The following is a 144,179-nucleotide window of genomic DNA, read 5'->3' as shown; positions in this document are numbered from 1 at the left end:
CTCAACGTTGGAAACGCAATTGTAGCTCAAAATCCATGTAAAAATGCTCCACATTGTGGGTCACATTTTCCACTATCATAACTTGGTCAAAAGTGAATAGATTCTTAAGCGTAATACAGTTTAAGTCATAATTAAGCATCAGCATTAATACTACCTTTATATTTAGAAACGCATCTTTTACATTTTAATCGCTCAAATGTAAAAATAATTTCTCAAAAATTCGCTACTTCAATATTTTAGTCATTTTAGCATTAAATGCAATCAAATTATACTTTATTTTTCTTGCTATATTTATGCATATCTCTCTATAAATTTATCTGAGTTTCTAAAAATGTATTTCAATCTTCAATTTGATGTGCGTGTTTCTCATCTTTACTCAAGTTTCTGTGTTTTATTTAGTAATATTTCTATCTTTTATTTTTCTGTTTCTTCTGCTTGTATTTTAAGTTGAAGTTTTGCCAAAATGTGCATCCATCGTTGAGATCTCGGTTTGGGTCTGGGCACCTTATTATTATTATTATTGCTGCTATTGTTGTTGGCCAAAAGATGAAAAGAACAATCCGCAAAGTGTTTATGCATTTATTGTGGTCGCTTTGGCGGCACTGGCTGACTAAAGTAATTTAGCTGACTTAACCAACGACAATGGCGCCTTTTTCTTTATTATTTTTTATTTTTTTGCTCAGATACGCTGGAATGTGGCTCCATTAAATTGCGGGCCTACTACAAGATTTGTTGTTGTTGCTGCTACTGCTGCTGTTTTGTTTATTTGTCGCACTGCACTTGCAATTTAATTGATTTGTAGGCAACAATTTGTCTGGCATCCACATATCTCTCTCCCTCTCTCTCTCTCTCTCGCTTTGAGTCCCTCCCTATCTGTCTCTGTTTGTCTCTTTCTAGTTGGCCTGCATTCGAACAACAGCAGCAGGTTTTCATAAATGATATGCACAACACATACAACAAACACATCAAGATCTTTAGATCTCCGTTTTCTGTGTCGGGGGTGTTTTCCATATCGCATGCTAAATCAAAAAGACTCTGGCTGCAAATTATGCGACGGAATGTGCAACATGTTGGCGCAACAGATGTAAAAAGGATATGCCGAATATTCAATACTCTTTTGAGTACATATTTATCATAAGCAAAAAAGTTATTATATTGTTTTTAATCGTATTTATTTATTTGTATTAAAAGTTAAAAGCTAACCAAAAGAGAAAAGGGTCAGTTTATCCCAATAAAAAGAATCAGGCAAATAATTCTGATATGCTTACTTTTTTTGAATTGTGGAAAATTGTGTTTATAAAGTAAATTAAATATTTAGGCATTAGAGTACCAACTATAAAGCCTACACCTCAATTTTTATTCCTATTGATATTCACATGAGAACAATAGCTTTGATAGATAAATAAATTGAAAGCTCGTGTTAAAAAATGCTTAATTTGCTTAAATGCATTAATTAATTATTTATAAACATATTTTTTATCTCTACTCTGTCTATCTCCACTCTCCTTCCCTCCCACAGTCTCTCTACTCTCCTAACTCTCTTTACGTATCTATCTTTCACACGATATAGATATATATATATTGCTCTCTTTCTTGCTGTCCCTCTCTGACAATTCGCTACAAATAATTATTATTAACACCAAAAGCGGCAACAAAATCGCCAACGCAGCTGCCACCTTTTGCACCATCGCCTGCGCCGCCTCCGGGCCAAGCTAAGGCAAGCGGAGGCAAGCTCAGCAATCAATCAAAATGCGCTCCAGATCCGGAGCCGATGCGTAGATTTATATCAGCGCCTTGACGATGTGTCAGCAACTGTTGCTGATGTTGTTGTTGCTGCAGTTGCTGTTGCTGTTGCCGCTGCACCGATTTGGCTGCACAGGGGATGCTGTTTGGGATTTGCTGACAGCCAAGACGCCGCATAAATGCAAGACTCAGAGTCAGAGTCAGAGTCAGGAGTCAGAAGTCTAGAGTCAGAGCCAGAGTCACTGCCACTGCCGATTATGAGATGATTGCTTAAGATGACAACGAGCAGGCTGAGATAGAAGCGTAGAGACTGAGAAGTTGGCGATCTTCAGAGTTGAGTCAGTGGCTCTGTAAGCTGTTGGCTGTTGGCTGTTAGCTGTGGCCCACTGTGAATGTGAATGGCATCACAAGGAATGAACACACGAATCGAGGCACGAGGAATGCCCCAGCGAGTGGCAGCAATAAAAATGACGTTCCAGATTATTGCGCACAGACAACAACAGCAACAGCAACAGCAACAACTGCAACAACAACTAGCAGCAACAGCAACTAGCAACAACAGCTACTAGCAGCCAGTCAGCAAAAAGGACCAGCCGCAGACAATGGGGCACTCAGGAGGGGCTGATGCTGTACGTGGTGTGTGTGGGAGGGGTAAGGGGGAGGGGCGTGTGGGGCACACTCACAGACATGAGCAACGACACATGAACGTGTTCTGAAGCTGATGATGCTTACGCGCTTTTCAAGTTCCACACATAGTTGCTGTCATTATTAAAGACATTTTCAACTACATTCTAGTAGGTACTTAATTTTGCTGCTGCAAGAAAGAAAAATATAAAAAACACATATATATATATATATATATATACAAATATATTTTACACCAACTTGAGGGGGCGGCGGAGGGAGAATGCCAACCTCACACGCACTCGAAACTGAGAGAAGTCGTGGCTCCAGCGTCAATTGGGTCTGCATACAGCAAATGATGAAAGAATTAACCGAATAAATTCGGTTTAATTTAACTAACTAACTAATTTTTGGTGTGGTTACGGTTAGTTAAAGTACGATTTGAGCTGTATTTTTTTCTGGAAACAAGTGTACAAAAACGGAGGGACAGTTTCTTGATTTGAATTCAAATAAATATGCTTGATTTAAACATTAAACTCCAGGTGGAAATACACTTAATTTTACGTCTTAATCCAGGCAAAAGGAAACATCTCGGACTCGATTAAGTATCTATATTCTTGATCCGCATCAAACGTTCTAGTCCGTCGAACTATAACTGTCTTTCTATCTGTTCGAATGTCCACCCGTCTATATATTATATATATATATCAGTCTATATATTTTCTCGTACACCAATTTCATTTACGGTATGAATATACCTTGACATAATATTGATCAAATGAAACAAGGAACTGCAACATGGAAGAATATCGCGGATTTATATTGACCAACTAATATCCAGACCCAGCCCGCACATGCATACATTGTTGACTTGCTTTGTGATTTGTTAACTAAGCAGCAGCGCAGATCTTTTAAGTACATTGCGTTGTAGACAATGCCAAAATCCTTTTGGGCAGAACGGCAACAAAAAAGGCTGCAAAATGTTGCAGTCTGGGAAAAAAGGCGAAAAAATTGATGAGTTAATTAACGCGCATCGCCAACATTCCGGGCGACTAATAACCAAGTTGTAGATGACCACAACGACGTTGGCGATGCCGATGCCAATGCCAATGCCAATGCCAATGATGATGATGATGATTTTGCTGTTGATGATGACTGCAGCAATTGCCATATTTATGAGCAATGTTGCAGGCAGCAGCGAGAAAGCAAGCAACGCTGTCGAACTGGCACTTCAAAACGTCAGTTGTTTATCATCATCAGGAGCAGCAGCAGCGGCAGCGGCAGCAAGAACAACATCATGATGAGCAACTGTTGCTGGTGTGCTGCTGTGGTTGCTGGTAGCTAAAGTATCATGACTGCAATGCGTTCTTTAATTGAGTTTTGCGTTGCATTTTGTGCAACTGCAACTGCAACAGACTGTTTATGGCCATGTTGCTGGCGTGCAAAAGCAGCAACATTGGCGGCAACAGCGGCAACCAGAGTCGCTGCTGCTGCTGCTGCAACGTGGCATATTATCACACAACCATTAAATATGATGAAGACTGCCGAGACAAGCACTGCACCGACTCCTCCCCCTCCTTCCACTTGTCCCACCTAAACCTACATATGTCCATCAGTCGCTGCACTTGGAGAATAAATAGAGAACAGAACATGAAATTCTTGAGAAAGTTGGGAAAATTTGGACCCACTATCAAATCTGACATGAAAATCTTTTTAGATAAGAGACAAACCTTAAAACTTAAGAACGAACTTGAAGTATAGAATTTGTAGAAAGTCTCACTAGAATTTCTTGAATCTATTACCATGTTTTTCGTTGAGTGTAACTGCTACTGGCTGCTGCTGTCATCAACTTTACGCATTTATGACGCGTTTTCTCATCGCTGGCGAGCAACATCTAGACAAAAGGCAAACAACCCGCAGGCTCAGCTTTCAGCTTCATCTCCAGCTCTAGCTCCAGCTTCAGTTGCAGCTTCAGTTGCAGCTCCCTGGGGCCATTACGCATACTTTTGTGAGTTTTGGTCTTTCGTAGGAGTTTTCAGTTGGCTCTAGTTGCGAGCGCAGATCATTATCAATGATCTCTGTTGGCCATCGCTGCCAATGCTGCTATTTCTTTTCCTATTGCCACTGGCATTGGCATTGGCATTGGCATTGGCATTCCCACTGCTCCCAGCTGCTTGTCTGTCTGTCTGTCTGCCTGTTGACTGACACAATGCCAGGCTGCGGCACAGTGGTACAAAATGCAGCGGTATCATTGACGATGGGCGCGTATTGAGCCATGCGCTGATTGATGGCTTTGTTGTAAATATTTCTGTGTTGTTGCTGATGATGCTGCTGCTCCTGCTTGTTGTTGGTTTTTGTTGTCGGTTGCTGCTGTTGCTGCTGCCACGCTGGCAATTTATTGGCTGTTCGTGGAGGCTTTCAGCATGGGATGATTAAAAACGCTTTTGTGTAAATTATTAGCTGCAAATTCTCAGTTCAAAGTCATTTGCTGCGCCACCATTTGCGTGTGTTGTTGCTGTTGCTGTTGTCGCTCATAATTCTCGCCTTGAGGTTTGCCACAGGTTTCCTTTCATCGTCATCTCGCCCTCGTCGTCGTCATCGTCGACGTCTCATCATCAATTGCGTTTCGGTGTGAAAATGATGTATGTTACACTGCGGTTGGTTTCGCATTTCGCACAGCAACAACAGTTGCTGGTGTTACTGCTGCTGCTGTTGCTGCTGCTGCTGCTGCTGCTGGCTGTAACTACAATCACCTCGCCTTGCCTCACGAAATTGGCGGCGGTTGCTTTGAACGCGTAAACAAAAGCCTATCCTTAAGTCTCCCTTTTGCCTTCATTTATGCAACATCTAAATTTCCTTAATATTTCCATTTGCTTGTTGATAGAATTTATGTCTGCTCACGGATTGGATAACAAGCCAGGCTTTAGCTGCTACAATTGCAACTGGCAGACGTCGCAATAGTTGCTAGTTGAGGCATTCCAAAGGTGCACACAGTAAGAAAATCAATTGTAGCTTAAGTTTAATCAATTTTGATTATTAACAGCAAATTTTAAAATTGAGGAATATTCTCATTGGAACTCGTTGCTAGACGAGCGCCTTGCCACAGGACAAGGACAGCTAAGAAACTATAGCTTCAATTGAGAGGAATTTTGGTGCTTGTTGCAGCTCTCGTTCTGAATTCCAGTCGGTTGAAAAATAAGAAAAGACGAATTATGGAGTTCTACTTTGCATAACTTATTTGAATTTATAAAAATATTCACTGTATGCAACGGATAAATATATATGATAAATATTATTGAAATTGAAATAATTTGAGTCACCCCGCATTTATTTGAAATCCAAATTGTTTACAGTGCAGCAGCAACAGCATCAATGACAATGACAGAGCAGAGTCTGCAGTCACAGGCAGCATTTCCAATATTTATTGACATTTACCTTTGGCCGGTAACGAAAAAAAAGTGCCCTCAGGATGCGGTAGCGACAGCAAACGACAGGCCAGGGCCACAGTTGCAGTGCAGCAGCAACAGCAGCAGCAACAGCAATAACAGCAGCAGCAGCAGCAACAACAGCAACAGTTGCTGCCGAGACCTGTTTAACTGTCAGTTATCATTCACTCAAATGACAAAAATTGTCAGGCGAATGCGCGCACTGAAACTGAAACTGCAAAAGGAATTCAATGAAATGCTGCTGACTGTTGTTGCTGACTGCTGTCTGCCGACTGTTGCCTTTTGCTGCCTGACTGTTGCAGATGCAAATGTTGCTACTGAGTTACGAGCTGCGCTTTTGCGTTCGCTTAGAATGAGCGACAACAAAGCGACAGTTGAGAATGGGACAGGATGTGATCTCAAGGTCTATAACATAACTCAGTGCGCACAATTAAAACTGCCAGCAACTGTCAGCAGCAGCAGCAACAGTAACTCTAGCTAACTCACTCACTCACACTATCTATATCCCTCTCTCTCTCTCTCTCTCTCTCTTTCAGTCACACACTTTCTCACACGCACATATTTGCCTGTAAATTTGAAATGAAATATTTTCGATTCTGCTGTCAACGCTAGTTCTGTTGACAACACATTAGCAACTGTTGCTGCCGCTGCCGCTGTCGCTGCTGCTGCTGATGCTGTGGCAGCAACAAGCTGTTGCCACTGGACAGCATGCGCCGCACGATTTGCAATTTGCAGCTAATTGAACGCGTGCGCAGTCGTAGTTTGTACATCTCTCTCTCGCTCTCTCCCTGCGGCAGCATTCCCCTCCCTCCCTCCCTCTCCTTGGCAAACGACACATGGAAAAAATAGAAACAAACGCCACGCGTGTAACTTGAAACTGGACTTGAAATTGGTTTTGAATTCAATGAATTTCGATAGCGTCTCAGCGGCGTAGCTGCAACTCCAATTCCAACTCCAACTGGAGAATGGCCAACCAAGCCAGGCCATGCCAGGCCAGCAACCAGTTTACAATTGCTGTTGCTGTTGCTCTTGTTGCTGCTGCTGCTGCTGCTATTGCTGCTGTTGATGGTGGTGACAACGACAACAGCCCAAACAGTGGGAGGCGGTTTGGGGGTACGCCAATATCAATGTGAGAACTAGAACGCCATTAAACCATCACAAAAACTGCACATTTTCGAATAAGTTGTAAAGATTTGTTGGCCATCTTTATAATACATTCATAAATTATGCCATGAACATGTATTTATTAGCCACTATTTTAAATCCTTTGCAATTAATTGGTTACTGAGAAACGAGTTTTACTTTTAATAGTTGGAATAAGTGGAAAAGAGTTTTAAGTCATCTCTTCCATAAGCATTGAGTCCAAACTTAGTGCTCTATAAATTATCATCCCCATCAAATATCTGAGACATTTTTTATTTAGAATCAAATTGTTGGAAACTGCTCTCATTATAAGTGAGCCACTGTTTAATGGAAGAATTCACAGTTAATACAAATAATATAGTTAGTTCTACTATTAACTAGTGGGAATGTTGCCGATGTGCTGCACGGACAGCAATAACAACAAAGCGTTTGGCATGGGCATTGGCGGCACCGTTGACGTGTGTGGCATGCAACCAAAATTTGCTGGATCTTGTTTGTTGTTGCAATTGTTATTGTGCAGATGTCATTGCTGAGAGCAGCAGCAGCAGCAACATCAGCAACAATGTTACATTGCTGCAATTTAAATAAGTGCCCAACAGCGCCAGCTATAGCAACAATAACAACAAGCGGAGATAATTGTCGCTGATTCTGTTTGTTTTGTTTCATTTCGTTTAGTTTCTAGCGCTCGTCTTTCATTTTTTTCGTTTCGCGACGCCGGCAACACGAAGGTCAGCCACGGCGGTAGCAATTGTTGCTGCTGTCTCTGATGCTGTTCTTGTTGCCTGAAGCCTTTGGCCAGCCGCTTACAAGCGTTGCAAATTCCGCGAGTCTGTCGCCATAATTGTTGCATTTCAACCCCCCTCTCTATCTCTCTCACTCTTGCTACGTTCGTCCCTCAACACTTTGAGATATCAGCAATTGCAGCGACTGTTTAATGAGTGCAACAGCAACAACAGCAGCAACTGTGGCATGCGAGGTGTCTAAATTAGCTGGGAACGCGTTTTTCGGCCGGAGAGCCGCAGCCATCAAAAGCGGCATATCATCGCTGTTGCCGTTTGTAATTAGGAGCAGAGCAGAATGTCAAAAAAGCACACTCAAAAAAAAAAAATGATCCCGAACTTTGAATTGCCATATTTTGTTTCATTTTTGGGATAATGAATCTCTGTAACGGCCCATGAATATTATTTCTTATCGAGAGAAAACAAATTTTTTATTATCAATTTGGAATGAAAAATTTTCTAGCTTCTTGAGTCCAGTTTTATCGGGAAAGTTGTAATAAATTAGACTTTTCCAATAGCATTTTTTTGAGTGCAGCAACAACAATGCTGTTTTGACCGAGTTGAAAGCAGGAGGAGGGCGGTGGCGTATGGTGGGAGGGGTCACCAGATTTGTCAGTCGCAACGGCAAATAATAAAAATCGGTAGCAATTGCAATTGTTGTCGAATGTTTCTGTTGCCTGTTGCTGTCGCAACAAGTTGTGGCTGATGCTGCTGCTGCTGTTACTGCTGCAGCTGCACAAAGGGATGCGACCGGGACTCCCTGTGCTCCTGGTGGCCATGGCAACATGTAGATCACTGATATCGTCTGCACGATTTGCCCAGCCGCAAGGCACAACAGGTAGAAACCAGCGCCAGAAGGAGTTGATACTGTTGCTTTTGCCTGTTGTTGTTGTTGCTGTTGGCTTTTGCTGCTGCTGCTGCTGCCTGCTGTTTTGTGTGGACAGCTTTTTGTGGTGGTGCTGCTGCCTGTTGTTGGTTTTTGTTGATCTGGCAACTTCATTACTTGACAGCGCACGACTTTGATATTGAAGCAGCTCAGTTTAAAACTGCAAAAATGCATTTGAAATTACCAACAACAACAACAACACCAATAAAAACAGCAGCAATATTGTTTCTCTTTTTTTTTGTTAGTCATATTCTTGTAATCAATTTTACAAGTTTTTATTGATGGCAAACATTGTCGCAGCATGTGGCAAACTGCGTTTGCGCCGCTGTTGTCTCTTGTGTCCTTGAACAACAACGACCCACTAAGCTGTATATTCTGATTTATGCCCCCTCGGTGCCTTGCCTTACTCTGCGCTGCAGTGTGGCATTTGTGGCAGCTGACACCTAGACACATTTTTGCAGGCTGTGGCACAAATCAAAACGCAAACATTTTCACTTTCAATTACAGCAATTAAAGCCAGCAATGATAATAACTTATTTAAGACGCAAACTCGGCTGCAGGCCAAAAACTGGACACGCAACGAGGATGCTGCTGCGGCAACAGTTGTTGTTGTTATTGCTGCTGGCAAAAACTAGTTCAGTTGCAGTTTCAGTTTTTGTGGTTGTTGTTGTTGCTGCTGCTGCTACAGTCAGTTAACCCATTCTCCTCCCCGTTGGCAAATTGAATTTTCGAAAACTATGCAACACTCATACGCCCCGTGGGTCCTTGAACCCCGTCGCGCCCTGCTGTTGCCGATTGCCGCTCAGCAATTGCAGCATAAACGCTTTTTAATTGAATACGAATTCTGTTGAGCGAGTCTCCCAAGTCAATGCAGGGATTGGGGGGTGTCTCACTCTGTTCTCGATATGCGATTTGCGATCAATGTTGTTGCTGTCTCCGCCGTCGTCGTCGTCGTTGTCGATGTTGTTGTTGGTGTTGTTGCTGTTGTCGTCGCTCGCTTTTTGAAGTCATCGGCCAGTGGCTCACTTACAACTGGCCGCCGGGCATCCTTTTTGGTTAGCTGCTTGTTGATTTTTTTCTGTCTATAAAGTCTCTTATGTATATAATGTATATGTATATATATTCGATATATATATATTGTTAATTTATAGAATTTTTTTGTGGCTGCTGTTGAAATGCTTGCAACTTGGTCGTTGTCATTAAAACGCGCGATGGGACATCGATTTTTTGTTGTTATTGTTGTTTTTGTTTTTGTTATTTCTGTTGCTGCTGTTTTTAGTTTTTGTTCTTGCTGTCTCCTGATTGCTGTTGTTGTTGTTGTTGTTATTGCATTGTCGCTTGTGTTGTTGCTGCTGCAGTTTCTCGTTTTATTGGTGCTGCTCTTCTTTTGCGTTTTCTCTTCTTTGCCTGCCTGCCTTGTTGATTTTTGTCGTTTGCCTTTTAAATGAAAATAACAATAAATCAAAGGTCGCTCGCTGTCCAAAATCTTGTGTCTTCTGCTCCCCCAAATGCATTGCACTTTGAGTACAGTAGTCATTCGCAAATTAGAACGTTTTGGTTAAGACTGTGATACTTTCAGTACTACTTTGCTATGGAATAATGTTTTTTGTTTCCGATTTTGGATTTTATAGAATAATTTTCTACGGTTGTAAAGATAAGTTTTGACAACAGTCGCTTCAATTTTAGTTTTCAACATTTTTAAACCATTTTTAAGTATTTTGACCCTATCCCTATGCTCTGCTGCAATTTGTTATAGCTTATGTCTTTTTAATTGCAGCTAAAATGAGTTGAGTCTAGGCTGTGCCACAAGGGGGGAAACTTTAGCCATCAGTTGACCACACACATACAAAACACTCACACACAGCAATACAGTCAGTAATCCACCGCAGCAGCGGCCCCATTTGCTGCAACAAGCAAACTCTCCAAGTTGGAACCGCTGCTCCTGCTGCTGTTGTGGCTGCTGTTGTTGCTGCTGATGAGGCATAACGATTAGCTGAATCCAAACTAAATCTGCGATGAAGCACGAGCCGCCATTGGAGCTAGAGAGCAATGCTCAATTCATATGCTTCATTCAGTTTCCATGTGCTTTCCAATTCAGCTCGGGCGAAAGTGCAGCCCGCTGCTACAGTCACCTGTGCGCCAATCGTTTAACAATGTTGTACTTGCGGGTAGGTGGGCCCCCAACCGCTATTTGCTGTAACGGTGCCCGAGAGCATGAGATCTTAGCGCACAGAGGTTAAGCAATAGTTGGCCAGACTACACAACACAACCCACAGACACAGACTCAGACAAGAACACTGCGATAGCCCCCACAAATGCAGTTAAAGTTTGTTGTTTCAGTCAAAGTCTCGGATGCCATTGTGGAGGCCTAATTAATTACCACGTTGGTGGCTTTCTCTAATGGCTGCACTGTCTGACGGCAATTGCAACTGTCTACCGTGCCGATTGTCCCCGTTGTCCTTCTCTAGTATAGATATTCTATTTGTAACTACACAGTGAAAAAATTGCCATGCATAACAAAATTTGTATTGGAAAGAAAAGAAAAAATAGAAAAATAAATGGAAATTTGTATTAATCATACCAGAGTAGGAACATCTCTTGAAATTTTATAATATATATGTTCGTAAATGCTTAAGATGGTGTATGAATGGGGAAATCCAACCCTGGTTTTCTCGATTGCTTTGCTGATCTATCTAAGTACTAAGTTTACCGCCTATAGAGAGTAAAAATCGATTTAAAACAACTTATAAGATAATTTATATATTTATTTAAGTATTAAATACTTTAAATAGTTTGTAATTTATTGTCTTACAAATAATTGTTTGCAACTAAATTAATTCCTTGAGCTTTTAAAAATGTTAAATAAATACTGCAAGAAATTGAGTTGAATTCCAAACTAATATTTGTAGTGTGTAGTTAAAAACATCTGCGAGTGATGAATAACTGTCAAACCAGCAGGCTGGCAAACTGGCAAACTGGAAATCTGGCAAACTGGCGACGGTTGCTCCTCGTCTAATGAGTCGTCGTCATAATGCAGACGAATGAATGTACTCGAACCCTCGGGGTTGATGTCTTGGCGATGGAGACGGGATTGGGGTGTGTGGTGGGGGTGATTGCAAGTCACCCCTCTTTTACATCAGTGATGTCGATGCTTGATGGCTGAATGCCTAGTCACAGCTTCCTTTGACTGGGTGCACTTAATCTCGAGTTAGCAAACAAGAACAGCAACAGCAACAGCAACAAGAACAACAATCGAGATTATATCTCATCAAAGAAGCACGTTTTAGAAATTACCGTACTAAGTGGGCGTCTAACTGTGCCAGTGTGTGTTTGTATCTGTGTGTGCTATGTGCGTTTGCTGCCCGCCTTATCTATCTCTCGGCAACCCCTTGTTCCCTTCCCTCTCCTCTCCTTTCTATCTATATCTCTCAGTCAACAAGCTCCGCGAATGTTCTTCAAATTTTCCACGCTTGCCTTATGCAATTTGTCTACTTTGGGGCATTCTGCGTCTACACTCAACTACACAAATCACTAACTAACATTGAAACACATTAAAAATGTTGCTAACGGCGCCATTTGGATTAAATCTTCATGTTAATTACTTTATGATTACTTTAATGACTACAGAGATTGCTTGAAGATCTGTTTGGATATTAGAAAAAACCACATTGTAAGTGATTTTTGTATTATAAACTTTCGCATTTAGTCGTATTTGTAAGCTGCAGTACAGTGTAATTTAGAATAGTTGTAAACTCAAGCTGGATAAACCGCAATTTCAGCCTTATTGCCAAAGTCAAAGTCAAACAGAAAGCGTTATTTTCCAAATGTGGAAGATTAGATACCCTTGACTCTCGAGGAATTGATTTTATATTAGCTATACGATAAAATAGTTAGTTTTTCATCAAAAAACATTACTAGACTTGTCCATGAAAACTTCGACTGATTCAACAAAGGGTCAAATGGGAATCGAGGCTTTCTATATATTTATCATTCAGATTCTTTCACTCTAAGGCATAGAATATATAGACCAAGCAAGAATATATACACATATAGGCGATATGAAATCTTCTACATTATTTGATTCTTAATATATTTGCCAACATAACGAAAACAGCCGCTTTCGTCCCATACTCATGCTAGGGTATACATATATAAATGTGTTATTATAAATATTTTAATGCCATTTAAGTTTAAACATGAAGCAAGTGTATTAACCTTTGGCAGGGAGGGGGAGACCACCCCGAAACGGCTGCGACTACCGACATGGGGTCAAATGTGACTACCAATGGGCATTTGCCCATTGACTTGACTTGAAGTTGCAGCTGAAGTTAAAGTTGAAACTGTTGGTGTTGCGGCTGCTGCTGCTGCTGCTGCTGCTGTTTCTGCAGCGGCGTTTCGCATTTCGCGCGTTGCATTGTCGTCCATTGCTACTTCTTCTTCATCTGCTTTGGGGTCAGGTTCAATTTGGAGAGATAGAGAGGGATGAGCAATGGAGGCAAAGCTTGCTGTTGCTGTTGTTGTTGGTAACTTGCAACTGGCAAACTGGCAACTGGCAAGTGTTGCATGTTATGTTTGGCAGCCCACTGACCAACAGAAAATGTGCAGCTGCAATTGCTCCCCACAGTGCATGGACAATTTCTGGCTAATTTCCCAATGCAAAAACTACTCCTGCATCTCCGCCCCCTCTCCTCTCTTCCTCTCCCTCGTTCTCTCCCGCTTGCTGCTTGCACATTTCTAATAATGTAAATCTTACGCGCAGCATCTGCAAAAATGGGAAAATGCTGCTACATGCAGTGCGGAGAGAAAGAGAGAGAGATAAAAAGAAAGAGAGAGAGAGAGATGCAGCTTGCTTATCAGAACTAACAAAATAAGGGGCAGGTAGGCAGGCAGGCAGGGGGGGTCGAGTAGTTAGAGCGGATAGCAGACAACGGCACTGGAATCACAGCAGACAGGAAAAAATGTTTGCAATGCTTAAATAAATAAAATGAAGAAATTGTAGAATCACGACGCGGCAGCGACAACAACAGCCACAAGCAGCAATAGCACTAGACAGCAGCAACAGTTGCTGCCTGCCATTGGCAATTGCTGCCATATTCTGGTCATATCCATGACTGCTTTGGTTTCACGGCCATGGTTTCATTAGGGCCAAGATTATGCAAACAAAGTCCCAACAATTGCCACTGATGAGGTAGCTGGAAAAGTGCGGGGCATCGCCGAGAGTCCCGTTTCGTTGCAACTGTGGCATTTGATTTGTGCCATGAATGAAATTTACGGTCCATCGTTCGAATACCCAGCAACTGTTAACAGTAGGTAGAATATTGCTGTGCAATTGTTTGCAACAGGCAAATGGGGGCAGCTACTGCAGCCTCATTTTTTCCCATATAACAGTTAGATATATCAATGGTTGAAAAACATCTTGTACGCTTCTCACAAACTCAATACAAATTCTTTACAACTGCGTTTTTTAAAGATAACAAATAGGTTCATATTAAATATTGGGCTGCAAAAGAATTTATATTATTGTCGATTGTCTCAAAAATCTCAATTTCCTAAAGACAGAGAGAGTCTAGTTTTATAGTTCTAGATCTATCTAGATCTACATCTTTCAAAAATGTTATATCCTTATTACAGAGTATTTCTCAGCTTTACACTATTGAAGTGTAGCATTCTTGAGTTGTTTCATAATATGCCGTTAGCAGCAACTGTCTAACGGCAACGTTTGTAATGTGTCCAATTGGTTTGCCAGTTTGCCTTATCATTGTTGTAGTTTGGCAGATTAACTAGCTGGCTAAATGCCTACCTCCCAGGGGCGGGCAGACTAGAAAAAGGACGAAGGAGGGGGGTGGGCTGGAACGCAGACTGCACCAAACTACTCTGCTCCTACCACATTTTTTTCCTTCACACGGCCAAGAAAAGAGTAGCAGCAGCAGCAGCAGCAGCAGCAGCAGCAGCCGCAGCAGCCGCAGTAGGAGGGGCTCAGGGGGCACTACTGCATTGGAGGCATGTTAAATGATCTTATCGCACCGTCTAGCATTTAATACCAAATTTGTTTTATGCAAATGAACCCAAATGCGCAGCCAGCAATTGCAATTGCAACTGCCAACAAACAACGGGCGATTGCAGCTTGCTGCTGCAACAGTTGGTGACAAAGTCACAGCAACATTGCAGGCGTTAGATTTGATGTTGCTGCCACTTTACCGTATTTAATTGATGTTTAACCTTGGCAAGCGATATCCACAAATGAAATAAAAAAAATAATAAAGCCAGCCAGCCAAGCAACATGCAACGCAATGTTGCACCTAGTTCGCCCCCTCCTCCTTCACGCCCCTTCTACTGCAAAAGCACAAAAAAAGGCAACACAGATCGTGTGATTTTGAGCTTGCGATAAGCTGCTGAGCTGCAGTTGCCGAAAATTGCCGGCTTTATTTAATAAATCTTTTTATGAATTCAATTTATTTTTCAATTTTTCAAATGCGGCGGCCAGCCTCAAAGAGCGAGACAGCCATACAGATAGAGACAGTGCACTTGAGAGAGAGAGAGAGAGAGAGAGAGAGAGAGAGGGACAGCTAGAGTGGGCAGAGGCAAGATTGCGATGCGGCTTAAGATTTGCTGTTGGGCGATTTAGCTAAGAGTGACGGGGTAGAGGAGGCAGAGGAAGCAGGTGGTTCGCTTGCGTGTTTCATATTTAATCAATTTTTTCTTTACTGCTTTTGTTGTTCTTGTTGTTATTGTAGTTTTTTGCTCGAGTCGCACGCTTTTTTATCTGATTAGGCTTCAATTTCTCAATTTAGTCCATCGATTTGGGAGCGGATTTTGAATGTTTTTTTTTTTTTTTTTTTGATGTAAATGTAGAATTGAGCCAGGAAAGCAGATCGGTTTTCATGTGTTGTTCTTGTGGGTTCTTGTTTACATTGAACTTTTCATGTTTTTGCCTCACATTTGCAATACCAAGAAACTAAACCAAGCATCGATAAATATCAGAATGTATTGGATGAAGTACTCCAGTTGAGAGTTCGCGATTTGAAGAACGGCAGAAGAGGGTAGTTATTATAAATTTCTAAATATTATGTTTCCGAGTCCTCTTTTAGCTGCCATATCTGTGACAAAACCATGGAACCAAACCGAATTGAATTTTGAGCCCGGTTCCGGTTATGGTTCTGTATTTTAATAGGCTAATATCGGTCATGATGAATCGTAGTTTGGTTGCGGCTTCGGTTCAGTTTCTGAATTTCAATCGGTGAATCGGGTTTTGGTTAATGGTTCCCGTTTACTTTGATTGCGCGATCGTGTTCAGCTCCGACAATATTTTGCTTATTTTTTGTTTCCCAAAATAATACCTTATTATTTTTCAGATTCCGTAATGTTGCACCATCGTAATCATATAGAAACTGATGCAAGGCAATACAATAGAATTTAGTTCAATTTATTGACATATGTATACCCATATATACATATATGTATATATATATATATTTTCTATATCTTTTGTGTGTTCCCATACGTTTGCCTAAACTATTTTTGGTGCTCGTCTAATGAGCGGCAGCAAAGTATCACGCTGTTGTGTTGCTGCTGCTGTGTTGCGGCTGTTGTCCGGTTCTGAAAGTCGTGCAACCAGAAGCGGAAACAAGACAAATCCCAAATATCCAAAAGACAATGCAACCGAAAAACTCGCTGCTTGCTTGCAACTCATGACTTATGTGCTGAGAGAGTTTTCCGCGAAAAGTTTTCTCGCCACACACAACCCAAAAAAAAGAAGAAGAAAAAAAGACACCTTTGGATGCAATGTGTCCCTCGCCCTTTTCTCTTCCAAGTGTTGCTGCTGCATTGATTCAAATGGCAGCGACATTGCCGTCATTCAAGGCCAACAAACTGCCTGGTCTCACAATGAACCTGGTTTTTCGATTTCGATTTGGACTCTGAATCTTGGCTGCCTGAATGCGACTAAAGCTGTGGCCATAAATTAATCAAGCTCTTTCTCCCTGCCTTTTGAGCCCTTCTCTCTCTCTCTCTCGCTCTATGTCTGTCTTTGTTTCTATCTCGCTCTCTTTGCATTTGACAATTGGGTTCTTGTTTGGGGTTCGCTGTCTATTTGCCAAGGCGCACTTTTGCTTTTGGGTGCCCAGCACAACGAGCGTCTCTTCTGTCCATCTTTTGCAAATCGCCGAGATTCGGTTATTGACAGCCGGCGGCGGCAGCTACTCGCTTCGCTTTTGTCTGCCCCAATTGACAGGCCTCGCAACTTGTGCAACTTGCATTTGCAACTTGCAACTGTCGACCATCGTCCACTCGTTTCATTGGTTCCGTTCGCTCACTCGCTCATTCGATCGTTCGCTCCTTCATTCGTTCACTTCTCGAGCATTTTGTCCGCCGCCTGGGCGTAGATAATTTATGTCCTGGCATTTTTGCATACACTCGTAATCGCAAAGCGCACTTATTTTGTATACCCTGTTAACTATGCATACAAGGGGCATCATAAGGGGGAGACATGCTACTAAGACGAGACCATCTCAGAGGCTGGCTTAAAAGCTTATCTAAAATATACTAAGCTAGAGCTACACAGATAGAAAAGAGAAAGTCGACATATGATAAACACCATTGTGTATATGATCATATCTTACGCTAGAAGTAAAGAAATTTAATTTAAATTAGTTCTTACAAAAATTTGAATAAAATTGAAGCAAGAAATGTTGCTGGATTTAGGTGCAGGGTAACTTCTGGTCGGAAATTCTCTACTAGAGCACTCTTACTTATTTTACTTTTACTTTTCCGTATTTTGCTCCCGTGTTGCTGCTGCTGCTGCTGTTGCAGCTACTGTTGCTGCTGCTGCTGCTGCTGGTTCCCTTTGTGGTTGCATCACTTGAAGTAGCCGCCGTTTACGTCGCGTCCCTTTTTGTTTTAGTTCTTTTGTGAAAAATAACTCCTTTGTCCTGTCAGTCAGTCGAACGGACGATCGCTTTCGGTTGCTGCTGCCCCTCCTCAGCCCGCTAAGTCGCCGTCCTTGTGGTCGTCTCTCTTTTGCTGTTGTTTTGCATACATAAATTCATCTGTGCCAGTTGCACTGGCTCCAGCAGCAGTGACTCTTGCTCAAACTCTCGGCTGCATCGCATTTTTAGCATCTGTCGCTGTTAGGGCTAATGTCAATTGGCCTCGCTACTGCCCAATGCCATAAATACACTTACAAATGGCGAGCGAGAGAGCGAGATAGAGAGCGAGAGAGAGGGAGAGGTATAAGGCCATTTTGCCCTAGGGGCTGATTGCATTGTCTCAAATCCTGAAAACTCAGAATCCGCCTTTAATTTAATTAGCAGCTTACTTTCTAATAGCTAGCTATAAAAATGGTAGATCGACCGGAGAGGTGGGGCTTTTGAGGGGAGGGGCTGTTAGTGAAGTAGTAATCATTGTTGACAATCACGAAAAGTCTAAACACTAACAACACCAAGCAGCAGCAACTTGTTGCTGCCTGCATTTCAATATCGTGCGCGGGCCGACAACAACAACAGCAACTAGACACAGCGCACAAAAAACATTTATACAAATTCAAGTGGAAAACTTACAAAACGCCAATTAATTGCCAAATAGAATGTTTATCTATGAAATCGTACGCGCAACAACAACAACAACAACAACAATAACAGCAACATCAGTAACAGCTTGTTGTGGCAGGCGATAAAGGCGTGAAGGAGTTGCTACAAAAAAAAAAAGCAAAGCATTAGTAAAAGTTAAGCATTTGTGACCGTAACACATTTGAGCCAATTGCGATTGCTGCAACTGTTGCTGTTGATTACTTGCAGTCTTTTTTCTTTTTGGTTTCTTGGGTGAAGAGCAAAACAGTCGACAGTTTAGCCAAATGGCAAAAGTGCGACGGTTGCAGCTGTAAATGTTGCTGATAGTCCAGCAGCAGCAACAACGAGGCGCTGCCAGCAATGGTGACGATATAAGCGACCAACGTGCATCGCATGCGGCATCTTAGATGCTTATACGACTGCACACAAACCAATATACACACCAATACACAAACACACACACACACAAACACACACACATAGAGACAACGTCGTGCAGATTAGATGCCTCTTTATACATATGCAAAAGGCAGGCCAAAAGTCGTGTCGGTTGCTGTTGCTGCTGCCATTGTTGTTCTTTTGTGCTGATTGCTGTTGTTGTTGTTGTTGTGGTTTTTTTGTGGTCTTTTGCCAGAAGAAATGGCTTCGACTTGTGGCTTGCCAAAGATCAAAAGTGAGTGAATCGGGCAGCAAGAGGAGGCGAGAAAGAGGCAAATAGAAAAGAGAGAGAGAGAGAGAGAGAGAGGGAGAGAGAGAGAGAGAGAGTGGTGCGACTTAAGTGCAACTTAAATTTTAAATGCCACTTTAATAGCATCATTTGCACGCTGCGAGCTTGTTAAGCAAATTTCTGCTTAAGATTGCAGAACTAGCACTGAGTTAGGGCAGCGGTGGGTGGAATGGGGTAGAAGGGAGGCGGTAAGTGCCGCTGCTTTTGTTGTGATTGTTATTCGCAGTTGTAACTAATACTCATTTAACAACGTTCTTGTTATTTAAAATATTTTTTAATAAATCACTTTTTACACTCTCCCAATTTTCATTACAGAAGAGACAATTCTAATCAACCAACCATTCAAACATATTTTAAGCCTTGTCAAGCGTATCATTTTCAAGCTGTTCAATTCCGACTTAATAGCAAACTAATTCGAAATATTTCATTAATTGCTTAATTTATTTGGCAATTACAATTTAGGTATTTATTGAAACTAATTTTCAAAATTGTTCAATACAAATAACATGAGCCATTTACACTAAATTCAAACACAAAACTGCATACTAGAAATATAAGTCTCCTTTGGCCCCTCCAGCCATTCAATATGCTGCTGCATTTTATTGCAAATTGAACTGCGAATAACATTTGCGATGCTTAATTTTATTTTATTTTATACATTTTTTTTATTAATATTTTTTTTTTACTTCAGTGCAATGACTATGAAAATAAATCAAAATCACGTAAATTGCTCAATTAAAATTACTCAACACTTGGCGGCTGCAACTGTCGTTTGCTGCTGTCTGTAGCTGCCTGTTGCTGCTGTTGTTGGCCAACGTTTTCGAAATTAGCATTTGAATAATGAATAACAAGCCGAATGTAGCCTGGGCTCTAGATTTAAAGCCTGGGCCAACAAACTGCTGTCATGTAAGCGACTAATTAACATGTCAGTCAGTCAGTCAGTCGCAGCAGCAGCAGCAGCAACGACAAATAAAGTCGGGCGCCCTCGCGCCTCTTTAAGTTACCCCTCAGCTGAGCAATTTACAGTTACGTGCGCTACGCATTAAAATGCCTCTTGAATGGCAATAGAAATACAAAAAACACACATACGCCAAGCAACCTGCACAAGTTGCTGCTGCTGCTGCGAACTAAACAAATCTCTCACGAGTTTCAAATTTGCCAAGGCAGGCCAACGAGCGAAAATCGACGAAAACGTTTAAAATTTTTGAATTTATTAGCTAAAAATGTGTTGCCTGACAAAGAGAGGGAAAAGGCAGGGGAGATGGAGGGCGAGAGGATGAGGAGTCAGTCAGTCAGTGACTGTGGCTGTTGCCAGAGTTGCTGCTGGGTCTGTGCCTTTGCATCGGTGGCTTCCTGTGGCAATCTCTTGGCTGTCGTTGCACGGCGCTAATTATCGCTGCTAATGATGCTTTAAAAGGCAGTCGTCAACTATAGCAGCAGTAGCAACAACAACAGAAACAACAACAGCAACAGTTGCGCAACTGATGGCTGCGGCCAGTCAATGTTTCTGTTGTTGCTCCTTTCGTTCATCGTATGAGTAATTGACAATTTGCTGAAGTCAGCGTGTCTCCTGTGTCGTCGCCCTCTTCGGCTGCTGCTGTTGCTGTTGCTGCTTTGAGACCCTCGTCGATACGTGACCGTCGATGTTGAGGCGACTCCAAAAGCACAACAGCAAGCAATACTCGGCGCTTCCTGCAATATTTGTATATGTTTATTGTGTGACTAATGACAGTCAACTTGTCATCTTTTTATCAACATGTGAAGTTAACATTTTTGTTTTCCCGTCGCTCGCTTCCAGCCAGTTCGGGTTCTAAGTTTTTATTTTATTATTTTCTTAATAGCCCTGCACAGGGTATTATAATTTTGTCTTGAGGCTTGTCACGCATTATATATATTTTTGATTACCATCACTATTCTCATAGTTCTTAAGCTATCTTGATGAAAGTGGAACATCTCCGACTTGTTGCTGCAGGCTGTACTGATGTCTAAGCCGTTTAGATCATATTAATATATTACATAGTTTTCATTGGAACAACCGGTGTTTGTTTTTTTTAATTGATGGTGAAAGTTAGCTATCGGAATTTTGCCTCTTGTCTGTTAGGGTATCTAATCTTCGGCGTGCCTTCGTTGGTCGTTCTTTCTTATTGGCATTGTCGTCTTTCACTGTTGTTGCCGCCTGCCGCTTTAATCGGGTCACTTGTGTCAAATTAACGCTTTTAGCGTATGCAACGCAGATAACGAGATAACAACACAAAATCGTATGTACATATATATATGCATATATATGCATATATATATATATGTATACTCCACCCACACAGTCTCTCTCACAGTCTTTGGCGACAACAACAAACACAGCGACAAAAACTCGAGGCTGGCGCAAAATAAAAAAAGAAAACGAAAAAAATCGTTAGTACGAAAACTCAATCAAATGTCGAAACTTGAAAATCGTGATCATGGTCCTGGCTGCTAAATCTCTACCCTCCCCCCTTTATCCATCTGCTTGTCTATGCCAGGCATAATGGCCTGTTGCTTTGGGCAATGGCAAACAGCAAGCAGTCAACAGTCTAAAAAAAAAACAACAAACGGTAGCTGCAAACAAGACAAAAGACAAACTTATCGTTGAATTATCGGCATTTATTTGCATTTTGGAATCGTCTCCCCCCCAAACTGCCTTCCCTCTAAATGCTCCGCTTGTTGTTGATGCTACTGTTGCTGTGCTGGCTACTGTTGCTGCTGCTGCTGTTGCCCATGCTTTACCTTTAATTCACTAAAATGTAAAGGCAGCCAGGCAGACAAGAAGATGGAGTGCTTATCTCGCTGATACCCTGTAAGAAACTCTGTAACTTACATTTTCTTTAAATATCGATCTCCATACATTTTATAAACAAAAGATCGGCAGCTCTTTTGCTGCTAAGAAGCATCAAAGTTATTTTAAAAAATGAGTAATGGGACTAAAATGGTTGTATGATAAACAAATTCTAAAGTAAAAAATTCCACTGTAGATGCAATATTAAACCAAGAAGATAAACCAGCCTCAATTGGGCTTTCGTATACAAATTGCTTCTGCTTCTTTTGACTGTTTTATAGGGTATTCGAAGAGAGGGAGAAAGGACATACATATATCGATTCAATGACAATTGTTTCTGTGGGGGGCAAGAGTTGAGCGGCAGTGAATACAAAAATCACACATACGCTACTCCAACAACAATACATGTGTATTTGTTATTGTTGTTGCTGCTACTGTTGCTATTTGGATTTAATGCTTCATGGCTCACTTGGTGAGCGTCTTGCGTTGCATTTTACTGTTAGGGCCGCACAGTACTAAACTATATACATCTGTATATATATAGATATACATAGAGAAGTTTATATACATACGATAAAAACGCTGGGCAGTCACACAACAACAAAAAATTAGCATGCGCAAAGGTAGTAGCAACAGTTGTTGCCATCATAGCAACAGCAGTAGCAGCAGCAACGCTTGGAATGTCAACGGCAGCAGTTGCAGCAGAGATTTTTTTGCTGTTGCGCTTTTCTAAGGATTTTCCTGCTGCTGTTTTGTAGCTGGGGAAAAACGTGATCACTTTAACATTTTTGGCTTGTTGCTTGCCGCTGCTGCAACTGTTGCTGCTGTCGTTGATTTTGAGTGGTTTTAGCAATTCTAATGCTGCAGTTGATGCTGCTGTGCTACTGCTGAACTGAACTGAACTAAACTGAGCTGAGCTGAACTGAGCAGCTGCGGCAGCTGAGGTTCTCATATCGATTGCAGACAGTCGGTAATACCGTACGATGAGCGGTTTTCTAATGGTTACACCTATTTTATATATATAGATATATATTGAAAACCACTCATCGTATATATATATATATATCTATATACCTTTCATCTATTTCTGCCCGTCCGGAAATGTCTGCATTTGGCTATTCACAATGAAATGTTGTTGTCGCTGAAATTAAAAACAATTGCAATGTCAAACCACAGCAACAACAACATGATTTCCTCATTTTTGTGGGCTGTGGCATTACACTGAAAGAAAAGACAAACAATTGTGCCCTTCTTAACACAAGTAAGTAACTTTGATTAAAGTTTCCTTTTTTTAAATCCTCCTATTCGTACTCAATATAAAATGTTCATACTTAGTTTAAGAATGATTTGACCATTCCGTTGGTTTCTACTAAGAGCCAGCAATATTTAAAATAAAAATAAAATGTTCATTTCAAAATTGTGAATCGTACTTAAAATTTAAATAATTACTTTGCTAACAATTAATTTCCTAAGAATATAATTTACTATAGCCAATTATTGTTTTAGGTGTAGAGTGTCTTGGAGCTTAGTTCTAGCATTGTTTCATTTATGCAGAAAAGACAACGGGTGGCGGAGAGGAGCCACAAACAGACATCAGCGTCATATTCTCCACCCACATGACAACACACAGTAACAACAGAAACACGGAAACCAGCCAAGACCCTAAAGATAACAGCAACAACTGTTGATGATGATCATCTTCGTCATCTTCATCGTCATTCGTCGCTGTGTTCTAATGTCTGTTGGCGGTACGGCAATTAAAAGGCGCGCTCTGCTTGTTGCTGTTTTTGTTGCAGTTGTTGCTGTTGCTGCGGCATCTGAGACATTGAAATCAACATTGTCCCGGCATCAAGACGCGTCCTCAACCTTAACCACATCTGAGACTTGCGTCTACGTCTGCATTCATCTAACAATCAGAGAACGAGAATAAGAATGAAAACTGCGCACGATTGCGATTAGGAGCGATGAGTTGAAGACTCGAGAGACGAGTAATGGAGACGGGAAATGGAGACGAGGATCGCGCGCAGATTGACTATCTAATGACCCGATCTCGCTCTCTCTCTCTTTATGTGTCTGTGTGCAATGTCGATGTCGACAGCGCCACCTACATATGCGAGCTGGAGCAGATGGATGAGGGGATGGAACAGTGGATCTTTTGTGACTGCCGCCATTGCGTTCATATTTCAGTTGATACTCTCGTTGTACCCTTTGCCAATAAGGAATTCAGTATATATTAATATGTATATTATATTTCTCAACTCTTATGTACAGGTTATAATTGCTTAAATATTGCAGGTAACTTTGCCAATTGGCTGGTTTAATGATTGATTGATGATTAAACCATACCCCAAAAAACAACTAAAAGATTTGAAGTTTTATGGAAAACTATGATTTTTGTACCATGAGAGTTTTTCAATGGAACTTTAAAAACTTTCACGTTCAAGTGTGGAAGTTGTTTGATCTTTAATCAGCCTTACACTCTTTCCTTTATAACTTACACGTAAAACTGTAGGAAAAAGCATAATTAGAGATTCCAAGAAATTCTTTTTACTCGTAATGAGCACGATATTTTCACCAGTTATTTAAAGTTCTTATGCATATTGTGCTCTTACCAGAGTATTTCGCAGTCATTCTTAATACTTTTTTATTTAATTTTTTACAATCGCATAATTGTGCATAATTTGTGCAGATCAGACACTTAGCCCCGCCGAGCCTAAACCCTAAACCTTATGGCACACAATATTTGATTAGCTGTTCTCTGGGAGAGGAGATTGGTGGTAAACATTTTCCCCCTTGGAGTCTGCTGTGCTGTGATTTTAGTTTGGGCGTTGATTGGCGTCTATTTGTTGTGCAGAATTGTGTTGCATTGAATGCTAATTTAGTGCCAAGAAAAATCAAAGCGCCGTTAGAGAACTAGATAGCAGACAATAGAATGCGCTCCATTAATAGCTGACAGGCGCAGGGTGCAGCCAGGAGACGAGACGGGAGGAAGTGGGGGACGTGGACGTGGACGAGGACGAGAACAGATCGCAGCTGAAAGCCGGCGACAGACAGGCAACAGACAGGTCGAGGAGTGGGCGCATTTGCTCTTGCCTTTTGTTTTGGGGGCGGCGGCAAACCCTTTTCTTTTTTTTTATTGTAAGTTTGTGGCTTACAACAATAAATAATGAAATGCTGACACGACAACGTCATAACCTTTGAACGTGAAATCCGATGATGCCTCAGCTGCCCAGATACCAATGCAAATCGCAGAACGGTGCACTCAGACAAAAAGGGTCCACACATTCAAACAATTAAAACCAAAATAATTTATAAAAACGTTTGTCTTCAAAGACAATACTCAAAAATTTACAAAAAATAAAATAAAATCGTACGTTTATTCATGGATAGAGAATGGATATATTTAAATTCTTGTGCATATTTTTTCGAGTGTAATTTTGTTGAAGATGGCAATGGAGTTGCTGCCCCCACGCACAAGTACATTCAATTAGTCGCTGTCCTCTCACTGTTCCCTTGCCCGTGTCTCAGCCTTTGATTTATTTAAATCTACACTTCACACATTTTGTGATGTGGCTGAGAGTTATGGCCAACATTGCTGTTGACTGAAATGGTTGACATGCTGTTGACTTGTTCACTCGCTCTATCTCTGCATCTTTCACACACTCTCAGAAACTGGTAGCAATAACAGCACAATCGCAACAGGTGGCAACAACCACAGCTTCCAATTGCCAAAAACTGTCAGACTGCCAGACTGTCAATTGCCAATTGCCATTGGCCGTGTCGAACGTCGCTCATTACATGTTCGGACTCAGGCTGAGATTCGTATGAACTATGCTGGTGTAGTTTTGGTTGTTTTGTTTAATCGCAAAAAAAATCAAAAAATGGCGAGAATCACTTATGTCAAGTACTGAGCCTGCTTGACGCGTATATACCCTCTAGTCATTTATAAATTATAATATGTACTTGTGCAGAAATGTTAAACCAAAAAAGAGATGTAATTTTCAAGGTTGTTCGCAGGTTTTCATTTAAACACCAAAGAAGGAAAGAAGATAAGTACTTAAGGGAACGTATGTATAAAGTGAACATTTGTGTGTAATAAAAAGTATAACTTAAATCGAAAGGAACGGAAAGAATTCACAAGCTTCAAGTCAGCTTTTCAGATTTTCCCAGGCTAAAATATTTGAGCTGTGGCCTTAAGTTGACTCTTTAATAAAGTTGAGCATACTTCACATTGGATTATGCAAGTGTTTCTAACCTATTTTCAATGGTTACGTGGTATACAAAATAAACAAAAAACTTGCTAACAACTTTGCGTCCCATACACCTATTCCCCTTTATATAAACTACACTTTAGATACGGCTTCAAATCAAATTAAAATATAAACAGTGTGTGTGGTTTGCACGTATGTCTGTCTATATGTATATAAGTCTACATTTGATTTTCATATCGATTTGCTGCTGGAATTTTCAAGTTTAGTTTTTAGTCTCGTTTAGTTTTTTGTCTTAATTGGCTGCCTGATAAGATGTGTTCATGTTGTGTTTGCCGTTTTGCTCGCACATTCGGCTGATAGCCGCTGTCTGTCGGTTTGCTCGTGGCTTGAAGTTGGCTCTAACCAACCATTCACCAAGCGCCCAATAAGCTTTCAATGCGATTAGCCAAGGCAGCGCTCGTGGCTAATGAGCCACTTTTCAACTGAGACTGCGGTTGTCGTTGCTGCCTCCTGTTGCGCATACGCAGCGTTGTCCCAACGGCATTCGTGCTCCACTCTAGCATTTTGCATAATTCTCTCATTAGTCAGACGTCGTTGTGCTTTTTCGAAAGTCGAAGTTCAAGTTTCAGCCCAATACGCGGGTGCAGCAAAAGCTCCACTATAAACACGTCACCAACGGGATACAAACAGTAACAACACAACTACAACAGATACAACAACTACAAAAACAACCACACTTGGACACTGGAGCCACAGCGCGACACTGCCCAATGACATTGGCTTCAAGTGACAATTAGCAATAGATATATACTATGTAAAATCCATTCGGTTAGGGAAAGCAAGCAATAGAGAACGGAAAATTTAAATATAATTGATTGCTTGATAGTTTAATAAGTATTAATAATTTCATTTGAAACTTTAATAATACATTAAGTTTGAATCACCACGATAACATCGATAAACACAAACTTCTGTTATTAATAACATAGTAACAACATATGTAAATATATCACACATCGATAACAACCCATATCGATATCTGCTGTATATGTATGTGCGTTATCGATACTTGGCGTAATTAAGCATTATTGATAATCGTCATAGAACAAAACCATTTATGACTGGTTTCCTTGCTAAACGCAACAACTGTTAGCATTTTATATCTGCTAATGATTACAACAATCAGAAATGTGCTTTGTCAGCACCGATTAATCAAGTCAATGCAAGCGCCAGTGTCATTGTGGCATTAAACGGCATTGTTAGCAGCCAGTTAAATATGAGATAAGCAACTCGTGTGTGCGCCACATTTTGGCATCAAATTAAGTGGCACAAATCGATCAGCAGCAATTGTAGAACAATGTATGTGTGCATGTGTGTGTGTGTGTATGTGTGACTATGTGTGTGGGCTGCTTGAAAGACAAAGCAAACATAACTTTTAACTATTGCAATGTGTCAACGCAACTGGCCAAATGCCAACATGGCTGCCAGTTAGAGATCGGTTTATGTGCCTCCCGAAGGGGTGGCCAATACAGAGGGGAATAACTTGGTTCAGGAGCAGCAGGACGGTGGGAGGTGGTGTGAGATGGATAGATTGTTTATTCGCCTCCAGGCGCCAACTCTTGCGCCTTTGTTATGTAAATGCTGCGCGTTCCCCATGCAAAAAATACACAAAAATCAACTATAAGTAAAAACTGCAAAGTACGTATGTGCCTCGCATTTGTAGCAACACTCATGCCCCCTCCCCAAATCCACTCATATTGCCACAGCACTTGCATTGCAGTATTTACTCGGTATTGGTTTTGTTTTTTTTTTCTTTTTTTATTATATTTTTTTGCTTATTTTTTTTTGGGCCAGTTTCACGATGCGAATGCAAATTTTGTGTGTTCACTGCTGCATTGCCTCAAATATTTTGGCATTTGCGCGCATTCATTTTAATTTTTTCCAATTGCAACGGACGCTTACCGTTTTTTTTTTTGGCTGGACGGGAAAATCGAGGCATGGGTTTGATTTTGGCGTTTGGGGTTTGGGGTTTTCGGTTAGCTGTTTAACCGGTTGCTGTTTTGTGGCAACGTCTCATAATTTGGTTTTCTGTGTCTTTTTCGCTTTGCCTAATACGTGACTATCATGTCATAATAGCGAATTATTAGAATTTAATGCGCCCCGGCTTCAAGTCGACGTTGGCTAGAAGGCAGACAGCAGGCATCAGGCAGCAGATGTGGCCACCAAAAGCACCACTACTGAACCACTGAACCACAGTCCCATATTTATTCAAGCCTAAAAACCAAATAAACTGGGTCAACAACAGTTTGCCAGCTTCGTGCAGAGGATGACAAACTGCATCAATGAACGTAACGTAAGACTAACCAGAATTGTTAGATAATAATATATGTATTTTTGATATTATTGATTTGGGAGGATGTGCTTGTCGGTGAATTGATTTGATGAAGGTAAGGAAGTAAGTTTTAAAAGCAAAAACGAACTAATTTTTAATCTCTTCTCCATTAATTTTCTGGTATAAAATTCAAGATTGGAAAAAATATAAGACGCATAACAAGTAACTGACAATTTTGGTAATCTGCTTTAGATTTGTGTAACAAGTTTTCATTCATCCTTTATCATGTAACACCGATTCATTAAATCAATTCACGACGGTTAACTATAAGTTTGACATCCATTCATAAATTGGCAAGAAGTCATTAAGTCACATTAACTAAATATATTTTTGATTTTAGTGTGCAGCAAGGGAAAAAAAGTAATTACATTTGAGCAACTGAATTTGAAAATTTTTGATTACACATTCATGAGATTGCCTTGAAGTTTATATGCAGTTAAACTTAAACACAGTTTTTAAAGGCAAACTAACCTTTACAAGTCTTCCAACTAAATTGCTAGACAATTTAAATTTCGACACGCCATAAATATCTCCTTGGCTTGCTTTGAAATCTGAAGTACTTTGACTAAAGATATGTGTAGATGATTATCTTCGGCATTATCTACTCATTAAGCATCTAATGATATACATACATGAATTAACAACAATTGGAACAAAGTCATCATTGATTTTATGGTATTCATACCATTTTTTCCAAAAGATTTTAATTATTATTGAGGCAAGACAGCGCCAAGGTTTAGACAACAAATTCGATTGCGAAATTGGAAACAAAACTTCAAATACTTAAATGTATACTCTTTGTTTGTCGACCTATATTATAATAAGAGTCGAGTCTATATTAAAAATACATAAAATGTCTATCTTAAAAATGTTTATCTGGTCGTTGCAACGCTTTCGCCACCCAATCGATTTCATATAGCTTGTTATCGATCGCTAAACGGGGCGCAACTGATTAGTGGCATGAATATTCAAATCTCACGCTCAAGATCAGCTGCTGCTCTAATCATGGTGATCATTGGTATTGCGCCAGCTTGGCAGATTATTTCGTGGCAACTCCCAGCGCTTCGATGTCGTTTTGCGATTTGAGGACTTGGGAGCGCATTATGTCTCGATTAAGTATACACCGCGTGCTTATTGATTTAGTTTCACCGCAAATTGTGCATTTCACGCTTTAGTCGCTGTCGCTCTCGCTGTGGAAGAGAGACGTAGGGGGTGGTAGCTGGGTGTCAGTGATTTTCCAAGTGCTCGTTTGGGAAACACCTGCAGCTGCTGTTGGGTCTCGGGTCTCAGATCTCAGGTTACAGCAAAGCCCGCAACTCCATTCGAATTTGCCACGAATGCGACTCGACTGAAGTGACGTTTACATGTTCACACTTTAAACTCGTGTGCTGTTGTTGTTGTTATTGTTGCTACTTTACCCTGTAATAATTTACAGATAGCTTTACTATTTGAGAAAAAAATGTTTAAGGAAGTTTGAGACTGTCTGCTTATTTAAGTCTTGCCATTAGCAATACAGATGTCAGTTTCATCCATCTCTTTATTTATAGTTGCATTCAAAAGTCTGTTAGCCTTGGTTATAGGGCATCTGCTGGTCGACCATAATCATTCCAAAGAATAAATTATTTTGCTTATTTTTGGAGTTTTTATTTTATTTTCTTACAATTCTTTAATTTTTTTCACTTGGCTGCATTTTTGACTGCTCTTGACAACTGCAACAACTTGCAACTGCAGTTGTCTGGCCATATTTGGAGAAGGGGGTAGGGAGCGGTGTTTTTGCCAAATGCACTCGCATGTTGTGAACGGGGGCGTCTCTTTATTTTTTTTGTTTCGTTTTTTTTTTTTTGGAGCCCATATATACAAACTTGTAACGAGCTGACAAACGGGAATCTTTTGGCGAGGCGTTAAATTTCATGTAGGTATTGATTTCCATTTGATTTGTCGACGTGCCTCGACCACCCCTCCTCCACGCTCCTGACGCTTCGCAAAAATAAACAACTGACAATATTTCACAACATTTCACCTCATTAATCAAACAAAATGCAAAAGGGCACCGAGTCCGTGTTGGAGTCCGAGTTCCAGCTCCAACTGCGTCTTGGATACAGACTTTTTATTTCTTTTGGCTTTGTTGAAATTTTTCTGGCATATTTTTGGCAAGTGTCAGAGCGATTTACAGTTACGCTGGCGAAATCTACAATGAGAATCGTTTCGGCGTCCGTTGACTTTTTAATTGATTAAAATGAGAAATCGTTACGATTTGTGTGCGTTGATTGTGCGAATGATTTCCCAACGAAGATCTGATTTCAAAAACTATATATATACATGCAGGGAGAGGTCACTGTAAATTTACCATTGTTCGGCATCATAATGACAAGTGAACGGAGACCTCTATAGTCCCTATAGAAAGGGGCACAGGAAATGAAATTCGATACTTTCGGTGCCTTGTTGTTGGCTCTGTGAACCAACAAAAATAAAAAACAAAAAACAAACAAATACAAACCTGGCAGCTCGCAAGTTTCCAAAAGCTGCCCAAATAATAAGCAATAAAAATTCCGCGTGGATTTTTGGCTTATGTGAAGATTTATCGTCGGCTTAGCCGCTTTGATGAGTTTCAGCCCAATTGGATTCAATACGCTGCCTAATTGTGTCCTTTTGAATGCAACTGTTTCGCATATTTCACAATGCAATAGAATATGTTCGCAACTCTCTCTCTCTCTCTCTCCCGGTGCTCCTCGGTCCCCTTTGGTGACCTCTAGCCTGTGGCTCCACACAGCTCACAGCGCTCCTACCTTCCTCCGCACTGCATTTTCCGTTGCAGCGCTGACAACTTTTGTACATTTCTTGCTAAATTAACTGAATTTCTGACCCAGCGCAGGACGAGACAACTGCCCAAATCAAACACAAAAAAGAAAGAAAGAAAGAAGGAAAAAAAAGTAAACATCAGAAGAGTTCCATACACAACAACAAAGCCGAATCGTTAAAAGTCCAAAGATCGCATAACTCGCACGCTCCTCAACCCCCCGCTCTGCCTCTATGCCCCATGCCTTCCATGCCTTCCATGCCTGCCTGCTCGAGACTGCAGTCTCAACTGTAAATTTCCGAAAAGACCAAAAGCCGAAAGTTTACTTTGCAGCATTGACGCTGCAGCTGCAGCTGCGACGGCGATTGGCGGACGGAGAGTGGGAGAGTATGGCACAGCAAAAAAAGGGGGGGAGGGGGGTGGCAAATATGCGCAAACTGCTTGATGTCCACTTAAAAGTGTCAACGTGAAATTCTTGGCTGCCCAGTGCACAAAAAAGTGAGTGTTGCTTGGTCGTGAGCCGCCGCAGGAGGGTAATGGGAGCAGATGATGGAGGGGGAGGGCGTAGAGGTAGTTGTTGTGCTGCGGTTGCTGCTCTGCAGTCGACTTCTGTTTTTGGGGCTCGCTTAATCAGCCAATGCGATCCTGCCAATGATCTACACTGAGGATAGTAGAAAAAGTAACGAGGGAAATTGAAATACTCTTATGTTATTCCCACAGATCTGAAAAGTAGTTAAAAGAATCTTTCAATAAGTATATCATCATTTTGTTTTGGCCAATTTTTTTTTTTGATTTTCAAATGTAGAAACAACTTTCATAAAGCTACTAATGATCGACATAAGATATTTCCTTAGTTGCTGTAGGGCATTCACATATCGACTTTAGCTGCTGAGCGATCTGTGCTGAGCACTTTGTTTTTATTACCTTCCCTTTTGTATACCCTGTAATCATTAACAAAATACTCCAAAAGGCTATAATCGAGTTGTGTAATTGAATGTAAAATGAATAAGGTTATTAAGGTAAAGAAGCAGATATCCTCCTTAAAGTATACTAGATCTGCATCAATCTTAAGTTAGCTATCCTTCTGCTGCCATATTTATAATGAAAGTATATCTTGAATCCGTCTGCTCTGATTGTCTGATATCAAATTCTATTAGAACTGTAAAGTATGTTCGTTGTGAAAAATGTGAAATTTACATCTCTGATTAGCTTCAAAATTGAGTTCTTGAATGAACATAAGTTAATGAAATCATTTACAATTGAAACATTTGTATTTTATTTATTTTTTACGGGATATCTGGAAGTTGCACTCTCCGGACTGTTAGAGCATTCTTGCTTGTTCTTTATTATTTTTCGTTTTTTGGGAGGCTTTTGTTATTTTGGCAGTTGAATTGCGCCTTTCGCCAAACCATTCGGCTCATTTATCTGAAACTTTTCTTCTTTCATTTCGGCTGCAGTTTTTTGTCCGGCTTGTGTTTTGTTGTTGTTATTGTTGCTCTCAAAAGTTGCAGCATTTTGAGAATTTTGGTTGCTCCTTTTTGCTGTGTGTGTGTGTGTGTATTTTGTGTGCATTGGTGTGTGTGCGCATTGGCATTTTGTTGCTTTGTTTTGTGGGCAACAAAAATATCACACGAGTATAATTGAGTTTGACACAATAAATTGCTCATCGCGGACGAGAACTGGACTCCGATTCTACAACCGCAGGAGGAGAACGAGTTGCCTCGTTGTTGGTATTGTTATTGTTGTTGTTGTTGTTATCACTGACCTTTAAAGCCGCTGATTTATAAATTGATTCTGTTTAACTTTGTTGCACAGCGGGTTAGCTCCTTTGGGCTCCTTGTCCACGGACTCTGGCTCGGGCTCGGACTCTGATTCGGACTCCGACTCCGATTTGGGCTTGGAATCTGACAACGGCAGCCAGTGCCTCCCATTTGCATTCGCTGACAACTGTTGCCTCGTTTCATTTGGCACATTAACACGTTTTTACCTTTGCATACCGCATTTCTCTTCTCTCTCCCCCTCTTTCTCCCCCATCTACTTTTCTTGTTCTCTCTCGGTGTACACTTAGATTAAATTATGAGCTAGTCTGTCAGATAACTAAGAAGCTTATCTCAAAATGGGTTAAATTATATTTAAACAAAAATCGCATTTGGGAAAGGGTTCACACTTTTCACTGACATTCTGAGAACTGAACTGATTTTCAGAATCAATGCATTTATTTTTATCAAGGTTTCGTATGTAGATTAATATCGTATATAATGACAATTAATGATTCATTCCATTGCTTTCTGTTCCTCAAAAAGTAGAGAGTTACTTTTTTTAAAAAGGATATTTTTGGATTGCGGATTAAAATCAACAAGCAGTTAACTTTAAGAAATCTTAACTTGCCTTTTAAAAATGCAAAAATTGTTCGTTTTTTAAATGTCAGAGCATGTAAATATACATATGCATTTTTTATAAGTGTATGTTTGCTTCTCGTTATCTCTGTCTCTTTCTTTCTCTCTGTTGTTCGATGTTCCTAAGCGCTGCTTTAATGAGTACCCGTTGCATCTGACATTGATGACGACGACGGCACGAATATTTCAATTAACTGACAGGCCGCCGAAAATGACTGAGCAACAGCGACTGTGATTGCTCCTCTCTTAGCACTCTCTCCTCCAGTTGCCATAGGTAAAACTGAGCGACTGTCCGACTGTCAGCGGGCATCAAAGACCGACAACAGCAGCAATAACAACAACGATTGCTGCCTGTTGATTTTGTTATTTCCGCTGGCGAATGCGCAATGCGATAAAATGCAAATCTCTTTTGATGCTAAAAGGACAACAGCAACAAAAACAACAAGAACCACAGCAACAACAATTGCAGCAACAGCAAACAACAAGCAGCTGGCAAAACAATGGCTGCATGTTGCTGCTGCTGCTGCTGCTGGTGATGTTGTTGGTGGCACATCAACGTCAGCAACATCAGCAGCAACAGCAACATCAGCAGCATCACAAAATCTCTCGTGTTGTAGTTGTGTGAGAGATGTGTGGCGGAAGGGAGGCAGTGCGGGGGAGGAGGGGGAAATCCCGAGCTAATCTTCATCAGCCGACGTTTGTAGTTGGCATTGGATTTTGCGGTTTGTGCGCAAAGTGTAAGCTCACACAAATCCCTAGACACACTTCAATAGTGGTGAGGGGAGCTGGAGATTGTTTGAAGTGGTGTGGTTCAGTTAGAGCAGAAGACGGCGAAGAAGATGGTGCAGCTTTATCTGCTCAATAGATGGACATTTGGATAGATTGTTCTTGTTTAGCTTTGACGTGGCTGCCTAATCCAAGTTCCCCTGCCACCTACCCCTCGATCACCCCCGCTGCCTATTTTTTGAACTGGCATTATGAGATTCGATCATCGCATCTGCTGCTGACTGTTCTTTGCTCCTTTTGGGCTGCTTGCTGGTGTGTGTCATGTCCAAATTGTTTGGCCACAGTAGCTGCTGTTGTTGTTGTTGCTGTCGTTGTTGTTGTTGCTGTTGCTATTGTTGCTGTTGCAGCTATTATTATATTTTAATGGCTTCGCCTTTGCGCGGGAATTGAGTTTTGGCGTCTGTGGATGGATGGATGACTGCATGTGGAGGTTCATCCACAATACATCTATTGGCCAGAACATTGCCATTATATGATCAGAACATTGCGCGTGTTCCATTATGCGGCTGAGCTCTGATACCCTGTAACTGTTATCAATGTGCACAGTTGATATTATAAAGGATAATTCAATTTCAATTGCATATACGTTTTTTCTTCATATTTTATTACTTGAAATCAATAAGCATCACTTTTAAACTATCCTCTTCTTGTAGAGAAGTACAATAAAAATATATATTTTTTTTCAAATTGCCATCTTTAAATTCTTAAGATAAACGCAAAATGTGATTATGAAAATCTTTACTGAGTATTTGCCTGTAGTGCACTCTTGACTAGATACTTGTACTGGTTGTTGCTGCTGCTGCTGTTGCTTTTCAGCCTCTAATGGCTGGCTTCGGGATTGGTATTTGTATTGGTATTGGGCATTGGGATTTGTTGAAATACAAGCTGAGCAAAACAGAGCAAACAAAGTAGAGCAGAGAGCGGTGTGGAGAAGAGCAGAGAGTGGCAAAGCTGAGTGCAGACTCCACTCCACAACAGCAACAGCAGCAGCAGGAGCACCAGTCACATCTCTCACATCGCTCATCTTTTGGTGGGGAGAGCGGCGCCAGTGCAACTTCACAAACGTATCAAATTACATTTGGCGGCGGCGCATCTTTTCTTTTGATGCAATTCAAGGGCTTCATATCTGCCATATATGAATTTGTATATACACTTCTATGTGTGGATGTGTGTTTGCATCAATAGCGGCGCTTAAGCTGCCTAATATTCCAGTTCAGTCCCAGACTGCGCAACTTCTGTGCTAGCGGAACCGGAAACGGCCGGTGCTAAACAAAAGACTTAGGCAACGAACTTATTGCTGACTATGTTCATTAAAAACAATCTCCTTATTGTGCGGAGTTTTTGATGATGCTCTTCGGCTTGCGACTGCGACTGCTCCAATCATGTCGGTAATTAGCAAAGTCCGCCCCTCCTTCAGCTACTCCCGCTTCTCACTGGTTTCTCAGTCAGCACAGTTTTTTGTTGCAGCAATTATTTTCGCATTTGTTGGCAACTTGAGTGCTAACTCGAAGTGAGTTGAGCTGCAAAGGGAATGCAGATGCATGCATCAATGCATACATATGTATACATACATACATATTTAGAACGAGTTGGGAACGAGCTTATTAGTGTGCGGCACATTGCAATAAATTTTTGGACAATAATCAAGCGTGCGCTACAATAAAAAGCGCACTCTTCGACTTCAAAGGATTTGGCAAAGTGTTAAACTGACATGCGAAACGAAGACGTCGACGTAGTCAAAGATGGCCAGGCAAGAAGACTGGCAAAGACTACACAGGCGAGAGCTCTCCGTAAGCCATAATTCTGGACAGGTGCACTCCGAAAAAAATACACCCAGGAATGCAGAAAAGAGCCAGAAAACTTGAAATTTATTATTACCATTACTAAGGACTTGTTTTAAATTAGCAAAAAACATTTCCAAAGTGTGGTGACTTCTAGGAACAGAAATAGTTAATTGATTTTTATTTTTAAACTAATTTTTTGGCAAAATAGAAATGCAATTTTAAAAAATATTTTGCTTCATATTTAGACAAGATATTAATGTGATTTTGAAATACATTTCATAAATATGTAAAGCTAATTTTACTTTTTTACATATTTAATTATTTAAAAAAAATGTTCTGATTTATGGGGATTTTCTAAATTCGAGGGCACAGTTTTTCCGAGTGTGCTCACATCGGGATTTTAAGCAAAAGTCCAAGCTGCTGGTGAAGATGACGACGACGACGACGTCGGAGGCAGTGCCCGGCCAGTCAGTTTAACGTCAGCAATTGGGAGAGAGGGAGAGAGGCGGAGGGATAGGGATAGGGAGATGGGGCGCGTCTTTCTCTCACGTCCCTCTAAAAACTGACACTTGCTATGAAGACATTAGCTGCTAATGGAATTGTTATTAAGCCTCAAGTCGAAGCGCGCTCTTCATCTTTGGCTTAGTCTGCTCAAGACACAAGTTGATGGCGGCCTTAATTTCCTCATCAGCGTTAAAATAAAGTTATTATTATATTTCAGCATTCAAAGTTATTATTATATTTCAGCATGATGCTCTTGTCGTTGGAAATCTTAAACAATTTGCCAGCAGCTACATTCTCAGCTCTGCTTGCAATGGCTATGGATTAATCACGATCGTCATCGTAATCATAATCGTTTTACTGTGTGCTTGATGTATTGACAAATTATAAAGACATTGCTACGTTGCCTGCCTGCATCTGCATTTGAATCCTTACCCGCATTGCTGTTCTTCTGCGACTGATTGCACCTTATCACGCAGCAGATACCGCTCGCAAATCACTTATTTTGCAATCAGCTGGGCCAAATCGCAGCTCAACATTAAAGATCAGTTTGCAAGTCCTCAATTAATTGACCAAGCAACAGACTGGCAAAATAATATTATTATGCTTCTCAAGAGTCTTGTTGGGCAAAAATACATAAAGGTTTATCATTTGTGTAAGGCAAATGTGATTCTTCAATTTTAACAAAGCCTTAGCGCAGAATGTTAACATGAATTTTGAGAATTTTTCCAATATTCTGTCTTTAAAAAATTCCCAGTTTATCTTTTTGATTTCCTAGAACATCGCTTAAATAAAATTATATATATTCAAGAGTCTCACATACTTTTTTCCTTTTTGGGATAGAGTATAGGATAGGCATATGTCCGTAGGGACATATGCCTAGAGTCACCGATTGAGCGCCAGGCCGCCGTCAGTGGTGTGGCGTGGCTTGTTGACTTGGTGGCGCTGCCCTGCTTAAAAGCTGTCGAAGTTCCAATTTGACAGCACAAGTGAAAAATGTTCATGCGTTCCTGTAACGCTATAGAACAATGTAAGGAACGGCGAATACGTGTACGTGCGCATAGTTAAGACAACCACATAGCAACCACTCAACCACACTGCCACACAGCCACTTAAATGGCTTTAAAAATAAACTCAACGAACCTGGTATGTATTTTGAGTTGTTGTTGTTGCTGTTGTTTTTGTTTTCGGCCTATAACAAATTAAGGCTTTTCACTTTCTGCCGTCGCAACGTTGTCTGTCGAACACACCCAAAAAAAGGAAGAAGTGAAGCGAGTAGAGCAATGAGGAGAAGAATGCTGCGTGGCCCAAATGAATACCTAGGCGAGAGCAGCAACCCATAATCATCATCAGCTGAGAATTCGTTGTTTTAGTTGAAGCTGTCTTTGATCCTCCAGCTAAACTCTAGATTCCAGTTGGTGGCTTATCTCGCTTGATGTTATTTGTATTGGCTGTAATATGAATTGACGCGTCCTCTAATAATAACCAACGTCTTTAGAAATAAAAGGCAATGTGGTGACCGAAAGAGCAAAAAATAAATATATTTTCAGCAATACCTCTCGTTATCCAAAGCATTTGATGGCGGGTAGAAGCAAAAGTCAAAGCAAAATACAGTCAAAATTCTCTAAGTCGAATAACAAACAAAAATTCGACTTGAATTATTTGAAGTCAAATTAAAAGATTATAATTTCAGTTTCATTTCAATTTAGTTACTCAAATGCATTTTGTGTACACAAGTTCAGTTGAAAGCTCGACTAACGACATTTTTAATGGAGATACATTTAAAGATATAGTTTATTTTTTGGCCAAAAAATTTGTTTACAATTGTTCGATTTAGAGAAGTTTGACTGTAACACAGCTTGGCCCTAAAGGAGGGCATATAATGATAATGACGACAAGAAGAGTTGAAGGGCTCGAGGGGCTTCAGCGGGTGTGCTGAAGTGGTGCAGTCCAGCTTCAAGCCGTAGAGGTGTGCTGTTGGCCAGAAATCACAAACAAATAAATGAGTTCATGCAACGACTTTGAAATGAAGATAAAGTGGACGTCGCTTGGCTTCTTGTTCAACTTGCCCCTTTCCCAATGCCAACTGCCTTTGCCTCTTCTTTACCTGCTACGTCTGCGAAACGTCTAGAATTTGTTTGGCAACCTTCAGCAACAATTGTGGCAACAGTAAGATCAACAACAACTGTGGAAACAAGGCGTCCACCGCCTATCGTCGACTCAGATTGCAAAGCGGGACAACAAGCGGCAGCTGTGCCGAGTGGTGCAGAGATAGAGAGAGAGAGAGCGATAGAGAGAGAGAGAGAGGGAGAGACAGAGAGAGAGAAAGAGAGAGTATTTGTTTCTGCGTATGTGGCATGTCAGTTCAAGAGTTCAGCTACGTTTTTGCCACCTACCTTTGAACATGTGAGAGCAGCAGCTATGCAAGACCTTTGCTTTGATCCCACCTTCTCACTCTGACAGGGGCGTGTCTGCCACTTTTGCATTTGCCCCCAACATAATAATAACATGAAGATTAAATACCCTGTCTGCAAGTGTAAAAAGTGTAATTATATTTTACTAATCTCCCCTTAAAGTTGTTTTTTCGGAGTCTTGGCTAAACGCCTTTCAATTAATTTTATATATTAAATTTTATATATTTACATAGTCCGAATAAATCAGCTATCGATCAAAATGATTTCAATATGCTCTTAACTTCTCAAATTAATTAAGAATGTATTTATATACTTACTTTACTAACTCTGAAATCTTCAACTATGTTACACATTGAATGACACAAATGTGAATACCGGTTGCAAGGGTATCAAAAAGAAAACAACTGTAACAAAATGAATAATGAAGGCGTTCTTCCCGCCATCCATTTCCACTTCCAGGTCTCTTTTCCAAATGATAGCCAACCTCATCGACGGCAGCAACAAACTTGCAGTCCTTTGTGGTTGCAAGTTGGCAGTCTGCTGCTTGGTGGTTTGTTGCCGGGGGCCACCGAAACTTTAATGGAAATTAATCACAACCACAACAGCAATTTTAACCCATGTTGAATGTGGTAAGGTCTCTTAACTTTTGTTTTGTTTTTTTTTTTTTAGTATATTTCATATTTATTTTTGATTTCTTTCGCTATTAAAAACTAAATCTTAAGCATACGGCTGGGAATACATAGTATATTTATTTATATATGTATTTATAAATTTTTACAGCTTTGCTAGATCGCACAAGACACAAATTACACAAATAGCATCACACAAAAAGTGAAAAATAATTAAACAGCTACAACTTACAAGCTATATAACATATACTTATATCGCATATAATTTATCGTATATATGTATGTATTTGTATGTACTTAAATACGCTTTCGTGCTAAGTATGAAAAACATTTACAAGGGCTCTCCAATGATTACTAAAAACAACTTTTTACAAATTCCTTTCCTCGCGAACTCTTCGTCTCGGTCCTTCTCTATATCTCAGTTGATTATTCTCTTTATTTTGATAATGCGATATCATGGGGTATGGGGAAATGGAATGGGAATGGGAATGGAGGCAGACATGCGAGCGGTTCTTCTTCTTCTACTCCTTATTCTGTTCATTTCGATTCTAAATGGTAATGTTTAATGGTTTAAGTGCACTTGGGTTCGTTTAGTCGCGTTTCCTTTCGATTCGTCTCGTCTCGTTTAAAAACTAGTTTAGACTTCTATGCTTAGCTCTACGTATTTACGTATTACATACTAATTTTATTACGTACTACGTTAAAGTTAACATTTTATTTTCTTCTTCATTTTTTAGTTCTAAAGAAATGCTTACAACTTATGGCTGGCTTGGTTGTTGTTTTTCTTATTTTTGTTTGTCTGTCGGCCCTGTTGGCGCTTCAAGGCGGCTGCTTTGGCCAACCAAGCGTATTTTTTCAGAGAGTCTTTGTTGGCTTTGTGGTCGTATACTACTACAATCGTACATAGACTGTATATTTATATATATATATATAATTATGTATATATATTTATATACACGTGTGCTGAAGTGTGTCTGTATGTGTGTGTATATGTGTGCGTTGGTATGTTGATATGCTTAATGAGATCCCAGCAAGCACTTAATGATGGCATTTGTAGCGGACAAAGGAATATTTGACTTATGTAGAAGTGCATTTTATTGCATGATTTTAGGCATTCATGGGAAAAGTTGAATCAAAAGGGTTCTTATATTTATATACATTTTAGAAAGCAAATGGAAAGTTAAAAAAATAATAAATAAGATTGCAAATATAGTTGTAAAATGTGTTGCTGAGACTTTTGTGGGCTTATGTATTGTAATGATTATAAATGATTGCTTGTGTGTGTGCAAGGGTGGTTTTTTTTTGTGGTGGGTAGGGTGGTGCAAGTAATACTATTATGCATGTACGCTGCGCTCCATTCGAATTCAAGTCTCTGCCACTAACTAGATCTAAGTATGTATTATTATTATTTTGATTTAACGCTAAATTGGTGATCACACGAATTGGGGCTTACAGATTATAGCACACACTTCACATGCGTGTGCCCACATTCGCTCGTTGCGTGGGCTGGGGGGCGTGGCGGGGCAGGGAGACATGCGACATGTGGGTTGCCGGACCGCCCAGGGGTGAAATGGAAGGCGATCGCGTTGCCAGCGGAGAGAGTGAAGGTGAAAAGGATGGCGACATGGCTGAAGAGGTGCTGAAGCCACCGCTCGCTTCATGGCCAATGGGTGAGCGTGGCAAGCCTGTCATACTGAGATGTGGTGGCAAGCGCAAACCACCCGGCAGATTAATCGCTCGTGGCGCCACATTTGTCAGCAGCGGCGGGGGAATGTGTGTGGCGGGTGCTGGTGCTGCCTTGAGCACTACGCTGCCCGCACCCGTCGAGGAGTGCGAGGAGTGACCCATGGACTGTTTACTTTTGACACTGCCACTGTGCCCACTATGCTCCGACATGGTATCATCTTTCAGTCTTGCAATCTCGGAGAAGACATGAGCCAGCGGCTGATATTGTGGTCCCCAATCCAGCAGATAGTCCCAATTGTAACTGCCCGTCAGCTCCTCCTCGCTGTGCACAATGGAACTGAGTGAACCACCCACATTGCTGCCGCCAACGACAACGGGCACGGGAACTGGGACCTCACCATAACTGGCCATCACACCATGTCCATGACCATGACCCACTGTACCAATGCTGCCCGCTGTAGTGGCTGCATCATCTGCACTGCTGCCACGCTCGGAACCAGCACCACCGGCAACATCGTTCAGCTTTGCATAGATGAGATTCGTGATATCCGATCGGGCTGTTGCATCCTCATCGAACATGTGCAACGTGGACATTGGCATTGGCATCGCCATTGGCATTGTCATGGGAATAGGCATTGGATGACTGGAGCCAGCCATGCTGCTCGCACCACCGCCTGCACCGCCTCCACTGGGATCATGATCCACAATGCCCAGACGTGCCAGATACTCTTGCGTATTCTGCACAGATATATCTGAGATGCGACCATCATCGCTACCAGCACCAGCTCCGGTGCGATGACTCATCGGTCCCTCGTTGATCATCCGAATCTCCTCATCCTCGCCATCATCTTCGGCAGAGCCGCGTCCGCTCGAACCCGACTGCTCCGAACCGGATAACTCTGAGGTCGTCGCTGCACCCGAGCTGCCCGCATGTGGTCCAAATGGCGGTATCTCATCATATTTGGGTGGTGCAAACTGACCCGAAGCAACAGCACCAGTTGCACCACCACTCGCTGCACCACGTATGGGCATTGTATCGAAGGCACTTGGATCCACATAGCTATTGGAATTGCCAACACCAACCTGCTCGCTGCTGAGATGTGGCTTAACTGCATTTCTTTGTGGTTTTCTGCTGCGCATGTGGATGAACAGGAAGATTCCCGCGGCGGCGCAGAGGATTAGCAGCACTGTGACCAGCACACCCACAATCCAATCACTGGGGCCACCCGAAGAGGAGCCATTCGCACCACCCGCTGCATCACCGCCAATGGAGGCTAGATTTGTGTTGGGATGTGCGAGGGCATCCAAGGCAATCTCAACCACACTCATATTGGTCAAGGAATTGTGTCGTCCCGATGAGGCAGAGATTACCAGGCTGATATCACGTCCGTTATCGTTATCAATGAGACTGTCATCGAGTTTTCTTTTGATTAGAACTGCACCACTGCTGCGATTGACCTTGAAGTGACTGTGCGGTGCGCTCAACTGATAAACCACCCGACCATCTGCACCGCTATCCGCATCGGTGGCTCGCACCTGACCCACAATGAAGCCCAGTGGAAGTGCCGTCGTTGCCGGCAGCACAAAGCGATAGGTGCGCTCCGTGAATTGTGGTGTAAATTCATCCCTCGATTCAATCTCCACACGCAGAGCCACCCGAGCACTCCTTCCGCCCATATCACTGGCTCTCAACTGGAGATTATAACGTTGCCGTTGCTCATAGTCGAAGACAGCCGCGGAGCTAACAATGCCACTGGTTGCATCAACACGAAACAGACGCCACGACGAATCATCGTCTTCCGCTGCCACCAAACTATAGTTCAACTGCCCGAAAGCACCTCGATCCAGATCAGTGGCATGAGCACGAAATATGGAACTACCCGCGGGCTCATTCTCGCCCAGAAAGTGCACATATTCCCCCAGTGGAAACTGTGGTGCATTATCGTTCTCATCGTGCAGTGAGAGTTGAAACGGCTGCAAGCTGCAGAGTGAGCGTGGCTGATGACTATCACAGGCGCGTATAATTAGCTCATAGCTCGTTGCACCACTATCGTAATCGAGACGATTATTCACAAAGAGGACACCGCTAACCAAATCGATGGTAAACATGTGCTCATCATTGCCCGAGCTAATGTCATAGACCACCTCAGAGTTGGGCGTGTTCTCCTGGTCGGCATCCACAGCAATCAATTGAGCTATGGAATAGCGGAGTGGCGCTAGTTCACTTATCTCTGCCTCATACTTTGCATTGGCGTCAAACACGGGGGCATTATCATTTGCGTCCAACACACTAACGAACACCGTAATCCCAGCCGTTGAATTGGAGTTGGAATTGTAAATAGTTCCACCTGGAACATTTCCTTGAGTCAACTGCAATTGCAATTTATAGAGATCGTTGCGCTCGCGATCGAGTTGTTTTACCAGCACTATAGCTTTTGTGGTGGGCAGCAGCTCGAAGGCGCCCTCCTCATTGCCATTGGCTATGCTAAATGCCTGATCCTTGACATCCTGACCCAGCTGCAGCACCACCGAGCCGAGCGGTGCTGCTTCGCTGATTTGTGCACGGTACTGCGTTTGCAGGAATTGTGTACGTCCGGTGGCACTGTCTCCGGGTTGAACGCGCAACAGGGTTCTGCCTGTGCGTTGCGGTTTTCCCGCATCCCTGGCCACAATGTTGACAAAGTAATCTCCACTGCTGGAGACTGCAGCGGGCAGCTGGCTCATATTGACGGACACCACACCCGATGTGGCATGTACACTAAATCCACTGGCGGACGGTTCAATGTGGTAGCTTATCCGTGAATTGCGACCCTCGGCATCAGCATCTGTGGCATTTACTGTTAACAGCTCCATATCCATGGAGGAACTGTCAACCAGCTCTGAAATCGCCGGCAGTAGTGCAAAGTAAGCGGGTGGTTTCTGTGCCACGAACTCCGGTGTATTGTCATTCTCATCCGCCACGCGCACCGTTAGAGTGGTGCGTGCCTCATGCGCTGCATCGGACGCTATCACCTCCAGCTGGTACTCCTGCTGCAGTTCGTAGTCCAAGCGACGCTTCAGCACCAATTTGCCACTATAGCGATCCAGGCCAAAGACTGCAAGGTTCTCCACCTCAACAGGTGAGTCGCGACCCAAGCGATAGGTAAGCGTTGGGTAGGTGTCCACATCGTTTGCCGACACGGACGCAATAACGGCGCCCAGTTCGGTGGCTATAAATAGGTAGAGGGAGACATAGTGAAGAGAATGTGGAAGAGAGAATGAGTTAGTTGACAATTTCATTTTGATAAAAGGTCTTATAATTGAAATTTTGTATTTCATATTTCAACTTAATTAACTTTTTAGAAAATTCATCTCTATTCAGTCTCCTTGGGGAGTCTTCTATTTATATATATATATATTTGATAGATTTGTGCAAACTTACCCTCACTGACGCTGACAACGTTGCTGGGCGGAAACGTTGGCTGATTGTCATTGACATCCACGATGTGGACGCGTATCGTAGAGGTACCCGTCATTTGTGGCACACCCTCGTCGGTGGCAATGATCTTCAGGCTGTAGACATCTCTTATCTCCCGATCCAATACAATATTCGTGCGCACAATGCCACTGAAGGCTGGCTCAATGACGAAGGCATTGTCATGATTGCCATCAACAATGTGATAACGCATCCTGGAATTTGCATTCTCATCCGCATCGAAGGCCTGCACTTGGGCCACAAAGGTGCCCTTGCTATTTCCCTCCCAGGCAGTGGCAACAAATTGGCGTTGTGAAAACTGTGGACTATTATCATTCTCATCCTCAAGTTCAACGATGAGTTCGGCATAGCTGGACAAAAATGGTGGCTCTGTGGTGCGTGCCACCATCACAAGACGCAATTCATGTGGTTGTGTGGCAGCCAATGGGAAGGAAGAGCTCGTCAAGGCTCGCTGACTGCGATTTGTGCTGTTGGAATTCTCAACCTGTTCTTGTTGTTCCTCCTGCTGGTCGGGCATCTCTTCGTAGTGCATGGCACGTCCGCGGTTTGGCGTCTCTAATGTGGGCGTGGCAAAGCGATCGTAGTCGAGCAGAGCTGGATTTGCTACCCGTATCTCACCTGTGCTGGAGTCGAGAATAAAGCTGCCCTCATCATTGCCAGCACCAAAGGAGAAACTTAGTTTCTGTCTCCTTCCATCGCTTCGCACGGCACCCACTTGGAGAAGTCTTGTGCCCGCTGGAGAATTCTCGCGCAGCTTCATTCTATACGTTTCATTTTGGAAATGCAGTTGGGGCGCTGTGGGACTCGCTTCACCCACCATCAACTCAATTAGACCCACGCTACTCTGCGGTGGATTACCCTTATCCCTTGCAATCACTTCCAGCTGCAGCAGATTTCCCGTCTCGCTGGCCAAACTCTGTGTGGCACTCAAAGCTCCCGTATTGGGATTAATACGAAATTTACTCCTTATCGCCGCTGAGCCCAGGAGACTATCTGCCTTGAGGGCATAGAGTACCTCTCCATTTGAGCCCTGATCGGCATCGTGTGCCTGAACCTTGAGCAGAGTTTGTCCAGGTTGAATGAGTGCCGGCACTTGACCGCTATAGGGGTAACGCTCAAATATCGGCTTGTTGTCGTTTATGTCCAGCACATTGATCTGCACCGCAACGCTGCCGGAACGAACCTCATAGCGTCCACAATCGGTGGCAAGCACCATGAAGCTATAGCTCGACTGCAGCTCCCGATCCAATTTGCTGTTTGGAGAGCACAAAAATAAAATGCAAGACAATTAGTAAAGGACAATAATGGATGTAAGAGAATACAATAAGTTCTTTCAAACCCTGTAAGCAGCCTTAATATAGTTTTGTGGTCGTGTGTGTAATGTCTGTGTTTTTTTACTGTGGTAATTTTTGTGCTCTTTCTTTCTTGACATCCACAGTATACCAAATCAATTTTTAAATAATTTTTCAAGATATACTTTCGAGGGAGCTGTTGAAATCGAATAATCTAATCATTAAAATTCAAGCATAGCTCTTTTAACCTCAGATATCGGACACGGGTATACTTTTAGCTGATACTGACAAAGAATATATACATCCGTATAATTAATGTCCACTCCTTGCTGTTAAATTTGCACAACTTTTTCACATATTTTTAATGGCTATACGAATCACTGATTGGGACAGCGAGAGATCAGTTGCTCATCCTTAGCGACACTAATTAGTCGTCCCCCCTGCTGTTAGTGTTGCTGCTCTTGTGCCTAAGCGTAATCCTAGCCATAATTATCCACACGAAATGATGTAGAATTAATGCTGAAAAACTCCACTGCGAGTTCCATTTCGAGGGACAAGGAGTTGAGGTGTGTCTGGGTAATTAAGTCATTTGCTTGCCAGCAAATATTGCCTGTTGAAATGATCCACACTTGCGATTCTCTTTCCTTTATGTGGCTAATTCAACAGCAAGCTGCGCGCCCTCCCCTCTTCACCTGCCGGTCCCCCTTCAGTCAAGTTTGTTGTGCGGCTCTTCATCGCCTGGCTGGGCAAGTGGCATTCTGGTATGTGGTATCTGCCACAAATAATAAACCAAAATGATTAAAATCCTAGCCGCAGTCCGCAGGGTTTGAGCAAGTTTCGCTGCGATTGCATGTCGGCCAATAAAACGAATTTAGCAAATTACGAGCTCATCCAGTTTCAGCTGAAGTTCTTCGGCTCCAGCTATCCATGTATAAGTTCAGTCTGATTATACTCTAACAATGTGGTATTTAAAATTTCCGACATGCAATTTGTAATACATTGTTTGGGGTGACAAGCTGATAAGCTATTTGAATTATGTTCTCAGAAAATATGAAAAATACCTCATTGAAAGATGAGAAGTTTTATAAGAAAACATTCGAGTCATTCCAGATATTTAGATAAAGCTAAGAATTGTACATACTTTGGACTATATGTGAATAGTGTTATTATTCTATTATTCTTCATAGCAAAAACTAATCAAGAAATTAATTCTTTTCTAAAGTAACTCTGTATTACGAGCTAAACGATCAGTATTTGTGAGAGTATTTCAACTTCGGAATTGTGAAGTCAACTTTTGTGCTCTTCTGGTTTTATGAATTGAATCAGTCAAAGTGAAGGAATGGGCTGAAGAAACATTCCACGTTACGGATTCGTCGTCGTAGTTTTGTTGTTGTTGTTGTCTATTTAAACGGCAGAAACAACAACAAGAATACTTTCAAAGGGTCAGTCAGCAATTTTGTGTTGTTGTTGTTGCTGTTTGTCATTGTCGGCTGCGCTTGCTGATCAACAGACAGATGGAGAGACAGACAAGCAGCTACAACAAGCTAGCCTAGAGTCTTGTCCAGCTTCGTCAGCTCGTCAGAGCAAGTAGGAAAAAAAAAAACAAAATACCAGCTACAACAACATTTTTTGTTTTATACCCTTGTAGAGGGTATTATGATTTTGTCCTGAAGTTCGTAACGCATTTAAGGAAACGTTTTTGATCTCACAAAGTTTATATATTCTTAACTAGTATCAATAACCGCCGAGTCCGTTTGTCTGCTTGCTTTTTATTCCAACTCTTTTTTATGAATAAGATATTTTCTAAATACGCATTTAATAATGTTACTAAAATTTGGCATTTAGCATTTATAGGTATAATCGGTTGGTTTTTGAAATTTATAGTGAAATGTAGATGTCGGCAATTTGACTCCGGTAATCTTCGGCGTGCCTAAGATAGCCGTTCTTTCTTGTTTTAGCTGTTGTTGTTGCTGTCCCCCCACCCAATCCAGCCTTTATTTAGCCCAAGTCCAAGTGCAAGAGCACAAGACCGCGAAAGCGATCCAAGACTAACAACAACGTCACGAATTGTCTGTCCCAACGCTGTCCTGTCTGTACGTCTGTCCAGTACGTCTGTCCACGCTGTCCAGTCTTGACTGTCGCTCTACAATTCTTCTACCTCGCCATGTGGTGTGGTGCTCTGTTGCACTGTTCTCATCGTTGTTGTTTCAAGTTCTGTTTTGGTTCGCTTTGGGTTTGGTTTGGTTTTTTTTATTCCTGCTGTTGTCGCTGTTTGGTTTGCGGGGATTTCGTTTTTATTGTTTGCCGACAATCAGCGCAAGATAAAAATTGGTACATGACAGCGGATCGCGTTCGTATAAATGGCCCAAACACTGACGCTACTGTCAACTCGAAAGAAGTGCTTCCAGTGCTATAAAAAAAATTAAAGGATAAAAAGCTAAAATCCATTTCTAGTGAGAAGAGCAGAAACTGCACACGCAGAAAAACATTACAAAGAATGTCCAAATCCAGCCAAAGTTAAAAATCCTAGAGCTCAATTTCATATTGTTATAAACTATTCAGTTCTGATCTAAAACTAAATTAGCTACTAAATCGTTTTATATACTAAAGAGCGAATATTTTGCAACTGTGTCAATAATTTTGTAGGAATAATAGCCGTATTTTTCTTTGAGTGTAGAGCCTGCAGTTCAGGCCGGAACTGAGCGCTGGAAACGCAATTTCTACCACTCCCCTTCTTTAGTATCAGACGGAACAAGCAATTGTTGTCATCATTGATTGTCAATAAGCATAAATTTGCACCAGAGGGGGCCCCATACCGTCCGTCTCAAGTCCAGACCCTGGTCAGACCTTATAAGCCAACTCGCAGGAGAAGTAGCAAAAAAGTAGGGCCAATCCTTTTTGTACGTATGCGTATTCAACACACACACACACACCTACAGAGAGATACACTATCCGAATGCTATTTATAACTATAAGGGGGGATCGAGGGTTTCTTAGATTGTTGCTGCGTAGGATGTTGTTGTCTTGCTGCCTGCCTGCCTGGCTTGTACTTGTACTTGACTTCGCAAACGCCGTCGCATTAGTTCGCGGTTGTTATATTGGAGCGAAATTAAGTATTTCGATGTTTCAACTGCCTGATCTGTCCTTGCGCAGAGATGTGGCTCGCAGATAAGATGATTGCATTGCAATGAACCCAAGGTTAATCGTACCTTAACCCTAATCCTTTACACAATCTACTCTTTTTGCCTTGTGGCGCCACCTACTGTAGTGTTGAGTACTACTTGTAAAATTGTCTAAAATATGAAAATATCGATAAAAAAATATAATGGACTATGTTAAGAAAATTAATCAGTAATTGAATAGGGTTAGTATTGGCCTTCTTCCTCAAAAATATTTTTAAATTTGCTTCAACTAGAGCTTTTTTTTCCTGAGTTGCAAAAACCAGCAAAAAATAAATGTGCCAAAAAGTTTGGAGTAGTGTTGAAAACCTTTACTGATGTTAAATGCAAAGCAGGCCTTGGGGTCGTAGAGTTTATTATTTCATTTCAGCATAGAAATAGAAAATTAAAACTTTACTGCCCAGGTGCACAAAAAATTTATGTTCAAGCTTCATTTTTACCGGCATTAAAAGACAAGTTTATTACACACTATATGGACCGTAAAATAATATTTTTATATAAATATTTTAAGTGTTGCGCACAAATGGCATGAGCTGGAAAGTCCGAACGGCTCCTCCTATATATGTGAAGTAAGCAATTCTTAACTAATCTTTGCCCCTCTTATATAATATATATAAATTACATATTTGTAGTAAATGTTATTATTATACTACTAAATATATGGGAATATTTGTATGTAGATAGTAAAAACTCACCCGACGGTTGTAATGAGTCCGCTTTTGCTGTCAATCGCAAATTGCCATTGCGTCTCATTGGCCAGGGAGTAGACTAATCTCGAGTTAACTCCCAGATCCGCATCGCTGGCCTTAATCCGCAGCACACTGCTTCCAATGGCCGCATTCTCTGCCACACTGGCCATATACTTTGCCAGCTCGAAGCGCGGCTCATTGTCATTCTGATCCTCGACGAACACACTGATGTTGCAATGACCCTGATGGGTGATGGGCTGACCCCGATCCGAGGCCTGCAGCTGCAGCGTGTAGCGAGAGTGTTGCTCCCGATCCAAGGAACGGGCACTGAGCTCTCCAGTGCGTGCATCAATGCTGAACTTGTTGCCTAAATTGCCGCCTGTTTGCCAAAATAGAGAAAGGAAGAAAGAGAGTTGGCTTAGTCATTATATTAGAATGAAAAAGTCACTTTAAGGCCAATTAGATGCAAATCAAAGTAAAAATATACATCCAAAGTCCCGAAACCCTGTATTTACTTATGTCCTCCATATAGAAATTATTTCCAAGTTTTCACTCACCGATTATACTATAGACGATCTCCGCATTTGGACCCTCGTCGAGGTCACTGGCCACAACTGTGTGAATAATTGCCGTCTCGCTGTTTTCGGGCACTGAGAGACCGTAGCACGAGCCGGGTCGGAATTCGGGGGCATTGTCGTTGACATCGCCAATGCTGATGATAAGCGTTGCCACATCGAAATGCTGTCCACTCATTAGCTCCGCGTTGCTCTCCGAGGAGCGCTGCTTGCGTACAGCAGATGTGGGCGTGGCTGACATACGATTCGCATCGCGTACATAGACGGGCAGAGTGTAACGGGACTGCAGCTCACGATCGAACTGGCCGCGTGTCGTCACAATGCCCCGTTGCCAGTCCACGTGGAAGTGATCGTCGGCGACACCAGTGGGTATCTCGTAGCTCAGATTTGCTGTAGTCGCGAGTGTGATTAGAAACCAGATTAGAAATTTAAATTAGTGAGAAACTCCAAAGGAATGTGCATTTGCCTTTATTTAAGCCCGACTAGATGCTTAAATTAGACACACTTTACATTTTACTTCTCGGTAAAAAAAAAATACATAGTTAAATTATTAAAATTTTGTACATACCATTGTCGGCTCCATGGAAAGCTTTTGCCGCGACCTGCAGCACAAAGCTGCCACTGGGCACATTTTCCAGTATGGTTGCATGATAAACAGCCTGCAGAAATCGAGGTGGATTGCTGTGGCTGCCCTGCACCATCAGTTGAAGGCTGAGCGTAGTCTGCTTGGGATTGGGGACACCATGATCGCTGGCACGTATGGTGAGCGTGAACCGCCCCGTTTTGTCCAGTTGCTCGAAGGCAGGTGGCAGCGTTTTGGCCAACTCAATGATGCCCGACTGTGGCTTAATGCGAAACCGACCCTCACCATTGCCATTGACTATGTCATAGGAGATGCGTCCATTCTCTCCAGCATCGCGATCAACGGCCAAAATGTGGGTGACCATTTCACCAATGCGCGTCGCATCGCTGACATAAACGGTGGCTGCACCACCGCCACTTGTGCTGGGCACCACAAACTGTGGCGCATTATCATTGGCATCCAGGATGCGCAGGCGTACAGTCACTGATGTCTGAAGGCGCTCTGTGACATTCGAGGATTGATCGAGAGCCTGAACAATTAACAGATATTCCTTCAAGGACTCGTAGTCCAGTGGTGCTTGCAGACTTAAGGACCCTGTCAGGGAGTCCATGGCAAAGATTGGCGTTGTCTTCTCCAAAGTCTCATTAAGTTGGGGTGTATAGCGCAGCAATCGATATTGGAGTTCTCCATTGGTGCCCGAGTCCGCATCGGTGGCCGTAAAGTTGTAGATGATAGAGCCAACCATCAAGGATTCGCTCACCTCGAGCTCAATGGGATCGTGGGGCCAAGTTGGCGCATTATCGTTCACATCAGCAACCTCGATTTTAACCGTTATGGCGCTGCTCTGAGGATTATTGCTAGCTGAGGTATCCAGAGCACGTATCTCCAAGCGAAACTCCGACTGCAACTCACGATCCAGCTGGCGGGCTACAACCAAATTGCCTGTGTTCCTATCAATATCGAAGGCGCCCTCAATCAGATCCTTTGTCAAAGGATTGAGAGTATATGTGACGCTCAGCAGATCGGTCAGCTCATCCAGACTATTACTGCTAACTGGTGGCAGATCGGCACGCTCATTGGGACTAATCGAGCCCACCACATGGCCAACGACAGCATCCTCGCGTACCTGTTTTAGCGCGAAAGGGATAAAGCCGTAAATAAGGAGTAAATAAAAATGCAGCCAAGGCAATTATAGATTATATTTGCTGTTAGGTATTTAAGCGAGAAGAGGGTTCGTTCGTTCGTTGATACTCTGCTGCAGTTGCTGCCTCTACTACTGCTGTTGCTGTTGCTGTCTGGCGGTATCTTAATCTCAGCAACAGTGTTGAAAATCCAATCTTAAAGCAATAATTCATACTTCAAGATTGCGAAGGCAGAAGCAGAACATTTAAAATTTCATTCCCAAAAAAAAAAAAAAAATCCAACGAGTGTCGTCTCTCTCTCTTTCTCTCTCTGTGTCTCTATCTTTCTTTGAGATGCAGCTTATTCCCAGGCAAAGCAGCACAAATAAAGGCAACTGAGGCAAAGCTCTGTTCCTTTGCATTGGCAATGGGCATTAAAAAGAAATTATGCACTCCGACCAAGTTGGCGGCCCCGAAAATCACTGAAGAAAAATGTGAGACCAATTGGTTAGCAAAGGGGTGTGTTGGGGAGGGGCGGGCAGCGTCCACTCTGCGCATATAAGAATTTAATATGCAAAACCGCAAAAACCGTTTCGCAGCATAACATAAAAAAAAAATACACAACCAGAAAGGTCTTCTGCAGGGCTCAGGTATTTGTGTGTGTGTGTATCTTTTTTCATAATATGAAAAAGAGAAGAATACGAAAAAAAACATTGAAAATATTGTTTGGGTCGCCAAAATGGAGACACAAAAATGACAGTCTCGAGATTTATGCCCTGGCCAAGATTACGCAGCAAGGAAGGTACGCAGACTTTACTGAAACTGAAGTTAGTGGTGGTGGTGCTGTTGTTGTTCTTTTTGTTAGTGGTGCTGCCTTTTGGGTTTACTAACGACTACTGCTGCTGCGGCTGCGGCTGCAGTTACGATTGCGCTCAACCACCAAAAAATTATGCACGGGAATTGCTACACAAAAATGGACACTGCCAAAATGGCGCATGATTTGTTGTGTACTTTTCTTTATAGCTGACTGCACTGAGAGAAAAACGTTTATTCATGCCATATTTATTTTATACACTGATTTAGGTACATTTAATTATTGATCTTAAATGGAAGACATTCGAAATACTTTGGAGCCTTGCGAATGTGATTTTTTGCCGAGTGTGTTGCAAAAAGGATCTCAATAAGAAATGAAAACTGTCAGTTGCCAGCAGCCACCAGCAGCCACCAGCAGCTTAAAACTGTTTTTCTGCGCTGTTTTCGTCTTATGCTGAAATTGCTTAATTACAACAACGCATTTTATATGCCCCAAGAGAGTAAGAGATTTATTTAGTGAAGGCCTAAAGCCCAAAGCCGCATAGCATTCAACTGGCCAACTGGCGAACTGGGCAACAGTTCAACAATCCAAAACTTCAACAGTCAACTTCATGGTTAACTTCAACTTCAACTGCAACTGCAACGCCAACGCATAAGAACAAAGCGAGAAGAATGCAGATGCAGTTGAGAGAAGACAAAGAGCTGAAATCAAAGGCAAAGCCGCTGACTGAAACGCAACGAAATGTGTCAATTTTAATTGTTGCCGAAGCGGATTTAAGGGAACGACGAGCAGCTCTCGAAAGGGGTGGCAGGGCAGAAGCGAGGGCTCGCTTGACTGACAGACGCTCCTGAGAGCGAGAGATGCGAGCGATAGAGCGGACGCGATAGAGACAGGAGAGAGGCAGAGAGAGAGGCAGAGAGAGAGGCAATTAAATGCATGTCAAAGCGTCGCAGTCATCAGAGAAGACGAGTGTCGGAAATGCAACAGCCCGAGCAAGTGGTGCTGCTGGTGGGGCAACAACACAAATACAAAAAAAAAAAAAAGAACAACAAAAACATCAGAACAGGAAGGCATGTAGTGTTGTGTGTTGTTGGTGGCAGTGGTGCCTCCTGAGAGCTGAATGGTGAATGGTGGTGCTGGATTGCAGATAGGCATGTGTATGCAATAATGTGCGGGGTATGCAAAACATGTGCGAATCGAACGTGATAAAAATGTTAAAACGTCACAACCAAAATCGTTCTCAGCGGTGGTGGTTGCTGTAGTGGCTCTGGCTGCTTCTGCTGAACAAAGCTGTCTACTTGCCTGTTCGTTGTAATATTATTTTGAAATTAGACTTGTATTATTTCTAACATTTTAGAGACTGTCCAAGATTTATTAAGAAGCATAATCATATATATGCTATAATAGTTAAGACAACCAATTCAACTAGTTCTGATATACGTAATCCCAACAGACAAACTAATCATTTACAAAATGTAAATAAATAAACTTCATTCAACATTTACATTCTTCAAATGCGTCTCCAGATGGAAGCATCACCGAAATTTTCTCAAGGATCAAGTACTATCCATTATCCCAGGAGCCATTAATTAAACAAAGATTGCATATAACTTATGTTTTCATACCATAGATACGAAAATGAAATACCCTCTGCAAAGAGTATAACAACCAGTTGGTGGTTACGAATCATACGAAATGGGCGAGAGCATCGTCAACGCCTTGCAAGTGGCAAGGGTTAAACGTGGGAAGGAACAGAGGAGGAGGAGCTGCAGTCACAGTTCGCCAAGTGACAATTACGCGTGCGCCATGACCAACGACAAGGGACGACAAAGATGTTGTAGCTGCATAGGCTCGTTTCCCTCCGTCCCTCTCGGTAACTATGTGAATTGGTTGAGTGCAAATCCCAAAAAGATGCTCCACACCCGCAACCACACTGACCACCCTGCACCGAGAGAGAGAGAGTGAGAGAGAAAGAGAGATAGAGAGAGTAAGAGAGAAGAAAGATGGAGAGTAGTAGAGCTGATGTCTGTTTTTTAGCAGTCTTTGTGGAATCGTGTTCTTGGCCATTGTCACGTGACGCCCGATGTAACAAATCATCCGCACAAAAGGCACAGGCGACAAAAAACGCGCAGATCACGACTGACAACAACAACAACAAAAATAACAACTAGGAAAAAAAAGAAGCAAGCCAGCAAAGCAGGAAATCAAGAAACGAACGAACGGACGTCGTGTAAAACTAGAAGCGTCAAATAGACAAAAGTTTTCCTGGAATCAGTCTCAGTGTCTTTGTCTGCGTCTGCTGCTCCCCCCTTTTGGTGGGAGCAAATGACCCGCCCATAAATCTCTCACTCACCCTGAAAACGAGACTGGAACTGGTGAACGTCGGCCGATTGTCATTCAGATCGAGCACCTCGACGCGAAGCATTCGCAGCGTCTGCTTGGGCGGATTGCCGCCATCGGTGGCCGCCACAGCCAAACGATAGATGCTCCTCTCCTCGTGGTCGAGCATGACGCGCGTCCGAATAATGCCCGTGTTGGCATCGATGCTAAACAAACCATGCCCATCGGAGTCACGACCCTTCAGAAGCGAATAGTTGATGGACGCATTCTGGCCATGGTCGCGATCAATGGCACGTATGCGCACCACCTCAGTGCCGGGTGGTTGCTCCTCGCGCACGCTCACCACATCCTCCTGCGGATCCGCTATCTCCGGCGCATTGTCATTCACATCTGTCACAGTCACACGCACAGGAGCTCGAGCACTGCGCGTCGGTGTGCCCTGATCCCGAGCCTCCACGACCAGATCGTACAGTTCACGCAGCTCCCGATCTAGTGGTTCGCGTGTGCTTATCTCTCCTGCAATTATAGAATGGAGAAGAGATGGCTTGTTAGCTTATCAGGTGTAATTATATAGAACATAGGTGCAGGAGTCACGTTGGCTTAGATTTAATAACTAATTAGAATTTTATCCTGACTCATCAGAACTATTTATGCATACAGAGTAACTCATTGCTCCTAGAAACACAGAACACTTTCATTATAATAATAAATGTTCCTTGCGACACACAAATATAATATAATATAAAGAATATAATTCTCTTTCTCACGTCGCAGAGGGGGGAGATTGTGGGGGAAACTAACTATTGTTGATTAGTTTGAAAAATGTGGCTCCCGTAAACTGGGTCGCCAATGATTAATGCCAAAGTGTTTGCCGCTGTGTCAGTTGAGTTGGCTGGTCTAGGTGACTGCAATGGTGCGCTGGTGGTGCCTTTGCCTGTTTGCCATCAAAAAGTGGCATGCCTGTGGCGGCGAAAAGAAAATCATGTCAGACAAAAACGAGTTTGTCTCAGACTCAATTGTTGTTGCTATTGTTGGTGCTGGTGCCAGGATTAGCTGCACGCGATTTCCATATTTAATTTAAATGAAGCGAGAGCTCCTTTGGCTGTGTGCCGAGGAGCCCCCAAGAGCGGACACGCACACCGATATAAACACACACACACATATATAAACTCAAATACACATGCAGTGGCCTGGCAGAATGTCAACCCAATGATATTCCATTGACGGATGAGCTGACAGCGTTAAAACTGTTGTTGCTCGAACACTAATGGTCATGCGCTACTCCTGGATACAACAGGCTTCCATCTGCACATCTTCACATCTGTATCCCCAGGTTGCAGTTCGCGCCATCTCTATCTCTCTCGTGCCTATCTGGCCATCTAGCTGGCATATCTCGAACAGAAACATTGAAACAAACAGGCGAACTGGTTTCCGCTCTCGTGCACCGTTTGATCTATGGCCAATGTGGCAAGCAGCAGGAGCAGTGCAGAAGCGACAGCCAACTGGAGCAATAATGAATGACCATGGGTCATGGCTGACTCGCTGCCTGCCTGCCAGCCTGGCTGCTGGACTTGGACGCCCGACTCCCAACTCCAACACGGACTTTTGGACAACAGCAGCACACAGAGAAAAATTGAACGAATTAAACCAATTTACTTTACAAAAAAATAGCAATAGAAAGCAACTAACAGTGTCCAATTACTAGAAAAGAAAATGATGATAATATGAGTTCAAAGCGTGTTATTGATTTCTTTAGTAATTTGACTTTTAATTCGACTATCAAGATTGGAATTTAACGAATTTTTCTCACTGTGTACGCATGCATTCACTCTCTAACGGGGCGATCCAGCGAGCGAGCGTTGAGTGAGTTGTTCGACTGGCGACACATTTGCTGGGTACCGCGAAAAGACACTAATTTATGGCAAGCGGATATTTCGACTCACCTGTGACGGGATGCACCTGAAAGCTGGAATTCGCCGGCAACAAGCTGTAACGTATGGCCGCATTCTCGCCCAGATCCGCGTCGGTGGCACTCACAACGCCCACAACCGCGCCGCGTCTCAGATTCTCCTCAATTTTGAACGCATAACTCTCACGCAGAAACTTGGGATCATTATCATTGGAGTCCAGCACGCGGACGAGCACACGTGCTCGAGCATGTGCCGCTGGAGTGCCATTATCTGTAGCTAAAACCGTGAGCTCATAGCGATCCCTGCTCTCCCGATCCAAGGCAGCACGCAAATATATCCAGCCCGAGTTCGGGAATATTCCAAAATGCTGGGCAAGATCAGTATCCACACCTGAAACGCTCGCCGAGCTCTGGCTGGCATTATCCGCTCCAGCATCCACAATGCGGTAGGTGATTCTTGCATTGTTCCCTGTGTCCAGATCACTGGCATTCACCTGGATGATCTGCAAAACAATGATAGAGATTGTGTTAATTTGCAGCAGCAAATGAAAATAAAATAGAGAAGAGAAGCCATGCAGAGAGAGTGCAAAAGAGAGAGAGAGAGAGTGAAAGAGAGGCAGAGAGAGGGAGATCTACATGGCAAACACGGCTGGCGGTCGTCAATCATCCGCTTTAATCGGCGGCATTGGAATCTCTGATGGTTGTCTGCGTAAATCTCTAGAGGAATCCCTAGAACTGCGACTGCGGCAACTCGTTTCTTTGTCCGCCTCGTGATGCCAAAAGATATAAAGTGATTTTATGATCAAAACTAGTTCAACGCGCAAGGCGTGAGGCAAAAGCCGAACATGCAACGTGCAACAGGCAGCAGTTGCTGGCCAAAGACTGCCAGACTGGCTGTGGAACCAACAGCAGCAGAAGCCGCAGCAACCGCAGCAGCAGTCACAACGGCAGCAGCAGCATCTTCTCTGGGGTGTTGAGATATTTTAAAAAAGATATTGATGCTCGCCTGACAAAAGCGTGACTTTTACGGGCTGTTAATCAAATTTATGTTGCGCATTTAGTTTGCATTACAAAAATTTATTTTTCAATAAAACCCAGGACGCAATCGTGGCTGGGAAGCGCGGGTAACTATGCACTCAGAAAAAAATAAATGCCTTACTTTACAAATAGCTTAGAGGAGTTGCACAGATCTTGGAAATTGTGTTGGAAAATCTTTACAACTAATGACAGCAGACAATATATTTAATATAGTTATAATAGTCTATTTATTATTAACTTGATTTTATTAGTAAGTGAAGAGGATAAGAATTTATACATTTTTAAACTTCATTGAATATTCTTATAAATTTGTTGTTCTTTCCTAAAAGTTATACATCATTACTCTCTGAATCTCATATATCTGTTATTTTGTAAGATTTGCTCACTTTCTAAGACAAACATTTGATTTTTCCAAGTGTTAGGATGGGGAGCCAACCAACAAGTTTGTGTTTGTGATGAGTAGGTTTTTGGTTACGTTACCTGGGCATTGATGGATCGCGACTCGGACACATTCACCGCATACTCGTCGCGCTCGAAGACGGGCGGATTGTCGTTGACATCCTGGACATCAACGAGTATGGTGAGATCTGCCGAGAGTGGCGGCAATCCGGCATCGGTGGCCGTCACAATTAACGAGTGACGCTGCGCTGTCTCATAGTCCAGATGTCGTGATAGCACAAGGTGGCCCGAGCGTGCATCGATAGCGAACAGAGACGAGGCCTGTGCCGCCTTCTGCTTGCCCGACTTGGTGGCATTCCCATTGGCCAGGCTATAGGTCACCTGGCCACTGCTGCCCGAATCCTTGTCGTGTGCATGGGCAGCGAAGAGTGGTGTGCCCAGCTCGGCATTTTCTGGCACCGAAATGCGCACCATGCTCGTCTCGAATTCGGGCGCATTATCATTCACATCCTCCACCTCGATGTTCACCTGCGTGTGGCCATAAACGGGCGGCTCCCCGCTGGTCGCTTGGATATTCAGCAATACCTGCGCCTTCGCTTCATGGTCCAGCGGATGGGCAATGCGTATGTTGCCCGAGGCGGGCTCAATGCTAAAGTAGCCATCCGGATCGCCCGAGTAGATCGAGTAACGCACTGGACTCCGTTGAGCTGAGAGAAAAGAAAATAAATGAAATAAGAAGACACAAATTGGTAAAAAAGAATGTGGTTGTTTCATGTGAAGGGAATGGAAAAATGGGAATGGGAAAGTCTTTGTTAAGAAGGTGCCTCATTAAAGGCAATTCAAATGCCAGAGAGTCGCAAACAAAAGATGCTCAATGAGTTGGCACAAGGAACAATAGGAGCGATGGCAGGAATGAACCTCCATTCCAGATTGACACATGAGAGAGCTGCAAGAACTGAAGGAATGAAAGGAAGTGCACAGCGAAAGCAGCAAATTAAAGCTCAAAATTCATTTTGCATAGCCAGCACAAAAAGAAAAATAACCCAACAGAAAAAAATGACTACCAACTTAAACTTGAACAGCAGCTCAATCCCTCAACCATCCCCCTCTACTCCCCCTACCAACCATTCAAATGTGCTGCTCGATGCTCGTGTCTTGGCCTTTTGTATCGGTGAGCAGAGCGAGTCGAAGCGCTGACGAGCACTTCGAATATTCGTTGATGGGTGCAGATTTCTGCCGAAATTTGCGTTTGAAGTGTTTTTGGCTTTGGCATTGTTGTGCCTGCCTCTAGTCCCTTCCCATCCCCTTCCACCTTCCCCATCCCCCACCCCTCCCCTGGACTAACGATTGAGAATGCGACTCTCTGTCGGCCTGTGGCCCATTTTGTTGCAGGCGCTGCCAGTTCATTTTGTTCTTTCTTTTTTTGTTTGGCTTGTACAAATTTTATTTTAATTTTCTTTGGCTTGTTAAACGACTGTCGAGAGAGTCTGGTGACTTTGGCATGAAATATGCATGTGCTTTGAAAAAGTTATTCGCCAAGCAATATTGTTACTTTTGTTGTCTTTCACCTAAAGACAGCAACTGACTCGAACAAGGATTATTCTTGTTTAATCCGAATAAAGTTACTTAGTTTCTTAAACTGATCATTACTTATTACGCCAGCTTGGCTAACTTAGGCGTTATCAATTTTGTTGATAGGATTTTGATATAAAAATCAAACTAATATTTGCGATTCTGTGCCTGTAAGGGTATTAAACCTACGGTCAGAATACTGTTCCTTGTGGGGTTTTTTTTTTGACTCGACCATTTGGGCATTGGCGCATTCAACCGTTGGACCACTCCACAGCTTGTCCGTTCGTCCGTCCGTCTGTTTGTCCATCATATGCGCATATATTTTGTATTCCAGCTCACTGAACTAATGAATGCAATCCAATACAAAGACGTCGCGACACTGACCCAAAGCTACATAGTATACATAATTTGACTCGGGATAAAAGAGAGAAAGAGAGAGCGGAACTCTATGTGTTTGATTTGGGTTCTAAGGAGAGAGTAGAGACTGGAAAGCAGGGAGTAGAGAGTACTCACCAGTGTCACTGCTGGTGGCTATCACCGATCCAACGACAGTGCCGCGTGGTACATCCTCCTTGACATAGTAGTTGTAGCGGGCCTTCTCGAAGATCGGTGGACGTTGCATGGCATCGATAATGCTAAGGAAGACCACGGCATCGGTGCTGGTGCGCAGACCGCCGCCATCTGTGGCCGAGATATTGAGCATGTGCATCGGCTGGGTGCGCACGGATAACATATCTTGCCGGATGACAAAGATCTCCCCACTGGCACGATCGATGCGGAAGATGCCCCCCTCATTGCCGGCCACAATGCGATACGAGACTTGACCAAAGCTGCCCGCATCGGGATCAGTGGCAACTACAGCCACAATAGGCATCGGTGTGCTCGAAGCCTGTGCCGGTCCAGATTCACGCAGCGACACATTATATTCACGCGGATAGAACACCGGCCGATTATCATTGACATCCGTCAGCTGTAGCTTGATCATTGCCGTGGTGCTCAATCCACCCCGATCGGTGGCCAGCACCGGAAACTCGTAGCTGTTGCGCCGCTCATAGTCCAGCTCGCCGGCAATACAAATCTCTCCGGATGCGGAACGCACCTCGAACTCCGTCAGATGTTTGAAGCCCTCGCCAAGCGTATAGTTGACCATGGCGTTGACACCACAATCCGGATCACTGGCGGATACCTGAAAGGCAGAGAAGAATAATTGGAATTGTTAACAATGCTCTTTCAACAATAAAATTTATTTATAAAATATATTCAATATGCAACATTTCAAAATATTTAGCCTATTAATGGGTAAAAGAGGATTTAATTAAGTTAATTATGTATATAAAAATAATATAAAGCATAGTGACTGATATGGCTGACAGCAACAAAGTTGCGGAGTGTTATTTAGTGGTGCTTAATGTGGATTCTTTCGGGTGGTTAAACGGTTGCTCTGCAGATTACAAATGAAGTTGTCAAAATTTTAATTTGATTTAAAAGGCATCGCGATCCCTCCTCCCTCCTGCCGCCTCGTGCCCTACTGCGGCCGCTTAACTTAATTTGCAACAGCAATTTGTTCTGGTCATGCTTTGTTTCGTTTGCCGGCCAAAAATCGAGCTGGCCGATGCAGCCTCAGGCTGTGGCGTATTAAGCGTATGTCAACTTAAATTTGGTTTTTATTTTATTTCGCTTTGGTTCGAAAGACGCCCGCAACTGTAAAAGGTTTTTTTTTTTGTTTGAGTTGTTGCACAGGAGCAATGACCTGGTCTTTAATGGTTGCCAATTAGTTGGCATTTGCGTAATCAACATTTACATTTGACTCTCAGCTGCTGTTGTTGTACGTTGCACGCTGGCCTACGCCACCCTAAAAATAGCTCAGCGTGGGGGGAGGAGGCCCATATCAGCAGGAGTGGCCTGATCGGGAAGGGACGGATGGGGTTGACAGTCAAGAGTCAGTCCTGGCATTTTAACGCCAACGAACAACAACGAGCAAAAAAAAAGTATACAAAAATCTGCAATTAAAACTGTCATTATTTCACTTTAAATAGTGGAATACCCCAACCCTTTTCAGGTTAAACAGACGACAACAAGACAGCAGCTACACTGAGATAAATCGAGTACTAAGAGCGATTTAGTACTGAAGGAAATGAAGGCTTAAAATAAATTAAATCTTTTCTTTATAGGGCTTAAACATATTTGACTATACTGACATCGCTAGCTTGCAATTTAAGTACAGATAATTTGACGTTGTATTTTTGTCAGTGTACCCCTCCGCAGTGTCAGTCTTGTGAGTGTGTCTCAGCCACAGACTCCCAGACTGATATGCATTTAAAGCGAAACGTGTCCACGTCGCGGCGACTCCTCACGTTCAATTTCTGCGCTAATTACACTTTTTGTAAGCCAAAGGCATCGAACTGAATGTTACTGCTGCTGCTGCTACTGCTCGAGAAGATTTGCTTAGATTGCAGCTGCTGTTTGCTGGGCTGCCGTTGCGACTAAAGACTTTCATTAAGCTTAGTTGGCAACAGTTTAAACTCGTTTAACCCGAGCGAAATTGTCGCCAACGACAGACAGACAGACAGACAGAGACGATGTCGTCAGAGCCAAGCAGATTGGCAATTTTATCTGTCAACAACATTGTACGGCTGTTGAGAAACAAGGCCCTCGCAGTCTGAACCCCAACTGCAACCAAAAAAAAAATAAAATAAAAAAAGCAAAAGAAAAACGTACAAACGCCCACACGAATTTTGGACTTTGGGATGAGCAAAACAGCTAACAGTCAACAACCAGCCAACGCCTGATCTGTCCTGAACTCGTGGGACCGCAGATAACGGCCAGAAGTAGCTGCTGAAGTCTGGTCTGTTCAGTCTGCAGTGGTATATCAACAGCAACAGCAATTGCTGTTGTGAAAGGCAAATCAACCCAACAATTGGACAATAGCCACATTTACAAGAGCAGGAGAACGAGCAAAGGAGCAGCTGAAACACTTAATTTGCACACAAATATGACAAATATTTGTTAAACTAATAACAAAAAAAACATGACAAAATTGCAAAATACTCTGAAAGATTTTGTCATTTCGCCAAATGAATGCAAGAGCTAAGTGATTGTAGTTTGATAAAATGATTTAAGATTGTAAAATGAAAAGATTCTTGAAAAACTTCGTTTTAGTCCAATTGCTTCCATGTTTCTTTATATAAGCTGCCTACTGCAAAAATGAAGCTCAGTACCAAACTTTATGGAGATAGCCTCACATGGTTAAGCAATATATCTGACTATATCTTCTCGGCTCATCTTCATCACTTGATCACTTCACAAATGTCACTTTCAACGCGTTACACATTTCGTAACTTCTCAGCTCAAAGTCAAGTTCGTTGTCCAAGTCACTCGTTTTGCCTCATACACCACAAAGATTCAGAAATCGAAGTTGTCGTCAAGAATCTCGAGAGTTGAGAGTTATTCATCTTTGTCATCACGCACTTCCTCACAGTCAACACACTCGAAACACTTGTGAGCTTTTTAAGAGGATGGCAAGAGATCAGGGGGTAATGCAGAGAGAAGCATTCAATAACCAATTATGGCCTAACAAGGCCTCAGTTTCTTCAGTCTCGCAACTCAACTCCAATTCAGCAGCAGCAGCAGCAGCAGCAACCGCTGTTGATGTATGCAAATAAGCTGTCAAAAGTAATTTCATTCAATTACCTTATTTATCGTATACGACGAAACAAACCAAAACGAAGAGAAATTCTGTCATGGCCAAAAACCGAAGAAAAAAAAGCCAAACACAACTAACACGAAGCAACAGGCAACAACAATGCGGTCGAGCCTCAAGATGATTGCAACGCTTCTACTTGGCTAACTGGCTGAGGCTGAGGCCGAGGCTCAGGCTGAAACTGAGGCTGAGACTGAGGCTCAGGCTGAATGTGGCGTGTGAGGCTCGAGGTGCTGAGAAACTATTTGAGAGCGCTCCCCAGTCAGCCACATCCTGGGCCCGTGATCGTGGCTTGGCTTTGATTAACACCTCGGCCAGGCCAAACGGAGCAATGCTAAAGGGGGGACGGGGAGGGCACAAGCGGGGCTAATAGAAGGTGGCCAAATGTCGGTCGTGTCTCTGCCGCGGATTATCACGCAGCCAGCCGCTATTTTTGATAAGAGTCGGACATGTCTCAGGCCCGTGGCTTACTGTACTTGCCACAGACTCTGTACTCCCCAATCTCCTGCCACAAAACTGAGTAGTTGTTGTTGTTGTTGTTGCTGGTGCTGCTGATGCTGTTGCTATTGCCTAGGCCTTGCATATTTTTATGCAATTTCCGGCAGATGTGGATGATTTACCTGCCCCATGCGAGTCTGTGTGCCGCAACAGCGCAGCCTGATGAGAAATGACTACGTGCCACAGAAATGAGCGTCTAAATGCCAAGTGCACAGATTGGAGAGTGGAGAACGGAGAGAAGCTGATTGCCCAAATACTGTAAGCTTTGGTTTCTATAGTTTTGATGCCCGTCGTCTTGTTCAAGTGACTGATTTCGTGCGTGCTCGTGTTGAGCATTTACATACGAGTTAATTGATCACAGCAAAATCATCTAATAGTTAGTAGCTCTGAAAGGGGGACCCTATGAAATGAATTTACACAAATATATCTTTTTTTATACAAATATATAACTATGTATTGAACTAAGCAATTGCAAATGGTTTCAAATACAACTACAATGTTGTCCTACCAGACTGACAGCCATTCAATTCACTTCTTTTAGCAGAGTATAAAAAATATGGGTGCCTTATTCAAAAAGAAGTCGTGCGTGTTGCGTGCGTTTTGGTAATTTGTGTTTAATATTCGTGACGCATTGTATTGTTGCCAAAATTCCAAAACTAGCAGATTTCTAAGTCATTTAACCGATTAAGCTCAAAGCTCTCTAGTGTCTTGTCTCTTCTACTTATGGATCAATCAAGAGTCTCAAGCGGAGCTATCAAACAAAGCTGTAACCCAATCTCCATTGGCACACATTGCAATTGGGGGCAATGAAAGTGTTTCGCTTGTTGACTGTTGTTTCTTGGTTGTGTGATTGTGTGGGTGGGTGGTGATGTGCTGTCGTTGTTGTGGTTGTGGTTCAACTTCACGTTGTGTGCAGAAAGCGTGCAATTGTATTGATTTCGTTGGGTTGATCGGTTAGCGAATTAGTTATAAAGATATCAAACCCTGTCGCTATCGTCTCACCTGAACACTGACAAAAATAATGTCCCATTAAGTATTTTAGAAAGTGCCACTTCTACTTATCAGTAATATATTTTTTATGGGATTAAAGATAGGAAGAAAGCTTTCCTATTTTGTAGAAATTTATTTGTTATAATTCGAATATATTTGTAAAAAAGCATTTCTAGTTTTCTAAAGTCTGGGGAATATTTTATTTGTACAAGTATTCGCCGCACATTGTAGCTCTACTCTCTGTTGGCCAATCCTGCCCCCAGTTGGAGGCCTTTTTTTGTTGGGCGTCGTCGTGTGAAGATTTGTTCACTATTGCATTGATTAGTCACGCGTTTCTCAGCTTAATAACAATTTCCAATTCCAATTTGCACTCTCGCAGTTTGACTCGCGGTATTTCCGCTATGAAGTATGCGTCTGCTTCTGCTTCTTCTTATGCGAGTGTTGCTGCTGCTGCAATATCTGCTTCTTCTTCTTCTTCATCGTCGTCTTTGTACATGGCAGCTGATTTATGTTGACGCCTTATCAGCGCCTCTCAATATTTATTGCAATTTTTAGAAATTATTTTTTTCTTTGCTTAAAAATTCATCGCTTTGTTGGCACCCTTTTGGCCAGGCCGCAAGATTTATATGTGAGCAAATGTGAGCTTCAGATCATCGCTCTCTGTCTGTCTCTATCTCTTTCTCCGTCTTTCTCTCTCTCAGACACACTCCTTCTCTCTCGCTAGCAACTATTTGCGATTGCAATTTAAAAAGTTGAACCACATCCAACATTCAACATATTCACATTCACAACGTTGTGTTCTCTTTGTCGCGAACACCGAAAAGCAATTCTAACAGTTTTTTTTCTTCTGTAGTTGCACCACAGCACCACAGCCTCACCACTTTGCTTGCGTTGCCACGCAGCTTGTCGTGTTATTAACAATTTTTAATTTTCCGGTATAGATTTCTGAGGCACAAGTGCGACGATGCGACGTGTCTTGTGAGTTGAAGCCTGAGTCTCCAGTCTCTAGTCCATAGGAGCTTCACAATGTGCTCCACCTTGTCGCTGGCTGTGGTGTGCTGTGATGCGGTGTGGTGCGGTGTTTGTTGTAACTGTGGCTTCAGATGCACAACTCAGTTGGCGGTTCAGCTCAGCTTTGCTCAGCTCAGAGACTGGTTGCATCATCAAAATACATCTAACAAGGTTGTTAGGTGTTAAATAAGTGTGCTTAAAAATTTATCTTGTACATTTTCCTCCATTTGATTTATGTTTGCTCGCCCCAAACCCCAAGGAGAAGTCAAATGAGCAGGCAAAAAAGAAAAAGAAAAATAAAAAAAGGGTGCTGTGTAGATACAAGGGGGAGGGGAGGGTAGTAGCGATGCGTCGTTCAGTTTTTAACCTTAGTCAGCTTTTTGCAGCTGTCTGCTCGGTCCATGGACACGTTTCAACTTTGAGCCAATCGCCTTTCGCTCAGACAGAAAAACCAAACTTTTGCTTTCGCCACAAAACAAAAACTCCAAGCGCAACTCCAACTCAAACTCCAGCTACGAGTGCGAATCCATTTTGGAGTCATTGGGCGCCCACTGCCATCTATTGATAAATCAAAATTCCAATACATGCGTGCCGACGAGCGGTGCAAGCGGTGCAACATTTGCATTTGGCCGCCAGCTCAACCCAGTCTCAACCTGGAGCTCATAGCTGATGCTGATGCTGAGACTGAGGCTGGATTTGACTGTGACTGCAGCAGCAGCAACAGAAATGGCCAAAAACATGCGAAACCCCAACTGCCAGCGACAGGCAACTACACAGGACAAAAAGTTGGTATCTAACAAACAAGGTTTGCGATCTACAAATTTTTGCAAAGTCGTTCTTAATATTGCTTGAAAAAAGAAAAAAATCACTATTGATTTGATTAACAAAATCTTATTTTATACGAAAATAGTCTACGAATTGTTAAGTTCAGTATCGCATTCATATATGGAGTAATAAAACCTATTTAGAGTATAATCCGGCTTATATTATAAATATGAAATGTATGACAACCAAAAAAAAAACCAACTTGAATGAGTTTTATTCTGCTTCTAATACCACTAGGCTACAAGTTAAGCACACATTCCTTTATTTTTCATCAGTGTATGTATGCAAAAGCTTTGTCAGTGGCCAAAGCATAAGACAACTGGGTAAAAACCTCAACCTCAGCCACTGCCATTGCCAACAAGCAACAACCAACAACAACAGCAGCCGCCAGAAACCACCGCCTCAGTCACAACAAAACTGCGAATGCGTTTCTTATGTTTGCGCATTGGCGAAAAAATGCTTTTTTCCTGTTACTCTTGCAGTTGTTGTTGTTGTGTGTTGCATTTGCAGCTGCCACCCGCCGTTGTCTGTCCGTCCGTCCATCTCGAAAACTTGGCTTAGATGATGGATCGTTGCATAAACTCGTGAACGCTGCCAGCTCCACGGAATGTGCACGTCCTCACGTCTCTAAGAAATGTGCGTCGTCGCCAAGAAAAAACAAATACAAAAAAGAAAGAACACATGGAAACCAGCGTGGAAGTCAAGGTAGGATCTAAAGTGTCTGCGACATAGTTCATGGATTAGAAGCGACGACTAGAGTTGGGCAAGTGTCGTGCTTTTTAAGCCTTCATGCGTCTTCGATTTCAGAAAAACAACAATCAATACAGCTCAATAGGATTTTACACAACTCAAAGCGACGAGTTCTCCATGTTAAATCATGATTGTTTCAGCTGACTAGGACTAAAAGGACTAAGACGGACATAAGAAGTCTAAGTAAGACTTAATTCCTTTTTGGCAATGATAACTTTGTTTTTTCTTCTTCTATTATTATGACTATATCGTAACGATGATTTGCTTAACTTTTTTTGACTGAGAGGCAAACAGCTTATTTAATTTCTCTAAAGTGCCCTTCTTCGCTGAGTGCAGCTTAAATTTAACTAAAAGAAATGATTGCAAAAAATAATTTGAGCCTTTACAAGTTCATTCAGAGTACGTAAATCATTAATCACTATAAATATGTTTTCTCGCAACATTTCTTTCCACATTATTAAAAATGACTAGCAAAAATACGAATGATTTCCAAATTCTATGCTGTTTTTTTGCATGTTTTCTAGTTTTCACGCGCTCATCTCTAGCACACAGCATAGCGCCAATTGAGTGCTCTTATCGATGGAGAGCCATTCCTTATTAAAGTGCAGTTCCTCTCGCGTTCAGCGCTAATTAAGTTGGATGCATGCTCCACAAAGCACGTTGCCTTCGTCCTAGCCGGCGAGATTGCTGTTGGCATCTTGAATTGTCTGGGCAACCTACGCGCCGCATTACTTAATCAAATCAAGAGCGGCAGGAAGTAGTTGATGTCGTCATGCATGAAATCAGCAAACGTTTCTGCTGATACTGTTGCTGATGCTGTTACTGCAGCATGATGCGGGTGCAGAGTGGCAACCAACTCTCTGAGTCAGTGGGAGAATTAGTTGTCGTCTAGCTGCCACAAGCATGCAAAAAAAACGAAGCACATTCTAATTGGCAGGCAACGTGGAGCCGCCATAGAATCTTAAAATCACAGCTAAACTGAACTCAGCTTTGGACATGGCGCCCGCTTTTGTGGTTGCAAAGGGGAGCTGGGAGCTGGGAGTGTTTGCTAACTGGAGCAGCAATTAATCAAAATAATTCCAAATGCCGTTTGGACAACATCAATTAAAGTCTTGTGGGAAAACAAGTACACATGATCGGAGCATAAGTGATTGACAAGCATTTACCCTGTAGACAGAATATAAATACCCCATCAATGTATTTGAAAATATAATTTGTTCGCTTGAGACACACTGGAAAAATCTGAAATATATTTTATTTACATTTTTCGCAGTTGTCATCTCCATTGATATTATAAACAAGTCCAATATAGGGTATATATTACAGTATATTTCCAATAACTACATTTCTCATCAACATCTTCATCATATATAATATTATTTGGTTGTAGAGCTAAGCAACTTTCGCGTTTGTCTCATTGCAATTTGCTTCCGCCCAAAAAAAAGAAAAAAAAAAATCAAACAACCAACCAAAAACCAAACAACGAACAACAAATGCGTTGTCGCTTTGCCCGTTGTTGTGCGGCTTATCGATTGTGCCAATAACAATAACAGCAACAACCAATAGTTAAAAAGTCTGGGAAACTGCGTTCACTGGGCTTTTCTGCACATTTTTCTTACCCCCCTCAATCTCTCGCTTTCTCACTGTCTACCAGACAGTAACAACAACAACGTTGTAACATTTTCCTGTTAGGTTTTAATAAAGCACTCTTTTTTTTAATGGCCAGCATTTGTGGTTAGCTGTGTTTTTGGTAGTGCTGGTTGAGTTTTCGATTTTTTCTTTTTTGCCCATTTGACTTTCGCCTTTTCCACAATCAACAAAAGTCGCACCAAAAATTGAAAAACTAGGAAATTGTTCAATGAGTTTCGATGTTGTTGCTGTTATTGTTGCCGTTGTTGTCGTCGTTGTGGCAACAAAGTGGTCGCACTTTGCCAAAGGCTGTGAAATGACCAAAAACTGCAGTTGCATCTCCATTTGTAACTGTGTTGCCAACTCTCTTGCGTTCTCCTTTTCTTTCTCTCTGTCTCTCTCTCTCTCTCTCTCTATCTGTCTATTTGTCTGTCTGTCTATCAGTCTATGTGTATCTGTCTCCTTCTTTGTCAAACTGGAGCAAGTGGGGGCCACACAGCGTGACGGACGCCAGCATCTGGCACAGTTAACCGGCATCATCATTCAGTCCACCTAATCCACTCCTATCGAGAGTTTATATCGGGGCCTTTAACTAAAAGGCTTGCGATAAAAATCACAGCAGCCCTTCCACGGCTGCGCGTCGAGTCTTCAGTCTTCTGTCTCCAGCCAGTCTTCAGTTTCCTCAGTCATCGAATCCCAGTTTCAACCACGCATTCAATTTTGTCCGCCCACGAGTTTCCATGTTTCGATCGCCAGTGATCGTTGATCGCTGATCGTTCTCTAGGCCAATAACAATCACAGCCAGAGTTTGTGTTTTGGATTTTTGCATAAATTCTGCTAGTAGTAAAAAAAAAATAGTGGCATTGCAAGTCCCAATACTCAATACACAATACCAGTCCCAGTCCCACTACCGAACCCCCTTTCATCTCCTGACCCCTCCTCTGGCAATTCAAGACCTAGCCGAGTGAGCACAAAAAATTGCAAATTGAAATTGTGAAGAAGAGCGCATAAATTTATTGAGATTGTGTAAATATTTGAGCAGAATCGAATAGCCGCAAATCAATAACGTAGACGACGTGTTCCAAGGCTCCCGGAAATTGGATGCTTGGCTCTATAAATCATACAACATAAGCCAAAAATTGCCCAAAACAATGAAAAAAAATATTCAAAAGTTGAAAATTCAAAATGAAACAGGAATAGTGGATGTAGATTGTTATCCTTTTAAGAAATATTTATTTAAATGGGCTTGCAAAATGTTACCCTTTACAAAAAATGGATAGAAGAGGGAAGTTTTACGGCTTTGCTGCTTTCATATTTCTACCACATTGCCTTCAAAATTTGCGTATGAATAACGATTATTTGCGTGGTGTAAAGCGCAGTCATAAATTAGGCAAACATTTTTGTTTTACATTTTACTTCATTGTCGCTGGTTTTTGGTCACTTTCGATATTCAATTTGAAGTTGTAGTTTGCAGTTGGTAGTTGTTATTGGAGTCGTATTCAGTTTCAGTTTCTAGTTGATAAATGCTTTGCAGTGGCACGTAAAGTGGACAAGTCTGGAACTGTGGCAAGTGGTTAGCGCTAACGGTACCAATGAGGCAGGCGCCCAGCCGTTCAGCCTGGCAGCCAGGCAGTCAAGAGACCGTCCAATCCATAAGTTAATCAAAAGTTCAAGTTTTTTTTTGCCTCGGCGCGACTCGTTTGTTGTTTCTGCAAATTTGAATTTGCGTAATTTAAAGCAATTCCTGTTATTTTGGCGACGCACCCACACACCTCCCCACCGCTCTCCTCCAACCGTCGCATAAATCAAACCACAAAGTGGTTGCAGCCGGAAAGCCTGTGGAACGTGGAACGCATGTGGATTTCAAATGGAGCTTGTGGTGTGTGGAGCGAAACGATTTATGCGATTTTAAATATCGATTTTTGTTGATTTTTCAGAGGTTTTTAGCCTGGCAGGTGGTGGGTCGTTTTTTTCGAGTGGTGCAGTGGTGCGCCTGATTGCCTGGGAGCCGACCAAATTAATTATGAGTGTGTGTGGCTGGGAGTTCCTTACCCCTCGCCGCCTAAATTCAATTTTTCAAATTCAATTTTCACTTTTTTTATGAGCCAATGTTGGCCGCAAGTGTTTTTCAATGTTTGGCTTGCATATAGATAATTTTTGCCATTTAGCCAGGCGTGCAATGTGCAAAGCGCACTTATTCACTCTTAAAAGCATTATGCAAACACTCTGCAATTAAGTTGCCAACTGGATAAGTTGTCTGCCGCAGTTGACTCATGTGATTTATCTAAATGCCAGACGGGGGGCGTTTTTCCTGTATTTTTGTTTTATTTTATTTTTTCTGTTTTGGGAGGTGTGTTAATTATGCGCTAACAATGACAAATGTCGCCTAAGTCGGCTAATCATTTTGAATCACTGGCTGAGTTCAATAACCCATTAAACCAAACAACACCCCAAAAACCCCCATAGAGTCGCCAGTGAGAGGCCATGGAACCGCAGACATTCCAATGGAACTCTGTGGCTAAAAGAAACCACAGCAGTGAAAAAAACCGCAAATATCAATTTTATTGTATGGCCAGAGCAATAGCTAACTACGTACGACTGATGAAACCGCAAAGAAAATAAAATGAAAGAACTGGTCTTGTCGCCAAACCGAAGATTACATACCCTAGCAGATCGGTACAGCAAAAGATTCAGCCAAGAACTCAAACTGGGAGACTAGACTGTGCGGTTAAAGCTAATCAAGCTATAATACTTCATATGTTTCTCATGACAAAATCCTTATACCCTCTGCAAGTATGAAAACCGACACAAGCTCAGCAACAGAACCAGCAGCAGCAGTAGAAACCCAATCAAACTGAGCTTCTCATCTTTCTGATGAGATTTGTTTCGACCACAGGAACAAATGGCAGCGATAATGAAATTGTAAGATCAAACCTTGACAGACGGTTGGGAGTTGAGATTAGTCTCCTTGGATTCCACTGGGCAGATCACTTTCACTTTGGACACAATCATCGTCAGTTTCGATAGACCACAATTAATGACTGCCTTCGGAGCCAGACCAGACTTGCTTGCTCTGTGTTTTGTTGTTGTTGTTATTGTCTGACTGTCTGCGTAGTTCAACATTTTGTTGCTGTACAATAATTTTTTGGCTGCTGTTGCTGGCAGGCATAAATTGGTTTAGGCTTTATATTAATGCAAATATCTATCTCTCTTTCCCTCACTCGCTCGCTCTCTCTGTCTCACTCTATCTATCTCTAGCTGCGTTGGCGACCCCCTGCCAGCAACAGAAAAACAGCAAACACTTTACCAGTCTCAGCCTCCATTGGCGATTGCTGCGCCGATTGTCTCTTCTGTCCGAGTGAGCAACATGTATATAAGTACAATATTTTTATACTCTGTACTCAAAAAATGCGTGAAAAGGGTATCATGAGGCAGGACTGAACACTTACCTAGACAAATAGTATGGCTGTGTCTGACTAATTGCCCAGATATTATCAAAGCAATCTACCATATCTATAAATATTAATGTTCAAATTTGTTACGACGGCTTACTACTTCCAGGGTATCTCCCAGTCAATCGTTCATTGACTAACTCATTTGTACTTGTTTTTTTTTATTATTTTTTTGGCGCTGTAGTTGGGTGCCTTCCGTTAGCTTCCAGAGCTGTGACCGAAGCGCTTGTTACAAACGAGTTACAAACACCTGTCATTACTATGGCAAATGGTAGTGCATATTGCTGTCATAGATAGATGAAGAGGGGTGAGAGGGGGGCTGGGGTAGTAGCAGCCTGAAGTAGGAGCAATAGACTGGGCCATGTTTGAGTCTGACACTCAGAATTGCATAAGCTTGGCGCGTTTCGTTGTTGGGTTGTCTTATTGTTGTTGCTTATGAAAATGATAAGCAGACGCGATTTATGACCAGCAGCATAAAGACAACAACTGCAACAATAACAAAAACAAAAACAATATGGCGCGACAAGCCACAATTGAAAATACAACGCGCGACTTTTTAATTGGGACACGCTCCCATTGTACCATTCAAGTGGTGGGAGTGTAGTTATTAGTGTGTAGCGTGGTGTGGTGTGGTCTGGTGCATGAGGGCAGGCAGAGGTTGCCACGTATTCACAAATTGTGTGAGCTTGAAACAAAAGACTTAGGCAACGAACTAATGAATTTGACCATTTGACCAGTGCGAATAGTGCAATTTGCTTATGCAACAAGCCTCCAAAATAAAAAATAAATAAAAAAACAAGTTGCTCCTAATGACGGAAATCTAATGCCGCAGCCGCAACGCATTATATAGCACTAGCGAGGCGCACCATCGCCATTCCACTTCACTCTACTTGGCTTATCGCATGCCATTTTAATAAACCATTTTTTCAATTAGCCTCCTCGAGGGAAGCGCTTACCACAAAAAAAAATATAAAAAAATTGTAAAAAGCGAGCAAATGCAATGCAAAAATGCGCATAGTTTAGGCCAAAAAGCTAAAGACAGCCAGATCTTGAGTCTGAGGCTGGAGTCTGCAGCTGCAAACTGGGGCAAGTGGGCCATCGACGCGGTGGCCTAATGGAATGGCCAACAAGTTGACTTGCCGGACTGTCTACCCTCCCCCTCCACCCTCTTCCTCGACTGGTTGCCCGGTTCAACCAGTCTCTCTTCTCTGCATGAGTCGACGAGTCAACGGCTCGCGTTGTTAGCCGAGTTATGAAGACGCAGCCAAATAGTTTTTGACAGTTTCCAATTGGCCGCGAAATTCTGTCGCTGCTCACGGTGGCCTGCAGCCTTCTCATCATCATCATCATTGGCATCAGACTGATCATCATCAACCTGGTAATCATCATCGTTGTCACCGTCACAGCCTCAGACACGACTCACAGCATCAAGTTGACAACTTCAGTGAGCGGCTAAAATTGTGCAATGAATAACAGCTTGAATGCGTTGAGAGCCGCAAAATCAAACAATCGATGCTGCTATCGATAATATCGATTGTTAGTTTGTTGTTATAGTTTCCATATTCTTACAGCTAACAACTGGTATTTGTAGTTAACTGAATTAAGTGTTAAGCTAATCTTACATCGTATAGACAACTGCAAACCTGCACAACTGGACAATTGGAGGAACATAGTATCGTTGCTATACAACTGATGGACACTAATTGATTGTCGCAGTAACTAAATGACTTTTTAATATTTGACGCTGTCGATTTGGAAAGTTTTGCAGCAAATTAAATTCAAGTCAAATACGCCTAATGAAATCAACGCAACATTGCACCTGTAACTGGACGTAAATGGTACGCATGACTTAATAGGGGTGGTGGAAGGAAAAGGCCAAAAAAGTTGCGGCAGACGGTGTAGTTAAAGTTAAGAGTAGTTATTGTAGCGTATTTTTGGAATAGTTGGGAAGCAAACTTTTTTTAAACTTTCAATTAAGTATTTATTATAAAATAATCGACTTTCTATTCACCAGTTGTTGTTGCAGTTGCGAGACTGGTAAGCAGTAGTTTGGGGCTCGGAGGAGGGCAGACAATGCAAATGCACTTTGATTGCTCAACTTTTGGCCAACAAGCCAAAGCAAAAACTCGCAATCTCCCAGAGCAGCGTTTTATTTTTTTATTTGTTTGTTTCTGTGCCAATTTTGGTCAGCGATGCGTGACTTTGTCGATGTCGTGTTTTTTTTATTGTTGTTGTTGCTGTTTGTTTTAGGTCTATACGGGGTTGGTGTGGGCGGTGTCTAAGGGGGCGTGCTGTTGCTGGTTGGCTGGCTGCTGCCAGTCACAGATGCCAAAATGCCAAAAGAGCCACAATGACTATAAAACAAATTTGGTCAAGCCAAAAAGGAAGCCTTTTTTGAAGTGATTTATGCTAATTACGAGCAACAGCAAAGCAACAGGAACAGCAGCAACCCACGAGCGACAGCAGCAACAGTTGCAACAGTCACACCAGCAACTCGCAACAGCAACAGTTGAAACAGTTTACAGGAAAGGGCGTTTAGCCAAACAATTTTCCGACTGCTGCACGTGTGGGAAACTCTGTGAAGCTTTTGCTCTAACTCATACAAACTTGCACACATATTTGTGTGTTTATGTGTGTGTATAAATATCGTTCGCATACGTTCAGTATATATAGAAAAGTAATTTATTTAGTGACACGCCCACCTCGCAATATAAGAGAAATAATCTTAGTTTTTCTTGGGCTCTACACAGTGGACTCAACTCAAACTCAAACTGAAACTGGCCTGGTCGGAACTGAACTAAACTGAACTGAAGTGGCCACAATATATAATTAAAATCAGAAAAAAGGCCAGATGTTACCAACAGCATTCAGCGTTGGTCTCAAAGCAGCAGCAGCATCGAAGCGTAAAACAGTCAATGATAGCAGCAGCAGCAGCAGCAGCCGCAGCAGCAAAGACGAGCAGGCTGAAAAGAAAAGGGAATCAACGCAAAGATCGATAGAATAGAATGTGGCAACAACTACAACTTGGCAACAAGTAAGAGTGTTCTAGTCGAAAGTGCTGCAACTAGGAGATGCCCTGCATGAAAATTAAATATATATTTTTAATATCGTGCCTGGAGCTTCAAAACCAATGGCTTTCAATTATTATTTTAATTCGAGGACATAGGAAATTATTCCACTCTGCCACCCCCTTGGATCGGAATTCAGTTTGTCGTACAGATCAAGAAGATATATATATATATTTATATATGTATATATGTATTATGTGGAGTCAGTGTTGTCTCCTTCTACCTACCCTTATACATGCATTAATTTCCCTTACCCTTTTTTACACAGGGTATACAGAAAACAAAGAAATCAAGCTTAAGCTCTCGGAACTCTTCGAAATGTGCGCATTGAGATTGAATAGGGCACAGATTGCCAGTTATTAGCTTAACGCAAGAGTAGGCCAGAGGAGAGCTGGATGAGGGGCAGGCAGTAGTCAAGCTGTAGCCTGCTATTAAAGCAATAAGTTGGACAACGAAAATTGCACATTGTGAAACAAAATAGTGCTAGGAAAATGAATCAGGGAATGGGGCTTAGGGAGTGGGGAACGGAGAGTGATGCAGGGCTTGGAATGCGGATTGATTGGCTCTGAGCCAATGAGAAGTGCGTCACCGCGGCAATCCCGACGTGCGTTTGCATGTATGTATATGTGTGTAGCCACGTTAAGACACAAGAGAGTCGAGAGCCATAAAGCCGAGTTATGTGGTAATGATGGCAACAAATGGACAGAATGCATCGAAGCCACGCATAAAGCATGTGCGGCCACCTTGGGCCAAATTGCTGTACTTGCAATTGATGGCCAACAGCCAGCTCAGTGATGAAGCCCAACGTACGAGCGAGAAAAGACAACAACACTGTCGACGGTGACGCGGAAAGATGGAAGATATATCAATAAACTTTTGATAGGCATACAAAGCAGAAGAAAGTGTTGGCAACAGGTGCAACTGACAACAACAACAGCATGCACCAAGAGGCAGACAGATAAGAATCTATCGATACTGTGCATAACTACGATAGGCTTGATATATATAAATAAGTTCTAGCCTGGTTAATAGTGTATCATTTTGATTATGCTACAATTAATTCGATAAAACACTTAAAGCTGTATTAAAATGTCTTGTTTTGTTTTTAAAACGCTAATTAAAAATCTTATCGCAGAAATTATATATATATCGCTTAAAATCAAAAGTAAATTTTTGCAGCTGCAGTAGCAGATAAATGGACTTGGAAAATTGAAATTCGCCAACATGCCTGAAGAAAATCACCGCCCCAAAATAAAAAGGATTATAATGGAATAGCTAGCTAGCTATAAATATAAGTACGTAATGTACGATCAGGCGAGTAATTGCTGTTGTTGCTGGCTGACGAACTAAACAACAACTTGTAGATGATTTTTCAAGTGAATAAAACAATAACAACAACTGCAGCAATCATTGTAGGTATGAGAATGGGCTTGGGTCTGGGTATAGGCCAGAGCTTAATGGATATGCGAACCAGATTGCGTTGTGTTCAGTTGCGATAGTTATGCGAGTGAAGCTGTTCTCGCTTAATAGTCTCAAGTGTTTGATGGTACTTAAAAACTACATTATAAAATAATTACAGCAAGCGACGCCGAAGATTATTGAAGCCGCAGATAAGTGATCTTGTAATCATTCCGTGTGTGGACGGAGCGACGAGTGAGCGTATGGAAACAATACGAAATCAAATCGATTAAAATGCTAAAGAAAAACGAAACGAAAGGAAAGGAAACGAAACGAAATGAAAACGAAAAGTTGGCATTAAACGCTGATGGCCTGTCTCGCAGACGGAGATGCAGACGCCGACTTCGGTGTACGGACTACGGTCTTCGGAGTCCGAAGTGCGTGCATTTGCCATTGTCTGCGGGTCGAGAGAGATCATAGGCGGAGGGAGGGGTGGTAGTGCAAACGGGGCAAGCCAAAAAGGTAAGGTGTGTATTTGCCATAATTTGCCACAGCGAACACAAGAAAATGGCCGTGTCAAGAGATCAAGAAAGACTGAGAGAGATAGAGAGAGAGAGAGAGAGAGATACAAAGAGAGAAAGGGAGAGGGAGAGCGAGGGAATGAAAATGGGGTGGGGCTGCTGCTGCTGTTTGTGGTGCTGGACATGAATGAAAGCGAGGACAACTCAACTGTCGGAGACCACAACGGAGCACAGCTCTGACAGACAACGGCACGTCATCATCAGCAGCGTCATCAACTTTGATAGGGCACTCAAGCCTCGACGGCAGCCCGAAAATAACATTACATTTTGTTTCGGGTCTGAATAAATATTTCTCTCTGCTGCTGCTGATAGCAATCACAACACCAACATACACACACACACACACACACGAATAGCTGCTGGAATGTAGACAGGCGGGGTGTGCTACGCAATTTGGTTTGTTACTGGTAGTTGTGTAAAAAGAGATGGAGGACGGAGACGTAGACGGCGCTCGCATGTGCGCTAAAATTGAACAAAATCATCAAGAGTGATCGACATGTGAGCCAAAGTTAATAACAAAGCCACAAGTTGTAGAGCTGGAAACGAAACAACAACGAAAAAAAAAATAAAAAAAAAAGAGAGGGAAGGGTCGACAGGAAAGGAAAGGGCAACAACTGCAACAAAGGAGGGGAGCAGCTGCTGCTGCTGCTGCTGATGCTGATGGAGGTGAAACTGAAATACGAAGAGCGAAATGATTTTTAATAAGCGATAAAGCAAAACTGCTTATTGGCTTCTACTCTACCAGCAAAAAGGAGCCAGGTGGAGTCGAAGTTGGAGCCACAACAGATCCCAACGTAAAATGTCTGGAGCTGTTTGGGGTTTTGTGCCCTGCGTCTGGGTCTGCAAAATATTTATGCGAACACATTGTTGATGTTGTTGTTGTTCTTGTTGTTGTTCTTGAAATTATATTGAAAGCAAATCGAAAAGCCAACAGCAGCAGCAGTAGAATAGGGAATAAAAAGGACAAGCGGACGGAAAACTTTTTCGATCATACTCATCATTTTTAAAATTGCTTTCAACACCAGTTGGCTGGCTGGCTGGCTGGCTAGCTGGCTGGCTTGCTGGCTAGCTGGCTGACTGGATTCAGTCGATGATTCTTGCTCTGCTGTTGTGGTGCGTAAAACCATCAACGGCAACGCTTGCATCAGCGATTGGCAGGTAAAGCGAGGGCAGGCGGTGCAGGTGATGCTGTGGTGCACTAAGCGTGGGGTGTAACCCACGGCAGCGTACGCGCACTTCGTTAGCCTCCCAACAGCAAAAACAAAAGGAAAATAAAACCTTAAATGCCAGCTGTGATAAGCATTTTGCGTTAATTTGCGCGAAGTTTGCTTAATGTGTGAGAGCCAAAAATATATATACAATATATACAACATATATATGTGGCAGATCGATTCGACATTCTAGATCGTTTATCGCTAATTGGGGAAAGCAAAGGCCACTCGACTCTTTAAGTGAATAACAATTAAAAGAGCAGCTGCAATGAAAACAAAAGACTTAAGCAACAAACTTGCCATGGGCCTTATCGCAGACAATCGACCGAGAATCTGTTGAAATTGATTGACAGCTACGCTAAATCATTTGTGCTGCCAAAGTGTCAGCATTTTGGTCCTTGAGCAGAAGAGCAGAAGCAAATGAAGGAGAAGATGAAGAAACAGCAGCAATCGAATGCAAACGAGTTGAATTTCAACCTGGAGGCACATACAAAGAGGCACCGACTCAAGGCAACCTCAAGCGATCCACATAAATACACACAATTGACAATGATAATCAAATGTTATGCTAAAAATCTGCCATGCCAAACAACAGCAGCAAGAACAACAACTACAAATGCAAGCATGCAAAGCCAAGTAGAAGCTGGAGAAGAAGAAGAAGCACAACGCGCAGACAATGCGTACAAATCGTTGACAAAAATTTATAGTAGCAAAGGAGCCAGCTCTGCCAGCAAAAGAGCGCTACTTGCCTGGAGGGTGGTGGTGTGAGGGGGAGAGGGAATATACAACTAGACAGCAGTCGCAGTTTGTTCTTGTTGTTGTACAAAAGAAACAACAAGAAGAAGCAAAAGAAGCAGCACAGAGGAGAACAGTTCCAAGTTAAGTTCGCTGCGCATCCTTGCTGCTTGTTTTGCATACCAAACTGCACAGCTCTCTACCCCATCATTCCCCCCGTCTGCCTCCTGCAATTGAGTCGAGTCGCATCCCCGCCGAAATCAGTCAGCCATGTGGCTTCCGACGACGACGGCGAAGAAGAAGAAGACAACGATGCTATCCCTACGATAAGAAATTAAATTAACGAGATATGTCAACGATGAATTCATTGCCAAGGCTTAAGCGCAAATGCCGCCATTCTTGAGTTGCCCACCGCAATCCCCCATCCTCCTCCCCCAATCTCCTCTTACCCCTTTTCTCAATCTGCTCTGGTTATACTCTGTTATCAGAGCAATAGAGAGCTTATTGGTTTTCTGCAACTTACAACATTTTTAATGAATTAAACCATGAAATAATCTTTAAAGTTAGGCTCATTAGAAATGCATAATTGATTACCAAAAATCTCTTCCCACAACAGCTAATACTATTTGAAAGGTATATTGTTAATGACTTTGAAAATCGGAAAAACATAAATGTGGCGTTCAAAGTCATTGCGTTAGATTTGGTAAACTCATAATAAGGAAGACTATGTTAAAACAGAGTATGAGGAAGTTGGTTACATCCTTTGAGACTGGTTTGCATTTGTGTATGCGGCATTAAGACCTGGCGCAGAGCGATTAGCTTCGCTTTGGCATTGCGTTTAGCCAAAGCGACCCACAATGGACATTCAGTCAGTCACACAGGTAGCACACGAACACACAGACACCAACACACAAGGGCCCGCAAAAAGGGTCCACTGCTTTGGCTGTGTCTGCTTTCAATGTCAATGTCTGCCCCTGGCTGCCATTCTTCAATATAATGACATCACAAAAGCATCAGCTTCAGCATCAGCTTCTCTTTTCAGCAGCCAATAAGCCGACCCATCCAAACCAATACGATCCGATCCGATCCGATCCTGTGCAAGGTCCACGTCGAGGCTCAGCGCTCAGTCCTTGACTGCCATTCTGCCTGCGCAGTCTGTACGATTTTAATCACATTTCTTTTGAATTAGATTCGAATTGTTCAGCAAACACACACACAGAGACAAAGAGGGAGACATAGAGACACAGAGTTGCTTCTGCGCTGCCTTTTCATGAGTCAATCACCAGTCGCGTCTTTTTTGCATATGTAAGCCCATCCCCCCATTAACCCCTTTGGGTTTTCTCAGAACCAACCAAACAAATGTGCATTTTATATATGTATATATATATATATACTTATTTCGATTCAATTTAAACTCCTCCGTTCGATTGCCTTTCGCTTTTCTTGGGCGACGTCGACTGTCAGCGCAGGTGAATTTATGTGCACAAACCTAACTGGACAGTAAATCATCGCTGCACCGCTGCACCACTGGAGCAGCAGCAACAGTACCACTGTTGCTCTGATTGTCTGCATGTCTACTCTTCTCCATGATCAGGGCCATTCTTTCGCTCTCTCTCTCTCTCTCCCTCTCTTTTTCTCTTCTGTTTGAAAAAGAATTTAACTACTGGCCAAGGCGATGGCGACAAAAACAGCAGGCTGCCCATGTTGCTGTTGCTGTTATTGTAGATATATTGCTGGTGCTGCGGGCTGGCTCGTTTGCCACTCTCTGCTATTGCTGCTAACTTACAACAAAAATGTTCATATTTAAAATGCAATGTGCTGAAATCAACTCTAACCCCAAGTCCCATTTATGCCACAGCAACAATAATGTTTATGAAACAGCAACATCTACGGCCAGAGTTGCACTCAGAAAAAAAATGGAGTCCATTATTTACAAAATCGACATTCACTTGTCTAGCATTGTTTTTGAATAGATCATTTTGGTAAGAAAATTGCCAAGTATTTCAACTTTTTATAAACGTTGGCTCAAATATAAAAAGGAATATTTTTCTACGATATAATTAAAAGTCGATTAAGGGCTAGAGTGTTTACTTGTTAGAAATATTTTAAGTTAGAGATTATTTTCTTTAAGATGAAAATGGTATCTGCTCCTCCTGGTATTTTCGCTGTTTCGCTGAGTGTAGATTCACAGTAACTGCTGCAACAGCAACACACTCAAAAAAAGAGGTTAACATCATTATTTCACCTTCTAATCAAAATCTAGCCATGTTTGTGCACATTATAAAGTCGTGTGAGTGCATGTTGTTGCTAAAGTGTTGTTATTGTTGCTGTTATTGTTGTTGCTGTTGCTGTAGCAGGCGGCGCCTTTTGCTTGCTTAAATGTCAATAAATGTTCACAGCCATAAAGCCTGGCAGGCAGGCAGGCAGTCTGTCCGTCCGCCTGTCTGTATATCTGTCTGATATCAGCGCACACTTTAAACGTATTTATTGCCATTTAAACGAATCATGCGCGACTTGACCCACAGAGACAAAAGCCCAGGCCAAAATCGAGCCCTGCTTTAAGGCTGCCCAAACTTTCAGTTGGCAATTTGTGTCATATATACTCTTGTTGATTGTGCAGAAATGAAGCCATTACTGGGGCTTCGACTTATCGACTTGGGCTGGCACTTCATTAGCGTGCAATTTAATTTGCACACACACTCGAAACGCAACACACACTCACAGAGACACACACACTCTCTCTCTCATACACAACAGCAGGAAGTCGGCGTTGTAACGTCTGCCAAAGTTAGTAATGCCCCCGAAGATTTATCAGCAAATGTTTTTGTTGTTGCTAGGGTATATGCATATTTGTCTGTTCGTATGAATACATATGCAGACATATATAGGATGGCACTCTACTCTGCCTGCCTGCCTGCCTGCTGTTGCCACAGCTGTATCTGTTAGCTGCGGCTATTTAGGCATTGAGCATGGTCAACAACTGCACAATGTACAGGTTTCTCAACCTTCCAACTCCAACTTTAAGTTACCGCATTTGCAGCGACTTGCTTTTTTTTCGAGTCTCTTTGGCTTGTGTGTTTGTCTGTTTGCCTTTGGTTATATTTACTAATTGAATCGACACCAAAAATGTAAATGCAACAACAAACAACAACGCGCTGCGGCCCAAACTGACACTGACAACAACAATGGCAGCAGCAGGAGCAACAACGGCAACTGCAACAACAAACAGACAACAACAAGCTGCGGCCACTTCCAGTTTCTAGACTTTGCCACGAATCAAGTGAAACAGCCACAGCAGCAAGCAGATGCAGCAGCAGCAGCAGCAGAAGTCACAACCGCTGCCCCTGCCCTTGCCCCTGCCCCTGTCCCAGCGGCTGCAACTGCCTCGCAAAAGTAAACAATGAGAAAATTTATGTTAGTCAAGTGCGTTTTTCAACGGAAAATGAGCGAAAATATATAAAACTAATGCGCGTAACGAGCGCAACAAAAGCTGAAAAGCTACACTGTAAAAATTGTTGGTATAAAAACGCTAAGATGTTTTAAATAACATTTACAAAATTCCATTTTGATCCAAGCTATTTGTGGACTTTAAAAGTATATTATAGTTGATTTCAAAGTTAACCAAAGTCATGGCGAAGAATCACTAAAAAATGATTATAAATTCCATCCAAAATATATTGATCGATACAAAACACATAAAAATAAGCAGTTTGTGGTTTGCTTTATCGAAATTAATTTATAAATGTTTGCTTAAATGAAATCGATTATGACATTAAATTTAAGCTTAATTTAATTCATTTGAATATTCTTTCGAGATCAAAACAAAACAATAAATATGAAAATTCGTCAGAATTAATTATGGTGAAGACCAACGTGGGCAGTCTTCAGTAAAAGCTTCTCTTTCTATTTACCATTTCGACAACTATTTCTCTCTCTCTCGGACATTTTGGTGCAGGATTTTTGGGCTTTACAAAGCTGTGCAAAGTTTTTGAAGCAGATTTGGCACCGGTTCACAATCAGGCAACAACGACAGATGTCTCAACAAGTAGATGAGGCAGCATATCAGCAGCGACAGAATGTAAAATGTAGAATTCAGAATGCAGAACGCAGATTGAGTCAAGCTTCTAACTGTACTTCTCTGCTACACTGTGTCTATGGCCTTGCAGCCGCCGGCATGCGATGAGCGAGAGATTTAAAGAGAGACAAAGACAAAGACAACAACAGCAACAACAACAACAACAAAAACTAGATGGAAAACAGCGCACGACACGCAAAACAGGCATCAATCATGCGGCAAACTAACCCGCCATTGAAGCGTGTGCTGATGTTCAAGCGAGGGTATTAGGGGTGGAGTAGAGTAGGGGGGAGGGTAGCTGTAGCTGTAGCTGTGGGCACTACGCCATTTACATGGGGCGACACCTTGAACTAGTCGGCCAAGACAAGCGACTGTCTGTCTGCCTGTCAGCTGGAACGCTCTTGGCCACAACTTGTCATAGGCAATCATATCTAGGCAGCAGCAGCATCAACCGTCGGAGAGATGATGGTGGGGGGTAAAGAGGAGGCAGTTATGACCGTTTCCCGTTTGATAAGTAACGCGGAATATTAGCTATCTGCTAATGAGGCTGCCGCCAATTCTGCACTACTGCTGGTGGGAAGTCGAGTGATTTGCCCAAATACCCACGCCTCAAAATGCCAACAAAATACAAAGTAAAGGCGCCTCAAGAGTCACGCGAAAATGCAAATCGTCGCTTGACAGTACCAGACGACATACCAGAACTTCGATGTAGGCTGTGTAAACTGCCGAAAAGTTAACAGCACTATCGAGTCCCTTAAAGCTCTTTGGCCACAGCTGCAGTTTTTCTTGTTGTTGCTGTTGTTTTTGTTTTTGTCCCAAAAAGGGTAAAATGCCGAAGAGCAGCAGCCACAAAGAAAATCTGCTAGAGTTTGCCATTTTGGGCACAAAACATTTAGCCATGTTGCCATGTTCTTCCGTCCTATGCCTGGCCTGGCCGCAAGGGGTCGGGGTCGGGCCTACATGTGCATGTGTGTCTTCAATACGTATGCAACCACACAGAGGCAAATGCATATGTGTATAGAGTACATGTAAACTGTGAACGTTTGTAATTACAAACATGGCCGTCTGCAAAAAACAAAAGACTTCAGACACAAACTTTGACCAAGTATTTCTTTTCTTAGTTTTGGATACTCTCACAGAGGGTCTACAGAAATTGAATTGAAGATATTCCCGACCCAATAAAGTATATACATATATACTAGCAGTGAGACTCTGTTCTGTAAGAGTATATTACTTGCTTACTTACTTGATCTTTCTTCTTTTTTTTTTTGGCAACTTTAGTGCTCGCAAATTGTTGACCAATTTGTGACCCAAAAATGGACTAAGACCATATGACAGCAACTGGCTGGCTGGCTGGCTGACAGCAAAAGCACAGTACCCACTCGCATGCACTCGCATGCACAACAACAGCACCAGCAACAACAATAAGATCTAAAGGCAAATGACCACTGACTGGCAGCATTTCAGTTAAAGAATCTCACACAGTCACATCATCATCATCATCAGTAACTGGCAAGCAGGCAGGCAGAGGGGCATCAAAAGCAACAGCAACTTGCCTGCTGCTGTTTGTCAAAATGGCCAACAGGGAAGAAGCTCTAAGAAGGCGGTACATGTGACTGCCTCTTCTAGAGGCAATCAGTAGCACTCGACTCAAGAAAAGCATAATATGAGAATGTAAAGCAGAAAAGACAAAAAAAAAATAAAAAACAAACAAAACACAAGAGCTAAAGCGAGAGAGAATGAGAGAAGGCGCACAGAGAAAATGGCTACCAAATTTAATGCTGCTTCAGCTGTGGCTTTAGCCAACTGGACTTTAGGGTTCTGCCCCAAATAACATATGCACGTACTATAAATACGACGCCCTCATGCTGCTGCTGTTGTTTTTGTTGTTGTTGTTGTGGTTATACTTTCTTAAGCCTTCGTTTGCGGTCTCAACTCTCACCTGGCAAATTAACTTTAACGTTTTTTTTTATGGGCCAGCAAAGACAGGGCGTGGCCATAATTGTCTTAGACACTAAAAGACTTCGCTGACGTGCTTGGCTTATCGGCTTACCTGCAAGATAAAAGAAGCACAGAAATGGCAAAATGTTAATGCAAAAATTCTTTTGTCTCGTAATTTTCTACAGCTATAATGAAGAAGCAACTCAATTAGCTATTTTACGGCACTTATATAAACTTATTATTTGTCGCGATTACAGCTAAGTGAAACCACCGCGGTGGTCCCCCTACTTAATATTGTGACGAATCTGTGTGAAAGTGGAAATAATTTCTTCACAGTGCCCAAAATTAAAAAAAAAAATCGGTAGAGAGTGAAAAATTAATTGGTAAAAATAGAAGAATTTCTAGTCGAGATTAGAAGATGCCCTGTAGTCAGTTGTCGAACTATGTAGAATCGTTAATATGTAGATTTTATACATATTTTGTCTTTTTTTAAGCCATTTGACTTATTTGACTTGCAAATTAAAGTTATGCTTCACGAATCTATATATTTAAGACTCTCTAGAGATTCAAAGATTTGTTTGCTAGTAAGTTACAGGGTATATAGAGTAATCAGGCAAATCAAAATGACAGTCAAAAAAAGCTTATTTCTGAGCGACCAATTGAAGATTGATATCTTAGTTTTAAAAATGGTTGAGCTACTGCAGTCATTACTTTCGCCTCGTATTCTCTCTTTTGTGGCTTGACGGAGGGCAGTTCATCAAGTGACACGCCCACGCCCGCTAATAAATGCCACCATATATGGCCAGATATCTGTGCTGAGGAATAGCTGTTGCTTTGTTGCTTTATTGCTTTTGGCTTTGTGTGTACGCAATTAACGGCAACTCATTTCACTAAACGACAAATAAGTGCGGCGCCCACTCGGCCAAAAACAACAATGATTACTATGGCCCTGTCGAACTGTCAAATTTGTTGACAGCTAGAGTTTACACACGGATGCAACTGGGTGCCAATGAAAGCATCTCTTGAACTGTCTCAGTGTAGTGGGAGGCGGGAGGCGAGAGGCTCGCAATGGAGAGCAGTTAGACACACAGACACATACACACAAAGACAGAGCGAGTAGTAGCTGCCATCGCAAGTGCCCATTAAAAAGCATGAGCAGCCCATAAAAACGGAAAATTTAAAACTTACAACTTGAAAATATGGTTTGGGCAATGCCCAAAATGCTCGCAGCACAAAAACAAAAAAAAAAAAAATACATGCGAAGCATTTGTGTGATTTAGTTTACAAAAATGAAATAACAACCGGAAAGCACAGTTAGCTCGGGGGCTTAACCAAACAGCAAATACCCTAGCTTTCATGCGGCCCATAAAAACTATTTGTAAGAGTTGATCTTGAGAAACAAATATTGTGGTTAAGTTCTGCAAACTATTATCCAGATCTCATCTGTGCATAAATGACGTAAAAGCCATAAATATACATTCCATAACAAAATGTGTATGCTCTCGTTATGATAGGGTATCGTGAATGAAATAAAAAACCAAAGCAATAAAATCTTTTGCCCAGGCTCAGTCAGAGAACAGAGCAGCAAGAGGTGAAAAACAAAAAAGCACAACGACAGACACAGAAGACAAAAGACGGAAAACAAAGAGACATAAACGTCCACCCACTTGTTGCTGCTTGGCTGTTAAAGTGTCAGTTACGGCTGAGTTGGAAGTGGCAGTGGCAGTTGCAGTAGCAGCTAACCGCTGGGAATTTGGCTGCATCTCGGTTTACTTACTCGCCTACCCTTGCCCTCACCCTGATTCTCTCTCTATCAAAACACACCAGCTGAGCTTCGTTGGCCCTTTTTAATTCGTTGCTATCGTTTTGGCCTGTAAATATTTGGCATTACAGTTTTGAGCCTCCGAGTATACAGTAAATGAAGCTGTTGTTGCTGTTGTTGTTGGCCAAATGTTGCCAGGCAGCTCGTTCGACATTTGGCAGCTTAGCTAACGCCCTCGGGGCCCACAAGCAGTGAATGCAATAGCAGCAACAACAACAGTAACTGAAGTGCCACCAGCTGCAACAGCTACCAACTTCAACTTTAGCTCAAACTTTAACTCAAGGCTTTTTTCTATAGCCCATCCAAGTGGTTTTTAGTCTCAGTTTCTGTTGTTTTTTTTTTTATTGACCGCTCGTTCACTTTAATTATTTATGTTTAGACACAGACATGTTTGTTTCAACTACGCCCCTCCCCTTCCCCACTCTCCCTTCTTCTATTGTCCGCCCACTTTTTAAGCGATGCCTAACGGTTGTTGCTACTTTTTTTTGTATTTTTTTTTTTGACAAGCGACACTTTTATGTGTCACTAGGTTGCCAGCCTCACCTCCCTCTGTGCCACAGAATGTGGGCGCAGTGTTTAAGCCATTATTTTGGCAATTAAAGCCAGTGTCTGTGGTGAATGCTGATGGCAACGGTGGCGGCTGCTGCTGTTGCTACCCCGGGTTCCTGTTGCTGCTGCATAAATTCTTTTTCTAATTATTACGCCATTTTTTTAGCGGTTTGATGGCGCATTCTTCATCTACTCATTACACGCATATTAAAATTTATTACAAACATTTCGAAAGCAATTTCTCATAGAAAACGAGTAGCCACAGCCCACAGAATAGCAGCTGCCGCTGTAATTGCTGTTGCTGGTGCTGTTCTCTAGCTGCTGCACTCAGAAAAAAAATTGTGCCCTTCAATATGACAAACGACCAGCTCAGCTTTTTCGGGTTATCATTTCAAAATTTAAGGGCTTTTGATCCAACCTTATTAAAGTATATTTTTGGGAATTTTTAAATGGGAATACATTTCTGGAATTAAAATACTTTAGTCTTTCTGAAGTCTAGGGCATGCTTTTTGCTGAGTGTGCAACTGCTGCTGCTGTTACTGTTGCTGTTGCTGATGAGTACTCATCGAAACGCCGTTCCTGTTCCCTTTTGGCCAGGCCAGCGAGCTGCAGCAAACGATGCTCATTGCTTTTGCAGTAATTAAAGCGATTCAATTTTCTGATTAGTTCGCCGTGGCCATGAAAACATTAAAAGCTGACGTTCGATGCCACAAACAGAGATAGAGATACACAGCCAAAGAGCGAGCGAGTGGGAAAGAGCTAAATGGCAACTGCATGCTGGCTGGCCGGCCGGTTAAGTTTTTGCAACAGCTTGAACCATAAAATGCAAAGATGCAACCACCCATCGATGTGGCAACGACATGAAGATAGCCGAGCAACCACTTTTTAGACAGGTGTGAGTGTGTGCGTAAGTGTGTATGTATGTGAAAATGTTGCAGTTACGATTGTTCACACAATACCTATAAGGTTTTTATGCCCTTGCAGAGAGTGTATTCCAAATTTGTCACGAATTGTATAACGCATATTGACAGCAACATTAAAATAAATCCATACATTATTTAAACGCATTCTTAGAACGTTAAGCCAAATGGTTTTCTGAGTATTTACATTGATCTCTTTTTTCACCACAGCCGATAATTATGTAATCATATGCATCTTAATATTGCCTCTGTTCCACATTTGTTGTGGCTGTTGCATATTTGTGCGTTAGCCTCGTTGAATTTTAATTCGCGAAATTGTTTCAAACAACGAAAGACCAAAAATGATTTTTTTCTTTAGCGTTTTACGCAACGCTCGCCTTTTGGGGCTGCAGTTGCTTGGCTTCGTTTCGGTTTGCTTTGGACAGTTGTCCGTTTGCCTTTTGTGTGTGTTTTGCTGGGGTTTCATTCATGGCATTCATTCAAGATGCGGGCACTCTCATTCAGCTTCAAAACTGTGAAAAACTCAATCAATTGCGCGCATGCCGATCCGTTGCTAAATTGCTTGGCGGATTTTGATTCGAACGTTTTTTTTGTTGTTTTTTCTGTATGTCAACATTTTCCAGCTACACGAAGATCCAAACTGTCAACAAGTGCTGTGTCTGCTGGTCTTGGCCAAAAGTTTTCGAGTTGATCGCCTATTTTTGGAATCAATAAATTACGCACGGCTTGAAAACGGTTTGGAATTGGTCAGTTTAAGCGGGTCCCACAGCTCGTCTCGCTTGCATAGTTGCTGCATCGGCTGCTAATGAGCACTTTGGCATTTTGGCCTGGCCAAAATATTTCGTTGTTTCGTTGATGTTGTTGGTCTATAATAAGCGTTTTTCGTTTACTTCAGTGTTTTCTTGTTAGTTGTTTTTTTTTTTTAGATTTTTTTGCTTTGAGACTGTGCCTTGAAATTTATTTAGCAGCATTTTGGGCGTTTCGCTGCCGTTCGACAACAACATCAGCTCATAATTAATTGAAAATAATAAATTTATGACAGATTTTCGACTGACGTTGCCGCCGCCTGTATGTGGATGTCGATTATCAAATATGTGTGTGTGTGTGTCTATCGCTGGGCTGGTTAATAGTAACGGTTAATGGTGTAACGCCAGTTAAGAGAGAGAAAGAGAGAACAACAAAAACTGCAACAACTGCAGGCCTACAACATCCAAATAGGCCAACAGAGTTTTTTAATTAAAGCATTTTATACGTTTTGGCCGCCTGGAGCCTGTTCTCCCAGCAATCTAGCTATTTGTGGGTGTTGGTGGGCATTACCAAACATGTACGCGTACAAGCATCTAGCATACACTCTATATATATATATATATATAGAAGTTGGCCAACGCACTGCATTGAACCTGGCCCATGATGTGGGCAAAACAAGTGGCTGCTTTGCCAATAGCCAATAGCGGTATTAAATTGTATAAGGAAGTCAGCTTTGAAGTTGTATTGAGCAAAGCAATTAAAAAACAATTGCGTAACATTAAAAAATGAATTACTGGTTAATTTTATTATATGAACACGAAAGATAAGAATATATGATATATATAAATATTTGTGCATTTATAGATGTTATGCGAACTTCTAAGTGAGAACTTAAAGTCCATCTAAGCTGAACCTAATCAAAAGACATTTTTCACTGAATCGCTTCCATCAAATCGTGAAAATGTAATTTCCCAACAAAAGCACTTCTGTAAACACATCTAATATCGATAAATTAGGTAATTGATGAACAAAAGTCGTGCAAGTCGTGACACGTTTGCATCTTTGCTGTTCATCATCCGATTTTGTTAGTTTTATATTTTAACGGGTATTTACAAGAAAAACCCAAAATTTCTGTTTTATTTTCAGCCAGAGTAATTTGGGATTCGAGACGCCAGCTCAAACTATCCCTAATTCTCATTTAAATACAAATAATCAACTCTCATTCTTTCTCTCTCTCTCTCTTTCTATCTGCTGTTGGGATTTTGTTCCATTTAAATTTCCATATTGTGTTTATTAATCACTGGATGACAAGCCGACCGACTAGCCGGACAGAGCGTCGCTTCTCTGGGCCTACAAAAAATGAGTATATTTATGGGTAGAGGAGTTCCGAAATTTTGACTTCGACTTGGACTTCGATTGCGGCTGCGTCTGCGTCTGTCCAAATGTTTCTGTTTGGTATTTAAGGCCAATCAATTTGCTGAGCTTCGCTTTTTAGCTGGCCATTTTCATCCGTTGCCCTTTCTTTGTCTCTTTCTCTCGCGCTTTTCTCCCAATTTCAATTCTAATTCCAATTCGAATTCCCTCCAAATACGCTATCAACACAATTAATAGCAGATTATGCAAATCAAATTCGAGATATGTATATGTGTGGTATATGATAATATGTATATGTGTATGTATATTTATATATGCATACGAATACATATGTATGTCATATACGATATGCTATGTGTCGTTGTGCTGCTTTACTTGCCCCGTTTTGTTTGCGGACTTGTTTACAACTTTGTGTTGTAACCACCAAAGAACCAAGAAACATAATTAAATTCTTATGATAGGAATATGGGAAGGGATAGTAATAGAAGAGAGAGAGAGGGTTCTTTGGAATGTTAGTTAGAGCTGATTCTAAGTAAATGAGTGCTAAATTGAAAATTGTCTTGTGTCGATTAGGCGCGTAAATCGATAAGCGCAAAAGCAATTTCCGATTGGGGCTGAGTTATGTGCGGCACGATTTATGGTTAAAAAGGGAGCGCAATTTACAATTTTGCAGTTTCAAGCAAATGCGAGAGAGAGAGAGATATATAGAGAGGAAGCTATCCAGATGTGCTCAGTCTGTTGCTGTTGATGCTGATCAGCAATCGGCAACAGCAGCAGCAACAGCAGCTGCTGTCCAAAAAGCAAGCGCGAATAATATAAAATTAATTAAAGATGCTAAAGATAATTGATTAGGCTGAGCGATTAATAACGCTTCGTTTACTAGAAGAGTCTACTACCACTACTACAGCATATATGTATATATATATTCACATATATATACTATAAAATGGCGTCAATTGTGCAGCAAGCGTTACAACAAAGTCAATCACTTTGTTAAGTTTCTCATTAACATGCTATTGAGGGGAAAGAAGATCTTGATTTGCTTATAATTCCATGTCCTATCGAGGTGAAGTAAGTAATGGCACATAAAACAGGTCGAAGAACTCTTAACCGCATATATACCGATTTGGTCATTTGGAAAGAGAAAACATGTACAGCTCTCACTTACCACTTCTGATTTTCAATAGCAATGAGTCTTAAATCACGGTGTGAACAATATATATTTAAAGTGGGAAAACCGAAAGTTGGTCACAATTCAATAAACACATTTTACTTTGCATCAATCGTGATTCTGGATTAGCTAATCTTTCCATTGCCATAATGAATACCATTGTGAGTAATTATTAATTACTACTTTTAAGAACGTTTGATTTTTAATTTAAGTAAATAGAATATTAAAAAAATTTCATAATTAAACCCATAAAAGTTTTCCTTAAATTTTTTTAGCTGTTGCTGATATTTAAAAGAGTCAGAAAATTTTCTCTCATTATATTTACAGCCTGAGTTACATCAAGTTGAAGTTTCGTATCTCAAGTACAAAATTCACTGTAACCAGTAAACACTAGTTGAGCCTGCCGCGGGCGATGTGCAACAGGCAACAGGCAGCCAACGGGCAACTGGCAACCTGCAACCTGCAACCTGGCCACTTGCAACTGTTTAACTAAACAGCTTCCTGCAATAATTTGCCGCTGCCTCATAAAAATTTGCAAATTATTTGCCAACTTTTGTTGTGTTCTGCTTAAGGCATACGAAATGTTAACGACTGTGATGGCAGTGGGCAAAGCGAGGGGTTGAGGAACGGTTGCCTATACAGTCAGCACTCAAGTTATGGTACGCGTTGCAAGCGACTTGTGTGGCTGCTGCTGCTGCAGCGGCTGCTTTCCCATTGCCAATGTTGTTATCTTTTTTACTGCAAATTATTAGTTTTTACCGCTGAAGACAAAAAAATACTACAAAAAATAATACGAATGCAGCAGCAACAGCGGCACAAAAAAAAACAGACGATAATTAAAAGTCTAATTGTATGCGCTACTGCCAAGTCGCAAAGCCTTGAGTCCGACTCTGACTTGGACGTAGTGGAAGACGACTCGAACTCCGAGTCCAGGTCGTAAACTGTCCAATGAGCTGGAGAAGAGCCCCGTGCTGTGCACACACTGCGCACATTGTTGTTGCTTGGTAGCGTCGACGGCTGTTCCTGCTGCTGCTGCTGCTGCTGCTGGTCCTGCACGTTATTTCATTCCCCTTACAAAGTAAGCAGTACCTCAAAATATCTGCTGCCACCTTGATGATGTGGCACCAGCAACGAATGAAAAGTTGCGTTACCAATTGCATATTTGGCAACTGCACAGAACAAAAACCGCAAACTGTCTGCCAGTTTACGCTGCCTCGACTTCCCCTCGACTCCCCCCATCACTGCCAGACTGTCTGTCAATCCATGCGCCCAGAGCCGACACCTGAGCTCAGCCATCAGCCCTGGGCAAAAGTCCGCTTTGATCATTTGCATCGAAGCGCGAAATCAATTCGTCTATTTCACACACACTCACAACACAACGAGTGGGCAAAGGAAAGGGAAGCGGGGTGCACTTAAAAGTACTAAGGCGTTTTGTTTTACACATTACATGCAAGCTCAAAATGTCTACATGTGGTTAACTAAACACTTTTGTTACAACACTCCGTCTGTTTGGCTGTCTGTCTGTCTGCCTCTCTCAAGTCTCGAGTCGCAGTCTACTGCCCCCATTAAAAATGAATTGAGTTGGTAATCTGATGCTGCTGGCTACGTTGGCGGCCATCACGAAAATCCATTCATAAATATCCAAATGAAATAAACAAATAATCCCAATACAAAATGATGCCTGAGGAATGACAGCCAATTCCGACAGTCATAAGCCAAATCCAAAGTAAAAGCGACAATTAACACATTCTACGTCATAACAATGAACTGTCAAGTGGGCATCCTGCATATACATATATATTTGCTAAATACAAATGTATGTTGAAGGAACACTTTTAGCACACATAAATTCAAGCTTTAAGGCAAAAATTCTAAATGATCACGAAAGCGGCATTTAATGAAACAGGCTATCCATTTAAAATGGACAGAAAGTTGTCCAATAAAAGTGCAGATTAATTTAACAGTCAGGGGCCAGTCAGACTCTCCGCAATCAACATCAACGGCCCAATCGTATCAGAGACGACTATTAGAGCTGGAGGCATCAAAATTAGTTTGTGTTAAGTTCTTGTATGCCAAATGCACTTTCCGTGATTTCTTCACATTCGAGAACGAGCGAATAACGCTGTATTTAACGAAAGACTAAGGCAACGAATTTACAAAATGGTATTTATTTAGTAGTTAGTATTTCCTTGGGCTAAGAGTTGTCATGCGATCTGCCAGAAGTTAATCGAGAAACTGATGTCTAGAAAGCAGTGAAGCGTAACTTTTAGACAAGTTTGCTCAGCAACAACCTGTTGCCTTTTTGTATGAGCAAAAACTTGATCATAATGTATGCCTTAATCTTTGTGTTATTTTTCTTTTTCTTTTCTGTTATTGCTGCTGCTGCTTTTTTTGTAAGCCCAAACGAGTAAAATGCAAGAAAGAAAGGGTACAACACAAACACAAACACAAACACCAACACAGAGAACCAGGAACGAAGAAAACATACACTTAGTAATTTCAGTTTTATTGCAACTCTGCCTTTTCGATTGTAGCATGATTATTGCGTTGATGAAACTAATTATATAGTGCAGCGAGATGACGACGACGCTGCGACGCTGCGACGCTCAGTGCCCTGCAGTTAACGTTTACCTCTTAGCCCCCCTTAGCCCCCACACATATAGTTGGCTGCCAGCAGCAAAATGAAATATACACGTCAAGCAATTTGATATATGAGTCAAGCGATTGCATAAGGAACGCTCGCTGCGGGAACTGCTTCGAAATCGGTTTGGAAACCGTCTGGAATTGTTTTTTTGATCTGTTGGGGTTCCCGCATTGGCTTATCAATAGTGTCGCGAACAATACCAAGAGATGCATTTCATGTGCATCGCTGATGCCGGCGATAAAATGAAACGGGTCACAACTCTATTGATAGTAATCAATGTCATATTTAATTCATTGTTATGGCCTTCATAAATCTGCGCTACACCGAATACTAACGGAGCCCACTCGAGTGTGGACAGAGGCAGCCAGGTGGAGAGTGTGCTATAAACTGGGAATAGCTGCAGTGCGTGCGACTGTGTGTGCTTGTGAGTGTTATTATGGCGAGCCTTAATAAAAATGTCAACGCGGTCATAAACTGAACAACAGTCGACATTAGGGCATCGCTGTCTCTGTCGCTGCCTCTGTGACGTCGCTGCCCATATTCATTGCCGGCATTTGAAGCGCACATAAAAAAAACGCGCAGAGTTTCGTTCAGGCGTGGCCAAAACATAGCCTGAAGCAGATCGTATACACGGCTCTCAACCGAGAACACTTTGGCTTAAGAAGTGATTACAATTTTTCATATCCTATTTGACTATACGTCTTGTCCTGACTAAGTGATTGACTGATTGGTGCAAGTATTCGACCTACATAACTTCATTAATACTGAACCGATTTTCAAAAAAGAAAAAAATATAAAATATATATTTCTTGATAACTGTAGAGCGAGAGAGAAAGTGAGAGAGATAGGAACAGATGGGGAACTGTCGACTACAGTTGGTAACGTGGCTAACTGGACGCGTTGTGTGCAGACGTTATGTCTTTGTGTGCCTCGAATGTTTTATAGGAGCAACAACGACAACAACGATAACAAAATTCTTTTACATCTCCTTCTTGCTGTTCTTGTTGATCAACAGCAACTGACGTGTAACACAAAGTGAACATGGCATTATTATGGCTGCCTGAGCTCATGATGACAGCTGATTTCAGATCTCAACTGGGGCAACTACTATGTCTATTGTTTTAGTACCTATAACTGCTTCTTCTTCTTCTTTTTCATCGTTAGTTGTCGTCGGAGCTTTTGCCGCAACAAAAGTTGACATGTGTTGACAAATGTTTGACAGGCGACAAGCAAAAGTCACATAATACTCACACACGGTTTCTGTTTGCTTATTATAAAAACGCGGCTTACCTATAAAGAGAATGAGAGAGAGAGAGAGAGGATGCATTAGTTGGGTTTATGTAAAAAGTTATGCGCAAAAGTCGTGTGCTAATCGCGTTGGCAACATGGCCCATCGATTTGGCCAGCAACAAACAATGTTGCCAACAAATCAAATGTTGCCATGCAATGCGCCCAACACGAGCAGCAACAAGAAGAACAGGCAATAACAAAAAAACAACAGCAACAACATTTATGAGACAGCTGTGGCAGCGCCAGCTGAATTCTGTAACTTCCTCTCCAAGTAACCAGGCAACACACACACACACACACACACAGTGATATACACACACACATACTCGAATGACTGCAGCAAATGCGAGAAATGCAACAAAATTAACATCATCAGACAGAAATAATCTATAATGAACATAAATCTCTTTTCCAGCAACAACAACGACACGCCGCTGCCTCCTTTGAGGAAGTGCAAGTTTACGTTTGGTGCTGAAATGAAATGCTAGAATCAACTCTAGCATCAACTCCAGACCGAACTCCAGTCTCTCAGTACGAATGCGATCTTCATACTCGTGTGCCGTGTGTTTTAGCTGCACGTGTCTCTCTCCTCTCTCTCTCTCTCTCTCTCTCTCTCTCTTTCTCCCTCTCTATACTTGCAACGCGTACTTTGCACTTATATTTATTGTTCACGTTAGTGTGGTTATTGTTCTTGTTGCGGTTGTTGTTCTAATACACTGTTTTTAAAGGAGGTATTAAGTGAGGAAATGAGAAAAACTATTGATAGAAGCACACGCTCCGTCATTTTAATAGTTACTTTAACTGGCTTAATCAGCAGAGGCAATATATTTGTTAATTTTTTAATTATTCTTTCCTAAAATGAACACGCACTAAATGTTTTGAGTAGTACTTTTCAATACACTCCCAGTTCCAGCTGTATTTAGCTATAGAGTATCTGACAATCGTGTTAATTTTGTAAATTTTCATGTAGCAAAGAGTCGTATATTTAGTTGTTGCCTTCATCGCTGAAAATATTTCAGAAATTTATGCGTTACTGTTAAATGAAGGAAATGTCCGCATACAGACAGCAGACAATAAATTATTAGAAATATGCGCGTTTAAGAATCAGCAAAACCAACTAAACCAATTAACCAACTAAACTCACCGACTAACCAACTAAGCTAACAAAGTGGAGAAATTGTTCGCATCTCGCATCGCTCGTCGCGTCTCGCTGTGCAGTTGAGCCTAAAGCTAAAGCTCTGCTCACTCAAAATTTATTAAGTTGTCAACGGAGCTGCGCTGTTCGCAAAAATGTTGGCAATGTCTCTTTGGCAAATGGCAGCGATCACAGTGCGGCGAGTGCGTGTATCTTTTATTTTTCTTTCTTGTATGTTTATATATATATATTTATATTTATATATATATATGAGAGTATGAGAGCTGCTTCTTCTTCTTCTGCTTGTGCTGATGCGCGCTGCTGGTGGGCCGACTGTGCCTCATTCTGTGTCCAGTGAACAGAGAAGTTGTGGCCATTATTTGTGCCGTCTTATTTGGCGTTGACTCCTCATTCTGCCATCACCATTGCCATTATTATTGCCATTGCCAACACATTCATATTTATTTGTATTCGCATTTGTATTTGTCTTTGTGTATTTTTTTGTGCTTTCCATCGGTGCTTTCATTTGTTGTGAGTTGCGTTTAATGAACTTTAACAAATGTCTGCGCAGCGTCAACTATGATTTCTTATACCCTTTAGCCATTAGGCGTGTGTAAAAACAGATACTTTATGAGCAAAATGTTTACTCCATGAAAAAGTTAATTTCTGAATGACTGTAAATATTTATGACATTCGTAGACATTCATTACAAAGTTGTCCTTTAGTCAACTAAAACATTCTAAGATCCATTTCTAGGAATCTTAAGCATTAGTAAAACCTACATTAATCAGGAGCTACAACAAATGATTGTAAAATTCCCATTTTAAATGGGAGAACATAGCAAAAGACTTGGGCAACGAACTTCCTGTATTCTGAATTATATACATATTTAAGGATTACACTGTTTGTAGCTTTAAAGTCGAGTAACGAAAAAAATAGAAAACTACTTAAAAACAATTTTCTACATTTTCTGTTTTTAACAGCGATGCTTTACAGCATGACCTGATTACAGGGTGTTTTCCAGTCAAGCACTCTCGACTAGACCACACTTATGAGCTCTTCTTTTTATTGCTGCTTTGTCTCGTTTTCTTTTGTTAATTTTCAGGCAACATTTTTTATGTATGGTAACTAATTTGCATATTTAATTTGTTAGCCGCCGTTTCTTCTTTTAGGCCCCGTCCAGAAGCCATTTCCGATTTCTCATAAGTTTTAAATTCATTAATATGTGTCTAAAGAGTTTGCAGCTGTCATTAACAAACAACAACATTTACAGGCACTCGCAAATTATTGTGACGCCCACACACACGCGAAGAAAACTAACCAACTGGAAAAACAAAACCCATGCGAAGGCAATAATCAAGGAATGCAAAAGATCAATATTTGATTATGCAAAATGTTTAGCTAGTTTAAAGCCACTCCCCATTTTCAACACACAAAACACAGCACAGCCAACTGAAACTCAGATTCAGAATTAACCTCAAGAGGGCCAGCAATTTAGCACGCACGCATCTTACCCAACCGAGTGGCATAAACACCCGCCTTCAACTGCTGCTGCATCTGCTGCACGCTTAATGCGCATCAAGTTGGTTAATTTTAAGCTGATTGCCAACACGAGTGGAGAGCAAAGCAAATAGTTGTGGATGCTGTGCAACAATGAATGCAAGTAGGCAAGCAAGCAAACATCTAACCAGGCAGGCAAGCAAGTAGGCAACGAGCATCAGCAGCAGCACTTGCGAAAAAAAAACAAAAGACTTAGGCAACGAACTGGCTCAACGCATTTGAAATTAAATGCTTACTAATTTGCCCGATTGGTGGCGTGTTCGCTTTCATTCTGCCAAGGCCAGTATGTCTAAGTAAAAGAATAAGAGATACCCTTGCAGACTGCTTAAGTATTTGTTTAAAATCGATGAGAAAAAAACGAATGAGTTATATATTGGAAATAATGGTGAACAAGAAAGTTTTCACTACGAAACTCACCTTCCAATCCCTATTAAATCTTCATAAGTTACTAGCTTGCATTGAAACATACAGAAGTATATATTGATCATGACCTTCTAGGCTCAACTCTGTCTCTCTTGTATACCTTACGACAAAATTATAATACCTACTACAAGAGTATTATTAAACAGGAAGAACAACAGAGGCTAGCTAATACTCCAGAGAGTTTCCACTTTCAATTTCAGATGCTGCATGCGACTCGTTTTCAGTTGAGTTTTCAGAATACGAAATGCCCCAAAGGCGCTGCTTAAAAATAGTGTTGAGCTTGAGTGCAGAGCCCGAACCCACTTAAGACGTTGTATGCGTCGCCTGGCAGAGCTGAGCGACCGAGATCCTACTGCAGCTCATCCCCAATCCCCAGACACCACGGGCGAAGTCCGACATCGAACTTGGACAGGGACAGGGACAACTACAACGACGGTCTGCGGCTTTGAGCTTTTTTAATTGTCGACAATGTTTGTTGCAGTTTTTAATGAAATTCATTTGTGCAACGATGTCGATTGCAACAGCAACAGCAACAGCAGCAGCAACAGCCTTTGTGGCATGGCCCTGAGCCACTGGCTCTCGTTGCCGCGTCTGCGGTTTTTGTTTTGCTTGCTTTGTTTTTTGGCTTGTGGCCTTTCGTTCCCTTCATTGGTTGCCCTCCTCCTTCTGTCAGAGCCACATTGCGACTTGTCCTCCAAATAATTCATTAACACTTTGTCTTGTTAACTTTAATTTGATGCTGCTGTTGCCGCTGCTGCTATTTCTGCAATGCCCCCTTTTCTGCCCTGCCTCTGGCACAGTTTCCCTACTCGTTGGCATTTTAAAGTGATGGCTAAGTCAACTTTATTACGTTGCTTCACAAATACTTTAGCAGCATATATCTGGACTTAATTTCGATAATCACCTACTCAGCTAAATACTGCGCATACTATTTCTATTACAACTATCTCCAGTGCGCACTTTCATGTTTCCTCATCTTTGTCTCCTCTTCTACTTAGTAAGGGTATAGGTATAAAAACAAGTATATTCTTATTTTTTTAATACAGAATTATTCTAGGGGCCACTTCGTGACCAAAATTACCTCGTTCAGTTCGTTCAAGCTATGAATCTTCCACTTCTATTCCTTTCTGCATTCTGATCCTAATTTATACTCCTCCTACTCACCACTGGCAATAGCTCAATTTTGGCAGCTTGGTAGTTAGCTGGCCAAAAAAAAGAAAGAAAGAGCTCTAAGCACCAAAAAGAAAACAAAATATGTCTTAATCCGCCTCCCATGTGTATAAAATTTCAAACATGCCAACAGCGATCCACTTTCGTGTCCATCAAGAATGAAACTCAGTGACAGGAGACTGTGATTGCCAACGTCTTGCAGTCGCTTCCATAGAAGTAATGAAATATCTGTGCTCTACTCACTCTCTCTTATATGTATATAAATTTATCTACCTTTCATTCTCTGTCTTTCTTTCTCTCTCTATATTTCTGTGTGTGTGTGTGTGTGTTAAGCAGCTGGTAATCGGATACTTTTGTTCCCTTTGCTGTTTAATGAGTTGTATGCACAAATTTATGATCCGGTGGGCAGGCGCAGTTCTGTTCAACGGTTTCTGATAAGTATTTCATATATACATGTCTATATATATAAATATCTAAAGATATATATAGATTTATATGGTATATCTGGCAGCGCATTCAGGTACAGTTAACTAGCTTGTTTGCGGCAAATTGATTGATGACAATTGATTGCCTTCTCAGAGTTCACAATTCGCTTACAAGTTCGACTAACGAGGAGGGATCAAAGACGTCATAAATTCGCCAATAAACACGACCAGCAACAATAAAGACAGTTTGCAAATAAATTTGTTGCATAAAATGAAGGCAAAAAGAAAAAAAAAAGTGGCAGCAGAACAAATGCAGCAACAAAAAGAGCTGTAAAGTAAACAGAACAAATGTGCAAGTCGCAAGCAGCAACAACACAAGAAGTGCATAAATAAACTCTTAAAGCCCAAACGGCAACTTCGACACCCTGGCAAAAACAGTTACTTTTTAATCGCCGCCTGCGACTTTCAGTTGGGAGTTCAATTTGCCAGCGCGTCTCTTGAATTTAAGGCTCAGTGCACCACAGCATTACCTCATGCCACATAAACTATAAGAAAAGCAGCTACAAACTCAGCCTGTCTCATACACCCTCCCCTCTCCGTCGGCTTTTACTCTCCTTGCTGCACTGCCAGCCAAATTAAAATGTTCTTTCAACTACGAACTTTCGACAATAAATTGAATTGAACAACAAAAGCAGGCACAACAACTGCATCCACAGTCAGTCAGGGCCAAGGACTGCTGAGGGGGCTTGGACTGGCTTGGGGAGACTTAGCTGTTTTTGTTGTTGTTGCCTTTGGGTGTCTCGCATGGCAAATCGCAGAATGTCTGTCCGTCTGTCTTTGTGTGGAGTGTCAGAACCCCGCGCTGGGCACTGGTCAAAAACATTTGTCATGTCATTTGTGTCGGTGCAGGAAACGACATGCGTGCTAATGTGCAAGCGAGAGGGCAGCAACGGGCAGAAAAATTCAGCCAATACCCAAAAAAAAAAAGAAAAAAAACCCCAAATGAAAAACGGATAAGTTTATCGATATCAAAAGATCAGAGGCAAGAAGCGGGGCAAAGCCAAAACGAAAGCACAAAAGGTGAAGCAATGCGAGCAGGCGAGAAATTTGCCAGGAGGAGTTGCAAACGGTGCCATCGAAGGGGCTGCAAGTTGCAAGGAGTTATTTTTTCAGCTGCAACTACAACGGTACACTGAGAAAAATAAACAATGTACAAACATATTTATTTTCTCACATCACAAAAAAATATATATATAATATGCAAAGATGTCCAGGTTCGATTCCCAGGAATAATACAACTCAAATAAGTCCTTAAGGGGTGCATATTCAACTCTTGAATATAATAAAAATTACTTCTCACAGTTTACTATTATGTCATTCTCTGTTTTTGGCATATGCAAACTATACCAGGTTTAGGCTGCATGCTTTGTTTTACTTTTACCATTTTGACACATTTATTTTTTGTAGTGTACAGCTACAGCTTTAGCTTTTAGCTTTCGGTTCGGTTCGGTGTCACAAGTTCGCGCTTCAGCCATAAACGCATTTTTTATTTGTTGTTGTTCTTATTGAGGTCACTCAATGTGGAGCTGGCATATACCAACATATGTTACCGAATCGAACCAAACCGAACTCAACCGAACGTGGTGGTTGTGCGTTATCGCTTCACAAATTAACAATCAGCGGCAATAAATGTTTGCGTTTGTTTATGGCGAACCATTGAATGCTGGCAACTGAGTGGCCCACAGGCTCTGTGTGCGGCGTGAACTTACATACATACAATCACTCGGTTGTTTTATGGAGTAGGAAGTACGCCAGGATGAGAGACAGACAGAGAGAGAAAGAGAGAGAGTGAGAGAGTATTGAATGCATTTAGGGGAACTCCTGCCTTGCCTTATCTCTTGGGTTTGGCGCTTCGGCCATCCATTTGTGTTTAACAAATTCAATTAAGCATTTTAATATCTCTCTGAGCAAGAAAGTAGGTGTTGCCCCTTGGGTGTTGTACCAAAGCGACACTGAATTATTAACTTGATTTAATTTATGAATTCCAATGGACGACAATCTGAAATGAACGAACGACTCCGCCACACAATAATTCAATGCCGAAATGCAGTTAAGAACTGCGCTTTTAATTAATGCGATAAGCACAAGAAAACTTTTGCAGACCCGAGTACAGAAATCTGATCTCAAAGTAAACTGTGAACAACTATCAATTTGATTGATTATCGTTTTTAATAACGATGTGTGAGATAACAAAATAAAAGATACATATGTAGATAAGCGATCTAGGTATATATGAATCTAATAGAGTGTCGTGGCTAGTAATAACGCTGAATCCAACCAGATATCTAAAAGCATATATCTAATAATAATATCTAATGATATATCCAGAACACTATCAATTAACAATCAACGACGCAATGGATCTATTAGAAAAATACTAAATTCATCCAGTTCAAGGATACAATTGGCTATGCTATCAGATTATACCTACTAACAAGTCTTATGACAGATCTTCATCGTTTTATTTTCCATTTATCTATCAATTTTTTGAACCACTATCGGTTTTTGGTTTATTTATATTTTTTTACAAAATATATAAATTATTATTTATAAAAATTCGAAAGTCGTGTGCTGATTCTGCTTTTACTTTTGTTCAATCTGCTTACTGGTTGGTCTCCTTTTTGAGCGACCATCTTCTGTGGCAGGGTATCTGTCCACATACGAACGGGTTAGTAGGGGGCTGTTCTATTTGACTGGTTTTTGTTTGGCCTCTGCCCAAGGGCATGCCAAGGAGGTCTCGAGCAATGCCTCGAGAATTGAGTAACTCGACTGAATTGGAAAGCCTGCAGGGCTGTGGTTCCTTTTTTATTTTGATTTTTGATGTTGTTTTTTTTTTATTTTTGCTTTTGCAAATTGCCAGCTGCAATTACACGAATTTGGATGCACAGTTATTTTTGAAGATTCTTTCAACACAACATATATTTTTTGTTTGTGTTTGCGTGCCGAGATGCTCCCCTTGTAATTTCTGATTTGGTGCTTTGGCTTTCAATCAGTCATTCGTGCTGTTGTTATGGCCCTTAATTCATAACTGTCGTACCCCCTCATCCCGCTCATTGTCCCTCTTGATCTCTGGTTGTTGTAGTGGCAGCTCATCAACAATTTACAATGTTACTGTTTTATTGCCAACGTACGAAGACGGCGGCAACAACCAAAGTATTAATATGTTTTCCTGATTCTGTTGTCCCGACAAATTCTTCTTATACCCCTTTTTTCTTTTGTTTTTGCTTTGGGCTGATATTTTTGTATCTTTTTTATACACTTGCAGACTTGCAGCATGCATTCGAATGTGCTCGCAATCGATTGTTGTGAACGATAAAATGCGAAGACGCATTCCAATAGTTTTTTTGGCAGCACGCGCTTTGATTTATGGCAGTAGCTCAATTGGTAGCTGGGATCGACCATAAATACTCAAATCAGCTAATCACTGTGATTTTTCAGCTTTTGAGAGTCAAAGAGTTTTGCATAAGTCACCTAATAATCAGCATAATTCATTATTTATACGCTCGTCGACCAAACGCACTGAAACGACAGCCAACGAATATACTTTTAAACATAGATCGTTAGATCTTTGTCTCGGCTATGTTATTTATATTATTATTTTTTTTTTTTTGGTTTGTATCTTCCATCATCGTCAGCGTCGTCAAGTCGGCAAAGTGCCAACAACGGACAAGAGACAACAAACAACAAGCTGTGAACAAAGAGCCTGCCAATGACTGCTTAAAATTCAAGCAGCGCACAGCAAAAAAACGGCAACGACTGCTCGACGCCAAGATACCTTAAAAGCGCAGCAAACTACCCCAACAATATAATAATAAATATTTTAAGCGCACAAGCAAAATAAAGGCGATATTGAAGAGATTACTTTTCAATTTTGGTATCTATATTTTCAAATTAGTTATTTTCACTCATTAAATTAGGGAAAATGGTAATCAGATCCATATTTTTTCATGCTTGTGCCACAACTCAAAGCCACCCATTTCGAGCAATTAATTGACAACAGGGTATAACTAAAGATAAATACTTGTATTTCGTGTATTTATATTTAACTATAAATATGGCTTTTGCTTTTCACATATCATTTTGGCATTAACTTCTTTTCACACACACACACATGCACATTGAGCTGTGGGCACGTTATAAAAATGATTGACAATTTAATTTCCAAGTCCGCTGCGGCTGTGGGGGATTTGTAAAATATTTGGCTTTGATTCGATATTTTGTTTCGTTATTTATTGTTGATGTTGTTGCTTGTTGGCCTATTGAAAATATGCAAATCCGTACACATGTTAACAGTCGGCAGTCTTTTGGTCTTAGATTTTATTTTTATTTAAGGAGTGCGCCATCATCTTGGCCACAAAACAATATCAAAGCGTTTGAGTATTTTGGCTGTCTTTTTGGCCATTTGATGGACCAACAATGGGCCAGTGTCAAATCAACAAATCACAAAAAAACAGAACTACATCTATTTAGCAACCCACACGCTGAGGAATTTAGCCGAAATTGTTGGCCAGATTTCGATTTGCAGAATTTTGCTGCATGCCGCAGCAAGGCGGAAGCAGCAGCTGCCCGAAATCGCTGAGTGAATCTGGCCAAGCAACCAAAAACAAAAAGCAAAACAAAACACCTAAAAAGAAAAGGAATCAGTTAAAAAGGGTGCCACGACAAGAAGCAGAAAGCATGACGACAAATAAGCAGGCGTAGATGAGAGAATCACAAGGGATAAGGAAGGAGCGGTGAAGAGCGGTGAGGAGTGAGGTGGAGAGGAGAGCTGTGTGGCAGCTGTGGACAAGATGCACGTATGCAGATTATTAAGGCCATGGCTAAGAAAACTAAAACTGAACTGAAGCTGGCACTGGCACTGGCTGCAGGGATTTTCTGCTGCTTTTGTTTTTGTTTTGGCTTTTTTGTTGTTTTTGGGTTCAAGCTGAGACCGCTGCATGTGGGATTTGGCCAAAAGCTGCCCGTTTCTGCCTGCCTCTTTTTATTTGTCGCTGAAATCTTGTTTGCTTAAAAGTAAAAATAATTAACTAATTAAAATTGTGAGCTCTGCTTCATGTTGTTGTTGTTGTTGTTGTTGTTGTTGTTGCGGCGCTATGCCAAATAAGCAGCAGCCCCATCAACAACAACAACAACAGATAGACATTAGGGCCAAATAAGCTGCCAACTTGCTGCATTTCTTGTCGTTGCTTTTGTTGTTGTTGTTGTTTTTGGTAAATACTTTGACTCTGACTACGCGGACTTCGACTTCAACTTCAACTGCGACGGCGACGGCGAACTCGACAACGATATGCAAAAGCTATCAACGCTCCATCTCAGCGAAATAGCCAGCCAAGTTTGTGTCCTCAGTCTTTCGTATTTCTTCTACTGCTGACGCTGCTGTTTTTTCTTGTTACTCTGATACCGAAGGGAAAAAAGAGAGTGTATTGATTTTGTGCAATAGTCGGCTGTGTACTTAACGTTTTTAAAGCTAAAGACTTGAAACTTGGAATGTGTGCTTGTATATATCTAAAGGTTGTATATTCATTTTTGGTCACTCTCATGCAAGTGCTTTGACAACTCTTTCTGGCTGATGCTAGAATGGGCTACAGAGTATTTGTTAGTCGCCTATTTCCGATAGTGGGTTGTGTGTGCCTTTTTGGTTTGGCTTGTAAGCTGTTGATATGCTCATTTAGAATCGCACGTTTTTTCAGTAGAAGTTGTTAAGAATAACAACAGACAGCAGCAGCAGCAGCAGCAGCAGCTGGGTGAAGAAGTAATAAGAGGAGAGAAAACTAAAGGAAACCTGCGTTGATTGCTACTCCATATGCAAATGCTATGCCTGCCACACACACACACACACTCACACACACACACACTCACACCATACGCACTGGGTCTGACCTCAAACACTAATTTGAAGAGAGAGGGGAAAAAGAGTCGCCCATCAATCATCAAACGCACTTTCATTTTTTTCTTATTTTTCTCTCTACAACTTTTTTATTGCGCTAATGGCGGCTGAAAGACGCCCAGAAAGAAAATAAGCAGCGGCAAAAGTACTATTGATTTTGAACCCGCGGAGCTAATGGACAACGAGACGAGTTAATTGTTTGAGCTGCGCACACTTGACTTCGACTTCAACTCCAACTTCAACTTACATTCCAGCCTCCCATCTGCAAAAGAAGCTATTTTGGCCAATATAACTGAAATTGACGGGACGAAGTCAGGCAAAAAAAAACACACACACACAGAAAAAAAATAAAAAGAAAAGGTTCTGAGCAGCGCATATTTTCGTGTCTGCTGAGACTGAGGGAAAGAGATTCAGAGATGGAGTGTGGGAAAGAGAGGGGTATAGAGAGTAGCGACTATGCAAATGCAGTAGCCAATGCCCTCGGGTTGTTGTGATGTGCGCGTGCGCGCCTCTTCCAGAGTCCCAAGCAGAGTCCACAAGTTTGACTCCCAGTCCTAACAGCACTTCTCTCGCTCCGCTCTCCGCTTTTCTGCCCTCTCTTTTTAGCTGTGTGTATGTGTGTGTGTGCGCTTTAATTGCACGTTTAAAGGCTGCAACAGAAGCGGCATTTACTAAATATGGCCACAGCCGAGGCAAAACTCGAACTCCAACTCGCACTGCTGCTGCGCTGCTGCTATCCAAAAAGCGCCGCTGCAACAAAGCTTTAACAAAGTTGAGCGCGTGTCTGCTCGAGAGTCCAGAGAGCTGCGCGTCTGGGACTGAGCCTGACTCGAAGCCTGAGCCTGAGCCTGTTGTCGCGTTTCGGCCGCAAATTGATGCACATTTGATGTGTGATGACGACGTGCACAAGCACAGCAACAACTACAGCAGCAGCAGCAGCAGCAGCAACAACTACAGGAACAGCAGCAGCAGCAGCAGCAGCAGCAACAACTACAGGAACAGCAGCAGCAGCAGCAACAACTACAACCACAGCTCGAGTCCAAGTCCATGACGCTTACATTGACGATGACGATGACGCAGTTTTTCGGTTACTGGCAAAATGCAAAAATGCAGCGATGAGTGCTACACTCAGCAAAATAATGTGAGACATTCAATTTAGATTAGGTTTTGTTTTAGAAACGGTTCTAAATTTACAAATTAGGAATTATTAAGGGATTTCTTCTAAAATACTAAGCAAATAAGTTTTTATTTAACTTTAGAAAACTCTTTCTTAAGTTTTATTTATCTCTTGAAATACTCTTTTTAAATTTAAGAAAATTCGTCCAGGAGTACAAGACTCTATTTAAAATAAGTCAAGCTATTTAGGAGACGTGAAATTCCCAAAATTTTAAATTCTAGGCCATTTCCGTGTGTTTTTGTGAAGTGTAGAAAGCCGCTCCTTTTGGGCCGTTTCGACTGCCTATCAGTTAAGGTTTATTGATGTTTTGATTGTGATCAGCGCTTGTGGCTATTGTGGCCCCGTTGCCTTCTTGCCTTCTTGCCTTGTTGCCTTCCTGGCTTGTGGCTTGTGGGTTTCTTCATGGTGTTTGTTATGGCTACCTCTTCATGTTGCTGTCGTTATTATTATTACTGTTGTTGTTGGTGCTGCTGCTGCATTTCCCCTAGCAGGAAACGCACTAAAGACAGCTCGACTGCGCGATCATCTGGTGATTTTTAACTTTTGCAAAATTGTGTCAAAAATGATGTTATTGGTTGTTTTTGTACCCAGAGTGTGACGCTACAAACGCTCTGGGCTATGATTATTTTTTTTTTTTTTGGGTGGTGGGGCATAAAATACAACTTAATTAATATTGTAAGCGTTTGGGAAATATCTCAGCTGCAGCAAATGCAGTCTGCTGGTAGCACACAAATGGTAGCCACTGCATACATTAGACACAATAAAAATACAAACACAAACACACACCAACACACACACATACATACTTACATACACAATGTGTGCTTGTTGCTCGTTGTTGTTTGCTATGATACAAAAGACAAGTACTACAAACTATCGAACCCAAAAACCGGCTATGGCCAGCAGAAAGAAGCAGCAGCCGCTGCGCCTGCGCCATGATTTTTCCAACCATTTTGTCTCACACACAAACACACAAATACAGCTATAGAGAGAGAAAGAAAGAGCGTAAGAGAGAGAGAGAGCGCAATTGCTGAATTTCTGAATGGCCAAACGCTGAATTCGCCGCTGTTTGCCAGCTAAAGACCAAAAACGTGCACCAACAAGTGAGGTGAATTTTTACAGAGCGCTCTCTCTCAGTCTCTCTGTGTTTCTCTCACTCTCTCTCTCTCTGCTCTTTCAGCTGTACGCTGCTTAGGCATTTATGGAATGTGAGCGCACAAAAATGCGTTAAAGGTGTTTATAAAATTAAAATTGTGCAAAACAAGTTGCGTGAGAGAGCGAAACACAGAATGAGAGAGAGAGAGCGTAGCTGAGAGAGAGAGAGCGTAGCTGAGAGAGAGAGAGGGAGAGAGTGAGAGGGAGAACTAAAAGAGAGCATGAGATAAATGCAGCTTGATCGCTCCATGTTTAGAAAAAAGTGAATTGATGCAAGAGACAAAGAAAATTGGTGCACAGCGCCTCATACGCTGGCAAGAGAACGGTTACGTAGGGGCAGGCGAGGAAGGGGGTGGGATTACTAGAACTGTATGTGAACGCGCAGTGGACGCAAACCTGCAATAGCAGAGCACACTTGCACCCTCGGCGCAAACCAGTTCAATGGCATTAGAGAGAAGCAGCCGCATAACTTGCCAAATGGGCAGGCCCAAGTTTCAAATCCCCTCCAGTACCTCCTTCGCTACCCTGCCCGCCCAGCAGCCAATTCCTAAGGTGCTGCCACTTTTGTAATTGTGGGAGCCACCAAAATTAGATTTACGTAGATTAGCCAAACAATGCGAAATTACAACAACTACAGCAATAGCAGCAGCAACAAAAATGCAACTAATTTCAGCGCTGGCTGCTGCAGCGACTAAAAAAAAAGAAAAACAAAACAACTTTAGCTGCCAATCTTGAGCAGAGGCGGGGGCGAAGGGGTTCCTAACCAATTGCTAGCACACAGCCAAAGCAACTAGCAGCAGCAGCAGCAACAACAACATGTAATTGCATGTAATTTAGTGTGTAAGTGCAGCAACAACAACTGAAACAACGACTACATGAGCAACAAATCTGAGATGACAACAACACGCTGAACAAATTATGTTGTCTTAGAAATCAACTGATGGCTGCTCAAAGCGGGGGTGGCTAAGCAGGGTGGTATGAAATGGGGGAAATAGGAACGCGCCAGTTGGCGCTCCAATTCGGAATCTCTCCTCTAGCAACAATTCCAGAGTTGGCTCGCTCGCAATTTGCATAATGAGTTTTTAATTTTGTTTTTTGTTTTTGTTTGTCTCGTTCGAATATTAAAGCCGCCTGCTTGGTCGCAAGTTCGTTGTCTAAGTCTTTCGTCTCGCGGAGGCCTCCGAATTAAAGTGTAATTTGGTCAGCCATTAGATGGAGCTCCCAGTAATAGTCAATCTCGAGGTCGCAGTCGCAGTTGGAGTTGGAATTGGAGTTCAACTCGAAGTTAGGCGGCATTTGATCGCCTCTAATTAAATAGCATTTCCGCTTTGAAAATAATACGTATCTGGAGAAATAGGTGTGGCCTAGATGGGAACGGCTAACTCTCGGAATCTCGGTCCCTGTCTCTGTCTCAGCTAGCACCTAGGGCACTGAATTTAGACCAAGTAATATTTGGCATGCGAGTTTCGCTTTTAATTTGGCCCAACAACTTCAATTACGCCAACAAAACACGCTCATCAAATTGGGACTTTCATGTTGGACACACAATTATAGTTATAGTTATGGATATAAAAATTTCCCAGATTTGCTTATAATATGATGTGAAATCCGGCTATTTCATGGGTTAAAAGTTAAAAGTTTGCAACAATAAACTTTAAACCTAATTATAAAAACATAAAGCGATAACTTTCGCTGGAAAACTCTCAGACTGATGAAATTTTAGTTCTCCGATAAGTTTAGCAGCTCTTCTTTGGCATATTCTTGAGAGCATTCAAAGGAGAATACAATCTTGTGCTTGTAGAAGAAGAAGAAGAAGAAGAAGAAGAAGAGGAAGATATAGCGAAATTAAAGTCTCGCTGCGTCTGCTGTTATTGCTGATGAAGCTGCAATTATCCTCAATGATGATGGCGAATTCCATTCGCAGCTCCGATCGATGGAACATCGCGACGACTCATCGCGACAAGCATGCCCCCCGCCTCCCTCTCCATCACTTACGCCCTGCTACTAACCCCTTCCTTGTGTGACCGCCTTGCGCCCACGTGCAGTGCCAAAAGTCGAGCAAACAATGACGAGCAGCTGGCAAAGTATTTGGTGTTCTCACTCGACGGCGGCGACCTCTGATATTTTCGTGTATTTATATTTATTTATTTTTTTTTAGCCAAAAACTGGGCCGACTCGAGGTTTCTTTAGTTAAATATTTGGCTTTTTGTTTCAAGAATTGTACAGTTTATTGTTTGCGTTGGGCCAACCCAAGCGACTATCTCATATTAAATGTATATAGCCAACTTTTTGTTTTCATTTTCTTGTTTTTTAATTTTCTTCAGTTGTGTGTGCCATAAAAAATGTTTAGTTCGGCGTCGTCGTCTCTGTTTGGACCCTTTCCCTGTTTATTTTTTTATTATACTCCAAATTCCGATTTGCGTTTTTTTTTTTCTGGAGGCAGCTTGGACTTTTTATTGTCTTCACAACCACTGATTGGCTTCAATATGAAAAAAGAAGTAACCCGAGCACAACTCTTGTATGTATATTTGTATGTGTGTGTATATGTATGTGTGTGCACCGAATTTAGTTTTTTTTTTTGTGACCGCCGCCGCTTTTATGATTATTGAGCGCCGCGCACTTTGTCTACCCTTACAATCCAGCCTTATATACCCGAGCATCTATCTCTTTCTCAAAACTTTAGATGTGTATCTCAGGTTCAATCAGATTTTGGCTTTTTTTATTGTTATTATTTTTTTGTATTTTTGCGTGAGCCAATTATGCGTTTTGTATTTCTTCGGCTGTCTTGTGTCTGTGTTTTGTGTCTGTGGTTTATATTTGGCTTCGAGGGCTGCGAGAGACGCAACTGATTTTCTTTCATTGTAATTAAGGAAACGTGACTTTTTTCAGATTTCATCGCAAACAGAATTGGCGTTGTTATTTCCAAATTGTTGTTGTTGTTGCTACTTTTTTGGTTGTTGTAGGCTTTAATTTTGTTCATCATTCGCATTTGCTGTTTCTGTTTCGGTTTCTGTTGTGATGATGAGATATGATTTGATTTGATTTGCGGAAATGCCTATGAAATCCAGTCTACATTCAGTAATTGTTAGTAAGTGGTTAAACTTAAATTTTTCGGCTTAACAACAAACTCAGAAAATACACAAAAAAAAAATATATATATATATATATATACATATATGGGAGAAAGATGTTTAAAGTTGACACTACTGAAAACTGTATAGATAAATAATGAGCAATGCTTATTTTTTTTATAGATATGCTATTGGTATTTTTATAAATTGTTCTTGTCGTTTGCGTTGAGTTGAAACTCGTGTTATTAAATTGCTTGGGAAGTTTTTGAAATCATGGCAACATTTTTAGTTGTCTGTTTGTTGCTTTTGTGTTCATAGGCTTTTTTCTGCTATTTTGTAGTGAGAGGCGAGAGACAAGAGAGGTCACATTTGATAGTCCGAACAAAATCTTGTCGACGTTTCGACGTCGCGCATGTAGATATATGTATATCTGTATGTGTGTGTGTGTGTGTTTGTGTGTGTCTGTGAAAGAAGAAAAAATGGGTGATAGAAAGACAGAGACAGGCTGAGACCGAGACTGAGACTGAGTTTGAGAGCTGCCGACCAACAACAGCGAACAAAATGCCTTCGTTAAGCGCTAGAAACGATTTTAGGCCCCATTTCAAGTTGTTGTTGTTGTTGTTGTTATTGCTGTTGTTTTTGTTGCAGTTGTTTCTTTTTGGTTGCCCATTTGTTTTGTGAGCAGGGAAAAATGTTATAAAAATGTAATTACCCGATGATGAATGGATTAACTACAAAAGAGTGAGAAGCCTGCATTGCTTCGGGTGCGGATGGTAACGGGGCAATCGGTGGCATGGGGGATGCTGGATGGTGCGGAAGGGGGGCAGAACGTGGTTGGAAACAATTTGGAATTTGACTGCTTACGAACAAAATATAAAAAAACAGTTAACAAGGAGGAAGTGGCGCCGACAAAGTCATCGAAGTTGATATACTCTTAACAAGAGAGTATTTCCTGTAACTGTATTTCTTGCTAATGATTTATCGATAAATGCTGAGTTATCGAATGGGCTGTTAACAGCTACTAAATATACAACTTTAATATTTTATGTGCTCGTTACAATGTGATTACATTTTTAATATGACCGGTATTTAGGACAATCGATAATAAGAAAGGTGATCGGCTATCGAGTGTTTCCAATCTATCGACAGATAGCTTTGACTTTACTTTACGATTACTTTTACCCTTTTTCTTAACAGGTGCTTAACGAAAAGTCCTTTCTCTTTTGTTTTTGCTAATCATACGAAATCGTATACCGTAACCAAAATTGTCAATAAACAGCTTGGCCTACACCGTTACATAGAGTATGCGCACAAACGGGTGTGTGTGTGTATGTGTGTCTACGAGTCAAGAGATAACAGCAAGCGGCAAGCGGCAAGCAGCAAGTAGCCGAAACGACAGTCGCCTCAATTCCCTACGGATGTCGATGTGTCTTGAGTGATCGGACTGAAAACTTGTTGTTTTTTTCTACTTGGAGACTGACTGGGGGTAATTGATGCATGAGATTAGTTTTGGGTTTTCAAGTACCTTGAATATCCATAAGTGACGCTCGATTGTGTCTGTGTGTTGGCCAGAGAAAATGGGTCAAACAATAGATGGATGGATAAATACTCATGTACTATTTATCTATATAATATATGTATATATATATATATATATATATATAATAAGTAGTCGCTGGCTAATGACTCACCTTAAGTATACACCTGCCCACCGGCTCGTTCTCCGCAACGGAGACATTGTAGAAGCTCTGATCGAATATCGGTTCATTATCGTTGACATCGTGTATGGTGACCAGAACGGTAGCCGTCGAACTAAGCGGTGGTTGTCCGCCATCCCTGGCAATAACAGTTAACTGCGGCACCGGTTCCGTTTCGCAATCGATGTGCGACCGTGTCGTTATCAGGCCAGTCTGTGTATCAATTTGGAACCACTGTGCATGCGTATCGGGCGTATCAGCTAGTGCATAGCTCAGCGCAGCATTGTTGCCCTCGTCGCGATCGCGAGCCTGCACCTGGAGCACCGAGGTGCCCGGATCGGCCACCTCCATGACATTCGCATGATAGACATCCAGCTCAAACTCCGGTGCATTGTCATTGACGTCGGTGACTCGTAGAAAGATCGACTTGGATGCATGCAGTGGTGGTGTGCCCTTATCCGTGGCAATTACGCTTAGAGTATAATTGGAGGTAGCTTCCCGATCCAATGGCAGATTAACTATAACCAAATAGATGCTGTTATCGCGGGTGGTTAGCGCAAAATGTCCATCGCCACCATTCAGAGAGACATTGACATTGGCATATTCTGTCTTCGAGTCTGGATCGTGCACAGAAATGCGTGCAACAAATTCACCCGGTTGCGCTGATTCCGAAATCTTGGGCGAGGCGTCCTCACTCAAGAATATCACATTAATCGTCGGCTGATTATCATTCACGTCCGTCACGCGTATGGAAACAAAGGCAGTCGTCTCCAGCGGCTGCTCACCATGATCCTTGGCCACAACAACAAGCTCGTGCAATTCCTTGGTCTCAAAGTCTAACGGTTTATTAATGTAAACAGCTCCTGTGCGCGCATCGATGCGAAACATTTGCTCCTTATCGCTCTGCCTGCGATTAATCGCATATTCCACAAGGCCATTCTCATCGGCATCCGTATCCGATGCGTAGACTTGCAACACGCTGCTGCCTACTGTGGCATTCTCTGGCACTGTGGCAAAATAGCGACTCTGATTGAATATGGGCTGATTGTCATTCACATCCTGTATGGTTATGTTGACAGTCATCAGTCCACGCAGGGGAGGAGTACCCCCATCGAGTGCCTCTATGAGCAAACTGTAGGCCGGCGTTGTCTCTCGATCGAGAAATCCACTAATCTGCAGATCGAGATAGAGCACTCCATCGCGTTCCCGATGCGAGGAGAGCCGGAAGGCATCGTTCACATTGCCCGAGACAATATTGTAGCGCTGTGTATTATACGGCTCCAGGTCGAGATCTCGAGCCGGCAACAGAGTACGCTTCACCTCACGCGGCGTATTCTCCGGGAACTCAATATGCATCGCTGGCTGTGGAAATGTCGGCGCATTATCATTCTCATCGCGCACCGTGACCACCACACGGACATTCAAGCCACTGAGAGGTATTGCCACCAGACTGTAGGATGCACGCGTCTCCCTATCCAAACGGACCTTGGTGCGTATCTCACCCGTTGTGCGATCAATGGCCAGATCGGTTTCAACGCCCGCCTCGGCGACTATAATGTAGGGCGGTCCACTGTCAATGCTATCGAAATCACCGATATACCCAATCTGATGATCAATGGGCACACCCTCGAAAACCTCGAGACGTCGCTCCCGCTCCTTGTCCGCTGCCGCGCCCGCCGCTGCCAGACTGATCAGACTGCAGGAGACTAGGAGGACTAGCAGCCAGGGCAGCTGCGAGGAGCGGCAGCTGTTTAAATTGGACTGCGAATTGAAATTGGAATTGGCGTTGGCGGGTAATGTTGACCTTGAGCTGTTGTTGGAGCGTCTGGAGCGTCTCCGGCATCTGTGAAACATTGTGTAATCTTTTTGGGGCGTCCGGGGCGTTACTTGCCGCCTGCTTGTTTCACTGCGGTCCTTGTTGCTATTATGGTTGCTGTTGCTGTTGTTGTTCACAGAACTCAAACTCAAAAGCGAACTCGAACTGGAAGTTGTTGTTCTCGAATGCATCGCGTTGGGCTTTTAAATTATTGTTGTTATTTGTGTATCTCTTTTTTGGGTTCTCCCTCCTCGTTATTTGTTGGTATTGCGTGCTAAAAACCCAACATGTCGTTATTCGTGTATCGTCGACTGCGAATGCCCTACGCTACATCCAGCTGTAGACGCCATTTTCAGCTGCAAATGAAAAGAGGAGGAAAGGGAGAAATCAGATTTTGAATATAACAAAGCTTACTGAAATCATTTTAGACTATAAATTAAACAAATAAAGCACTTTCCAATTCCAATTCCAACTTAATTACTCTTTAAAAATATAAGACATTTTTTGAAATGATAAGAAAATAATAAAAAGAAATAATAAAATCGCCTAATAAGTAAAAAGAGTGGCAAGCAGAAGAAAATTTAGATTTTTCATCATTAAAAATCCAACTGAACTAAATTGAGAGATTTTTTGTATACACAAGGAATATCTTTAAAGAAAAAAGTTGTTACCACAGAATTATAGGAAAATATCTGTAGACTAGAACTATCTGTTCGAATTCGAACAGTGTGGCAGCTGCTAATATGGACAAATGGCTGACTATAAACGGAACCACAAACGTGACCAAATAATCCGCTGCCCACGCGATTGGAGACACATGTTGTAGATGTTAGCTGTTCTTGTTCTTTGCCGATGACGAGGCGAGGCGAGGAAGTGGGAGGAGGTGAGGGTGTTTGATAGATGGCAACTAATAGACTGATAACTGCACTAACGCGCTTAACAGACTGATGAAGCTCATCACCTTGATGGCCGAGAGCGGCTTACGCATTGTCCAAGCATTCACAAGATACATTTGAAATTCAAACGAGGGAATGCCGAAAGGCCAATACAGAGACCCAAAGTCGTTGCTGTCGATGTTCTTGAACGAAATGAAGACAAAAGAAGCTTCGGCAGGCAACCAAACAAAACCAAGAAAACTACCTGCGTGCCTGAAAGGTTCAAAGGCTAAAAGGGTCTACTGAGACCCGAGTTCTATGTCTGCAGACTCTGTTCTCGGCTGAAATATTGACGATCTATACTGAAGACAGACATACACACAAATACACACACAGAACACATTTAGAAATCGAACAAATCAAATACTGAAATTGTAGTTTTTATTGTGTTGAGTTGGATTGGGTATAGGTTGGGATCAGCCAAAGAATCGAAAAGAGATAGACTGATTGAGTGATTGAGTGAGAGAGAGTTTCAGCTGCGAGCTGTGCGCACGGCTGAACGGCAAATTCGTGGTCAACAATTTAGTTAACAAGACCATGACTAACACTTTTCACATTCGGTACATTCAAGTGGCCCCAAAAACAAAAAATAACCACAACAACTACTCGCTGTGCGACGACTGCTGCAATTTTCAAGATTTTTCTCTCGCGATAAGCCAAAAAAAAAAAAAAAAACGAAAGAAATACAAAAAATGGAAAACAGAAAGAAAATAAGGGCAGTATAAATGGCATTGCTGAGCACATTGCTGAACTTGTAAATACCCTCTACTTAAGTAATATAAATGATGTACTGAACCAGTTCAAATGTGAACAGATCACAACAGGATATAAAAAGTAATTCGTCTAATATTACAATTATATTTAAATTGCATGATAATAGTGATATTCCTATATAATAGTAATTTGGACGTAATACACACAATAACCTTATAATCTCTGAGATCAAGTATAGTCAAAGTCAGTCACATATGTCTGAGGATATTGTAAAGTTTTCGAAAGTACCATATAAATAATTATGTTTATATCTCATAACTACGTTGCCATAGTTAGTAATAGTCATAGTTATTATTAATATTCATGCCCCAATAAATAAATAGCTACAGGGTATAATTATGATTATTTGTTTGTGTCAGCAACGCAACTGGGGGAAATGACCCATAAAGAAATTTGTTATTTTCACATGGTATACTAAATGGGTTCGTGATGTTCCTCGCAGATAGATCGTTGATCGTATCTTTTTGGTGCCTAAAATAAAAAAAAGATGCCGGCTCATCGACAGATGATCACAGGATCAGAATGAAAGTAGAAAGCCAGCAATTAAAAGTGAATTAATGAATATGCAAGCTACAACTGCATTGTGAAATGTCCCAGACAGAAAGGCAGAGACAGAGATAGAGACATGGATTCAGTTGTGCAACGCTTAATACATTGAGTTCAGGAAGTTGTACTGCGTGTCCATCAGGCCTCTAATAGCTTAATAATGATGGTCACTACTTTCCTGGGATCGGTGCCATGACATGAGATATAATTTAATAAACTGCAAATGTGCAGAAAAAAGAAACAAATCAAGAAAGCACATCTATCATAGTTACACCGACGATTTCATACCCTTGTGTATCGAAATGAATCTGCTGACATTTAAATTTATAATATTTATTATAATGTTTTGGTTTTTCTGTTTCACTACAGACTGTGAACTGAATATTCCACATTTCCGTAGATATATCTAAAAAATTGTCACAAACTTGTCTACTTGTTATCTTATAAAAAATTGTCACAACCTTGTCTACTTGTTATCTTCCGATCGATTTTTTCAGATAATGGTTTATGTTTTCAAGTGTGAGGAATATAACAACAGGCATATCTTGTTAGTTTAACTAGGTTTCTTCAATAAAAAGTGCACTACCAATTCTTTGAAAAACTATAAGCTCGGCTGTTCATTCTTAATAAGAATAAATATATATAACACTTTCTGTTGTCGGAGATGTTTCCTTCAATGACTTACAAATTAGACGAGTAAATTATGATACCTTCTAGAAGGGTATAACAAGAAACAGTAGACATGAACCCCCGGCTCTGCCTGGGACCAACTTGACACTTGATGGGACCGCCATACGCAAATTACCTCTGGGAGTTTGGCATTTGGATATTTAGCTGCTGCTGCTGCTGCTGCTTGAGTTGCGGCTACTGCGGAAACGTCAGTTTGATTTGCGCTTGTCAAAAGTTAAGATGAACTCCTAATACCCAAACACATAGGAAAGCGCAACGAGCGTAGCACCAACGGGCGCCGCTCACTCTCTGATGGACTGCCCACTTACTTAGAATAGTACCTACACTGAGAAAAAATATGTGCACTACAAGCATCTTCTAATAACTAACAATATTACTTTTCGAGCACAAAATTTTTAACTTTACATTTTACTCTATGACTTTTTTTCGAGTGTAGTTCCGTGTGTGGTTCCCTGACACCCTGTTGGAGTGCCTGATGCGGATTTTTGCCTGTGCTCCCGGTCTCTCATATCTCTTTCATATTAACAATTATTACTTTTCCTGGGACTGAATTTTTTGTTTTATTTTTGATTTGAAAACATCGTTCTGCGCGCTCGTAAAGCAACGAACCGGTCCAAGTTGTGCTCAGCTCTCAGTCCACTGATCACAGAGCTGGGCGTTAATAAAATCTACTTAATGGCAAATAAAAGTTACCACAAATACTATATAGCCATAGCTCCATCCGCGTGGTATATACTACCATGTAGTATGTATACCATACAAAACAATAACGAAAAGCGCATAAAGTTTACGGCTCAACTAATTAACAACGAAAAACGAGGAAACGAGGACCGAAGAAAACGCCGACTCTAGATTCCCTTGACTCTCGATTCTGGACTCTCGACTGGTGGGCACAGCGGAAACTGAACACTCTGCTCAGTTTGCCTTGATATCAAATACATAAAACATCAACAAGAAGACGCTGATCGCTGAAGCAAGCAATTGGAGCAGCCAAGGAGCTAAGCTCTCAGCGGAGGCATCTGTTTATCTCCCGGGCAGGAAAAGATACCGACAATGTTTAACTTGATGAGCACTACACATATTTGATGTTCCTTAAGTTTCTTTAATTGTCTATTTGAACGAGCAAAACAAACAGTATCAACTGAGTTTTTAAATGCGAGAATACCCCAACAGGCTACAGGAAATATGTTGACTTAGATCATTAATCCCAAACTTACAGTTTTTTTGTACTTCAGAGCATTATTCTTTAGATAGTAATAACTAGGGAATTAAAAAATAACTACATTATTTTATAGTTTGTTGGTAAAGAAACGTGCCAGAAAATCAACTTGTTGTATAGTTGTTGCTGCTCTCGTTGTTATCGTTGTTGTTGTAGCTGTAGTGTGTTCATGATTTAACTCCAAATTATGCAAAATTGTTGTCTAAAACCGTCGGCTAAGTAGGTGGTAAGTAGCGCTTTAGAGCGTGTTTAATTAAATGTTGAGTAATTTATGAAATGTGAGAGATGAAGCTTGTTCAGTACTCACTAATGGAGATGGGGGAAACAGAACGGAGCAGAGCAGGGGGTACTGTGAGTTGTAGGCTGCTGTTAATTAGTTATTTCTAATGGCTTTCTAATTGCCTTACACGAGCTCAAGCTGTAGTCTTGCAGCAGCTAAAAGCAATAACATTATATTGTCTGCATATTAATTGGGCTAATTAAAATGCAAATCTCTGCCTTGTTGAGTGTCTGTGACACACACACACACACACCCAGAGCTGGATCAAGCGGACCGAGTCCGGCCAGTTGCAACTATGAAAGCGTGAAGTTCGCATGTGATTTTCTACTAGAAAAAGTGCGAAAATGCAAGTGAACGCCAACGCTAGCACAGCAATAACAATAACAATAACAATAAAACACCTCTGCCCGACCAGCAGAGCACGAAACTGTTTTTCATTTTCATTTCGATTTTCACTTTAGGGTTTCGCTTTCGAGCGCAAGTTGTGTGTAAATAGTAAGTAATGGTTGTCTTATTTTTAAGTATGCCTAAATCACTAGTGATTTATTATACTTATTATTTGATTTATTGCCGATACTTATCTATGCGGCAATGAATAATGAAAGAGTTATTTGATCATAACTTTGTTAATTTGGCATTACTATTAGAAATTTACTGTATTTCTTTACATAGTCGACGTTATCAAATCTATTATTTATCATTTAATATAATGTTAGATCACTTCTGATTAATATAGTCAGTAATTGGCATCAAAGTAACACTTGAAATATTTATATTCAATAGTTAGCCAAGAAAAGATGATAAAAAAAAGTTTCCCCTAATAAATTCCAGGCTTGGCGTGAAAATGTAGGAATTTGTCAGTTCAGGTCCCAGAGTTTCCCCCAACAGGTTAGTCTACTTGGTCTATTTGACTCACATCATAATTAAGTGTCATTGATTAGCGGCATTTATTATATAATTTATCATATCTTATCGGGAATACAGCGTCCGTCAAGAACGTCACGTCAATTGCAGTAATATGAAAAAACGCTCACACAGATTGCAAACTCGAAGAAGAACCGAAACTGAACCTGATACTTATACTGTGAACTGGATACAGAATCCGAATGGGTTGTCATTGCTGCCTCGCTTCTAATCTTGAGTGGTGCTGAGGTGGCTGCTGATGCTGCACCTGCTCCACAGTCTGAGGTTTGGTGTGTTTCCGTTGATGCGGTTTATGATGCTGCGCCCCTTTCGCGTTTTGTTTATATGGGATATTAATAGATTTGCGCGAAGCGGAAGCTTTCATACATGAATACACAATATTATTGTTGTCTTGCAGCCAAAAGCATTTAGCAATTATTGTCATGGTCTGTGTGTGTGTTTTTGTGTGTATGTTTTGGCCATTGTTTGGCATGATTTTTATGACCCGCTGCCGGTCATAAAACTGCAAAAATCTGTTAACTGATGATTAGTCCAAACGAGAAGCTAATCCCGACAAGCGTTCGTTAACCCGAGCTACGCCAGCTGCCATAAAAAAAAACCTATACGAATATTTTTTCGATCGAAATCTTTAAAATTTGTAACGTAAAATATATATATATATTGCAATTAAGTGTGCTGGGGTCTCTATTAAAAGGAATGGTGACCCCAGCTAAAGCAATCAAGTGTTGCTTGATCGAGACTTGATCGATGACAAATGAAAGAGTCGAACAACTTTGCATCCTCACCGAAGGCACCAAAGACACTTGTTATATGCGCAACAGCTTTATTGGCTAGAATATCATGCTTTACGATCACTATTCTTCTTGTTGTTGTTATTATGGCCCTGGCCTAATCTAGACTTAATTTGATATCTCTCGTTTCTAGTCTATTCAGCGTGCAATATATACAGACACACATGTAGGTCATAAAACTAAATTCCAAACTGTGAGCTTCATCATAAACAAGTAGGAAATCTCGACTAAGAGATATCTTCTACTAGTTTTATTTAATTTATGTTATTTATACTTAAGTTGAGTTCGTTAAGCAGCACAGCATATAAAACACCCTGTGCTTAAAACTCTCTAATAACGCCCTTACTTTACTAGTTTCTTGTTTTCATTTATTTATTTCTTTTTGGAAATACATTCTTTTTTTGCAAGTTCGTTGCCTAAGTCTTTCGTTACGATTGTGACATTAGAAGAAAAAAAGTTTGTAGTTGGCTTATGAGACAGCTTGTTGTGTTTCCTATCTTTTTAAACCATGTGCACAATTTTATGATACCAATTTTTTTTCTTAATCAATTCTGGTGGTAATGTGCACATTTGCAGCGACTACCAATTAGAGCTGCACTGAAATTAACATTGTGTTATATGATTATCGTATGTGTAGAAAAATACATACATTTATATCATATGAATGTGTATGTATGTTTGTATATTCGAAGTTAGCCCGGAGGAGCTGAGGCCTGGCGGCAACATAATTCGCATAACCATAATACCCACCCCGCCACCTCCCCACCATCCATCGCCATGGTTTGTGGTTGATTGTGGATGAAGACACTTGCACAAAACGATGAACATATTCCAAACTTAATCACAGGCTAGCACATTCGTATGTCGGCGATGCCAACTCGCATGAGGCACAAGAAAGAAATTAGCGCCAGCGCTGCTAAAGGCAGCGGGCAGCTTAGCGGGTGTTTCTTAATACCTGCTTGGAGGAGCAGGTGCCAGCCAGTCAGCTAGCCTACCAGTCAGCCCGTCCGTCAGTTCCTGATGTGGAGAACATAGAACATACGAAATAGGGGACAAGTGTGCGCATTTTCCAACAAAGCAACGTAATTTTCTTTGGCATGGCGCACGAAGCGTGTGTGTGGTCCACAAGCAAAAAGAAGGGCAGCTGATGCCGGTTGTACGTCAGTGTGTGTAAAAAACGATTAAAGCGTAACTTTTGTGTTTGTATATTGCTAATCATTGCGGCAATTAGACGTGAGCAGCAAACGGCACGAACAACTTTAGCAATTTAAAGCGCATTAAATTTCGTTTTGCAAGTTTGCTGCCTAAGTCTTTCGTTCTGTCGCTGCACTACCGCATACATCACAAAAGAAAAGCACCCTCACCTGACGACAGTCAGACGCATTGGTGCATAAAGATTAAAAGAAAATGAAGGCATTAGGTTTTCTGCTGATAAGGCATAAATAATATGCAGAGCAGTTGAGTGCATTTTTTCTCTGTTTTTGTTGTTGTGTGAAGCGTACGAAATGAAAATGGGAAATGAAAATTATATTTTGTTTGCTTTTGCTTTTGCTTTTGGTTTGGCCGCCGCTTGCCGTTTGCCGCTATGCCGCCTTTGGTCGTTTGCCGACAGATGCGAGATCTTTTTCTCTGAGAGTGTGTGTGTGTGTATTGGAAGGAAGTGTAAATTAAGGGCCATAAAAGTAACTCGCTCTTAACTGCAGCAATTGACCCATTGTTGGCCTAAATGTTTTCCGTAGTCATTTTCAGCGTGTCTGTCTCTCTCTCTCTCTCTCTCTCTCTCTTAATATCAAGCTATTTTGGCTTTTAGCAGCAACTCGAAAATTAGTTTATAAGTGCTTGCACACACCTCACACACACTCACAACTGCCTGCCATCTTATAATAATTTCATGTAATTTTAAAAGGAAAATTTAATGCACTTTTTAATGGACATTAACATTAAAAAATCCGAACACGACAGCATAAACACTTCCTGAGTCTTTTTTCATTTCTTTTCTTTTTTTGTATGACACCTCAAAAACTCCATATACTATAAAGTGAACTACAAAACGTTGAAAAGAAAAAAACAGAAATGCCTTCAGGTAAGCTGTGAGTTTTTCCAGGTATTTTGCGCGTTTGGCGACAGTTTTGCGCAGTCAACTCACGTATTGCTCGATAGATAACGATAAGTCACAGTTCGAAGAGATTAAGTACCGATATTTGTTGCGTGTGTGCGTGTGTAAAACAGGTAGAAATACTTCAATTCAAATTCAATAGCCGAAAAATCTCTCGCATCGAATTCTAAACTCTGTGTGTGTGTTTTTCACATTTTCCCAACAAAGCCGTTGCCGAAGGCGAATGATGAAAAGACGAGCAGTAGGTAAGCGTAGAAGAAGAACAAGATAGAAGAGGTAGTCTAACACAGTCAAAGTGTGTGTGAGTGTGTTTTTTCTGCCTTTTCATTTTGTGTACATTATCTACGGCCATTTGGGCTCTCTTCTGTCCATTTAACGAGTTAAATTCGATTACCAATTTGACTATTTCAAGTTGTTTTCACTGCTGCCGCGTTTGTTGTTGTTTGGTTTGTTGGTTGTTGCTACCTTTTACCTTATTGTACAGCTAATTGGGCTGCGCAACTTTCCCGTTTTAGCCAAGCAAAACCCATTAAAGACTACAATACGTACATTGATGAATACATTGAATAAACATTCATGCTCAACTTTGAGTACTTTTGACTACTTTTTCGCTGTTTTCTCAGCTTTTCCTTCTTAACAAAAATAAACAAATACGCTTTAGCAATTTTGGGTATTTTGACACGGTTTTGTAGATGTGTTGGTCTAGTTATTAATTATTATTATTCTTATGTGCAATCCAGCTTACTGGCTTATTACATGACTACTGCTCTTATTGATTATTTATTCATATTATTTGTCTTTTTATATTCTTGCTTACATTTTGTGGCTAAATGCTGTCAATATTTTTCACCAAAGGCGCAAACAACAAAACTTGCTGCCTGCCACTGCCACCAAATGCGACGTTGAGTCGATTTGTTGTTCTTGTTGTTGTTGTAGCTGCTGCTGCTGGCCACACGGCCAAAGCGAGCCAAAAGAACTCGTTTGACTTGTTGAACAATATTTCTTTTCGCCTTTTTCTGGTTTATTTCTTATATTTTTGTTGTTGTTGAATTTTTTTTCTTTTGATTATATATTTTTGGTGTGTGTATTTTGTTGTTGTCGTTGTTGCCGTTGTAGGGTGGACACACACACACACTAACACACGCGCAGAGACTCGCACACATACACACACACCGGGCGACAGAGAGAGAGAGAGAGAGAGAGAGAGACAGACAGATACTGGGAAATTCTTGCAATTTAATTAAAATGCAAATATTGCGATTTTCTTTACAATCGACATCGATTAACTTTGTTGCACACTCTTCGCAGTTGTCTCAAACTCAGTCAAACTTGGACTTGGATTCAGATTCCGTTTCTTATATATATATATATATATTTTTTACATTTTTGCTGCACGGCGAAGCGACGAAAAGCGCGACGGCGACGACGACGACGGCGACGAAGATCGCAACGAGCGCGACGAAAAAAAGCGGCGACAACGAGAACAGCAAGGGACCCGGAACGCAGAGGGGCAAGTGGGGCAAGAGACGAGAGACGCCTTCTGCTTTTTGTTGTTGATGTTGCTTAGAATTTTTCTTCAACTTGTATTTTTCTTTTTTGATTTTGTTGAATGCAGCAATTGTTGTTTACATGCAGATTCAACAAAATTGTGTTGCACTTGTCTACACTTTAGCACTTGTTATCGATAAAGTCGTTATCGATTTCCGATTGGAATTTTGTTGATTCTGTTGTTGTTGCGACGCGACGATGGCGACAACAGCGACAAGAGTTGCGTTTAATCCGCTCGCTGCTAGTGCTCAATGTTTCGGCGACGAAAACAAACGACAGACTGAATTCGAGACAACAAACGAGGCGCTCTCCAAAGCAGCAGCAGCAGCAAGCAGCGTCCAAGAGATGCCGCAAATGCCGCAAAACTCACCTGTGTGTGGTCAAGTGCATGTGGCAAGCTGTGGTGAGCTGCCGCCTGAGAGAGCAGACCAGAGCGAGCTGTGTGTGCGTGCTGGTGTGTGTTGGTATGTGTGTGGTGTGTTGACGTGCAAGAAACTCAACAAAAGTGGTTTGGTCGGTTTCTTTGCCAGAGAGAGAGACATAGAGAGGGAGAGAGAGAGCGCCCTCAGCATCTCTCAGCACGCGGTCTTCTTGGCCTGCATCATATGCCAATTGCATATGAATACCAAAACGTAGACACTCAGCATCCCAAAAAACAAGACAAGAATTTTAAAAACTCTCCTCCCCTCCCACCCCCTCCCCAACCATCAACGGGCACTATACAGCGACGACAGGTCCACAATTAGCCTCAAAGAGAGATTGACCAAGAGAGAGAGAGAGCAAGTATATGCTGAGAGCACCCACACGCAATTGCGATAGTCGTGCTCAAATCGTGCCTATCTCTTCTCTCTTTCTCTCTCTGTCAATAAAAGCATAAAAGTCAAGTCCAGCAATGCACCCAACGCCTTGCCAAGTGTGTGCTGCCCACAAAAAACACACACACACGCAAACACAGGCATGTAAATTAGCTATACACACACACACACACATACGCACACAAAACGAGCGAGAGAGAATGAGCGAGATCATTGGAGCATAAACCGGTTTTTTGTTCGCTCTCTGACAAATGCTCACCTGTATACAAGTTCACTCAATGTTGTTGTTGGGTTATGTTTGCCGCCGAGTGGTGCAGTGGTGAAGTGGTTGTGTGGAGTGCGCTTTGGCGTTGAGTGTTTGGTATGCTGAGCATACCTCAACAGACCCTCCTGCTTATACCCCACCCTACCGTGCCCCCGCAGTTGCCACCATCCTTCTGTTATTGTTTGTTGCTGCTACCAAAATTGGAAGCTGCAGCAACAACAGCAACAACAACAACAACAACAATGCTGCGCATTAACAGTCACATTGTGTGTCTTACGCAACATGTGCGAATTTGGCGCCCCCTAAAAATAAAATAATGCAACAACATTAGCAGTATTTGTGCGTGTGTGTGTTTGTGTGTGTGTGTGTGTGTGTACAACTAGCTAGGGAGACCCGACCCAACCCAAGCCATCCCATCCCAGCTTAGCTACAAAGACTCAACTATCCAACTCTGCAAAACTCTGGTTACTTTGGCCAAAAGGACCACCATAGATCCCATAGTGTAGATTCCGATTCCGCAGAATTCTCAAGCATTCGCCAATTCTGCAATTTGTCTGGGAATCGTACACGAAATGTGCGTGCCATCGTCAGTTGTTGTTGTTACTCTGTTGTTATTATACGCTGTTCCCCAAAAGAGGCTAAGGGGGTATATTGGGTTTCTTATCTGTCCCATTGCCAAATTCTAGAGTTCCAGGCATTTGTGAACAAAAGTGTTGAATGTGGGGATGGTTATTGAAGATGGCAGCAAAAATAAGTCAGCTAAATGCTTGTTAGAGTAGTCAAATAGTCTTAAATATTTAAAAGTGACCTTCTTTAAGGATCCAAAATATATTTATAGCCTTCAAAACTGAAAAATATTTATAAGAACTCTATAAACTCAATGTAAAAGCCACAACATTCATTTTTACTGTAACCACTGTTTTAACCAAATAATTTTAACTAGTTGTGTTTTTGCGGGATTTTATTTTACTGTTTACAGTGTAACTTTTAGTCGTGCTCTTTTAAATGAATAATGTTTACTTATTGTGTGTTTACTAGGATTTTATTTTTTATTTATTTTTTTGGTGGAATGTACGTTGGTGGCACAAGCTCTCAACTCTCAACTGAAATTTTGTTAGTCGGCGTCGTTAGCGCAATTTGAGGTCGAGCATTTAAGCATTTGGCCATTTGTGTTCTGTGCCGCTTGTCAAAACTCTAAATGACGTCGCTTAGCTGTCAGCTTGCATTTGCACTTTGAAATGAATGAGTCGCACACAAAGTCAGAGCAACAACAACAGCAACAGCAACCGCAACAACAACAGCAACAACAACAACGAGAGCGACACTTTGACAGCCACTTGAAAAGCACAGCGCAACATTCAGATTTATATGTACAAGTGTGTATACAGCATATATGCGACTTGTATATCTCAATGTGTGCCGAATGATCGGCGATCATTAATCGAAGCCACCCACCCACACACTGAGTGTTAAAGCCAGAGCCCCCACTGCGGTGGAGTACACTCTAAAAAATATGACAAATAAAATTGCAATTTGAAACTGCAAGTTATATATATGTATAGAAATTGTTAAATTTCAGCATTTTTTATGTAAACAAAATGTATTTTGTTAATAAATAATATGTACCATTTAAATGGTAAAAAGCAAAAAAAAAAAAATTTATTTCCGGTTTTCAGAGCAGTTTTCCAAGTGTAGCGCAGCGAGTGGTGGGTGAAGGGGGTATAAGCATATCAGGTAATGGTAATGGCAATGGACACAATTGTGCTGCAAAATTGAGATGGATTTATGTTTGGCTTTTGAATGCAGGCAACATCAGCAGCAGCAGGCAGCTGCTATCTATCTATCTACAATATTTGGCAGCGCATCCAGATCTTGGAGTCTCGCCTGTCGTCGAGCATGTGACGACATTTGAAATCTTGGCGTTTAGCAAAATGAACATACAACCAGGCGAATCGAATAGAATCTGGGTTCCTGGTTCTTGGCCAACATCATGCACGCGCTGTTATGGGCCCACACAAAACGATGAATCGCAAATACGTAAAACTTAACGAATCCGATGCGGAATCCATCATGCAAGTTATATGCAAAACTAACGTATATCAACAAAAAAAAAAGCGCAGTATACAGCTAAACAGCTCACAAGACATGGGGGAGGGGGGAGGGGGAAAGCAGTAAGGTGGGGTCTTTGCGCCGTTGTTGTTCAAGTTTGCTCGTGGTGGATGATGCCACCAGCCGGGCCATTTATTCGCCTCGAAAGTCAATAGCTTGCCGTCTCTGTCTCCACCTCTGACTCTGTCTCCTTCTCTGTCGTCGCGATCGTCGCTTCGGTCGCATCCTTGGAATCATCATCGTCATCAACAACTGCAAACAACATTCGCCTGTCAGCGGCAACATCATAAATTGTTGTTCTGCCACATGTTGCTGTTGCCAGTGTTGCACTGCAAACAAGGCTCCTTCCTCTGCGACAGCGGCTGCGGCTGCCGCTGCTGCTGCACCGTTCGCATACATTCTGTGTTTCCTTGGCTTTTTATACCCTGTATTTCATGCCACAAAATGGATGTGGCTCATGGAATGAAACCTCTTCTATCTTATAGAGCAAGTATTCTCAACTGTCCTGATTTCAATCACTTTTTGGTTACAAGAAAGACATATGAAATATTAATTATAGTTTTGTTTTTTTTTTTAGATAAAAAGAATTTAATCACATATTTCTGATATCCGGTTTAAAGTTAGTTAACCAAATTACTTCTCTGTTAAGATGATTATAATTTAACTTGCTAGATTCGCTATATGCATAAAAAATATATTAAAATGCTTGAAATGTTTCTTAAATATGATAATTAAATAAAATTGGTCATAAGTCAGCCGACGGCATCAATGAACTTGTTGTTGTATATTTTGCAGCAAAAAAAAACTTTAATTAGAATATAAATTTGACTAAGTCGACAGAGTATTTTTTATTCGAAACACGATCAAGTTCAGGGTATATGTTAGTCGATCATTCGCGACTAAAGCCTCATTCCAAATTTTGCTGATGATGTTGTTTGTTATGAGACAGTGGGCATTCTAATTCTCTCAAATCGTTTGTAAATTTATCCACCCCATTTGCATAAATTTAGATGCATCGATCTTAGCCAATAAACTCAGGGTATCTATTTAATGAGTTACAGTCGCAAAAGGCAAAATACAAGAAGTGGAGCTGCATGAGAGTTATCTAATGAATAACCAGTCGCAGCTTAAGAACTTCACCAATGATGAGACGAAGATCAACTATAAGAGTAAGTAACAATTTACAGGGTATACAGAGTTCGGTGTACTCTTGCTAGACGAAGTTTACAGCACATGTATTTTGCTGTTATTGTTTTTGTTGTATTGTTGATTTCTTGTGGCTGATAGTAACTTTTATTTATTTGCGTATTTGTTCAATTCCTCTGCTCAGCTCTTGTCTGCCTGTCGTCCCCAGTGCTGTCTTCTATCTCCTGTCTCCTGGCTGCATACAAAGTCATCTAATCCTTTGTTATGACCCATGCAAATGCTGCTCCTTGGCGCTGTCAGCTAACCCATCATCATCATCATCATCACTACTAATAGCATCATCATCGTCATCATCTACCTACTCATCAGTCTCATCACAAGAGCGTTCGATATTCTTATTGCCAATCGCCCCCGCTGTATGACGTCTGGAGAATTGGCCAGGCTAGTTATTGACATAAATATCGCTATTTTATTTCGGTAGCCCGGCAATCGACCTCGGCCATATGTCGGCAACATTCATTAATCTATAAATTATGCGAATTTTTAATGAGCGCACATTTTGTTCGATTTTTCATCCGCTCTCTGCACCCCGAACTTGTTTGTTCTGTCTGCCTGTGCCTACTGTTTTAGTTTTAATTGAAAAGCGCTTTCGTTATAAACTTAAGCTTGGAATGGCCTCTCGACTGGAACTTGACTTCAAGCCGCGACTCTCTGACTTGGTATTTAGTATTTAGTCGCTTTGATAAGACGGCGTTCCAATTACATGAGTTTAGCTTGCTCCATTTGGCCACTTTGGCTACTTTGGCCACTTGGGTGGGTTCCCAGCAGCCATCGACCAGTCCACTAATGAAGCTGGGATCCCATACATAAATACTAGCTTAATATAAAGATATTTATTTCAACAAGAAATGAATTCTAATCTTTTTTTGTATAACTTTTGTGGTCTCAATTTCTTTTGATCTTTGCCCAAATGGCCGAAAATGTTGTCGCTGGTTTTATTTATATTTTTTTGGGCTGTATCGGTCAATAAAAGCGCCATAAAATACTAATTGACTCCAGCTGGGGATTAATTCTAGCGGTGAATTTATGTTACACAACACAGCAAATTAAATATTTACTTGGTTTTATGCGAAATTTATTGAAATCTCTGCGGCACAATGAATTATGAGGAAGTTGTAAAAAGACCTATAACTTCTGTATTGAACACATCTACGCGTTGTGATCTCACTCTGATCGACTCTTGTCTGATCTGTCTCCATCTCATCTCTTTTGCTCATTCAAATCAAACAAATTATTCATAAATTCACGGCATTTTGTAAGCTGTGAACTTAATGTTCGCCTGAAATCGGAGACTCGACGACGACTTACCGCTCAGTTTCATTTCTAAGAGGTTCAACGAACTGCACACAAGGTACCACCCAAAGTATGCCCAGCGCCTATTTCTCATATTCTTTTCGATTCGCACATTTGAATTGCAGTCGAAAAAATACTTTGGCAGCTTATTAAATCCTTATCGCATTAAATCCATTTTGGTTTTCATACTTTATACTGGCATAACTTGGTCAAAACTAAAGCGATTTTCCAAAGCCCGCACATTATGATCATTGTTTGCGCTCTAGAACTAAATAAGATTTTATTTGATTTTAAAAACCCAGGACTTTTAATCATGAACGAGCTGTAGAACAATACTCATTTAAAAATTTGGAAAAAGAATTTTCTCTCGAAATTAATTAAAAAATTCTATCGCATTTATAAATAGCTTCAAACTTTCTCTTGCCATGACAAAACTAAGCCGATTTTTATCAGCAAGCAATACCTTGATGATGATGTTTTGACATCTAGATTAATACTCCATTTAAATTTTACAAATTTGAAATTCATGTAAAAATTTACCTCCCTTGAGGCTAGACAAATCGATAACACCTATATTTATATAACCCACAGTCTTAAATATGGAATAACCAAGCTTGGAAAGTATTTTGCAGCTAATTTCATTCAGAGATAAGCTAATTAACTTATTCACCAAACTCACATCCCAATCTACAAATCAAGATAGCCTATATCTTTACCACCAATACTAATTTATCATAATTAACCTACGAGCATTGCTTATTTTGGTTATACGTTCTATATTTTTTCGAGTGTAGCTCAAACGGTGGCTCTGTGACTCTTGTGACTTTGCAATGCAAATTTTGTGGTTGCAACCTGCGTGTGTTTGCGCATTATCCTTATAGGTGCGCAGATCTTGAATCTTGGAACTTGTGGGCTATGGCCTCATATGCATATGACACTCACACACCCATACAAACATGCACACACACAGACATCCATAGGCAGAAACATACACTCACATATATGTTCTTCGCCCTGACGAGTCATCAATAGTCAATAGTCAACGGCGGCTCGAGCGGAGGCATCAATCTATGCTATGTCTTCCCTCTGTGTCTGCATCCAGGTCCGGGCTTCATCATCATGGGGCAAACAAGCAGCATGTTCCATGTTCTTCTGCCCATTGCTCAGAGTCGGTTTGTTGTCGCTGTCGTTTTGGTTTTTGCTTTTGTTTTTTTGTTATTTGCGATTTCTTCCTTCTTTTGTTGTTGCTGTGTTGTCGCCATTACGAGTCTCAGGGTCTATCTGATGTTTGCTATCTATGCTCCTGCTGTGCCTTCCGCTTAAGTCTCAATGTCGCTGTCGTCGCTAGAGCTAGAGCTAGAGCTGGAGCTAGAGTTAGAGCTGGAGCTGGAGCTGGAGGCTAGGATCTGGGGCCTGAGCTGCTGCTGCTGCTGGCAACCGTGGCACGCATGTTGTAAACTGATTTCCCATATTTACTGACAACTAGACAAATTTCAGGCATAAGTCATGCCTCGTCTCAGAGCATGGACTCACATTCGTTTCTATCTCTCTCTCTCTCTCCCTCTCTCTATCTTCCTCTCTTTCTTTCTCTCTCTCTCTCTTTCTTTCCCTATGTGTGTGTATTTTTGCTGTTTTTTTTCCTCACCATTTGCATAAGTTCGCGCATTATGTCCAAAAGTCGCATTTGTTCTTGGTATTCTCGCATTGCAACCACTTCGTCTTCATATAGCAACAGTGGCTGCTGCTGCTCCTGCAGTAGCTCAGCTCGACTCTGCATAAATTATAGTTGCGCATTAAACAACAGTTTGTTAAACATTCCGCAAAATTGCGCTTGTCTGCAATTTGTTGCTGGCTCATTTAGTGAAAGAGAGAGTTGCACTTTGGCTAACTAACTCCAATCAACTACAACTTGGCCAGTGTTGATAGCCAGCCAGATCGGATCATAGATTTCACTTGGCCAAGCAGCTCTCATTTGTTTACCCATTCCACTTGTGATATTTCTCATAATTTAGGCATTTTCTTATGCTTTAGAGGATAGAGTGCATTATGAGTTTGTCATGACATGTGTAACAGATTATTGGCGGCATATTGAAAGATTTAAATTCCATATAGTTTATAATTAATCAGCACGAGCTTAGCTGGTTTTAGACATGTGTTCTAATCTGAGAGTGTCTGAGTTTTTCTTAGACTTAAGCTAATCCAATAAAATGATTGCTGAAGACAGTCTGAAAACAAAAATACAATCGGGTCATAAATCTGTAAAGCTCTTTGACTTTCTTTTAACTTTGTCATAAAATTGTTTAACAATTCTCTGCTTTATTAAACTATAATTTTACCATTAACGATCTATAAATTCATCTTTATCTGCTGTTTACTGATAACAAAGTGTATTAAATCTTCGCGTCATTGTGTCGAAACGCTTTTTCAGCCATTAAATTTCCATTTTTCCATTTGATTAAAGTTTTGATTAATTGCGACTACAGCGCAACTAACAACTTCATTAGGCTGCCACCAAATGATATCTCGGGCGCATTTCACCCCCCCCCCTTCCCTCTCAAACGCTTATATTCTAATCAGCGGGTTGCCTGCCACAGCCAACGTCCCCGTTTACCCCCCTCCTTCCCCACTGGCTTTTCGGAGCCAACAAGTTTGGCTAATTAAGCTACACAATGTCATTGTGTGTTTTGGTCTGTTTGGTCAACGACGATCTTGTAGAGTGCTCTTGGGGAGTGCTCCGAATGTTTGTGACGATGCTGCTTCTTGTTGCTGCTCGCATATTAAATTTCATTGATGATCTATGTATGCCTAGAGTTGCATTTAATTTTTCATCGCCACGGGAGATTTTCACACATTTGCTGGCATCATCAACAGCAGCAGCGAATGAGAGGCCATCCCGTGACTCTCTTTCCCTCTCCACTCTTCCCCTCTCTGCACAGACTGCTTTCTGTGTCTCTGTCTCTCACATGGCGTATGATTAATGGGCTAGCATTTAATTGAGTTATTGTTGCTAGCTGTTGGTGGCGCAATAACCCAGCGACCTTGTCGCCAAGATCCCCGATAATACGCAAATGAAGGACATTCAGAGGGCTCCACAGATAGAATCAGGCTTTCAGAGACCCGATATCGGTATTTATGATCCTCCACGTAAGATAGCTGTCTTCTAATTTCGTTTTACTAGGTTTCTGAAAGCTTAAGTATATTTGAGTTTTTCATCATTCATCATATATACTGTCAATTTCTAGGGTAAGACTTATGTGAAACAAATCAACGATATTTGACAGAAAGTGGCTACATAATAAGTTTAAGCCCCTGTCCAAAAGTAGAAAATATATTTAACAAATTTCGAATTGCTCTGAAAACAAAATACCAAAGCCTTATTTCACATGGAATTCCTGTCGCAAAAAAACTTTGGTAGCTAGCTCTCCAGCTGCTTTTTGGTCAGTGGCCCCTTAAAAGAAAAAGAAGCGAACTTATAACCCAGCTTTGCGTTGGCATTTATCAGGTTTGCAGCAGCAACGGGAGCAGCAGCAGCATGGCGTAGAGTTCTACATAAATTTTAATCAAATTAAAGGAAGCCACGCACTGTGCAAGGCGCAAATAAATTGAAACTCTCGACTGCGGCTCAAGCTGAACCTGAAGCTCAATGCCCAAGTGCGCATAAGTAAGGATTACGTTGGGGCCCCAAACGAATGGAGTAGAGCTGTTGCTGCTGCTGCTGCTGCATGGGATAAATCCGCGTCTGGTTGCTGCTGCTGCTGCTGCTGCCAACAATGGCGCATAATTTTGAGTTTTGACCTCTCAATTCGCCGTCGAGGGACCCTGCGAAAACCCAAGCAACTAAAGCGGGACACTGCATACTAGGGTTGCGGGTGGGGTTGGGGAGAACTGGGATATAGCTATACATTATGGATACCATGTTGCAATGGCAAACAAAAAATACTTGGCTCTCCAGTTGAAACTCTGTGAGCAAAGAATCGCGGCAATCGCGTTCTTCATTCGTCGCTCGTTATTCGTTCGTCAATTCAAATTAATCAGAATTAGGCAATTACAGAAATTACAAAAATTACAACGTAATTTCACTGGGGCTCTTCACTTTAAAAGCTTTTGAAAAATTGCGCATTGCGTATTGAGAGCAAGCAACTCCTTCCCCTCTCACCCACCCGGCTGCTGCATCAGGCCGCAGCTCGTTTGTAGCTTTGAAATGTGTGGAAGGCACGGCGTTGTTATACCCTGTAACCATTAAATATGTTTAAATGTGGCATAATTAGCATTGGCAGGCAGAAGCAATTGGGTCTCTAGTTGCCTCTCTATCATTAGTACGCCAGAGTTCAGACATGTTAATCAATTTTTAATTTTTATTTTATTTAAAAAATAAGGAAAGCTGCAGGGTATAACTTTGACGAGCACTTCGTGTTTGTTGCTTTATTGTAGTTGTTGTTGCTGCTCGTCAGCATTTTTTTTGCAAGTCAATTGCAAGCAAAGAGTTTTAAGAGTTGGTTTTTTGACTGTGTCCGATGAGTGTGTGTCGAAAGTGTGTGCGAAAATGACTTTTAACTGCAAATTCAATTTTCGGCCACGTCAACCATTGGCAACTGCCGCTAATTGGTTACGTCAGCCATAAAAATGCATAAGCATTTGGCAATTTTTCATCCTCTTTGTGCCACTGTGCAAAAGCGGCGGCGGCGGCATCGGCCATTGGCCATTGGCTATTGTGGCCCTTGTGGACTTGCCCCTTTCTGTTTGATGTAGCTATTAAGCCTGTCCGTGTCCCTGTCACTGTCACTTTGCATACAGAGTCGTTAACATTCCACCCTTTTAAAACAAGAATGAAGACTCAATTCTAAATTGCCTAAGAATAAGAATAAGCATTTAAATAGACTGAAAATGCTGCTCGACTAGTTGATATCCTGCATTCAAATGCGAAAAGTCTTTAAATTGCCAGAAATCGTTTTGAGAGATTGAGGGATTGAGAGATTAATAAGGAATTCAAATACAATAATAAATATGGGTGTCTAATTGAAGTTTAATTTCGTTATACATATTTGATATGTTCTTTATACTTTTTTTTCGATACTATCGATTAATCGATAGACTTCGACAAGCACCTGCTTAACATAACCAACAAATGACCTTAGAACGTGCTCAGTGTAAAATTTCATAATGCTGTCTGTAATGGCTGTCAAAAGCAGCTTGTTATGACACTCATTTTTTTCTCTTGACAAATAAGTGAACAACTCAATCTGAAAGTTGTGTATCGAAAGGCAACAACAAGGCTACCGTTTCCATTTTTTTTTAGACTATCAGAGCGCTATCAGCTGCTCAATGCGCTTCACTTAGCGTATCAGCAAATCTCTAAATTGCCACAAATTAACAGATAATTCGACGGAACAAGAGGCAACCGAGGCAAACGACAAGAGCGCGCAGTCGCTAAACAGATTCCGTTTGACTCCGGCGCGCAAAGGCGACGCTAATAGATACTTTGCGTGCACACACTAACGGATAGCGTGTAGGTGAGGAGTGTGGTAAGAGGTAAGGAGGGGGGCATATCTGTGGAGAGAGGCACTCCAGTGCCACAAGTGGCAAGTGGCAACTGGCCAAAGTCAGCGAGCTGTGTGTGTTGCACAATACCCAAATCCAATTTTCGAATTCCCACATGCGTTCATTATCGGTCTGGACGCAGACTTAAAACACACACACACTGAGAGAAAAAAAGATACACATACACACACATGCAGACTCCTGAGTGCTGTGGCGGGTGCACGCGTGCGCATAACTCATTTCGCACTTTGTCCATTTCATAAGACCAATTAAAGAGCCTCGCATCGAGCCGAGTCGAGTCGTGGCGACTCCACTCCAACGGCGGCAGCCGAGCAGCAGCTCAGCAGTCGCAGTTGGAGCGGGGGGCACCGTGGGGCGCCTCTCTTTTGGCTGCGACAATTTTCCATGGATTCATTCGCTGGTTGGCTGCCAAGCGACGCGTCGGATTAAGTGGGAAATTTGACAAATGCGCTGAGATTGGCTTCCAGCTCCAAACTGGATGATAATCACCTGTGCCAGCCACCAGCCTCTCCCTACCTCTCTCCCCGTCTGCCCACAAACCAAGTCAGCATGTCCGAGATCCCAGCAACATTTGCGGAAACATACAAATTTGCGCATTTGTCCAAAGCAGCGTGAACATTTGCACAATCAGCGAGGCACTGTGGCAGTCAACCCGAAAACCAATGATTCGCATCATCTTCAACTGCAAAATACAGTGAACAGTGGCGTAGAAATAAAGGGAGCGGGATTCCTGTGGGAGAAGGCTGCCCTCTTATGTTCGTTGTGTGGCGAATATAAAACGTGACAATGTAGAAAGTAAGAGTAAGATATAACTACTATTATGTTGTACTAGGATAGCTGCACACATTTTTTAAACTTTTAACTATCATTTATTTAAATAAAAATCAAAAATCAAAGTTAAGAAAATCCAGAATTTTTTACCTTTGTCTGCTTAGAATATAATGTAATATTTTGTAGGCTTGCAATAGAGATATCCACGTTAATTTATTCTCTCTTCATATACAATTAAATACAAAATAAATAAAGCAAAAGTAAAAAAATCCCAAGCCCCACACACTTTCTACGCCACTGGGTGCAACTGCTGCTCCCAAAGGGGAGCCGTAATAATAAAAAGACTACAGAATACTCAAACCGACTGGCTTTTAATGCGCGCATTTCGTTTTCAATGCGGTTCGACCACGAAATTATGTCAATAACTGAGGTCATATGCATAAATTCTGGTCAGGGGCCGACGTCGTGTCTCGACTGCCACGCAGACCCACAGACCCATAGAGACTCGGAGCAAGCTTCAGTGGCGGCTGTGCAGCATATTTAACTGCATACTAAATGCAAGAAGCAGCAGCAGTTGTATCCACAGCAGCAGCATCATCTGTAGTAGTAGTTTACCCTTTGCAGGCTCCTTGGTAGTTTACTGTTCTTCAGTTAAGTGCTGTCCCAGCTGGTGCTTTTCATTAAGAATTAAGTCAAGCGGACAGCGACTCGTTTGGCAAGTGCACGTGGCTCGTGTTTGTTGTCGACACTGCTTTGCCACCGCACCACTGCACCACCGCAATACCTATGCTAGAGACACCGACACAGAGCCACCAACTACATGCCACATTCATAATAGCTGCACTCATAAAAAATATATGTTACTCTTAGTCAATAAAGATAAAAAGTTAGATTTTTCTCTTAATGTCGACTTTACAAAATTTTATGGAACAGGAAAGTAATGTCCAAATGAAGAAACTACATTTCAAAAAGCAGAATTTTCTTTTTAATGTCAGTAAGATTTTTACTATCTTTGGGAATTGAAAATCCTATATTTACTTTTCATTAATTAATTAATCTATAATTCTAAAGTTAACCATTTTTACGATTTTATTTCATTTTGTATTGAAGTATTTTAAAGAGTATCTTAAATCCGCTGCGATTTCTTATTGCTCCAAATTGCAGAGTCAACTTCTTTTTTTCGAGTGGAAGAGGTAGACGCCTCCGCCCGTGCATCGTTTCGTTACGTTTCATTTGTGCGGCATGCTAATAAAACGATATTTTATTGCTTTTTGGCGGCTCATCATGGCTAAAATGGCAATTGGAATAGCGAATGGATCAGAGACAAGCCTGAGAATGGAGCATGATGAATGGGGCAATGAAGAATGTGGCAATAGGCCATTGCAAATTGCCCAGTACTTGAAAAGTCGTGCGTGGAGAAGTTTCTTCACTTGGTTACGCATTCATTGACCCCAAAAAGAAAACAAAAAACAGATTAAATGCTCCAGTTAAGCTCGTTAGTTACTTAATATATGGAAGAATATGATTGACAGCCTTGGAGCAGCAGCGCAGCAGTAGCTGTGGGAGGAGCTGCCGGCTCCCTCGTTGGGAGGAAATTGCTCACAAATCAGGACTTGCAGGTTCTGACCTAGTAATTGGCTTGTGGGTATGCTGCACCACTGAGCACCACTGCACCACCCCGCGCACCGCCAGTATGTAACGGGCACAGGCTGGTCGGTTGGGTAGAAACTAGCCCAAAACACGATTAACCCACATCTTGGTAGACGCGATCATAAATTATTATGCTGCCGAGAAGGCAGCCGGCTCCAGAAGGCATGTCGCGCACATTTTTTTTTTTTGGCCATTTGGCCGAGCTTGCAACTCCAACTGCAACTGCAACTGCTGTGGCTGCTGCTGCTGCTGCTTCTGCTAGCCACGAGCTCTGTTTTTTCGGTTACAAGCTGCCTCGGCACGAACATGACTTTCTAGCGGATATTTCTTTGCATGCGACTGGCGCGCTTTTGTTGTCGCTCCTCATACTGCTGCTCCTCCGCCTGCTCTGTGCAGCTCCTCCTCCTATTCGAGGTTGAATGGAGAATATACCTGGGACACATACCATGCTATTTTTTATATAGCGAAACACTCTATCCATTGTAAGTAATGGTTTAACAAGGGTATAATAAAGTTAGAGCTCGCTGTAACCAAAAAGTCTATCTGTATAATCAATCTCAGTATTAGTGCCACAGACTCACAATTGAAAAATGTAGCTTATCGAACAATAAACGAACAAAACAAGCTTATTATAATTTTCTTATTAAAAAATCGATAAATATCGATTTCCAGCTGATTACTCTCGCTTTCCCAAAAATCGATAAGCATCGTTTTTTTAACCGAAAATTTCCGACAATTTCAAAAAGAAGAGTGTCTACATATCTAATGTAAGGTTTCATGGATTGCATGTGGAGAACTTTCCCTACTTTTCCTTTCCCGTAAAACGATAATATCGGATTGTTTCGTAGAGTATTTTGTTTCGTCGACCAGCAGCTCTGTCTACAGGGTATCTTTGTGTCAGGCACAGTCTCGCCTAGAGTTGATGTTGCTGCAGCTAGCTGCTTCCTGCGTTCTCTACATTTAATTATTTTGTTTAAAAATTTCTGACAACGCGACGCGCATGCAGATTTACTGGCTGGCAGCTGGCAGCTAGGGGCTCAGAGCGTGGTGCATGGAGCTCATGGAGCATGGAGCATGGAGGAGCTGGCAGCTTCTGCCCGACTCTTAGACTGACAGCAGCGGCCAGCGGCTATAACATATGTGTGAATGTATGCAAAGGGGGCGCGAGACGTGACTCTCATGTGGCAATAGTCAAAAAAAAAAGGAAAAAATGTGGAAAATAAAATAAGTTTTTTGCCATTCAATTTGAGTTGCGGCTTGTCGGAGATTGGATGGCACCGCTGTCTGATGGCCTCCCTGGCACCCTCGTTAGTTTGTTGCTGTTGTTGTTAGCCCAATGTGTATCTAGATGAAGGCGCGACAATTGGCATGCATTAAGTTGTTGCAGCAACATCAGCAACAGCAACAGCAGCCACTTTGTGGCAGCGTGTGAAGTGCAGCATTGGATTAATTTAAGTGCAAGATTTGACAATGCGACAATGTGAATGCAGTTGGTAACCATTCAAAATAGTTGACCATTCACATTGCATGTGCATTTACCTCAAATGCAACATAGTTACCTTTATTGTTATGTGTATTTGTGAAGCTTGGAATTACTAATAACTCTAAGCAATTATGGGAATGGGGTTAAGGTTAAGGCTATAAATTATATGTAGAATTATGCAATTAGTATTTGCGCCTCAATATAGCTCAAGAAACCCATTAAATTGAAATGCTTCAGTTTATTATGAGAACTGTAAAATATGTAAAGTGCCTCAAACATTAAAATCGGTTTAGTTTTGAACAAATTTATTGCAACTTATAGTCTTGTTATGACATTGCCAAAGTCTAGACAACTTAAAATTGTATGTGCGATTCATCCTAGCAGTTAATTTAGTTAGTTGACATATGAATTTGATTTATGCACAATTCAAGTCACACACAGTTTGCAGTTATGCAAAATATTCGAATAGAGGAGTTAGGCCCAAAGTTGAGAAACGAAAAAAAATATTTACAAAAAAAAAATACTACAAACGCTGACAATTTTAATTGTTAGTCTGTGGAGTATTTGGCGCTTTGTCTCTCTGGTGCGCCGCTTGAGTTGAGCAAATGCAGAAACAAATTGAATTCGACGCATTCCACGGTTAATCAAGTGGACCGCCAGCTCAGCTCGGCTCAGCTCAGTTCAGTTTAGTTGAGCTCTAAGTGGACAAGTGGCAACTGCCGTCTGCACTGGAATTTTAATTGCAACGAAATCGAAATCGCAGCCAAAAGCCACATACGAGCTGGTATCGCAAACGCCCCAACCTCAGCCTCAGTCTCAGTTCCAGCCCCAGCGGCGTGCACCTGTCGATACGGGCTGCAACAAATGCCACCGGTTACTTTGGCTGTGGTGCTACCTCGAAGTGGTTGCCTTCAGGTGGCTTACTTTCTGTTTGCGGGCCAAAGTTAAAACGAGTCAAAAAGTTAATTACAAGCTCACAATTTTCTGCACTTTTGACACCGCACGTGACGTGACAATATGAGTAAAGCTACACTGAAAAAAATCAACATAATAGCCCATAATAAATTTTGACCAAGAGTGGCTTAAATAGATCCAGTAAAGTCTTGTGTTCTTAAACAATGTATTAGATAATTGATTGAGGCCTTCATAAACTTAATTTGTAATTTTCGTCTGAAGTTTAAATGTTATTGGACAAATGCTCATTTTTCTGGAACTTGAGCATATATTTCTGTATCTATGTAAAATCTAAAGAATTACATTGCTAGAAATCGAGCACAATATATTTTATGCCAGCGTTTTTTTTTTTCGGTGTAGCAGCTAAGTTAGAGGTTGAGCTGCTCATGGGAATTGAGTTGAGCTGTAGCTGCTTTGCTGCACTAGAATGTTTTCCATGCTGTTAGCCAAATGGGCAATTGAACTGCCAGTTGCTCCTCCTGGGCTCATTAAAACTTTCTTCGACTCCCCATCAGTGAACTGTTCTCTGTACACTGTAATCATATTTGGCGCACCACTAAGTCATTCGTTTAATGACAGCTTCGCTTTCAGCTCTCTAACCAAATAGGAAAATTGGGAAATCATCGTCTACCGCCCAGCGGTCAGTGGGTTAATTGTGCACAGAAATCACTCGCTGCCAAAAATGCTAGACTTAAGCTCTGCTGCCGAAATGCTAGATTTGGTATTTGCGGGTCGTCCAATTAATCATGCCCTCTGACTTCCATCGCAAACTCACAGAAGTTGGCGAATAAAAAAAAAGACTGATGAAAAAACGAAGCGAAAGTTAAATTTGTTGATTCTTTTGCCTCAAGCTTAGCCAGGCCCCCCGGGTGGCGAACACTTTCACGACACAGATTTGCTCCATCCGATCATCTTCATCTTCATTTTGATCTTCATCTTTATCTTCATCTTTGTCTGCAGCATGCAAATACATACAGCATCAATCAACAAACAAACAAACAAATACAAATACAAACACAGTTCGACCTTTTATGCAAATGCAGTTGCGTTTCGAGTCCAAATCCGAGCTTGCAGCTGACATTCATGCTGGCTACCGTGCAACGCGCTCAGCCTGGCAATCAGTACGTCAAACGTGCAGAAGTCATTGCTTCACTGCAAGCATAGAAAGTCTAGAAAACACTATTTACTTAGTAAAACATTGGCTAAAAGTAAACTTATTTTTAAGCCGAATCAAATTAAATACTTTTTTTTTGTATCACAAGTACGTTCAAAAAAAGATGGGCTAGCAAACTAGTTATACTTATTTAGTACAAATTACGATGAAAGTAAACTTATCTTTAATCGCATCAAATAAAACTGTTTTTTTTTTTAAATACATTTTACCATATCTTTTTTCAGTGTAGAAATTTTTTAACCTTCCCTCGTCCGCCGCACAATGCAAACACAGTTAGAGACTCCGTTTGCTATTTGGCTTGCAGCGTAATGTGTGAAAACTTGAACAGCACCAGAAGCTGCAACAGAAACAGAAGCCAAAGCAAAAGCAAAACGTTTTTGACAGCTGCCTGCTCCAATGGGTGGGGCGGGGGCAGAGCGGAGAACTCTGCTAGATATTGCATTTATCAGCTGCACGCTAATTTATGGCAGCAAATAACAAACAGACCCCAAATTGGATGGGAATGCTGATGGGGAATAGAGATGAGCGAGCCGAAGCGGCGCCTGAAATTCACACTCAAACACAGTGCAAATTGCAAGAAAATTGCAATTTCTTGGAAAATATTGTGTGCAGAGCTGCAGCAGCTGTGCCTTGACCTTGAAAGTGCGAGAGAGAGAAATGTGGCATTAGACAAAGGCAAAGCACACAGATGATCATTTTGTCTATAAAATTAATTAGATGGCAATACATCCGAGAAACGATTAAGCAAATAGAAAGCAATCAAATATACTGCATAATTACGTTTAAGCTTTTTCATTAGCAATTAATCACATTCCACC

At 41.6% G+C, this 144,179-nt stretch overlaps 1 protein-coding gene across 1 annotated transcript; it reads right to left on the bottom strand.

Moving 5' to 3' along the window:
- Window positions 1-40,594: 40,594 nt before the first annotated feature.
- On the bottom strand, window positions 40,595-125,426 carry LOC6562295 (protein dachsous). The gene is made up of 11 exons (XM_032736399.2): window positions 125,352-125,426; window positions 114,438-116,615; window positions 60,816-61,488; window positions 58,812-59,437; window positions 57,328-57,796; window positions 55,398-55,900; window positions 51,095-52,235; window positions 50,509-50,916; window positions 49,958-50,330; window positions 44,738-46,044; window positions 40,595-44,525 (listed from the first exon to the last, which is right to left on the bottom strand). The coding sequence occupies exons 2-11, from the start codon at window positions 116,448-116,450 to the stop codon at window positions 41,101-41,103; spliced, it is 10,938 nt and encodes a 3,645-aa protein (XP_032592290.2). The 5' UTR covers window positions 116,451-116,615; window positions 125,352-125,426; the 3' UTR covers window positions 40,595-41,100.
- Between the last annotated feature and the right edge of the window lie 18,753 nt (window positions 125,427-144,179).

Source organism: Drosophila grimshawi, unplaced genomic scaffold, assembly GCF_018153295.1.
Source record: "Drosophila grimshawi isolate 15287-2541.00 unplaced genomic scaffold, ASM1815329v1 contig_1377, whole genome shotgun sequence".
NCBI classification, from domain to species: domain Eukaryota; kingdom Metazoa; phylum Arthropoda; class Insecta; order Diptera; family Drosophilidae; genus Drosophila; species Drosophila grimshawi.
This window is presented reverse-complemented; position numbering and strand designations above follow the sequence as displayed.

Excerpts from the sequence above, each read along its gene's own strand:
- LOC6562295 (XM_032736399.2), bottom strand. The coding sequence starts at position 116,450 with ATGCATTCGAGAACAACAACTTCCAGTTCGAGTTCGCTTTTGAGTTTG. Across the intron at positions 57,797-58,811 it reads CGCGATCCATCAATGCCCAG|ATCATCCAGGTGAATGCCAG; the intron begins GTAACGTAACCA and ends ATTGTTTTGCAG. Across the intron at positions 50,331-50,508 it reads GATCGTCTATAGTATAATCG|GCGGCAATTTAGGCAACAAG; the intron begins GTGAGTGAAAAC and ends TTTGGCAAACAG.